Here is a 144,179-nt window from a genome sequence, read left to right as displayed (position 1 = left end):
GCCCCAGGAATCTGTATTTTTAACAAGTAAGATGCCCTACAAGCCCAGGCATTCTTACATGGGTGGTTCCAAAGCCAAGTTTTTAGAAATACTGGTTCTAAGTGATCTCATCATTTGTAAACCTTGGCTTGACTCCTGGATGGAAAAGCAATTTTCAGATTGGCAGTTATCAACCCTGGCTGCACATTAGAATCATTTGGAGAACATTTTTAAGAAATACTGATGCGCGGGGCACAGTGGCTCAAGCCTGTAATCCCAGCACTTTGGGAGGCCGAGATGGGTGAATCACAAGGTCAGGAGATCGAGACCATCCTGGCTAACGCGGTGAAACCCCGTCTCTACTAAAGAATACAAAAAACTAGCCGGGCAAGGTGGCAGGCGCCTGTAGTCCCAGCTACTCGGGAGGCTGAGGCAGGAGAATGGCATAAACCCGGGAGGCGGAGCTTGCAGTGAGCTGAGATCCGGCCATTGCACTCCAGCCCGGGTGACAGAGCGAGACTCCGTCTCAAAAAAAAAAAAAAAAAAGAAAAGAAAAGAAATACTGATGCATGGGTGTCTTAGTCCATTTGCACTGCTATAACAAAGTGCTATTGGCTGGGGAGCTTACAAACAAAAGATATTTAATTCTCACAGTTCTGGAGGCTGGGAAATCCAAGATCAAGGCACCAGCTGGCTCAGTGTCTGCTGCGGGCCCATTTCCTGGTTCATTGATGCCACCTTCTCACTGTCTCTTCACCTGGTAGAAGGTAGCTCTTTGGGTATCTTTTATAAGGACATTAACCCCATTCATGAGGGCTCCACCCTCATGACCTAATTGATTCCCAGTTGTCCCACCTCCTGACAACATCACATTAGTGATTAGGTTTCAACATATGAATTTTGGGGAGACACAAACATTCAGGCTACAGTACTGGACCTTAACCCAAACCAACTGAATTAGAATCTCTTAGGGCTGAGGCCTTGTATCAGTTAGACATTGCTATAACAATACTGTATAACAAATATCTCAAAACTCAGTGGCTTAAAACAATAAACATCTATTTCTCACTCATAGTACTGTTGATGGCTAGAACACAACTGTTCTAGCCTGACTCACCTTGGTGACTGCTCCAGATTGTAGGTTGGATTCAAGTCAGCTTCACATATGTTTCACTCTCCTTGGACCAATGGCCAACAAGGATATGTTCTTCTCATAGTAGATCACTAGACTGCAAGGGGCAAGACAAACAGCACATTTAAAGCTTCTCCTCCTGTCATGTCCAGTAACATCCTACTGGCTGAAGCAAGTTGATGTGGCCAAGCCCAATAGCAAGAGGATGGGGAAAAAAGAATACTCCACTCAATAGTCTAAACTCTCACAGGCTCCACCCTAGACCAATTAAATCAAAATTCCTGGGACAGGGTATAAGCAATGAGAAAGCCCCCTAAAATGTACAGCTAAGATGGAAACTCATTCTTCTAAAGGGTGATTCAGGCCCCAGGCCCATAAATAAGCAGCTATCCTATCTGAAGAAGTTACAGTGCTATATATTTGGAATAAAACATGGGAAGTAGCACTGTGGCAAAAGTATGACTAAATAAATAACACAGAAAATAAAAATCAAGCAAAGTACATTGTTTGTGCTTGTCAGCCCTTCAAATATTTGGACTCAGCCCTCATATTCTGCACTGCCGACCCCAGCTCCTTTTCTGACCTTTAAAGAAAGTTTCAGTTCCTCCAATCATAGTCCAGGCAGGATGCTTTCAATTCTTCTCTCCCTCTGGTCTCACTCTTCTCCGAATGCACTCTATATGTTTTGTTGTGCACCCCTTCAATAAGGGGTCCCTCGAGCACATTCCTGCTGTGTTCATGCTGTGGCCTTAACTCGAGAGGAACAAACTCAGACAGGTTTTCCCCATGTCCTCAAGACCAAGTTCCTGTTCACACAGCCCAAGTGAAACCACTGCGAGGAGGCAGCACCTGCCCATCTGGCCCATCCAGCTCAGGTGCAGCCACCCTGGCTCCATGTCAAGGCCAATCTCTCAGCCTCTTGCCCTCCCAGATCTGCCTCTAACTTCCAGAGTGTCCCTGGACAAAGTCACTTCCTCCTCTTTTGGTCCTAATTTCTTCATCTGGAAGAAAAAAGTCCACAGCTGGCCACATCCTTTCAGTTCCGACCTTGTTGAGCATGGGGCTGTGCAGGCATGAGGGTGGCCCTCAGAGAAACACTGTTACAGTCAGGGACCCAAGGGAAGCCTAGAAACTTACCAGGGGTGTTTGCCAATAGCATTCGCATTAAATGCTCAGACCTATGCAGCTCGAGAAAAATTGTTTTGTTGCTCCTACTAGAAAAATCCATTAATTGCATTCTCCCAATGATGGCAGTGGATAAAGAAGAGCGTTAATACTGTCAGCTCTGTGGGACAGTCTAGGATGCAGTTTCCCATCTGCCGCAGCGTCGGGAGAACTCGCAGGCCTCACTGTCTGTGGTGGCAGAGCCCTGCTTTTGCAGCAGCCTCTCATCACTCCCCACCTTCATCATCTCCCTGCACCTGAATACTTGGGAGTGGTTTGTGGAGATCATTCATCCATCTGCCCTTACCCTGACCAGCAGCCCTGGGTGGCCCAGCTTGGCCTCCCTTTCTGTATTCATCTCTCCTCTCTCTCTTGCTTTACCTATCACACTGGCCTCCTGGACACCTCTGAAACAAACCACATTCTTTCTCTCTTACTGGCCTTCACGCTGGCTGTTACCTCGAGCCTGAAACACTCTTGCTGGGGTGACCAAGCATTCCAGTCTGCCTGAAACTGTCTTGATTTTAAGATTGGAAGCACTGCTTTCTAGGAAATCCCTCAGTCTGGGCAAACAAGGGTTGGTCACCCTTCAGTGTTAAATGTTCACATGCCTGGCTCTCACTTCCTTCAGGCTCTGCTCTGTGATACTTCCTGAAAAAGGATACCCTGATCACCTTTATAAAATGCCCACCCCAGGGCCAGGCCTGGTGGCTTACACCTGTAACCTCAGTACTTTGGGAGACCAAGGTGGGCAGATCACCTGAGGTCAGGAGTTTGAGACCAGCATGGCCAACATGGCTAAACCCTGTCTCTACTAAAAATACAAAACTTAGCCAGCCGTGGTGGTGGGAACCTGTAATCCCAGCTACTCGGGAGGCTGAAGCAGGAGAATTGCTTGAACCTGGGAGGCAGAGGTTGCAGTGAGCAGAGATCATGCCATTGCACTCCAGCCTGGGTGACAGAATGAGACTCTGTTTCAGAAAATAAAATAAAATACCCACCCCAATTCCTTTCCACTTTTCATCACTTACTGAATGCTGAGCTTGCATGAACTGTATTTATTATCTGTCTCCTCTGTATATCGAGATCAGGGACTTCATCTTTTCCCCTATTTAGAGCAAAGACTGGTCCACAGAAGGTATTCTATAAGTATCTTCTGTTGGACTGATTTTAGGCAAACCGAATTGGTGTCTTTTGCCCTGTTGCCACAGAGTGAAGTCCAAGGCATTGGACTCAACATCATGCTCTCCTGGAACATTTTAGGAGGCCGGTTGGTTCTCAGGTTTCAAGATCTTGGACCTTTGCTCGTATTATTACCTGTTTAACAATAGCATAAGCTACCCAGAGATGCAGTGGCCAAGGCTTCAAACAGAATTGCATTTGCTCTTTATTTTTATTTATTTATTTGTTTGTTTATTTATTTATTTATTTTGTGAGACAGAGTCTCGCCCTGTCACCCAGGCTGGAGTGCAGTGGCACAATTTCGGCTCACTGCAACCTCTGCCTCCCGGGTTCAAGCGATTCTCCTGCCTCACCCTCCCGAGTAGCTGGGATTACAGGTACATGCCAACATGCCAGGCTAATTTTTTGTATTTTTAGTAGAGATGGGGTTTCACCATGTTAGCTAGGATAGTCTCGATCTCCTGACCTTGTGATCTGCCCACCTCGGCCTCCCAAAGTGCTGGGATTACAGGCGTGAGCCACTGCGCCCGGCAGCATTTGCTCTTTAAACCTGCAGCAAAGTTTCATGGAGAAACATGAGACCCTCTAAACACAAATTTAAAGAGAACAGGTACAGTATGCCCCAGAACTGGAGAAGAGCTCAGTATTACACATCTGCTTTTTAATCATGAAACAGCAATGAAAACAGCAACTATGAAGTGCCAAGTTAATTTCTCATTTAATTCTCACATTTATGAAACTTAAATGATATTACTTCACCCTAGAATCTTGGGCACAGACAGGACAAGTAAATCACACCCACTGCGAAGTGACTGTAGATATTTGAAGGTAAGTCTGACTCTGAAGCCCTTAGTCTTCCCTCGATATGAAATTGCCTCCTCATTCCACTAGCTGTGCTAGGAGGTAATTTTAAAATATAGTATGACATTTCCATAATAACTTGGAAAACAACATGTTGTATGAAAAATTAGGATACAAACATGTATGTATGCTTTACTAATACTTACATTTTAAATTTCACATAAGAAAAAACATTAATTTAAACCAAAATGACATCTGGTTGCGTTAAATGATTATTTTTAAGTAACTTAAAAAATAATTTTCAAATGTCTGGTACTTCTAGATTTAAGAAAAATTATTATGTTTGTTCAAAGGCAAGTTAGCAATAGCTGGTTTGCCTGTGATGAGACAGGAGGAGAGCTTTCAAGATCTCGGATCTTTAACATCACTGGCTTCTTCAGTGGTAGGAGTTATTGCAAAGAATGGAATCGGTCTTTCAAACAAAAAGGCAGAGAGCAGAGAAATGTTGATGGGATTGGGGTTGGATAGTGTCTTGGCCAGCACCGAAACTAAGTTGCGGGGAGTGGTCACTGTCAAGGGCCAAAGACTCCTGTGGTTGGACTACCCTGAATTAGTGCCCACGGACAGGCCCCCTGCAGTCAATAACCTCAAACCAAGATTAGTCTCAGAGGAAGCTGGGGAATGAACTTGGTGCTCAGTCCCCTTTCACTTACAAGGGAAAAAGTAAGAAGCAATTTTCTTTTTTATAGCTGTTTTGGATCCAGTGTGTTCCCTGAGAAGCTCTTAATATGGCTTAGCCTTTAGATGTTTTGACAAGTGTGTGATCAACCCAGAACAAGCCTTGTGTGCACTTTTAACCAAGTCTATTTTTCAAAAGCAGAAATTGGTGAATAGTGAAAGAACAACTTCTCTGTAAGAGGAAATTCCTACTGTTTAGGACTTTTAAATCATTTATTTGAAACAGAGTTGTATAGGACCCAGGATTGTGATGTGATAGTGGACTTTTGGGAGTGATGGATTTATTGAGGAGGAGCTCCATCCTCTTTTTAATCCAAAGGAAGGAATTAAACCTTTCCTTTTGAGCAGCATCCTATGACAAGTTTAAACACCAAAAACAATCCCAAAAGGCAATGTAGAGTTTGCAGGGAAATTTACATGTGCTTCAATATAAGTTGTGTTACCATTATTCTGTGATATTTTAATAGAACCGTGTAATGGAATCATAGGCCATCTTGGAGAGGTGTCATGGTTCACTGGAATGAACATGGGTACTGCATTCAGGTTGAAACCCAGTGTCTTCATCAGCTCAGCCTGCCATACAATGTTGTATTGTATTCATAGAGCAGGTAGCTTAAATAACAGGAATCTATTTTGCACAGTTCTGGGGGCTGGAAGTTAGTGATCGGGGTGCCAGTACATTCAGATCCTGGTGAGGGCTCTCTTTCTGGCTTGCAGATTGCCACCTTCTTCAAGGTAGAAAGAAAAGAAGCAAGCTCTCTGATGTCTCTTCTTATAAAGGCACAAGGGCTCTACTTTATTGACCTTATCTAAACCCAATCACCTCCCAAAGGGCCCATCTCCTAATATAATCACATTGAGGATTGGGGCTTCAACACAGGAATATGCAGAGGACACAAACGTCCAGTCCACAGCATCCAGCCTTGCCACTGATTAGCTGGGGCTTTAGGGAGGCCACATAAGCTTTCTGAGTCTCCATTGTGTCTAAAACTGGGAGACTTATTAGTTAACTCTCAAAGTTAAATGAGTGAAAGTACATGAAAACCTACATAGTTGATGTGGTTTGACTCTGTGTCCCCACCCAAATCTCATCTCAAATTGTAATCCCCATCATCCCCACGTGTCAAGGGAGGGACCTGGTGGGAGGTGATTGAATCATGGGGGCAGTTTTCCCCATGCTGTTCTTGTGATAGTGAGTGAGTTCTCCTGTGATCCGATGGTTTCATAAGTGTTTGACCGTTCCTCCTTCACATGCTCTGTATCACTTTCTGCCATGTAAGACGTGCCTATGTACCCTTTTCCCATGATTCTAAGTTTCCTGAGATCTCCCTAGTCATGCAGAACTGCAAGTCAATTAAACCTCTTTTCTCTATAAATTACCCAGTCTCTGGCAGTTCATTATAGCAGTGTGAGAATAGACTAATACAGTAGTAGTACACATAGGAGGTGATTTAGAACTGTCCCAAATATGCTTTTGGCAGTAGAACACTTTTCTTCCTAGACAGAAGCACAATCTAAATAAGAAGTAAGAGCAGAACTGCTCTGCAAAGGTAGCCCTTCCATTTGGATCTTACTTACCTCTGGAATCACACTCCAGGAGCCAGGACTTTAGGGAGCACCTTAATTTAAAAACCACCCACCTCGTGGGACTCCACTGCACCTGCTGGGTGGTGCTCCCATTCTCACTCCCAGTAGTCCTAAATATAAAACATACATCCAGTCACACACGAAGACACTGCCATATCTCAGGGAGGCCTGGGCTCCTCTAGCCATATCCACACCCTCAGAACAATTCCCTTTGCACCTGCACTGGCAACTTATCCCAATGCCCTGTGTTCTCTCTTCATCAGCACCATGCACACCTCTCCAAGTAAGAACTTAGAGTAATTCCTAAGTCCCCTTTCAGCAGAACCTATATATAACCCTACCCTAAAAAAATCCAAAAGATTTCTTTCACACCTGAGGTTAAACATTTGGAAGAGTACAGTGTGTGTGTTGGGGGGGCGTGTGTGATGCATGCGTGACTGTGTGTACCTGCATGCACCATGGATCTCAGCTCAGACAAATTTAATAGACTTAGCAGTCTTATTTTCTCTTGAGGAGTTGTACAGTAGGTTAAAAGTACATGATTCATAGTTTTTGCATTCATTAGTATCATTTCTATGCTGCCAAATGCCTAATTCTGATGCATAGTTCCCACTAAACCTATAAGCAAAAGGATTTATTTTATCATTTCATTTTTATTCATTGCTTTTCTTTCCCTTTCACTGTTTTCCTAGGACTATGCCATAAGCACAATTTCACTTGTGATTAGCCATGGGATTACAGTGGTGAGAATTGGGAATCTGGGTATAGGTCTCCGGGTGGATGGCACCTACCACCTGTGTGGAAAAGGCGTGTTTCTAAGGACAGTGATGGCCTCAATCAAAATTTTTTAGCGAGGACAGAGGAAGCCTCACTTTCCAAAAAGTCACACCTGATCCCAGTGATTGAGTTCTGGCCCCAGGGTATTATGACCTTCTTAATATCTGTATTTTTGCTCAGTGGTTTGGACAAAATGCATTTCCCTTTAACCTGACTATTCTGAGATTCCTAAGTAGTCCCATCATGAACAGGCAGTTCACAGAAGCAGCACAGGAAAAGATGTGCACTCTCATGCATAACGAAATAATTTCTACCTAGCAGATGGCAGATCCACAAGTTTGATACTACACCGTATTAGCAAGTGAGGACAAACATTTTGACAGAAGAGTATACTGGCATAGCTCTTTGGCAACTGCCACACCAAAACATAAAATGGACATGATCCCTGATTTAGCGATTCCCCTCCTAGGACTTTATCCCAAAGCTACCATAGCCCATGTCAATGTTACTGAAGAAAAATCCCACACCTGTGCACACTAGAGTCACTTGACATTGTAACCTCACATCTCACACAAGCACCCCACCCTGCTCAGCAACTGCATCACTCTTCTCAAGTCAAATGCCCTCCTCTCCTGGATGACCTTGCCATACTGGCCCCTCATTTCTTAAACTCTTAACTTCTGTCAACTGGAGACTCCTCTTCAGCCTTTATTGAGGAAAACATGCACACACGACTCATTTTCCCAATTGAAAAATGGTAAAGAATCTATCAGGGGAGAGGAAAGAAAGGACAGGATTTTATGACAGTCAGCCTCAGAGCTAAATGAGTTTAAACGCCACCTACCAGTATGAGACCTTGTGCAAGTCATAGAAACTGTCTGAAATCCCATTTCTTCATCTAGATATCCAAGATCCTGGTCATGACCATGAATGAAAGAGAGAATCAAGGATGACTCTTGGGTGTTTTGACCTAAGAAACTGCATAAATAGTGGCACCACTAACTGAGATGGCAAAGGTTTAGACTAGTGGTTCCCCAAGTGTGGCCCCCAGGGCAGCAGGATGAGAATTACCCAGCCCCGCCCCAGAACTACTGAGTCAGAAACTTGAGCGGACCCAGCAACCTGCTTTAGCATGCCTCCCATTTCTTCCATTTCCGATGCATGGTAATATTTGAAGAGCGGTGATTTAGACAATATATCAGAAGTGAAGCAATTTTAGGTATTTTAGGCAGGAAAGCATTTAAGGTAATAAGTGCTTTAAAACCCATAAAAGGAGTGGTAGGGGGAAAACACAGGTCATGGGAGGGTGCCTCTGCTAGCTTGGTTCACCTCCAGCTTTCAAAAAGGTAGGAAGTTGCAGGAAATTCAGAAAACTTCTTGCAATAATTTCAGCTTCAGAGGTAGATGATTCATAGAAAAAGGCTGGAGGCCACCCCCTCCTTGCCTAAGGTCCAGGAGGAACAATTATTTGGCTTCTGCTTATTTTCCTCCCTCCAAATCTCACACAGATGCTTCTCACTGGCGGGATCTAAACTGGAAACCCATAGGCAGGGGTTCTGGGGCATATAATTGACAAATGTCCAGCCCTTGTGATCGGGGTCAGAGCATAAAGGGAAGAATGGTGTTGAGTTACCAGCAGAGCATCCAGCACAGACAGAAAAAAAAAAAAAAAAAAAACAGAGTTATGTTTGAGGTGAGGATGACACATTTTCATGGAAGTGTGAGGCAGGCAGTTGGGCACCTGAGACTGAGACTCAGGCGTGAGGTTGGAGAGGAAGGTCTCAATGTGCAAATCTACATCATAAAGATGGCATTGAAAGCTTTGAATTCCCAAGATAGCATTGTCAGAGACAGCATGCAGCTACAGAAGGTATGAGGAGACTCAGAATGGAGCCCTTTTTGACCAGAGAAAGAACAAATAGTCAAGGACACAGAGAAGAAGGGGCCACCCTAGAAAGTGGACTATTTGGAAGCCTTGAGGTGGGAGTGTCTGAAGAGAAGGAGGGCCTGATGCAGTCAGAGGCTGCCGGAGGTCTTGTATGATGGAGATAGACAACGGACTCTTTGGCTGGCAACACGAAGGCTACTGGTAAAACAAAGGAAGCCACTTTCAGAGGCGTGGTGGGGATGAAACTGTCTGGAAGCAATTGAGGGAGAATGAGCATAAAGGATGAGGAAGTAGAGACAGGGAATTGGCATCCCATTCAAGGACATTTACTATGAAAGGGGACAGAGGACTGCGCCACTGCCAGGGTCTTGGCTGTTTAGAGGAAGAAACTCAATCTCAGAGAGTTTCTATGACTTGACCAAGGTCTCAGACTAGTAGGGCATTGAAACCCATTTACCCTGAGGCTGACTGTCACCAAGTCTTGTGCTCTGTTTCCTCCCCCAGACAGACATTCCACAATTGTTCAAGTTGTTCTTTTCTCTGGATTTGTTTTCTGATACTTACTAGAAAGAAACTAAATTCCTGAGTTACACCGCAAAGCCTCTTTTCAGGAGGTGACTTTTCTCTTACTGGAAAAGAGATGTCATTAGGCAGAGGCAGGGGTGAGGCCCCAGGCTGGTCTTTGTATCTTCAAAAGCAAACGCCTTCTGCTAATTTCCTTCCATAAGCACTTTCACAGAAAAAGAAGTTTTAACGTGATAACAGGCAGAAGGAAGATTGACACCCCTTCCCTTTGATTGCCCCAGGTTAATAAACCAGTGTTTGTGTAAAGGGATTGGCTCCAATGGCTCCATGAATCTAAGCCAGCCAAAAAAGATAACTCCAAAAATAATCACAACATGGGCAAGTGAGCACTACTCTGGGATGGGGTACCGAGCTACCTGTCACTCACTGTCTTCCCTAAGGACATAAGATGTCACTACCTACCAGGGACCAGACCATAGATTGGCCATTAGATCTGAATCCTTCCTGCGTGACATGAGATGCACTTGATTTAATCAACCCAAGAGAGGCTGAAAGACAGCAGTGGTTTCTGCAGAGATGTTAGAATGATCTACTCATCAACTGGTTTGACCGAATTTACCCTTTGTAACCTGATGCTTGGAATCCTGGTCACACGTGCTCCCACACACGCTAGAAATTACCACCAAATCAGTATTCTCACAAAGCAAATAATCAAACTAAGAAAGGGTGATCTGGGCCGGGCACAGTGGCTCACACCTATAATCCCAGCACTTTGAAAGGAGGCTGAGATGGGCAGATCTCTTAAGCTCAAAAGTTTGAGACCAGCCTAGGAAACATGGCAAAACCTTGCCTCTACAAAAAAAAAAAAAAAAAAAATTAGTCAGGTCTAGTGGTGCACACATGTAGTCACAGCTACTTGGCTACTTGGGAGGCTGAGGCGGGAGGGTTGCCTGAGCCCAAGAGAAGGCTGCAGTGAGCTAAGATTGCACCACTATACACCAGTCTGGGTGACAGAGCAAGACTCTGTCTCAAAAAAAAGAGGTGGAGGTGGGGGGTGATCTGATTTGAATTCCACCCCGAAATAAAATAATAAATTCTGTCTTATTTTCTTTCTTTACTAATTTAGTTAGAACAGTAACACATGGACATTGTGGTGCAAAATGAGGAATTACATTTCAGCAGTGTGGTGAACATGATGACGCTCCACTCAGATTCCCATTCAAAAAAAGACTGATTTTCCCAGTTGCTGGGGGTGCCGTGGGCTGATGGCTTCAGCTGTCAGATCTTTCAGCTCCGAGAGCTGCTCAGCCATGAGCATGCCCTTCCCAGGGAAGCCTACATCCCATGACTCATCACAGATAGGCCTGGCTATTTCTGTCCAACAGGGGACAATTTGTTTGGGCCATGCATGCTCCAGAGCTCCCCGGGGCTGGGCAAAGACTTTATCAAGCCTGCACTCAAGCTTTACTCCTTTCTTTGCCCAAACCTGCTGCCTCTCCCTTCCTCTCACTGGTGTTGGTACCCATAAAAATCCCATCTGCTTTCAGAGAATGCAACCTAGGATAATTGGTACTGGGGGTGGTTCAAGAAAGCAAGCTGGAGTTTCTGAGGAGGAGCCCTGGCTGCCAGCTGGCAATGAGGACCCCATCACTGGTGGTGCGTGGAGCATGGACAGCCTCCGGCATGAGGTAGCAGTCCAGTTGTTAAAACTCTCAGCTTTGATGAGCTGGGATGGCACGACAATGGAAGACAATACATCTGATGGAGCAATTGACCGTAAGTATGTACTGGAGTGGGACTATGGGATAGTAACTATAAGGATAATGACTTGAAAGGCTATTGTTAAGCACCACTGATATTCTAGAAAACGTTCTGAAAAGCTACAATTGAAAGGCAAGTATGAAAGCCAGAGGACCTTCTTGGTATCTAACAAAGAGTCTTTCATCTCCTGCAGTGGGAGGACAGAGAAAGCTGAGGCCCAGGCTCAGGACTTCATAGTAAGAGCAGACAAACTCCAGAGAAGTTCAGTCCTCAACCAAGAAAGCTCTGTTATGCCAAAGTCAGGGTCCTGGAATGGGAAAAATGAGGCCCACATTTTTGGGATGAGAATACCTAGGCAGATGCCTCTGGAATTCTGAATTCCCAGATTCCTCTGAATTCTCCATGTCTGCAAAAAAAAAAAAAAAAAAAGTCCTAACCCTCCCTACGAAGGTCTAAGGTTCAATGCAGAAGCTGCTTCCCCATTAGACAACATAGTCCCCTTTCAGGATTTGCTCCTGCCTCCCTCCTGGCCATTAGGCCTGTAGTAGGGCTAAGTCACAACATAACCAGTCTGTGGGCCTGATATAGGAGGAAGTGAGCTATATCCCTAACAGGCTGAAAACTTTAGCCAGCAGGTGCTAGCAGGAGGCGGGGTGTTTAATCAGTGACCATGGGTGTTTGATCAACGGGGTGAGAACATGGCTCAGTCAGAGTATATTGATTTGGGAGCTCTCTCCCAAGACACACCTTGTCAAGAAGTCTGGGAAATGATGCAAACTTGCTACTATGATGGACCCTAGAAACACGGAACAAGTGATAGTTCATGCGAAGTGAAGTTGAAATACCAGAATGGCCACGGCAGATGCTGCAGGAAGGGATTAAAAGGCTCTGCGAAGTAGGCATTCTGGAGTAAATATATCATGTACAGCCAGAAGATACAACAGATGTTCCAATGTTCAACAGACGTGCTAAGAAAGACTCAAAGGAGATACCATTTTCTAAGGCGAGGAGTTAGGGGCACTAGCATCACTAAGATGTTCAGAGGTGGCTCTCCCCTGTAAGAAAGGCTGATCTCCTTCCACTCATGCTGCTTCTGCTCCCTCCTTTCCACAGGTGTTGATAGCTAATAAACATCTTGTAACGCATACTTCCTTCATCTCAGTGTCTACCTCTAGAGAACCCAACCTGTGCCAAAGAAAAAGAAAAAAATAATGAGAATTAAAGTCACCTCAAATCACAACCCCCCACTACCATCATAAATATAGTGTGTCTTGAAGACATGATATCTCTGTCATAAGAATATAAAATCAACCAAATAAATTGTAAACTGGTAAGTCACCCTTCTGTTTATTCAATGACAATGTCAAAATCTCAATTTTTTCATCAGAATAAAATATAAAAGCCTGCCAGTGCCATATGTAAATGATCCGTAGCCCCCAAACATTTTAAGAATTCTACATTTACGTCTTCCAGACATAATGACATCCAATATTTTGTAGTATATAGACCTCTTGACCTGGGTGTCAATTCTCTCTTACCATGTATCAAATTACCACCTACTTAGCAGCTTCAGACAACACGCACATTATCTCGTAGTGAGTGAGAAATCTGGCATTAATAAATTGGGTTATTTTCTTTACAGCCTCTTGTAAGGCTGCAATCAAAGTGTTGCCCTGGGCTGGAGTCTCGTCTGAATGCTCAGTTAGGGAAGGATCCCTCTCCAAGCTCACTCAGTGATTATGAGCAGGATTCAGTTCCCCTCTGTGGGCTGTTGAACTGGAACCTCATTTTCTTTTTTTTTCTTTTCTTTCTTTTTTTTTTTATTTTTGGATAGCTTTATTTCTAAGTTGACTTCATTTAACATTGATGGATATTCTTTTTTTTATTATTATTATTATACCTTAAGTTCTAGGGTACATGTGCATAACGTGCAGGTTTGTTACATATGTATACTTATGCCATGTTGGTGTGCTGCACCCATCAACTCGTCAGCACCCATCAATTCATCATTTACATCAGGTATAACTCCCAGTGCAATCCCTCCCCCCTCCCCGCTCCCCATGATAGGCCCCGGTGTGTGATGTCCTCCTTCCCGAGTCCAAGTGATCTCATTGTTCAGTTCCCACCTATGAGTGAGAACATGCGGTGTTTGGTTTTCTGTTCTTGTGATAGTTTGCTAAGAATGATGGTTTCCAGCTGCATCCATGTCCCTATAAAGGACACAAACTCATCCTTTTTTATGGCTGCATAATATTCCATGGTGTACATGTGTCACATTTTCTTAATCCAGTCTGTCACAGATGGACATTTGGGTTGATTCCAAGTCTTTGCTATTGTGAATAGTGCCGCAATAAACATACGTGTGCATGTGTCTTTATAGCAGCATGATTTATAATCCTTTGGGTATATACCCAGTAGTGGGATGGCTGGGTCATATGGTACATCTAATTCTAGATCCTTGAGGAATCGCCATACTGTTTTCCATAATGGTTGAACTAGCTTACAATCCCACCAACAGTGTAAAAGTAAGGAACCTCATTTTCAATGGCTGTTGGCTGCAAGCCACCCTCCTTTCCTTGCCATGAGGGCCTTTTCCATGTGGAAGCTGCTTCATCAAAGTGAGCAAGCCAAGAAGACAATAGAGGGAGTCTCAGAGCAAGACGGAAGTCACCAAATCTGTAACCTTATCATGGAGTTGACATTTCCTCAATGTTGCAAAATTCTATTGGCTAGAAACAAATTATTCAAGGGAAAAAGATTACATAAAGCTGTGAATACCAGAATGCAGATGTCATTGGGCACCATCTTAGAGGCTGCCCACCACATTAAATATGTGCATATTTATGTTTGCAAAGGTGGAATTGTGCTCTTTTATAATCTTCTTCAAATTTCTAAAATGCAAATGACTCTCTATATCCGTAACAGTCATCTGTATATCATTGTTAGTGACTGCATAGTATTCCATCGAATCTCTGTCATGATTTATTCACCAAGTCCTACTATTGAACATGAGATTTTTTCCAGTTTTTATTTCTACAAGTGATGCTCTTATGCACATCCTTGTATCTAAACATTTCCACACTCATTTATATATTTTCTTGGGAAAGAATTCCTAGAAATGAGTGAAATTGTTGAGTTGAAGACAATGCTCTTTTTAAAGACTTGTTACTTTATGAAATGTTTTTAATTGATCTCCAAATAAAGGATTTGTTAGATTGGCAAGAGCCCTCCATTCCTCCCAGTGGTAAAGCATACTTCTGTTTCCAGCGCATGCCTATGTGCAGGAGAAGCCAGCCTCCTTCTGGTGGGTCTGTATATTCCATTCTTACTATCAATTCACCCTACATAATGGGAACCCCATATAACAAGGCTTCTATTATATCACCAAATTGCCCTCAAGAGAAGTTGTTCCAATTTACCATCCTGTGAACAGTGTATGGGATTTATCCGCATTTATTTTAGATCTGTTATATGAGAAGGTGCTGGTCCATCCTTAATGAAGCACATATGTGGGTTTTATGCTGATCCATTTCCAAGATGCCTCTGGAGCCAGGCAGAGATCACAAGTGTGAGGGGTTTTCAAAACATTCATGGAAAAAATGGAACTGAAAGATAAAAATAGAAGCCAGGTATAGTGGCATGCATCTGTATTCCCAGCTACTGAGGAGCCCGAAGCAGGAAGATTGCTTGAGCCCAGGAGTTTGTCTCTAGAAAGAAGAAAGAATAAGAAGAGGAGGAGTAGGAAGAAGGAGGAGGAGGAAGAGGAAGAGGAGGAGGAGGAGGAAGAGAAGAAGAAGAAGAAGAAGAGAAGAGGAGGAGGAGGAGAGGAGGAGGAGGAGAGGAGGAGGAGGAGGAGGAGGAAGAAGGGGAAGAGATAATATACTTTATTTCTCAACATAATCTCCATGAAGGTCAAGACAATTTTGTAGGTGATAATACTAGCCATTTAGTCCATCTCTAAACAATGTAGGGTCCTTGGAATTTACCTGTTAATGCAATATTTTCTATATTATTCACTAAAGAAAAATGGGTGCCCTTTACAGATTTTTTTAGGATTAGGAAACAAAAAGAATTCAGAAGGAGCTAGATCAGCATTATAAGGTGAATTCCTAATGATTTCCCATTGAAATTATCATAAAATTGTCCTTGTTTGATGAGGAGTGAGCAGGAGAATTGTTGTGGTGAAGAAAGACTCTCTGGTGAAACTTTCCCAGTGGTTTTTAGGCTAAAGCTGTGGCTAACTTTCTCAAAACACTCTCATATAAGCCGATGTTATCATTCTTTAGCTCTCCAAAGAGACAACAAGCAAATGACTTGAGCATCCCAAAAAACTGTTGCCAGGACCTTCGCTCTTGGCTGATCCATGTTTGGCTTTAATGGGACCACTTCCTTCTCATGGTAGCCATTGCTTTGGTTGTGCTTTATCTTCAAGATCATGCCAGTAAAGCCACGTTCCAGCTCCTGCTACAATTCTTCAAAGAAATGCTTCCAGATCTTGATCCCACTTGTTTAAAATTTCCATTGAAAACTGTGCTCTGGTCTGCAGCTGATCTGGGTGCAATGATCTTGGCACCCATTGAGTAGAAAGTTAGCTCAACTTTAATTTTTCAGTCAGAATCGTGTAAGCTGAGCCAACTGAGATGTCTTTGGTGTTGGTTGTTAATCATTGGTCCGCTTCAATTAGGACACGAACAAGATTGACTTTTTTCCTTAAAAATTGATATGGATGATCTGCTGCTGCAGGCTTCATCTTCAAAACATGTTATTCATTTGTAAGCTGATTTCTTTGGGGGCATCAGCTTCATAAAATCTTTGTGAAGCATCAGTTATTTTACCATGCTTCCACCCAAGCTTCACTATAAATTTGATGCTTGCTCTTGCTTCAATTTTAGTAGAATTCATGTTGCTTTGAAAGGGGCTTTTTTCAAACTGAGGTCTTCTTTCTTAGTGCCTCAATCTAGATCTTGTTCAGATATGTTATAACAAGTTAGTGTGAGTTTATTTTTGTGCAACAAATTTTTGAAATCCATGCATAGATATTTCATAATATGCATTTTTCATGAACATTTTGAAAACTCTCATATGTGAGTCAGAATAGATATAAATCACCAAAAAGTGGGGACCCTGTCAAGAACTGGAATGTCTATGGCCCCCTAAAGGCCTTCATATTCAAAAACATTTTTAAACACATTGCTGGACCAATGAAATATTTTTGTGGCTCAGATTACATTTGGGCTATGAATTTATAATCCATGATTTATTCTTAAGAAACAATTGGTAATTTTTACAAAGTAGAATTGTTGCCTCTGATCATGAAGCAAAAGCATTTCCTAAGCAAAGCCAATTGGCTCATACAAGTGATCTTGTGTAGTAAAGCAGTCAGTCCTTACTACATAAAAAGTCATATAAAGTGGGCCATCAGGTACTCCAAGATGGACAAAGAACAGAAAAATGAACAGACTTTCTCTTCTTGGGATGCAAAACCAGGTGTCATAAAAAGCATAACTGAATGAACAAATGATGACAGCTTCTTGCTACAGTGTTCACTTTCTCCTTACCTGCTATGGGAACAGAGCTCTCTCCTTTTGAGAATCTAGGAGTAATGGGAGATGCATTTATAAATACACCCACACTTTCTGTGAATCTCAGCAGCTTCAACTCCACATCCCTGGAGAACTGACTATAGGAATCCATTAAGTTAATGAGGGGTTAGGTGCAGCTATATCTGTGCAACATGTGACAAGCATCACCCCATAATTGAATAAGGGATCTTTTGCAAAAACTCTGAGGGAAAGTTATGGCTTCTATTTCTTAACTACCATAGTGCTGGGCACATAAGGGGAAGATATTTAATAACTACCTGATGTTTGGTGCAGACTTCATGAATACAAATGCTGTGTTAATGTAACCTCCTTCTCCTCCCCCAAGAGAGTGGATTTACTGTTTTATATATCTTCCTTTGGAGAGTAGATGGGGGGGCATTAAGGGAAAGACAACTGGTCTAATTTTATACTATATAAGGATAACTGAGCAAAGTGGAGATAATTTATATTTTTTAACTTTTAAATGTAAACAGCTAGACATGCACAACTACTCTGGTTGTGCCCAAATCAGGAATAGTGCAAAGTATCAATGTATTATTAATTTTCATTGATCATGCAAGGTGTCAATCTGCTATGATTTTCATTATTGATTATCCGAAGAACTGCTCAAATTTAATTTCTTCACCAAGGCTAGGAGCATTAATGAAAGGACCCATCTGCAGAGATTACCTGGACTTTCCAACCAATTTTTGATGATCCAGGTGCATCTCCCCTCGATTTGTTTGCCTTGAATACTGATTTCCACAGACAACATGCCCACTTTTCATCTCAGTTCCAATTATATGGTGATTGAAACTGGCTTCTAGGAGTTCGGGTTAGTCGATAAGCAAAACGCAAGATTCTTGTCCTCCAGTCGGTTGTAACCTCTCCCAATTCCTATTCTCATTCTCTCACTTTCTCCTTTGACCCCTCCCTGCCCCAGGATTTACCTGGCACTGGCTCAGACCAAGTCCGCTATCTTTCCGAGGCCCCTCGTCTAGCACAGTGCCACCTGGTGGCCCCCCTCCGCTATTACAGCAGAACAACAACAGCAGGGGGAACACCTATCCAATCCGTGAAAATGAAGACAGCCAAGATTAACCAAATAAAAGAAAGCAAATGATCGATATAGAGAAACAGAGAAAGAGAGAAAAAAAATTTTCCTTCTGTGGAACTTCCCATAGATTCAAAAGTTGCATGAAAACAGAGTAAGAATTGATTCTGTTGAGACTGTTTACAAACATCAAAACTATACTTCTATTCATACCTTTTCTCAAAATACCTTTTATATTGTATTGGTCAGGGGATGAGGAGGACTTTTGAGTGGTTAAACATTCCCTAAGGAAGCTCTCTCTTTACTGGCTTCTGAAAGCAAAACTATAAAATGTTTTTCTATTCTCTGGCAAATTATGATGAATCGTCAATATTATTGATACTTAAGAGTATCCTTTCAAATGGCTGCAGCAAACCTCGGAACAACAATTCGTACCTCATACAAAGCATCTGATGTTCACAAAGGCTGGCTGGGTACTGTAATCCTGGGTCCTGGCTGGTATTTTGCCATGTAAAGAAGAAAAGAACAAAGTGGCAGTTATCTTTTTTTTAGCTATGCTTTGGAAATGACCCCAAAAATGCTTATTTGATGTGATTTTAAATTTCTCTATTTTTAAAATGGGTGTTGCTTAGTGATTTCTGCCCTACCATTATTTGTGGTCAATTCCATTGTAGAGACTGAGAAAAAGAAGTTCTTTTCCTGCCAGCTTCATCTTCCCCATTGATTTCCTCACCCAACGCATGCCCCTAATCGAGCTTGAAATGAATGCAGCTTGGCTTTTGTTTTCTTCCTTTGTTGGCACACCTCTGCCAGAGGCCAGCTGTGGTCTGAGCTGCGGGCACTCATCCTGCAGGGAGGAGTCTGTTCCTCCTAGAGGCTGGAAACCAGAGGGAAAGAAGGGAAGGACAGGATGGGTTTCCTTTTGCTAGGCTGTGAGGCACAAGTGAATATTATCTTTTGAAATGAGCTGCACTACAGAAAATAAGAGCTTTATAACATACATGAGAGCCAGGAAGCTAGCAATCCAGTTGGAAAGGTAGAATGACAATGTTAGAAAATGTGGGAGGTCCTCATGCCAGATGAAGTCCCTTACACCTTAAAAACTGAAACATAAATGCAGTATTCTCAAACATATCATTGCTGGCCCAAATGTGGATTATTCACACAGACCAAAAAAAGGGAAAGAGAAGGACTTTGGTTAAGAAAGTCCTCCAGGGTATCTGTCACCGATTCTGCATTCCTGAACTCTCCCCATACAGCCAAAAACTGATGAACTTGAGCCCATGGGGCCCTCCAGTAAAACTGAGATAGTCTGGTTGATCTTATGGGGATTTAGAGGGGTATGATAACCACCTCTAGAGCCTTTCCTCCTCTAAACCCCAGGTCTTTTCCCTTGGGAAGAAAACTAGAAGCTCAAGCTGGCCTTCCTGATCTCTCTCAGTCCCATGCTCTGCTATACTGGGAAAGTCACATGCATTTCTCTGACTCAATGTGTGAGTAATTTAGATGCTCACAGGGGTTGCTGGGATGAGCCCAATCTACCTCCCAGTGATGTCAGATAGCTTGAGGCCATGGCTTTTCCCAGGGCCACTTAGGGAAATTTACTGAACTGCTTTCAGACCGTAAGAGCAATGCAGTGCCCTCTTGTCATCTCAGTGAATTTCCAGAAATCTCCAAAACGGACTGTATTTTCTCCATTGGATCAAGGATATAATGGAGGGTTCTGTTACTGCCCAAGGATTTGGAAGTGAATAAATCATAGCTATTACCATATTATAACTTGTTGACGCAGAGGCAGATACACAGTTATAGATCCCTATATAGAATTGCCAAAATTATCTCCCTGTTAGTAAACATTTACTCTAAGCCTCAGTTATATCTGGGATTTCAATGTACCCTAAGGAATATTTGTAACACAAAAGTATGCAATTCTACTAGGCCATAAAGATAGTCTTTCCAAACAAATGTTAACACTAATAAATGTTAAGTAGTTATAATGCCCTCTTAGAGTTTGGAAGAGTTTGAGACCATTTGGATTTTACAAATCTCTAAGAAGCCGTCCAAAGAAACTTAAATTACTGTTGTCTTTTTTATCTCAATAAATTCTCTCCTAGCAAAGAAAAAAAGTTATTCCAAAATATGTAGTAGTCTCCACACTGCTGCATTCAAGGTGAAGATAATTCTTCTCATAGAGAGCTGAGCAGTGCGGGATGACTGGAAGACCTCACCAAGGACTTTATTTGTTGATATTTGGAAAGGAAAGGTCACTTTATTATGATCCTTATATTTGTTTGCCCCTCTCCCGTGTTAATGTATCCTCTGTGCTGCTTCCTGCACAAAATCACCAGCACTGGTGTCTGAGCGATGGTGAGGTAGCCTGGGACACAGCCCCCTCTGCCTGTGTTTGCTGGTGAGACTGGGGCACCATGTGGATGTGAAGCCACCGCGTCTTTTCTTGGAATCACCCCCTCGCTCCAAAAGCTAGGGGTTTGCTGTGATTCTTAGCCATGAACAGCATGTCCAGGTTGGGTGATGATGAGGTCGTCACCAGGTGAAGAGGATGTAAGAAAGGAGCCGTGAAGCTTCTCCAAGGTTTTCGGCCCAGCTGGGGAATGCATTGCAACCTGTTTTCCTCCCCTGAAAATTGCAATATGAGTATTAGGTAGATGCTTACAAAACATCAAAGAAAGGTTGAAAATTGTCTGCAAAACCAATTTTACTAAATATGTGTGCTTATGTTGGTTTATTGAGAAAGAATATTAAGCTCTGGCAAAAAAAAAAAAAGAAACTCAGTGCAGAGAAAATAGGCATAACAAATTTTAATAACTTTTTTCCTCATTACAGGGTAATTTATGATCATTGTAGAAAATTTATAAAACAGAGAAAAGTATGAAGAAAAATCAAGATCAATGCAAATTTTACTACCTTGAGATAATTGCTATTTTATAAATAAATATATATTTAATTATCTTTCTATTTTTGCATTACCATAAACAATAAAGTTCTCTATGAAATGAGTACTTACTTTATGCTAACATTCTACTAAGTGCTTTAGACACATTATCTTAGTTTATTCTTACTAAAATCTGTGAATTAAGTATTATTATTGTCCCCATTTAACATCAAGGAACTAAAATAGACCAGGATCACACAAATAACGAAAGATAAAGATGAATTCTGAGCCCTGATAGGTGTGATCTCAAAATCAACTCTAAACCAGAACTACTCAAGTGTGGTCCAGGGACCAGTACTGATCCATGAACTGTACATTACTGGTCAATGCTGAGATAATTACAGGAATTGAGGACAAGCATTTAGACGCCTTTGTGGCAGCTTCACATTGTGATGCACATAATCGCTGACTCTTAGTGATGAAGGGTATGGGGGCACACAACTTGCATGGCTGGCCAGGGGCAACTAGTGTGAACTGAATACCAGTTAGGCAGTAGGACACTCGCTCTGAAATCAACTGGAGATTTAAGGAGAAAAAAATTTGGTCCTTTGCCACAAATAGTTTCCGAAGCATTGCTCTAAACCATTATATTGCCTCCCCGGAGTGAAAACAAAGAAATCAATGTAGTCGAGTAAGATGCTAAGAAATAGGAAGATGCAGCGTTATGAAGCTCAGCTCCAGAAACAGCTTTGTTGCTCACAAACTCGGTCATTAATGGTGACTGACTTTTGGCAAGTCCTTCTCCACCCAAGCATAAGACAGGGCCTTGAGGACTTGCCTGTAGAGCTGAAGATGGGAGAGAAAAATCCTATGATGGGCTTTTCCATTCTTACTGTGGCAGATGTTACCGGCTGTCCCAATCCCCCCTCCCCCCGTCCCCTTCCCTCCCTTCTTCCAAAACTGAGTCTCAGCTGAGCACACAGAAGCTCAGAATAACGATTTGTTCCCTGTGTCCCTTGCAGCTAGTGGGGACACAGGACAGGGTCCTGACAGAGGAGTGTAAATGGGAGCATCTGCTGGAGGTGTCAGGAACTTTCCTCTTTCCTTTTTATCTCTGCTTCCATTCTATTGCTTGGAACCTGGATTTGATGGGCCAGGAGGAAAGAGTCTCACCTTGGAGATGGTGGAAAGGAAGCTGAAAGGATCAGAATCCCTGGGGACTTTGCAGACTAACCACAGCAAAACCAGTGTTGGCTGCCTGCTGGACGACTGGCACATGAAGAAGAAATAAACTTCTGTTTCAAATAAGTCACTGGCATTTGGGGTTTATTGTCCCTTGTAGCCAAATCCAATCCAAACTAGTATACTCATGCAGCCAAACTGGTCTCTTGATCACCCTCCCGATCCCAGTTTTCCCTAGTCTGCTCTGTCAAATCTGATCTGAGGACTGGGAAGAGAGGATGTATAACCACACAGACTGCATTTGAGGCAGGGGAGAAGTAGAAGAGGAATCCCAAAGGAACATTTTACAAGAAACTGACTTGGCACGAACAGTTTCCTTCCTCTGTCCAGTGTTTGGTGCCAATATCCCAGCAGGTCGACATCCTGATGAATGCTGCCATGCCTTTGGGGACTATCCCGCTTGGAGTTTACTTTAGCAACAGTATTTCACCTGGCATGCTCACAAAGGTATTGTGACTGTGGCGACCTCCTGTTGCCACTGGTCCCTAGTTTTGTCCTGGAAGTGGCTCATGCAGGCTGTTCAATACAGTCATTATTAAAAATGGGAATATATCAACTTGAAGTTCAATAAATCATATCAAAAACAAAGGTAATAAATACTCAGAACTCATCACTTCCTAATTTCATTTTCCACCCTTGACCATGATCTATGTTATTGAAGTTATCTTGTTTCTTGTATGAATATGGTGGGAATACTGTGTCATGCTGGGCGGTTCACATCTTTTCCTAACTCTGCCTTCAGTGATGTGACGATGATGGTTTGAAATTGACCATGATGGGAACAGATATTGACTGGTGTTCTCTCCTCCTAGATAATGTGGGGCCAGAGAGGAATAAAAGTCCCCATCCCTTCGCAGTTTCCAATTGCATTGAAGTATCACAAATATGAAATAAAATACTATGTATGAAGGAGAACTAGAACTGAACTCAGCTAGGAGGCAGGAGAGCTAGAATCTGTTCTCAGCTCTGAAACAAGTGGTGGGACTGTGGGCAAGTCCCTTGGTCTCTCAGTCACAGCATTTTTCATCTGGAAAATCCCACTGGACTCCAAGCTCCACCAGGGGAGGAGCTGCATCTACCCCATTTGCTGCCACATCCCAGCCCTCCAGCATAATTCCAGACATGTAAGAGGCAACGAAGCAATGCTTGTCAAGTGAGTGAATGAGTGGGAAAGCACCATCTCCACCAACCCTTCCAGCTCTGAGAATGCAGAGGTTCATGATCCAAACTAAGGTTAACAGAAGTGGCACAAGACTGAGAGCCAGGGATGGACAACATGGACCAGTTTCCTCAGATGCCTACAAGGAAGGGGCCATGCTGGACTCTGGGCAAAGGTGGGCAAGCCAAGAAGTTGGGCAAGCCAGGAAGTCTGACTCAGAGATCACAGTGATCATTCCTCGAAGCCCTGGTGAGAATCGTGAGTGGACATTCCTTTTTGTTCTTCTCTGCTGTCTGGTACCTGACTTCATGCTTTGGTTCAATACTGCCTTGAATCCCAATTGAAGTTTGTTAAAATCCCAGCCAAAAAAAAAAAAAATTTGAACCATCCCCCTGCCTGTTACCACTTCCAGCTCACTGTGGAGCTCATTCTCACACCCCTCCCAAGATCTCTTGCTGATAATCTCGGAAATATTTACGGCAATTGCCTGAGTACATTTCTTTTCTTTCCTTGGCTAAACTATAATTTTGCTATTTTAAAAAAGTTACAAATGGAATGCAAATGTGCCCGTTAACTTTTCAATATTCTTACCACTCTGAGTCTGATTTTAAAGGGGAAAATGTTGCATTTGTGAGAATACTCAAATTTAATGTAAATTTCTCAAGATAAGGCAAGTTCTCTCATTTATTAGCAGTGCAGAAACACAATAGTCAAAGAATCTATCCCGACTATGATATTCTACCTGTTGACATCACCCTCCCATCCTAACCAGCCCCAACACACACACAGTTCCTCCTTCAGAGATGATGAGAAAGCAAGACCATTACCACTTTGTAGTTATTTCACATTCTAAATTGCTCTTGGAGCGAGTTCAAAGGTGTTAGGTCAGAATTTTGAATGAGATTGTTGTTATTTATTCTTAAGGTTTTTAAAAAAAATCTGAATTGATTGAAAGAACTAGTTTTTTTCCATGTTGAAAGATGAAAACAGAGATTTATGATTATAGTCTCACAAATGATGAAGGGTGTGCAGTGAGTGAAGATAGATTCGTTCCCAGAATCCTGACATACCAGAACTAAGGGCACACAGTCAGAATTAAAGAAGATGCCTGTTTACAAATCTATTTAGAATTGCCCCAAGTGCAGAAGAGGATATTGGCCATCCCACAGTCCCACATGTTGCAGGGGTCAGGGTAGGAATTCAGCTTCTTTGAGTCTCAGTTTCCTCAAGTGTAAAAGGGAGATAATGATATCTATATGAAAGGATTGCCAGGATTAAACAAGAGAAATAGCCCAGGTCAGTGCCTTGAACTTGTGTGCGCTCACAAATGTTAGCTCCACTCCCCCTTGCTCCCTCCCCCATCTGACTTGCCCCCATTTCCAGCCAGTCACTTGGACAAGTTATTATCAATACTGACCTTACTACTCCCAAGAAGTGGCTCAGGTGAAAACTCTGCATAGCTGGGGTGGAGAGGGGGAGTTTTGCCCTATGTGTAAATAGTAGATACAGTTTTAGAGTTTCCATGAATTCAGGCTTCGGGCAGTTCCCCATTCTCAAGATTGCAGCTAGAAGGACAAACATGCCCTCAGCCAGTGTCAGACACAAGGAAGATGTGTCCATGTGTGACCCTGTTGGGCTCCTTTGAGCTTCTGAAAGGCCTCTTGGCCCTCTGTCCCTCATTACTACAAATGGCCCAGGGCCTTACCAGTTGCCTGAATAGCTTATATACTCAATTTGAGTTAAAATGTTAATGGGTGGTAATGGCTTTTAACTTGCCGCCACTCCCTCATTTTAACTCAAACATTCAATGACTTAGTCTACAGAAGTGATGACTATGGGACCTTCTGGCTTCTTGGAAAATCCAAGGCAGGAAAAGAGACTTGCTTAAACAGAGGGACAGGCAGGAGGGGAGGGGTCAGGGTGGCCAAGCCAAGCATGTGCCCATGTGGCAGTTCACATCATCAGTCTGACATTCTCTGCCAATTTCATCAGTCTTCCTCTTTCCAGATTCCAGGAACAAACTCATTTTGCAGAGGCAGCAATGGGTGGTGGATGTACACAGATCACTTGTTAAAGGAGCTGGCCCAACAAGACCCAAACCTAAGTGATCATAGACAGCAGGTATTCTACAGTCAATGATCACAAGGGTCCCCATCACCCTTCAAGAAAAATCCCTCTTCAGTGACTCCCATTGCAAGGACAGCGTCTACGTGAGGAAGCTAGCTCTACTTCTGAGCGAGTATACTTGTGAGACATTGCTCTGTGGGTCTGATTACAGGGATTTCTCTATATGGAATCAAACCATTCAACAAAGGTTCCACTGTTTCCTGTCCACTCATATGACTCTTCTCTGGTGGGTGAAAAGGAGGAAAACTGAGCCTGGGATGAGAACATAGGCCATCTAACAGGAAACAGAAATAGATTCTGCTGTAATCGTGGATCACCTAACAGGAAATGGAAATAGACTCTGTTGTAATCATGCTTGCAGCAATGAGGTTGACCTGACCTGGTGAATTTAGGATCATGGCAACACTTCCATGATGTTCCGCATGGTAAGAGTGTAGTAGGCAGAGAAGTAGAGAAGCAGAGAACATAGGAGAGAGAGGTCAGTCAGCTTCTTCTTGCTCTTTTGGGGGATCTTATTAATCAATTATAAGTGAGCCAGGAGACCTTAGCTCTACTGTAGCTCAAATCCCCTATCATAATTAGACACTTGAATGCCTGTCTTCCTTTTGAACAGTGAGCCACTAGAGGGCAGGAAACCCGAGGCGTCTCTCTCCACTTGGTGTCTCTAGCCCCTAGCACAGAGCCTGGTACAAGGTAGGTTAAATATTGCTGCAAGTTGGAGTGAATGGAGGAGCGATTCAAATAACGAGCAGCATACCACGAGCATCCTGTACTTTCCTCTCCCTATTCAGGTATCCCAACCATTCCTTCAGAAAAACAAGGCAAAATGGTGACAAAAACCACTCCACACCTCCTAAACCACCCTTCCAGCACAAAGGGAAAGATCTTGGCATTTTGAAAACTTGAAATAAGGATGGTTAGACCCCGTGCCAGTCACACTGATGGGAAACCCTCCTTTGACGTCTCATCCCTGCCTCTAACAGACAGGGAGAGTGAGGTCCAACATTGTTCTCAACATTAGAAAAACCTCACCCCAAGAAAAATACGTGGTATTTTCGAAGTGCTTACTGTAAAAGGAGCAGGGGTGCACTGACTTTGCCAAGGGATGGGAAGGAAATGAAGCGCTGAGGCAGGAATTAGTCCACTCTTCCTCTGGGTAAAAGACATCTGCTCCTGGCACTCCTCAAAGGAGGTGATGCAGAGCTCTCCCTTGCCGCTATGCTGCTTCCCTAATCTGCTCTCCAGGCTGGGTGATGGGAGCTCCTCCTGCAGGGGAGAGCCTGTCCTGGCTCCTAGGGTCAACAAGTGTAGTAGCCCCTGGCTTGGAAGCCTCCCTCCTGCTCCTCCGTACACACCAAGAGGCAGAAGTGCTCTGGGTACAAGCGGTGCTTTGGTGGGAAATCAGAAGGCCCTCTTACATCCCCGGGGGGCGCCATGAAGGGACTTGGCTGCTGCCAGCCCCTCTGCAAACTCCTCTGAGTGGTCCAGGGAACAAGGCCAACCCGCCCCTCCCATTCACTGGGTTGTGGTTTCCAGCACTTAGGACATTCCGTATAGCTTCTCCAACAGGACTCCTCCTCCCCACACTCAAACCCCAAGGACCCTTTCATAAACCAGATGATCATTTCTGGAAAGTTACATTTCTTAATTTCAGGAATTGTTCCAATTAGTGCAAAGAAAATAAAAGGTAATTATCTAATTCCAGTAAAACTTAATGGGGCCCTTCCCATCCCTGGCTAATGGTTGGTGTGAAATGTAATTTGACTTAAACTGTCTAAGGCAGAGAAAGTGTGAAATATTCAGGAAGAGTGGGGGACATTACCCCTTGTGGGAGCCATATTTTTCTAGAAGGCATTTTGATCAAGACAGGACTCCCAGGGTTATTGATTTTGGGGCTATTGAGAGTCCAAGAACTGAGGAGATGAAGGCCACCCGGCGTCAGTACCGCGAGGGCGGAGGGAAGACGGGCGCTAAGTCTCCCATTGGGATTCTAGCCGAGGGTTCCAGCCAGGATTTCGTGACCTGGGGGCAGCTCGCAGAGCTCTCCGGACCTAGTATCGGGTCTATAAATGGAGACCAAGATAAGCACCTGGTGGGAGTGGTTTCTCGAGAGAGCCTCGCCCACAAACTGTAGTCAGCATCTTCACCGAAGTTGGCCTGCCTTGGATATTTCTTCTCTCCTCCCCTTCCTCCACCTCCCCTCCTAATTCATCAACTGCTGAAACATCTGCCTGGCTGAAACCGCCTTCTCGCCGCGCGCTGGGGGCTGTTCTCAGGTGTTGGTCTTTGTGTTGAGAAAACTTTGCGAGGAGGCGAGGGAGCTGGACAAAGAGCGGGCGAGGGAGGGCGTTTGCCAGCCTGAGGGGTACGCCGGGCGGTGCGCGCACTTCTCTGGGCTCAGCTCAGTACCCAGTCCTTCGCGGTGGCCAGAGCCCAGCCTCTCTAGGCCAGGAGTGGCAGCCTCCGGCTGCAACCCCGCGCCCTCGGAAGCTGAATAAAGCCAGGCGGGAGAAGCAAAGGCTAGCAGGTCTGGACGCTGGAGTTGGTGGGAGGAGGCGAGCAGAAGCGCGGAGCAAAGCTGTCAAACTGCGCGCGGAGCCGGGCGCGGGGCGGGGGAAGGGAGAGGAAGGAGGGAGGGAGGGGCAGGCGGGAGCCGAAAGGGAGCGAGCGGGCTCGCCGCGCCTGAGCAACCCCTGCCTGTCGCTGCCGCTGCCGCTGCCGCCGCCGCCGGCCCAGACTCGCCCCGAGCGCAGGGTATCTGCCCAGCTGCGCTCGGCACGCGGAGGCTCCGGCGTCCGCCGCTGCGCCCTCCAGCCCCTGCTCCTCGCGCCGGCCCGCGTGGGTCCCGGCGGGCGCGAACCCACCATGCAGCTGCAGTTCCGGAGCTGGATGCTGGCCGCGCTCACGCTGCTCGTGGTCTTCCTCATCTTCGCAGACATCTCAGAGATCGAAGAAGAAATCGGGTAAATAGCTGCGCCCAAGCCCGTGCCACGAGCCCGGGCGGGATCTCTCCCTCCTTCCCTACTCTCCACCCTCCGACCCCCTTTGTGTGCGCCGCGCCCCCACCCCCCTCCGTAGCTCCGCTGGAGAGGTAGGGACGGTTTGGCAGAAGGTAGCGGTGACGGGGCCCGGGACGGTTTGGGGAGAGGAGGGTGGGGGCGCGGCTGCCGTGGGGTGTCCCCGGGCGGGGCTCACGGGAAGCCCCCAGCTGGCCCGCGTCGGGAAGCGGGCTCGCCCACCCTGCCCCCCTGCCTGGCGTGTCCAAGCGCAGTGTCGCCGGGGTCGAGGGAGGGCGCCGGGGAGTGTCTCGGGCGGGCGGAGGGGCCGAGAGTGGAGGGAGGCAGGAGTTTCTTTGTCTCCGGCACGGCCGCTTTCTCGCCTTGGCAAAGTGGGCAGGGGGCGCGCAGGGATCTCTGAGCTGGGGGAGGGGTTCCCCGGGCCGGAGCGGAGGGCGGGGGCTCTGCATGGGCTACGGGGAAGCCGAGTGCCCCCTGCACACACAGACAGGCACACGCGCCTCCCGCCGGCCCGGGAGCCCGACGTAGGAGCTGGCACCACTAGAGAAGGGCTCGCATAGCTGGACTGAGATCCCCGCCCTCGCCTGGCTTTGGACATTCAGCCAAGCCACGGCGACCCCGGCGACCCTGGGTTCCTGTGCGCTCGCAGCGCGGAGACAGAGACATTTCGGGAAAGTCTGTACTGCCGCCCGGTGGGTTTCTGGGCCCTCAAGCGGGCGATCTGGCCCTTTTTTCTCCCGACCTCGCCAGAGGTAGGGCGGGACCGCGAGCCCGGATCCTCCCGGCTCCGGACTTCCTGGAGCGCGCACTTGAGGCGCGGGACGCACCAGCTGTGTGTCCCAGAGGCTGAGACTCGCGCCCCGCCCCGCAGCCTTCGGCTCGCCCGGGCGGGCCCTTCTCCGGAACCTCCAAAGGGCGGTAGACGACAGGTGGGGAGGCAGCCAGCGTTCTGAGGAGGCCCGAGGAGACCTTCGTGGCCCTGGGTAAGGGGAAGGTGAGGTCTCAGAGAGCGCAGAAGGTCTCTTCCTCTATGGGATTTGTGCCCTGCCAGGCGCTCTTCTCGAGTCCGGCGCCGCGTGCGCCCCTCCTTTGTCCCATTTGTTACTTCGTTTGTTATCTGTGCTAGTTGAGGGTCCGCCACACTGTCAGTCCCTCAAATGGGAGATGCCAGTCTTAGGCCCAAGCAGGATGCCGAGGCCCCAAGGACCAAAACTTGGGACAACTGCCACTTCCCGCTCTCATTTTCTCCCCGCCCCTACCCTTCTCCCCGCCCCTGCCCATCTCCCCGGAATTCCTTCTGTGAACTCCACTGGGCTTCAGGAACCCCTCTCCCTGCCTCTCTCTCTCCTCTCATTCTCGGTTTCCCCAAGAGCTCTGAAAACTTTCACAAATGCTGTGCAGTTAATACACAACGTGCCACCATCTCCCACGCAAAGATAAACATGCTACTTTTCATAGCTGTTCGCCTCAGAAACGTGGATCGGAAAGGAAATTGGGCAAGTCACGTCTTGGGGTAATGGAAGATGCAGTGAGAAGGGCCTTCCTCTGGGCTCTTCGGCTTCTTATTCCGGATGTGGGCACTGCCTGGCCCAGATCACTTGCTGATCTTTGCCCATGTGAGAGGGAAGGCCCGGCGCTGCCCATTGTTCTGCTATAAAAACGTAAGTGCTGTGATCATCCAGGCACCCCTAGGTCAACCATTCACTGAATTCTTAGCAAATACCTTCCACATGCTGGGAACTTTTAATTTTTAAAACGCAATCAGGAGATCACTTTGCACATAATGTTGCACTTTCTTGCCAAATGCATGGTGAAGCCTGCACTCCCCGCATCAGGTTGTTCCCATATATGTACACACCCCTGGGACTTGTTTCACTTGAGGACTCTCTACCTCTTTTTATCCTGTCTCTGTTGGACCAATCCTAGGAAAAAACTGTCAAACAAGTCTGATGCGTCACCTCCTGTGGCATCTTCCTTCCCTCTCGTCCCAGGCTGACCACTGGCTTGACCAGTCCTGACCAGGCCTGAGACACCCCCTCTCCCAGGCTGAGGTAGCTGCCTTAGAACAACACTACACATGCCTTTCCACTGGGACAGGCACTCTAGCCCCACTCACGGTCAGCCCCACACATGTTTAATCCAGAGGAATGGAGGCATATTTTGGGGTTCACCATGGCTGGAGAAGGAAAGACATGGGCAGAGCATGGGAATCCCAACACCTTCTGCCTGCTTACAAGTGAGGGGTTTTTTGTGTGTGTGTGTGTGTTTTTGAGATAGAGTCTCACTCCGTTGCCCAGGCTGGAGTGCAGTGGCAAGATCTTGGCTCACTGCAACCTCTCCCTCCTGGATTCAAGCAATTCTGTTTCAGCCTCCCGAGTAGCTGGGATTACAGGCACGTGCCACCACACCAGGCTAGTTTTTGTATTTTTATTAGAGATGGGGTTTCACCATGTTGACCAGGCTGGTCTCAATCACCTCAGGTGATCTGCCCACCTCAGCCTCCCGAAGTGCTGGGATTACAGGCGTGAGCCACCCCTCCCGGCACAAGTGAGGTTTTATCACTAAATTCATTCTTGGAATTACCCCAACTTTGAGCAGCTGGGCTCAGCGCCCAATAAGAGCCTTGGCACAGTGGCCAGTGAGGGGCATCAAGAGGGCTCCACCTTCCTCACCATATGCCTTCCTGGAGACCTGGAATCATACTCAGGAACACGAGTCTGCTGCACCAGCCCAGCCCCTCCATCCCCAACTTGCTCTGGACCTGTGCTAGGGAGGATTACAGATGATCTGCCCGTGTCAGCCCCTGGGAGAAAGCGATGGCTCTGTAAAAGGATGGCTGTTTCTGGGAAGTAATGAACAGTGGGACCCTGTGATCTGTTACGAAGGAAGGAAAAATAGAAGGAACCTCTTTTGGGGATAACTTTTTCAAGGATTAAGGAACTTTAAAAAGTGAAAGAAGAAAGTAAATCACATGTGTATTATCTGGAGGAATAAAACTGAGATTTAGTTTTCTGAAACTCTTGATTCTCTTTTTTATAAAATGAGGCTTTTAATGTGGTGGTCTCAGAGGTCCTATCCTGCCTGAAAAATTATGCGCCATGAATTGAGGGGCAGGACTTTCTTTGAGGGGAGTTTTCTGAGACACACATCTCTTTTCCTTAGTGATTATTTTCAAAAGTTCCATTTCTGACTCTCTTGCTCTCATTCAGCTGGAGCTGAATAAGAAAACAAAATGTGGAAAGATAAGTTCTCTGCGAAGCACCTAGAGAGTCCTGCCTAGTAGCCAAGGAGTGAATTCAAATTCTAAGTCAGAAATTGGGTGGGGCTTTCGTAAAACAGCCCCTGATCAACTCATGCACGCTCCCAAGTTTTAGATCCAATTCGACCAAGTTGTAAGCTAAAATCTTCTGCTTGTTTCTTGGGCTTTAATCTTGATGTAACTTCCACTAGGGGACTGTGAGGCATCACTGTCTTGCTCATCATGGTGTCCATGGAACCGGGGATACAAGGCATTCCATAAACATCTGTTGGATGAATATTTTCCTGAGTCTGGCACAATGATGGGCACACACGGCATCCTTGGGCAAAGTTGCAACTCAGAGCTGGCCAGGAACGGTGGCTCATGCCTGTAATCCCAACACTTTGGGAGGCTGAGGCAGGTGGATCACCTGAGGTCAGGAGTTCAAGACCAGACTGGCCAACATGGTGAAACTCCATCTCTACTAAAAATACAAAAATTAGCCAGATGTGGTGGCGGGTGCTGTAATCCCAGCTACTCGGGAGGCTGAGACAGGAGAATGGCTTAAAACCTGGGAGGAAGAGGTTGCAGTGAGCCGAGATCACGCCACTGCACTCCAGCCTGGGCAACAGAGCGAGACTCCATCTCAAAAAAGAAAAAAAAAAAAAAAGAGAGAGAGAGAAAGAAAGAAAAGAAAGGAAGGAAAGGAAGGAAGGAAGGAAGGAAGGAAGGAAGGAGGAAGGAAGGAAGAAAGAAACTCACTGAGCCTTGGGACAGAAAGAGAGCATAGGGGTCTCCCTGTAGAAACCTTTCCTTTTTATCAATTAGGGTAAATTTGACACTGAGAAGTAACATCACTAATCTGAGATCACAGCCTGGCTGGTTTAGGGCAGGGCAGGCTTGCACAGGTCTCCACTTTTGTAACCCAATGCGCTAATCCTCATACTAGTTCCTCTACTCATAAAGGAATTACAGAAATCTTGTTAAAGAGAAGTTGAGTAACTAGTAATGGTAACAATAGCAATTATGACAATGGTGAAGATGATGATCATGGTTAGCATTTACTGAGTGCTTCCTAAGAGCCAAGAGCTATTCCAAGTGCTTTATAGGTGTTAACACATTCCAGCCTCATGGTAATCTAGTGGTCACCTACCAGTGGCACTGTTTGTGGAGCTCTGTGAGCCAGATGCTATGCTAACTGCTTTGAAACATGTTTGCTGGATCCTCACCAGAACCCTCTAAGGTAGGTACCATTTCTATCCCCATTTATTGACGAAGAAACTGAGGCCTGGAGAGATGGTATACCCTGCTGATAAACTTGTGATAAAGCAGCTGTATGGAAGGCCAAAACCCATGCATGCTCTTGACCATCATGCTAGACTGCCCTGTCCTCTAAGTTATTTTTTTTACCCTGAGCTAATGTTAGGGAATACATCTGAAGACTAACTCATCCCCGGTGGTTCTTCCAAAGGCCCAGAGTTTTCCTGAGAGCCTGGTCTGGCCTTAGTAGTTGCTCCATCAGACATTTAGAAAGAGAGAAGGTGAAATGAGGAGGACCAGAGGAGGACTCTGAGCACACCTCCCCAAAATGTCCCTCTAGTCCAGCTAAGTTCGGTGCCATGCTGGAGGACAGAATGGCATTAACCCCAGCCTGTTACACAAGGTCACCTGCCATGGGTATGAGCATTCCAGACTCTCAGGTGGAGCCTGGGGCTAAAGTGACAGGAGGAGGGAAAGCTCCTATTCCATTGCAAACCTGATTCTGATGTCAATGGAAGGGGCCTGCCTCGATGCTATATGCTGTATGTTTGGGCATCTAGGTGTCTGGAGCAGGGGAGATAGTAAAGATATTTAACAACTGGTACCTCTCCAGCACCATTGGAGCAGGGGAGATAGTAAAGATATTTAACAACTGGTACCTCTCCAGCACCAACCTGTTAGAATGGACATCCGACCCGTCAGAACTGATGCCATCCAGTACACCACGACCAGGGGTCCTAGTGCACACCAGCCAAACACCAGGCCCTGTCTGGGAAAACACTAGACAAGGAGAAGCTAGCTCTGATCATCAGCCATGATGAGATCTGTGAGCAGGCAGCAACTACTGCCAACAGCGGAGAGTGAGGTGAGGTGCATCGTTTAGTGGATGAGTGCACGTGGACGGGAAAGAAAATGACCTTGAGCAGTCACAGTCCAGGCACTCTATAAGAAGTGCATATGTTTGCTCAAGACAATGCAATTTTTTTTAAAGCCCATTCTTCTCCCTAGTCCTGGTGCACTTCACTGAAGTATAAGCATGATTGGAAGATAAAATAGGAGAGAAAGAAGGTCTGGTTTTAACTCACTTGCTCCAAGTCCTTGTTGCCAACTGTTCCAAACATCACATTTAAATTGTAAATAGATATCCATCTTAGAAACCAATTCACCACTCAGTGCCTCTTTCCTCCTGTAAGGCAGGGTTGCTAGGTTTTAAACATGTTTTAGGTTTTACAAATTGGAAATGTTGTAGATTGCAAATTATAAATACTTCTTCGAGAGAGGGGATTCTAGAAAGGCTCCCATTGCTTTTCTCAGGGCATACAAAGCAATGCATCTTCTGACTTTTGCCTCTTTCTGTAGCCGGCCTGGGCTCCAGCCATTTTGTATTGCTTACAGATTCCCCAAAGTATCCTAGGATTTCATACCTCTGTGCCTTTGTACATTCCGCTCCTGCTCTGTGGAATGCCGTCCTTGCACGCATACCATCCTTCCTGCTGTTGCCTCGCTCCTCCCAGGCCCTTCCTTTCTCTCTGCTCTGTCTTCTCCTTCGAGGCTAAGGTCTGGTATCTCCTAGATCCCGTCCCGCCGAGACATCTACATTGGTTGCCCCTCCTGTATGCACCCTTTGGACCCCATAATGCAGCACCCCATGGAGATACATTTCACAATTATGTTTTATTTATCCTTTATCCCCAGCCCCTGGTGATACGTATATGATTTAGTAAATGAAGCCCATAAAATTTTTTTGAATGAACAAACTCTGACCGACGATATGGCAAAAATAAGCATTCAACCTCTCTGCTCCCAAAAGTACATACTATTCTAATAACAATTAAACACCCTCCACTTGATCTGGAAGCCCCCTGCTTTTCCTATGTATCTAGCATGGAAGGTGCAGCCCGGTGAAAAGCACAGTCTGGCTATGACATTATTCACCATTGTGGAATGTTTCAGGCCAACGGAAATAAAAGCCCCTTTCTAATTTGTAAAAACACCCAGTGGTGTTTGCCCCCTGCCAGTTTAGATAAAAACCAAAGATCTAGAGCCCAGATGCCAAGCCTCTGCCGGCTGTTGGTTCTCCAGAGAGCCCTTTCCAGCCCTCCACTGCCCACGGTGCTGCTGAGGCTGTCCCCTCCTGCCTGGAAGGACAGCCGGTCCTGTCTACTTTAATCCCCTTCAGGGCTTCCTTAGTGGCGTTGAGAGCAGACCAGGAATGCAGGGCCAGCTGTTTCCTTGCAAGGGCTGGTCCCCAGGTAGGATGCTGGAAGCTGAGCGTTAGAGACATTGACAGAGTAAGAAATGTGAGGTCAGGTCAGGATGTGTCATCTCAAAGATTTTCCTTATGAAGCACCTTCTAGTGGTGTTTTTATTTGAAAACACTGGTCAAACCAGCAAATCCTGCTGATGGGTCAAGATTTGGGGGAGCTGTGTGGATCCTAGATGAGGTCAGGAGCCTCATCTCTCTCAGCTGTCTCAAGCAGAAATGAGTTAGAGACAGATGGGAGGACGCAGTGAAAACGGCCGGGGGAGGGACAGGAACATGAAAGCCACCAGCTGGGCGAGTCAGGTGGCTGTCTCCTGCCAGGGCGTGGGGACAGGCTCATCTTCCGGAGAGGCGCTGCGGGGTGAGACACTGTCCCCTGTGGCCGACTGGCTGACTGCCCCTGGGCTTGCTCACCATCTCTCCAGAGCTGAGGCTGGTCCTTAAGCATTGAGATTAGTCACTGTCCTGGGTGGCATCTGGGCTGGTTTTAAATTCTCCCCAGTCTCCTGCAGTTCACCACCCGGCTAGGAAGCTGCCCAGTGTCCTGACGGGACCTGTGTGTCCCCGTGTTTTCTCAGCTTTAGCTGTCACTGACTTCGCAACAATGGCCATGAGGGAATGGCTCCAACTGGGGAGAGCAGTGGCCCCGACATGACATGTGTCTGTATTACACGTCGGCAGTCAAGGTTCCTCCTGACACTTTCGAGAACTTGGGATCCCGATTCACTCCCCTGGGAAATCCAGCGTCCCGCCTTGCTGTGTGGGTGTGCCTTTGACTTCCCAAACTGCTTTGCAAGCATGAAGCTCTCAGCTCTGTCACAGGGTTTCCCAGAGCCTTTTTGTTATTATCGGAGGAATGCGGAGGGACTGAGCTCTGCTTCCTGGGCCTTTTTTAAGGTTCAGGGCAACAATTCCTCCTCTCCCTCCTCCAGCTTCTTAGTTGATGGCCGAAGGATGAAAGGACCCCTAGGTCAGTGGTTCCCACATGGTGAGCCACAGATGAGTGGTGATCTGAAAGGAGACAGGAAAAAAAAAAAAAGCACAATGTAGCCATGATTATTAATAGTTTCAAGTTGCCAGCTGCCATTGCCTGGAAAGAACTCTTCTATATTCTGAAATAATGTTCCTTTTTCCTTTGGGATACTAAGATGTCCTTTCTTTTATGAAAGGGGGTGATGGTAGCTATGACGTTCTCCCTTGGCTGAAGAGGGTAGTAACCTCATGAGTCCCCAACCCCAGTGTTTTGGAAATACTATGGGTCCTTTAAATCTGATAGTCTAGGGTCTGGATCCACAAGGTACGCTGAAAAGCTCACTTCAGGAAATAGCCTCACTCCTCACATATTTTCTTCCCCATGGAGATGATGCCAGCAGAGAATAATAACAAAGTCATTTTTTGTCTGTGTCTGCTGGGGTCCCAATGATTTTCTAAACACTTTAGTTATCTAAACACCTATAATCCTCCCAACAGTCTAAGGAGGTCTATCTATGTTATTATTATCTCCCTTTTACAGATTAGTGAACTGAGGCCCGGAACAGTCAAATAACACAGCTGGTAAAGTGCAGAGCTGGGATTCAAACCCAGGCTCCAGGGAACAAGGAGAATTCTCCAAAAACGATGTCTTAAATGGCATCCAGTGGGGAAGAGATGCATGCTTGTATTTTCAAGGAATAAGCCTTGGAAACACAAAGGTCTGTGCGAGAGAGAACCCTGGGATGTAGCGATGCTGAAGGAATCTTAGGGGACAGCATACTGGAGCCCAGGCCATAATGGGACATGGCAGCCAAAAAGATCAATAGAATTTAGGGTTGCCAGCTCCAAAACACCTTAATGCGGAATAAGGGCCAGGGGCACACTGCTCTGCCTCTGCCTCCCCTCTTTTCTTCTCCTCTCACACCTGCTTCCCCCCATGGAGTCTCATCAGAATGGTTCTGGAGCACGGCATTTGTTTGACCATCTCATTACCAGAGAGAGAGAGAGAGACACTGAGAGAGAAGAGAAAAACAACAGAAATGATTAAGGCCTGGATTTTCTTCTAGGGGAAGACAGAAGGGTTGGTGCTGTCAGCTTCCCCAGGTCAGTGGAGCCTGACAAGGAAGGGACGGAGGGAAGGAGTGAGGGAGGGAGCGCTTCGGGGAGGGGCCAGGTTCATGCAAGGAGGTAGCACATCCCAGGGAGCCCCCTTTCCTATGGAAACCGCATTCTGCTGAGAGCTCACATGGATCACCTCACTCAACCTTCCCAAGCACCCTGTTAGCCCATTTGCAGATGAGGAAATGGAGACTCAGAGAGGTCGTGGGACTTGCTAAGGTCACACAGCTAGTAAACACGAAGCTGGGATTCCACCCAGGTTTGCCTGACTCCATGGTCCATCTGGTCTTAGCCACTTTTTTATACCGCGGTTACTTGACTACTCTCCCCCATTCCTCATGCCTCCTGCCCTGGGCCTCCTACACTTTATTGCATTTTCTGTACCATGCAGAGAGTTTGCACAGAGATGCTGGAAACTTTTGAGACTATAGAATAGACTCATCATTGTCAGATAACTTCGCAAACACAATGGCATCCGTCACCATTGGGCACAACACTTCAGCGGAGGCTGTGGAAGAGGCAGACATACCTGGACTCTAGCCAGGGAGGTGTGAGCACTTGTTATTGAGCTTCCCCAGTTCTAATTTTGAAAACCGGCTGCACGCGGAGGAGCGATACCCAGGGTTAATTCACACCTTCTTGGTAAATGCCAGAGTAGCTTAAATAATGAAGGCGGGAGGCATATGATGTCTGGAGAAAGTGAATTAGTAAATTGATAGGGCAGGTGACTTTAGTTCGCTATTTTCCTGTAAGCAGTAAAGGCCCTCCCTCTGCATCTCTTGAGGTTCCCACAGTTTGGGATTTGACTTTAGGTGGACTCAGGATGATGCCCGAATTATACGCTAATCAAAACATTTAGTTCCCAGGAGAAGCAAAGAGAAGGACAAGAGAGAAACTCCCCGTGGTGTTCTGTCTTGGCCTGGGCAGGGAACCTCTTAGGCCAGCTGGACACAAAGGCAGCAACATGCTGACAGACAGCATCCCAAAGAAAGACCCGTGATGGCCCAGTCTTGGTGGTAAAGCCAGTTAGGGCTCCACAGGCCCTTCCTCAACCTGCCAAAACTGCCCACCATAGCTCTAACCTCCAGAAGAATGCCAGAATGACTCACTTACGTATTCATCATACATCTCTCCCTGCCACCAACCGGGGGCTTTACTTTTATCTGTAAGGACTGATAAGTTCTTGCCAGAGCTGGATTCATGGCATATGATTCAGGACATTGGGCCATACCTTTGGAGAAACTGAGAGCTACTCTTGGAAGATTAAGGCTCTAGTCTTCAGTGGAACAGTCATTACCTGTGTGACTTCAGGCAAGTGACCTCACCTTTCTGAGTCTCAGTTTCCTAATCTGTATAATGGGGTTAATAACACCCAACTTCCAGTGTTCTGAGGATTAAATAAAACACAAATGGTGGGAATGTAAAATGATACAGCTCCTATTCATGATGGTTCCTTAAAATATTTAACATAGAATTACCATGTGAGCCAGCAATTCCACTTCTGGGTATATATTCAAAAGAATTGGAAGCAGGGGCCAGGTGTAGTGCTCATGTCTGTAATCCCTACACTTTGGGAGGCCGAGGTGAGTGGATCACCTGAAGTCAGGAGTTTGAGACCAACCTGGCCAACGTGGTGAAACCCTGTCTTTACTAAAATTACACACACAAAAAAAAAAAGCCAGGTGTCGTGCTGCAGGCCTGTAGTCCAGCTACTCAGAGGCTGAGACAGGAGAATCGCTTGAACCCGGGACGCAGAGGTTGCAGTGAGCCTAGATCACACCACTGCACTCCAGCTTGGGTGACACAGCAAGACTCCATCTCAAAAAAAAAAAAAAAAAAAAAACAAAAGAAATTGAAAACAGGGACTTAAACAGGTATTTGTACACCCATTTTCATAGTAACCTTATTCACCATAGCTAAAAGGGGGAAGCAACCCAGGTGTCCATCAATGAGTAAACGGATAAACAAAATATGGTAGATGCCGGGCATGGTGGCTCACACCTGTAATCCCAGCTCTTAGGGAGGCAGAGGCGGGAGGATATCTTGAGCCCAGGAGTTTGGACCTGCCTGGGCAATGTAGCAAGACCCTGTTCTTAAAATTTTTTTTAAAAAGCTATATACATCCAATGGAATATTATTTAGTCTTAAAAAGGAAGGAAATTCTGACACAAACTATAAGATGGGCGAACCTTGAGAACATTATGCTTAGTGGAATAAGCCAGCAGTCAAAGGACAAATACTGTGTGGTTCCACTTATATGAGGCATCTAGAGTGGTCAAATTGATCAAGACAGAAAGTAGAATGGCAGTTGCCAGGATCTGGGGAAGGGAATTTGTTTAATGGGTATAAAGTTTCAGTTTTGAAAGATGAAAAGAGTTTAGCAGACGGATGGTAATGATAGCTGCAGAATAATATAAATGTCTTAATGCCACCGAACCGTACACTTAAAAATAGTTAAGATGGTAAATTGTATGTTATGTGTATTTTACCACAATTGAAACATACACATGCACAAGCAGCCAGAATAGTGCCTGGCAGGTGCTCAGGACACGCTGACTTACTTTAAGAGCACAGTTGTGATTTTAAACAAAGCAGCATCAATGTGGGTATTATTTAATTTTAAAAATAATACGGTGCTGAAAAGCAGATACAGAGGAAATGGAGGGAGTAAACGGGGGAGGTGTGGCTATAGACACAGAATTAGAAAAATACAAATCATCACTTTGTTGTATGTTTGGATACACAAGCTGGAGGCAGCCCACATCCCCAACATTTGGGATTTAGGATTATGGAAAGGGCAAGCATACTTTTGTGTGTCCACTCTGAATTCTTGTTGGCTGGCCTGCCCATCTAAGTTTAGTGGAGGGGTCCATAAGCTTTCGCCAAAACCTAAGTTGCAAGGAGGGCTCAGAGTGATGGGGGAGGGAGGCCAAGACGGTCCAGAGCCCCCTCCCTCCCAGACGCAGCTTTGCGAAGTCTCTTTCTTTATCACCTGCCTAGGGGTGGCCTCTAAACTGTTTTTGGCTCAAGGGTGAACCTGAAAAGAAAAGAGTCCAAGATACTGATCCCAAGATTTGGCTCCTGCTGAGCTGGGAAGAGGTAGGACACAGCTGTCTCTTCCCTTTTAGGCTCAAGCCGCACAATCTCTGTAATACCGCAGGAAGGAGCAAGTGAGGTGGATTCCAGGAGGCTTGAGATGCCAAAGCCAATTCTCAGACTTGAGAGAGCATCACAGTCACCTCAAGGACTTGTTGAAAACAGAACGCTGGACACCTCCTGGAGTTTCTGTTTCCACAGGCCTGGGGCAGGGCCTGAGAATTTGCATCTTTAACAGGTTCCAGGCGATGCTGACACTGCTGGCCCATTTCAGGACCACACCTTGAGAACCACTGGGCTAGAGCCTTGTCACTCAGTGGGGTCCTCAGACCAGCAACATGGACGTCATCTGGATATTTGGTAGAAATGTAGTGTCTCAGGCCCTACTCCAGACCCTAGACCTGCAGAATCTGAATCTGCTCAGTAACAAGCTCCCAGGTGAAATGTATGCACACTCTGCTGGGGGAATGATTGGTTTCCCTGCCTTCTACAGAGCCTCTGCCCTAAGCAGTGACCTTGGCCCATCACACCGGGGGTAGCCTGTCAGTGCGGCTCCACTGCCCATCCCAGAGTCAGCCTAGAGTGACCTCCAAATGGATATCAGAAAAATGAATAATGATTCTTGGCCAGGCACAGTGGCTCGTGCCTGTAATCCCAGAACTTTGGGAGGCAGAGGTGAGTAGATCACTTGAGCCCAGCAGTTCGAGACCAGTCTGGGCAACATGGCTAAACCCCATCTCTACAAAAATACAAAAATTAGCTAGGTGTGGTGGTGTGTGCCTGTAATCTCAGCTGCTCAGGAGGCTGAAGCAGGTGGTGTGTGCCTGTAATCTCAGCTACTCAGATCGCTTGAACCCAGGAGGCAGAGGTTGCAGTGAGTCGAGATGTCACCATTGCACTCCAGCCTGGGCATCAAGAATGAAACCCTATCTCAAAAAAAAAAAACTACAAATAAAAATAAATAATGATTCTTATTACAGCCACTCGTTGGATTCCTGAGTGTATGCCATGAGCTTTTTATACATTGTTTCACACATTTATTATAAAACCCCTTCAAAACCCATTTTATGGACAAGTAAACAGACTCAGAGTGACTGCTTAGGAAACAGGAAAAGCACTTAAACTGTTTGGCGATCTAGCTGGCTCTGTTCCTAGATGCCAGGGGTTTAGCTTTTAGCTATTAGCCTACTTCTCTTCCTTTATCCTCCCAAATGAGGCCCAAGGTGTAAGATGAGGAGAGCAGAAATCTTAACCAAGGGTTGAAGTGATTTATTACATGAGTCCAAGGAGGATACAGTGTGTCCAGAAACAAGCTTGACCTGGCGCTGGAGCACTTGAAGGAAATTTCTAGAGAAGCTGGACAGCAAAGCGCTCATCAGCTGTGTCATTAAGCCCTCTAATGAGCTTGGCTAGGATGTGATCATTCACACAGCACAGGGCCCCACTTCACAGTTGGCGTACGTAGTCACAGTTCCCTAGAGTTCTGGGGGTTCCTGAGTGGATCTGGTGGACTGCCCAACCTGCAGTCCAATTCCAAACTCCACTCTCAGTTATAAAAAGCAGGGGAATGGAGAGGGGAGGCCTCTAGGGGTGACGGAAGGCAAGTCTAGAGGAGCCTTTTAAAACCAATCTGCTCTTCCAGATAAAGAAAGCCTCCAAGCAGGCTGGAAGCCAAGAATTTAACTGTATTTATTTTTGCTATTACCTTCCATTTAGGGCAAGGGATATTGGTATTCTATTTATGGTAGTAGTATAAAGATTCCTTTTGTGATGAATTCATTTAAGTTTTTAAGTGAGTCAATTTAAAGGAAAGTATTAAGTCAATAATGTCTAGTTAGCAAAATGCATGAAGGTAGACCCGGAAAATGTTTGAAGTTTATGCAATGACGTCCCAGCCTTTCTTCTTCCCCATAGTCATTATCTGCCCCGGATGACAGCAAACTCACGACAACTCCTTGCAGAACTTCTCTCCAGAGTGAGTGAGTTAATCCTTCAGAAAATACCTACTTAACGGAAGCCATTTATAACTGTGTCTGGAAACGGCCCAACACACAACAAAAGAATCCTTGAATAAAACAGCCTTATGAATGATTGAAACAGTGTACACCAACCCTCCTCCAAGAGACGGTGGTCCCACCAAGAGGAGTGGATGCCTTAGGCCCAAGAAGACCTATCACCCCTGCAACACCACTGGATTAGACCCTCCTCTCACCGTCCTCTGAAGCTCCCTGCCTCTCTCTGGCACATCTCCCCACACCATGTTTGTTACATGGTTTCTTTCCTGCTTGTTAGCTTGTAGCTCCTTGAAGGCTAGGACTGTTTCAGATGTGTGCCTCATTGTACTTCCAGTTCCTGCTACAGTGCCTGGTAGAGAGTAGGTGCTCTTTTGGAGAAAGAAGGGAAGGAAGGAGGGAAGGGATGAAGGGGAGGGAGTAAGTTCCTTGAGGGAGGATGAGATAGGCCCCAGTTACTGATATTCTGGGATCACTTACATATTTCTCTCTGTGGCCAAAGGAGAAAAAAAATATGGTAGGGTCTATATTAGCTCCCTGTGCAATTGTCTGATTTGAAATTCACTGAGTTCCATTTTATTTATTTATTTATTTATTTATTTATTGAGATGGAGTCTCGCTCTGTCACCCAGGCTGGAGTGCAGGGGTGCGATCTCAGCTTACTGCAACCTCTACCTCCTGGATTCAAGCGATTCTCCTGCCTCAGCCTCCTGAGTAGCTGGGATTACAGGTGTGCGCCACCATGCCCAGCTAATTTTTTTATTTTTGGTAGACATGGGGTTTCACCATGTTGGTCAGGCTGGTCTTGAATTCTTGACCTCATGATCTGCCCGCCTTGGCCTCCCAAAGTGCTGGGATTACAGGCATTTCATTTTTGCCCCCTCATTTCATGAAGAAAGACCAGCCCACAGTTTAAGGAAGTATTCCTAACAGGCTAATCCACAGTTCTATATGGGCTCTGAGGTCTCGTGCATAGAAGCCAGAGGATTGGAGGGATGTGTCCAGAATTGGGAATCAGGTGAGCTGGCTCCAGGCAGGCTGAGATCAAGCTGATAACAAGGAGATTAATAAGGGCCTGCAACCTCCTCAGTCTTGTTTTAGGGAGGAGGGTTTTCAAATCAATGCTGGTCTGGCTGGCTTAATCATATCTAATCTTACCTTTTGAAGCTCATGCGTTTGGGAGTTGAGATCAATTGAGATAAAATAAAGTAAAATGTATTGACTTTGGGATTTTTAGTCTTCATCAGAGTCCCATTGTGTAGTGTTGTTTTTATTTTCTGTCTTGGAAATAGGCAGAGATTAGCTGCTGGAGAGGGTTGTTCTGTCTGGACTAGGTGGTCTATTTACTTTTGTTCTGCTTTTTTCCATTTTCCACTCGATGATTCTTCATGAGGGAAAGGCCCATTTCTTTCCTGTTCATCTCTATATAGTCAGTGCATGACACCTGGCAAATGCTCAGTAACTATTTCTCAAATGCAGCATTGCAGCGTCACCAGCGCAGACTGTGTGCCGTGAGCCACCCTGCTGGAAAAGCCAATCTTCTCCCGATTAGGTGCAAAAACAGCAGCCTTATAAGGCACTCACAGTGCCCCTGGAGAAAGGCATCAGGACAGGTTCTTGGAACTTGGTTTCTGTGATGGTTACCATGAGCTTTGTGCAGTCATTGCAAACTGTGTGTGAGCAAAATGCATCCAATCCATTTTACAGGTGTTTCCAAGCCCTGTGCTGGGCGCTGACAACTGAAAAGATGAGTACAGCATAGAGAAGGTGCTCATGGAGTTTGTGATCTGGTGGGGGAGCGAGTTGTTGTACGATGATGAGGAATGTGTCTGGAGGTGAGAGTTTGGGTGTCTGGGCTTTGGTTGTGGATTTGCCACCACCAGGCCATTGCCCTAAGGGCAGGCCCTAACTTCTTTGGGCCTCAGTTTTCCCATTTATAAAAAGTGGACTCAATGAACCCACAGGTCTTCACTTGCTCTAGAGCAACAAAACTGGACAGCTGTCTCAAGGAGTTTTCCTGTGGAGTGGAGTTCAGCCTCACTGGAAATAGAAAATCCATTTGCTGCTATGCCTCTAAATTCCTTGCCCTGAAATTTTAGAGCAGGGCAATAAATAGGTGTTGGTCTATTTTCACCTACCACCTGCTCTACATTAAAAAGAAAAGAAAGCTGCTATATGGCAAGAGGAAGACAAGCTAATATACTGGGTATCTGCTGTTTGCCAGGCACTGCATTTGGAATGTCCTGATAAACTTGCAGGACGGGGAGTAATAGCATCATCATTGCTGCACCCCTCAGTTCCACTTAGAGGACAATTGCATCACAGCAGGATTGGTGTTCCCGTCAAATGACGTCCTGTACACCAAGTTTTAGAAAAGGACATGAGTGCATGTAAAAGGATGTAGAAAAGCTCTTTTCAAGCATAGTTAAATGTGGTGATTTTGGAAGTCTTTTTCACTTACCTATCAGGAAAATTCATTATCACCAACAAACATCTTATGAGTGTAGTATATCAGCCTAAATGCCATCCCTGACCTCCCATAGTGAGCTCTGACAGGTAATAAAAACAAAAATAACAATAGCGTGCTCATAGTACTGGTGATTCGTACCATAGGAGCTCCAAAGCGGGGGTTCCCCACCAAGGACTGGGAATGTGAGAAGGCAGGATTTGGGGGCTTGAAGGAAGGGCCCAAGGACTTGAGCTGGGAAAAGAATGACATTGGTGACCTAGATGGAGAGAATGGCCAGAACCAAGGAAGTTTCCCCCATACAAGGAGGAGCTGTTCTCACGTTTGTGATGTGGCTGCCACAGACTCTGGCAGTGCCTAGAGGTGGAGGAAAGTGGGGGAGGACGGAGGGCTTGGAGCCAGGCTGTCAAGGGCCGAAGAACTCAGACTTGATTCTTTGAGGGTTTCCTTGGTTCAACATGGGGTCCAGAGACCTCTGAAGAATCTGTGATGGGGTTCAGGGGATCCATGAACCCCCTGAAATTGTAGGCATTTTTCTGAGTAGATGGTTCAGACATTACAAAGGATTCCCAAAGGGACCCACAAAAGCTAAGAGGAGCCACTGTGGACAGTTGGGGCTCTTGAAGTGCTTTGACCAAAGGTACGTGCAGACGATGCGTCAGTTGCTTGGAGGGGGCAGGTGCTGGGAAGATCACCCAGGGGAGTAGCATTGAGGGCTGGGCTGGGGTGTTGAAAAGGAAGAGGGACTTAGGAAGCCATGATCATGAAGAAGACATGACAGCTCTCCAACACTCTCGGGACAGTCAGTAACGCCTGTGTGAACAACTGAGCCCACTGTGGGCGCAGGACATCAGAGGGGAAGCTGTGTGTTATGGTCCTGTAGTGAGTTTGGTTTTAAACATGATTATTTTAAGAGGCCGAGTTGATCTATGTGGAAATGAAGACATTTAAAAATTATGAAGCCACCACTTGCAGGAGCAACTAGGGGATGAGAGAGCAACAGAACCACCCCTCTTTCATTTTATAGGTACAGCCACTGAGGCCCTGAAATAGGAAGTGACTTCTCCACAGTCACCTCGATGGTGGGCAGCTGGGGACCACTTCATAAGAGAATAATAGAAGAAGTTAGGCTGGAGGTGGAGATCTTAAGCTATCGGGGGGAGATGGCAGTTGAAGCTCTTAGTGTAGATAAAATCTCTAAAGTAGAAAAGACCCCAGGATTAAGCTTGGGTCTTTGCTCTGATTTGGAGAATTGGAAACAGAAAACCAAGGTAGCAAAGGCCATGCAGAAGGGCAGTGAGAGAAGTTTGAGACAACCAAGAGGAAGAAGCAAGGCAAGACGGGCGGGTGCTCCCGGCAGGAGGCTCCTTACAGAGGAGGACCTCAGGCCAGGTTGTCAGCATATCCCCAGTGGCATTTGAGAGACCTCCTTTCTTGGAATTGTGGGGTGAAGCGAGATTCCAAAGAGAGGTCCCTGATAAAGGGGCCAGTGAGAGCAGACTGGCCTTGCCAGAGGTGTGAAAAGGAAGTAGAAGCAGGCGAGGGGTGGAGGCAGGCAGGAGAAGAATGTTTTACAAATAAAATAGTTCATCTGTAAAAATAAAGAAATGAGAGGAGGGAAGGAAAGGGGGAGAGGTTCAATGATATGGTCACAGTCAGGTGAAAATGAGACCAAATGGCAGAAGTGGGGAGGGGAAGAGGAGGGATGAAGGTTCAGAGACCATCTGCCGGGGTGAGCGGGGCGTGGAAACATGGTAAATTTTAAAGGGAAGATCCTCTAACTCATTAGGCTCTTCTTGCCTTTCAATTTGTGGCCCATGTAGACCTCTCTGCCTGATATTCTTCCCACAGCACTTCGCAAGGCTGGCTCCCTGTCTTCCTTCAGAGTTCTAACAAATGCCATCTCTTGAAACAGCCCTTCCTGTCCACTCTTGAGTATCCATGCGGTCTGGTATCCACCACCACTTGCCTCTGTGTTTTTGGTTTGTTTGTCTGTTTGTTTGTTTGTTTGTTTGGAGACAGGGTCTTGCTCTCTCTCCCAGGCTGGAGTGCAGTGGTGTGATCTTGGCTCACTGCAGCCACTGCCTCCCAGGTTCAAGCAAGTCTCATGCCTCAGCCTCCCAAGTAGCTGGGATTACAGGCGTATGCCACCACACCCAGCTAATTTTTTGTATTTTTAGTAGGAACGGGGTTTCACCGTGTTAGTCAGGCTAGTCTCGAACTCTTGGCCTCACATGATTCGCCCACCTTGGCCTCCCAAAGTGCTGGCATTAAAGGTGTGAGCCACCACACCCAGCCCTTGCCTCTGTTTTCTTCTTAGCATTGCCCAGTAATGGGTAGGTGTTTACAGCCCTGTTCCTTTGCTGTCTGGTGTGGGGTGGGTGGGGGGCAGGGGAGGCAGTGAGTGTGTGTTTGTTTCATGTCCCCAAATTTCTGTTTTAAGCACCTTCAAACTGGAGACTATCTGTCTCCATTCCCACTGTGACCCCAGAGCCCCGCTCACTGCCTGTTGCAGAGTAGGTGCTCCGTAATGCTCAATAAAGAAAGGCATGTGAATTGAAACCAAAAGAAGGGAAGGTAGAACTCAGCCATAACCTATCCTCCTCTCAAAAAACTTTTAATCAGAACAATAATTACATTAAAATGAAAACAGCATCTGCCAGCTGTTAATATGTTTTCATTACCTCTTTTACTCTTCACAGTTCACCCTTTTGAAGGAGTGAGGAAACTCAGTCTTGGATGTTCTGCGCGTTAAGGTGGAGCTAGGGACCACACTGAAGCCTGTGTTCTCATTTGCCACCTCATTTTATTTTTATAGTATTGTATCAAAGAGGCATGTTTGTCAAGAAAACAGGGAGGCCACATCCCGTTTCCCTCCTCCTCCTGGCCAGGGGGTGGGTAGTTTCTGTGCATCCTCACCGCACACTTACTGAAGTACTGCCCTGTTCCAGATGTACCCCTGGGAAGCCCTTTGTGTGCCAGGGTGCTGCTTCACACATGCATGTGATCTGCCCAGGACAAAAGGGTTAAATCTCCTGTCCACTTGTCAGGCCCCTGTGGTCATGTTGAGAAGTCAGCAGGGAAGAATTCTCTCTGCCTTTGGATTCTTCTAATCCCTAGAGAACAGCAGACAATGCCCTTTCACTCCAGCCTTCTTTCCTGAAGTTTTCTATAAGAAATTGATGGCAGGAGTGTGGGGAGAGGGTGAGGCTCTGAGGCACCCCGAATGTGATGCCCTCAGTGACACCTTCAGCCATTGCCCTCAGGGCACCATCTACAGCCACCAGCCCAGACCCTGGGGGCTAATAGGCTGTGACTTTCATGCCCCCTCCAGGCTCAGCCCAAAGTGGGAGTCTGTGCTGGAACTCTGGGCAACAGGAAAAGCAAAGGAGGGAAGGACCCATTGATTCTTCTTTGTACCTCTCTTCTGTGGGTGTTCAGAACAGAAGCCAGCCTCCCTGCCTTCTGCACAGCCTGAATGTCCTGATGGAATCTGCTGGAAATATTAAAAGCACAGGGCCAGAACTGCCAAGAAGGAAGGCCTAGGAATAAAATCACAGGGGACAACCCCAGGTCCCTGCACACACTCCCCTTGCCCTGACCTGGCTTCGTACCTCTGCCTCTCGGATCTGGCTGGGTGAAGCTCTGGCGTCTGTCTGGAGTCAGGTGTAGTGACCCAGGTACATTGGCTGCCTGGCCCTGTCCTCTGGCTTCTTGTCAGTTTGTTCCTGTGACACTACATTCCAGTTTTGACTCAGCTCAGGTTCTAACAAGCCCCCACCCCAACCTCAACTTTGTACCTACTTCCCAATTTGGAGACAGTCTGTCAGACAGAGCTGTATTCAAATTCCACCTAGAGCTCCCTCCTCACTGTCAATCTTGGCATATGATGCTTAACATCTCTAAGTAAATTGGAGGAAGAAAAATGCCCAATTCATAGGGTTGGGACACGGATGAAAGGAGTAAATCCACAGCAGGGACTGCCATGTGGCAAGGGCCCAGCCAGCATTAACTCTGGTAATAATTACTGTTCTCAGCATCCATCCATCTGAGCAAGGTTCTTCTCATGTTTGCATCCAGACACCTGATTCTAGCATCAAGCTGGTCACATCCCTGGGGCCACCATCCTCTCTATGACCCATCACCCACCACAAGCTATTGTGGCATTAGTTGGATGCAGCCATTTCCCATGCCCTAAATCAACATGGCTGGAGTTAATTTCTTCCACCCTGAACCCATCTTTGGGCTTTCCCCAAGCCAATCAGGAAGTGGCTCACAGGGAAGACCCAAGGGGCAGAACCTCTCCTCCACCCCTTTTCCTCCCCAGAGCCGTGGGCTCCTAAAAGTTCTTGGGCTGGGAAAGGTGGGGACAGAGGTCACGGCTGATGCCAGAAGACACCTGGGACTGTTACCCTTCCAGAGGCCAGGGCTGGCTTCCTCTTCCTATTCTATCTGTTGGTCATCAGCAAGCTCAAGAAGCAGCCTCATCAAGCATCTTAGGAAGCATGGAGCTCCTGAATTTCCTTCTCCTAAGCATTTGTTTCTGAACATCACAGAACACAGACTATGCCCCTAGGTGTTCCTCCTCCTGCTTCTGCTTGATTTTATCAATAAGCATCTGGTCAGCTGAGACTGAGAAAGGGCAAGAAACTAGCACCTCTGCCACTTCCTTAGGGCCTGCAGTCCTAATGAATCTGGTACAGGAGGGGCTTCTGAGTCAGAAGTTTGTGGAGAAAGTGACATGAGCTGAATTTTGTATCTGATAGGAAGATGAGTCTAGGGATCTTAAATTCAAATGCCTTTAGGGTCCAGGCAAGTCATAGACATAAGTGATGACGCTCAGTGAGACAATAGGGAGTAGTGTGGACTGTAGAAAAATGTAGCATATGCACCCCTCCCCTGCCCCCCTAAGAAGAGGACACCGATACTTCCCAACTCCAGCAATGACTATGGTTCAGTGTTATCAGATCTTTTGACTGTTTAAAAGGAGCCAGAAATGAGGATATTTTATAATGACTAGTCTCTTGAGTTTTAAACAGTAGCCTCTGATTTTAAAAAGGTTGAACATGCAAGCGCCTGAACACATATTTCGGCCAGATATGACCCAGGGCTGGCAGTTTATAAACTCTGAGATCAGCAAATGAAAAATAGAACAAGGGATTCCAGAGAGAGGGCACGATATTTAAAGACACAGCCTTGTGAACTGAGTCACACATTCCAGAAGCTGCCCCTTGCCTTGTGGGGGTAGGAGGTGGATGTGTGGAAAAGAAGATGAGGCTGAAGGGGCAGTTCAGAAAGGGTCTCTGTGCCATGCTAAGGAATCTGAACCTGATTCTGAAGGCTGTAGGGGTTGGTAAGATACCCTGAAGAGTTTAAAGGAGAGAGAGGCACATGGCACACTGCATTTCGGAAAGCTGTGTCTGTGTAGGAGGGGCTGGTAGATAAGCAGTCTCTGCACATGAGCAGATTAGAGGGAGGCACAGGAGAGATTCAGGGCAGAGGGACGAGGGCACTGGCACTCACCCTCCTCAGGTGGGAGAGCTCAAATCTGGAGGCTGGGGGACTCTTGAAGATGGGGGGTGTGGTGAGGGAGAGTGGAGAGTGTGGACATCACCCTGATTCTGAATGAACTAGGGGCAGCTGCCATTCCCTGAGAGGACACCGGGAGAGGCAGGTGGAAGGGGTGGAGGTGGGTGGGAGGTGTGTGGAGGCAGCCAGGATGTGCTGTGACTGGAACCAGGAGTGAGATGTCCAGAGGTAGATCAGACACAGAGGGACAATGGAAGCAGGGTTTGGAAAAGCGGCGCATGCAAAGGGCACGCTCACACCAACCCCAGCATCCTGAGAGGCTGGGAAAGAGAAGTTCAAAGAAAACCTGGAGAAAGTGTTGCCAGAGGATGAAGGAGGCAGGAGTCTATGGCCTAAGGGTACTTTGGGGTCGTGCTTAGGTCACTGGCAGAGCAGAGAGAATGTCCCATTGGACCTGCTCCAGGAGAGATAGGGACATGCTGCAAGGGTCTCCATGCCAGGGACCCGCCGGGGTTCAGTCCTGCACAGCCCCGTGGATTGTGGGCAGGCCTCACCCACCTCCTGGCCACGTGATCTTCAGATGTGCCTCTTTTGGTGAGGAAAAGAAAATGCACATGTCCACTCCCCAGTGGGCCCGCCTCTGAACGGGCCCCCAGCACTCCATCCATGAAAGCTACAGGGGCAACAGCAGGCAGTGCGATTCTACCACGCTAGCACACTCCACTTTCTCTCCTCCATTGCTTCTTATTTCTCCCTAATGGACTGCATTGTTCAAAATCAACTTCCCCAAGGACAGCTCTTCCAAGGGGACTTGTCAAACTCCACAGGCAGCAACTGGTTTGTTCCTTTCCAAAGGGCAGTAGCCATCACCTTCAACAATACTGCAACTAACATCCACATCTGTCCAGTCCTTATTTTAATCCTATAGCAGGATTCCAACTAAGAGAGGAGGACATCAAGACTGAGAGAGGTCTAGGGCTACAAAACTAGAACCCATCAGGAACCAGAACTCCAGTCCCCTCCTGGTAGTCCCATCCATCCTCCTTCCATCTGACACCAAGGCTTCCTGAGTGGTAAGCACCATGGCCGCTGGATCAGAGGGAGTTGCCATTGCCTTAGAACCGGGCAGGTGGGGAGGGGGACACATCAAATACCCAGAAGAAAAGTGACTTCAAAGCCCTCCCCAAATGAGTGCCCCCCAGAAATTCTCTCACGAAGAGGCTGCAGCTGGCATTCACAGGGATGCTGTGTCTGAATGCAGGTACATCAGGAAGGGAACAAAAGAGAGGGAAGAAAGCCAGGTTGAAGGCAGAGGTCTTTCAAGTCCCCTCATGGCAGGCTCAAGAGCAAAGCATGGCATCCTGGATGGGCATTCTGCTTCTCTTTAAAGAGCATGGATTTATCCATACCATGCGACATGAATGAAATGAGGAGTTTGCAGTGCTGCCAACCTCTTGGTTAAGGTTCTGTGTAGTATATTTCTCCTACAATAAAAAAGGAAAAATAACATCTGAGGTTAACAATATATCTGCAGTGCAAGGCCCCGTGACTGTCAATAATGGACGCTGAATAACTGAGCAGTGGAGGATTGCATGAATTTTCATATAAAACTGCTCCTATGCATCGCTTTGAATGGCTGGGTCACATCTTATCCTTGTAGTGTGATGTGAGTGGAGAGTCTAGCTTGAATATTTTCCCACTTGCCATCTCACAACTATTTGCTGAGTAACCCTTGCTTCCTCTTAATTCTCTGGGGCCTCCTCGACATATATTAAATCCTTCTGGGCAGGAGGTGAAGGGTAGGATGCAGGGGGCCACTTTCTGCAGGCATAGGAGTTTGGGCTTCATGCAGATCACGATCAAAGCTTTGCTGCCTTGCTTGCTGGGTGACCCTGGGCAAATCACTTAACCTTTTTGAGCCTGGTGTCCTATTTCTAAAATCAAGTCAGAAATAAGAAAGTTTCTATGGGCCAGGTGTGGTGGCTCATACCTATAATCCCAGCACTTTGGGAGGCTGAGCCCGGCAGATCACTTGAGCCCAGGAGTTCAACACCAACCTGGGCAACATGGCAAAACCCAATCTCTACTAAAAATAACAACAACAAAAAAAATGTGGGACATGGTGGCACATACCTGTAGTCTCAGCTACTTGGGAGACTGAGGTGAGAGAATCAGCTGAGCCCAGGAAGTCGAGGCTGCAGTGAGCCGTGATCACGCCGCTACATTCTAGTCTGGGTGACTGGAGTGAGACCCTGCCTCAAAAAAAAAAAAAAAAAAAAAAAAAAGCCTTTGGTAGAGTGCCTTGCACATGGAGGGGCTCAAGGGAATGAAGTTCTTACTATTTTTAATTGATGTCTTGGAATCTACATCCCTGTCTAAGGAACAGACAGGCAAGAGAATTTTTGTCCTGTCTGGAACAAGAATGGTCACTTGGGATGGTGGAGGCATCACTCTTACAGAGTGAACTTAGGTTGAAGGGGAGAGAAGCTGTTTTGAAAATATATATGTATATATTCAAATGGTGTTGTGTATTTGGAAATTTTACAAAATTTTCATTTAGTAAGAAAAACTGTAGAAAGAAATGCTGAACAAAATCTTGTTGGGTGTAAATATAGAGAAAAATCACAATTTTTAATTGTGGCACCTCTGCCAGGGGAACAGTAGGATCAAGGAGGAATTTTATGCCATTTTAAATGAAGTCTTAAATGTTGCAAGGGGATGATGTAAAATAATGGATTTTCTGGGTCAGAAGGCTCTTAAAGATGCCCTGGGGACTCTAACCCATCCCTTCATTTGGGATCCTTTGTCATGTCTCTCAGCCACCTCATGTTTCCTCCAGGGGGCATCCAAGGGGACATTTGCCTCCCCACTCCCAGAGACAAGGTCTCTCCAGGGCCATGTGTGAGCTGGGCAGAAGCTGGGAACCAGACCCAGGGAGCCCCAGTTCACCTCTCCAGGAAGGAGGGAGTGACCACCCTCATCCAACACCGATGCGGTTCGAGCCATCTGGGGGCTGAAGAATGTCATTACAAGGTGGCCATATCAGAGCTCTCTTGGTACAGTGACAGGAACACAAACCAGCCAGGCTCGGAAGAAGCAGGGGTGGAGTGAGGAAACAGAGACAGCTAGTATAGACGAACCTGCGAAAGTTTGCAAAGAGCTGGCGAGAGAGAAGTCGCTGAGGGGAACATGGGCATCTCTGAATCCTCTTCTACAGAAGAGGGTCATCTTCAGTGATTTGGGCTCATCTCTTCATTCAGTGGTCCTCTCTAGAACACACTGGATGTGCAGAAAATACGCCCTCCCACAGCAAGGCAGAGATGAGCAGGACCGGTGTCCTGTGCCTGGCCATGATCTGGGGAAAGGGTGCTGAAGCCAAATGCATAGAGATAATAGTGGCTGAATATAGGAGGCACCCTTCTGCAGGTATGTCCCGGACGTCGAGGCATGGTGACAGGCCCGGGCTCATTGTATAGCAGGGAGCTCCAAAATCGGCATGGGGGAACTCAGCAAAGGCGGCTCTATAGCCATGAGCACCATAGAGAAGTAGTCCTCTCTGCCCACAGCTTTTTACTAGGTCCAGTTCAACCAACAGCATACATATATATATTGTCCTGGGTTTTAATTGCTTTGGTTTCTGGGGTTTTGAGCGTTAAGGATTTCAGAATGCAGCATTATCTTAGAGGTCTGTTTTTGGTTTTGTTTTGTTTTTGGGTTTTGTTTTTGGTTTTGGTTTTGGTTTTGTTTTGTTTTTTGTTTTTGTTTTTGTTTTTGTTTTTTTTTTGAGGTGAAGTCTTGCTCTGTCGCCAGGCTGGAGTGCAGTGGCACAATCTCAGCTCACTGCAACCTCTGTCTCCTGAGTTCAAGTGATTCTCCTGCCTCAGCCTCCGGAGTAGGTAGGATTACAGGCATGCACTACCACGCCCAGCTAATTTTTTATATTTTTGTTAGAGATGGGGTTTCACCATGTTGGCCAGGATGGTCTCGATCTCCTGACCTTGTGATCCGCCCACCTCGGCCTCCCAAAGTGCTGGGATTACAGGTGTGAGCCACTGCACACAGCCAGAAGTCTGTATTTTAAAGTCTGTCTCCTTTATAAGATAGGTGCAGATCAGAGGATGAGTCCTGCTTCAGTTGGTAGAACCTGTTTATGAATCCTCTCTAGTTGGCATTTCTGTTCACGCCAAAAGTGTTCTGGTTTGGATGATAAGTTATATTGTCCCCCGCTGGTTATAGGTGACCCACAATTTCATTATGAGAAAGAGGAAGGATCAGGAACAATTGCAGTGAGAAATGCTTGGCATCCGAGTGACTTGTTTACTTACATTTTGATGTGCAGATGCCTCTAAGTACTTTTATATAAAGACTAGGGAAATTGACTGGAACATAATCAAAGCCCAAAGTTCTTAGGGATGTTTTCTGAAGTTGAGCAAAGGAGAGAGCCGAGAGTGAGCTGGTACCTTTTGTACACCAATAAAAGCTGATTAACAAGCAAAAGTTTGCTGGAATCAAAGCAAAAGGATAAATCCAATCAAGCTAATATTTAAATTGAAGGCAGAAGGGATGGCAAGAAAATAACTGAGCAGTCAATAAGGAGAGCTCAAGGGTCATCATAAAAAAAAAATTCTCCCCAACTGGACCCTGCAACACCCTAAGAAGCCCAATACCAGACATGGCAACTGTCGTGGAAACAACACTATCAAGATTGATACCAACATAGGTCTCCAGAGCTGCTGTGCCCAGCGGTATCTCAGTATCTGTGAGGTTCAAGAGCTTCAGTACAAGGCTAAGACTTGCTGTATAGGAAAAGTATCTCAAAGTCTGTTGAGCACTTCACTAAAGCTATTCTGCCCGTCTTGGGGAGCAAGAGCTGTGTGTGTGAAATTGGGGGAGAGTAACAAACTGGAAGAAGGCCTGAGTTTAAATCTAACTGGGAACACATCTAAATTGGGTGCAAAGACCTTACTAGAAGTGCTGCTTGCTATCTGTAATGTTGAAGCTGCTGCAAGGAGCCACCTGTACTGTCACGATGGGTCCTGGCTGGCAATCCAAAAGTAGCCAATGCCAGCTTTCAGCAAGATCCATGGTAGTTTTCACACTGGTAATGAGCTGGCAGTGCAGGAGTTCATGATTCTCCCTGCTGGAACCGTAACCTCAGGAAAGTCGTGCTTTACCAGAAGGATGTCATCAGGCAGAAATATGGCAAAGATTCCTCCTAGTGAGGACAAGGGGTGTTTTGCTTTTCACGTCCTAGAGCAGGAATCAGCAAACATTGGCTCACAGGTGAAATCCAGCCAGCTCCTTGTTATTACATGGCTTGTCCTCCAGTCAAAAATAGAAAAATTCAAAAGAAGAATAACATTAGTATCAAATGATTTACAATACATCGAACACTGTTTGAACTCTTTGCATTCATTAACTCATGTCATCTTTACAACGAACCCATGAAGTAGATACTATTTATTACTCTATAGATGAGAAAACAGATGGAAGCTTCTAGATAGGTTAAGTAATACTCAAAGATCATACAGATAATGATTTGTTCAGCTATAATTACAGACCCAGGGAGCGTTAGCTCAGAGCTTACTCTCTTAACCTGCTTCCTTGTATGAAAAGTTCCCCAATGCTTTAAAGGTAGAGGGTAAGTTCCTAAAGAGAGATTCAAGTATCACATTCTGGTGTGTTCACAAGAGGGAAGATAACAGTGTCTCAGAGAAGCAAGGAACAAAGCAAGCTTTGTAGAAGAACAAGGCTACCTTTCCATCATGATGGCTGGATACTAACTTTGAATCCTAATAAGCAAAATCATATGCCCTCCCTGCAAAATTACATTATTCTCATTAGCAGTCCTAATGAAGTTTTTTATGACAAAAACATGGTCTCAATTATTATTATAGCTTAAATTTTGTCAATAAATAATGGTGGAAACTTGTTTTCTCTCTTGTTACTTAAGTATCTGCATAGTACCGTCTGTTTTTCCTCTTGGCCCATAAAGCCTAAAATATTTACATTTGGCCTTCTTGGAAAAGTTTGTTGACTCATATCCTAGAGAATACAGAACCCTGGAGCTGCTATGGAATGTGATTAGAAAGGCTGACTATATTATAAGTAGTGAATGGCATGGACAATAGCCTCTAGTTCTTACAGTTTGGGAAATATGACCTTGAAGTTCAAGCCTGCAGATGTCCTTAGCAGTTACATCACTTCTGACCAGTTGGTAGGCAGGTACGAGTCCTTCATCAAGGGCTACTCAATGGTGTCTACTGAAGATGCTTTGGACCAGGATAACTAAGAAACTTGGCAGCAGCTGTCTGCTAGTGCAGGTTATATCCATGTGACAGGGAATCATCTCCCTGTGCCCAGCCAGAAAGGAACTATACCAAGACTACAGATAAGGACTCAGGCAACTGCCTCCTACTCAAGGTGAATCAGAGAGACCCCATGATGGGATCTCTTCAGAAGTGCAAAGTGGCGCAGGCCAAAGGGTAGGGCACTGTTTCCCACTGTGTTGGGGTGACTGAAGATTCTTGCATTGCCAAACTCATGGTGAGGATCTGTACTAGGTCAACCAAGGCTGGGGCCCCTTGCCCATCTGAGCACTTGGCCAAGTACAGCCAGTTCCTCAGGTGGAAAAGAAGATGGGTAGCACCTTTGGTTGTTCTGCAGACAACAAATTCAAAAAGCTCTAGCCAAGTAAGTTCTGGGGCAGGCGAATGCCTGAGCCAGTCAAGCACTTGTCAGCTTGTAGGACCTCTACTGCTATTCTAATTATCTGTGCTCAAGACTTTAGACACTACCACTTTGGAGGGGTCTTTCCTTGCTCATCTCTGTGATGTTCTGCCTCCTTAGAACTGCCGTATCAACTTTTGCATCAAATGCCACATCCTCTGATACATGCTATGTGTCAGATGAGACCTTGAAAACATATGCTAAGTGACAGAAGCCAGACACAAAAGAACAAATAGTGTGTGGTTCTACTTACATAAAATAGCTAAAATAAGCAAATTCACAAAGATAGGAAGTAGAGAGTAGTTATGGGGAAAAGATATAAAGAGGGAGAGTTTTTGCTCAGTGAGTGCAGAGTTTCTCTTTAGATGATGCAGAAGTTCTGGAGACAGGTGATGGTTGCACATTATGAATGTATTTAACAACACTGAACTGTACACTTAAAAATGGTTAAGATGGGCCAGGCACAGGGGCTCATGAAATCTCAGGTACTCAGGAGGCTGAGACAGGAGAATCACTTGAACCCAGGAAGTGGAGGGTGCAGTGAACCGAGATGGCGCCTCTATACTCCAGCCAGGGCTATGGAGCAAGACTCCATCTTAAAAAAAAATGGTTAAGATGTTGTCTTAGTCCATTTTGTGTTGCTATAACAGAACACCACGGGCTGGATAACTTAGAAGGAATAAACTTATTTATCATAGTTCTGGAGGCTGAGAAGTCCAAGAGCAAGGCACCAGCAGCACAGGGCCAAGTCTCTTTGCTTGCAAGATGGCATGTTGAGCACTGCCTCCTCCAAAGGGGAGGACCACTGTGTCCTCACATGACAGAATGGTAGAAAAAAGTGAACCCACTCCCAAAAGTCCTCTTTATAGTGGCATTAATCCATTTATGAGGGCAGAGCCCTTAGAACTAAACACGTGCCATTAGGCCCCACCTCCTAACACTGTTGCATTGGAGGTTAAGTTTCCTATTCGACCATAAATTTTGAAGGGGACAAAACATTCAAGCATAGCAGATGGTAAATTTCATGTTATATGTATTTTACCACAATTTTAAAAGTTGGGATTCGGGGGAAGAATTCTTAAAACAAAAGCCTTTGACCACTGTTGACAGCCCTGGCTCTACTCATGTGACCGACCCCAAGTCATCCTGTTCCTCACTTTTCTCCTGTCCATGTGTCCCTGGATTTTGTTCCTGGGCTGTCAACAGGCATAAACCCCAGTGGTTTTAAGGTGCAAATTGAAAGAAAGCATTCAGTAGTCTCCCAAAAATGTGAAGGAAGAACCATCTGCAAATTCATGCATTGTGCTTTAGTTTCATCTTCTATTCTTAATACTAATCACCTGTTTAAGTTGGGTCTAGACTCAATTAAAATTGTCAGCTCCTGAAAGTTCATTCTGAGCCTGACTCTCTCATGAGAAACTGTAAACGTGGGAAATTCTAACACAGCTAGGAGGTTCCAGCACACTGGACCTTACCTTACCTATAAACAACTGGGCTTGGTGTATATATCAGAACATCATGATGTACCCCATGAATATACACAATTATGAATTTTCAATTAAAAAATTATTAAAAATAAGATAAAAATAAACGATTGGGCTTGATTGAAGAGGCTAAGCAAAAATGCAGTTTTTAGGTTTTGCTACTTGCTTTTCACTAGAATAGATCCAGCTGTGTGTGGTGTGATTTTGTTTTAGATTTTTTAACATACCATTTTTATTTACTATCATAGTTTACTGTGTAGATTCTACGAGGAGAGAATATAATGTCCATAGTATGAACAAAAATTGACATTCTTTTTTTTTTTTTTTTTTGGAGACAGAGTCTCGCTCTGTCACCCAGGCTGGAGTGGTGCAGTGGTGATCTCGGCTCACTGCAACCTCCGCCTCCTGGGTTCAAGCGATTCTTCTGCCTCAGCCTCCTGAGTAGCTGGGACCACAGGTGCGCATGACCACGCCTGGCTAATTTTTGTATTTTTAGTAGAGACAGGGTTTCGCCATGTTGGCCAGGAAGGTCTCGATTTCCTGACCTTGTGATCTACCCACCTCGGCCTCCCAAAGTAAAAACTGGCATTCTAAAATGTAGATCTTTAAAGTCGTCGACCTCTACCCTTACAATGATTGAGAAGTTGTAGCAGGGTCAAACGGACAGTTGTTATTACTAGTATTATACCTTATTTTATAGAGTTCTTTATAGTGTGCAAAGTGTATCCCCACGTATTTTCTCATTTGGATGATCTAAGCATCTCTGTTTCTACAATTTCAGCACTCTGTGAATTATCTTTAGCAAATGTTTCTTACCCGATCGTCTTCTATCAATCAACCAGGCAGGAATCAGCAGTTCCCCATCACAAGGAATGTAAGCTTATTTTAATAACATTTGAGGCAAAACCTAATTAGAAAAAACAAATCCCTCATCAATTCCTGTGATTTATTCTAGAGCCAAACATCTGCAGCCCAGTTTCTTTGAATGATAGTCTCCCTGTCCTATGAACAACTGAGAGTTGAAGCGGTGTCTTGTACAGGTGTAAACAATATGCGGGAACACAGCACAAAAACTGCAGGGACCACTTTAGAAGAAAAGCCCCCGCTTAACTCTTGATTTGCTTCCTGAGTCCCAATGGGGCAAAGCCCTGTGCAAGGCTAAGAAAGTGAACAAGACAGGCTTCTATCCTGTTTTACTATAGGTTCTGTTATTATTTACATATGTCACGGCCAACAGATGAAGCGATGACTGCCAGGAAGAAGACAGTTTGTTATACTCATATCACGGGGCTCTACATAAGGAGTTACTGGGGTTGGTCCGGAGGCAGGAGGAGGGGGAAACTGGCAAGAGCCTTTATTGTGGTTTGCACAGGAAAGAATGGGCAAGGTGGGGCCAGAGCAGGTTTAGGATTGGCTAGTTTGAATGATTTCAGCAGGCTCTGCAGGGTAGGAGCTGTCGCTAGTTGCATGGTACCTAGCCAGGGGTAATTAGGGTAGGGGAATACCTGGCCCTACATCAGGGTAGGGGAATACTGGCCCCCAATAAATGAGACAGTAGGAGCGTGGATTCAAGATTGCAATTTGACAGAAGCATTCCCAGGACAGTCGTTTGCCATCTCTAGAAACTGGCTAACCCTGGGAGGGGCAGTTTCTCCAGGGTCAGAAAAGCCCCAGATGTCAAAGCATTGGAATACAGAAAATAAAAGACAGGGTTAACACGCCCCCACCCCACCCAAGGACTTACACTTTATTGTGGCCCGCAGGAGGAAGCTGAACCTGACACACAAATCCCCAGGCCTTGGTCTCTTCGATTGTATGAGGAGGAGTTCAGATTGTGTAAATGACAAGATTTCTGTAAAGCCTCTCATCCGCGATTCCATGAAGTAATTAAATACGAGAAGAAGGTGGCAAATGCTGTAATAGAATTGAGTGCTCTGGGAAAAAAAGGAAATGGTGGCTGAGAATTGAAAATTGGGATGGTTTGGAAGGAGGCACCGATGCTGGGTTAGGGAGTTTGCATGGAAAGGTGATGTGGATGGGCGGGCTGGTGGGGCCGGGGTTGAGGCATGGGGGATTCCTCTTCTGAGAGTCACCAAGCAGAAAACAAGAGTTCACCAGCAAAGAAATATCTCCACCAAAATGTCCAGTGCCGAGGTCGAGAACCCCTGAGTTTGAGTAAGAACTGGCATGGAAAAAGTGCATGGATTTGTAGTATCCCAAGTCAGCAGGACTCGATGTTCTCCAGGACCTGGCTGGAAGCAGGAGAAGAGAAAGGCAGGAACCAGCTATTTCAAGTCATTTGGTCTCCTCTAAGCCTGGCTCTCAGGGACTGGGGCTGTGAGGAGGGGAGGTATCGGGCAAAGGGTACAAAGTTTCAGACAGGAGGAGTAAGTTCTAGAGGTCTGTTCAGCATGGTAACTACAGTTAATAATACTGTATTGTGTAATTGAAATTGCCAAGAAAGTAGATCTTATATGTTCTTAATACGCACACACGAAATGGTAAGTATGGGCGAGACACGATGGCCCACACTTGTAATCCCAGCACTTTGGGAAGTCGAGACAGGCAGATCATCTGAGATCAGGGGGTCAGGAGTTGACCAACCTGGCCAACATGGTGAAACCCTGTCTCTACTAAAAATACAAAAATTAGCTGGGCATGATGGCAGGCACCTGTAACTCCAACTACTTGGGAAGCTGAGGCAGGAGAATTGCTTGAACCCAGGAGGTGGAGGTTGTAGTGAGCCGAGATCAGGCTACTGCACTCCAGCCTGGGTGACAGAGCGAGACACCATCTCAAAAAGAAAAAGTAAGTGTGTGAGGCGATGCATATGTTAGTTACCTTCATTTAATTATTTCACAATGTATACAGATATCAAAACATCATGTTACACATAGTATATATACACAATTTGTCTAATTTGTTTGTCTATTATGTCTTAATAAAGCTGGGGGGAGGTTGGGCACTTGGCAAAAAAAAAAAAAGATTAATGCATCCCTACTGTCTCCTAAGCTATACTCCACGAGCATGGGGACTATATGTATCTAGCTTGGCCAAAGCCTGAAATATAATATTACTCAAAATATTTTTGTTGAATGAATAAGAAAATAAATGATTTAGATATGTTGCTATCCTCATCCAGAGCCACCTTAGATTTCATGACAGAAACTGGGTTTGGTTAGTTGAGGTTTGCTTTTAGTACAAGCCAAATTTTGGATTTTTATAAAGTTAAATCTGTTGACTTTTTTTTTTTTTTGGTAATTTCTTCTCATTCTTCTAAATTTAAAAAGTCCCTCCCATCCACTCCTCAGCCCTTATCAAAGATTTGATGAATATCCCTTCTCTGTTCTTACCAGTTTCTTGTGGGTTTCCTTCTTTAAATATTCAACTGTTTTGGCCAGGATGGCTGGGTGCAGTAGCTCACACCTGTAATCCCAGCACTTTGGGAGGCCGAGGTGGGGAGATCATCTGAAGCTGAGAGTTTGAGACCAGCCTGGCCAACATGGCAAAACCCTGTCTCTACTAAAAATACAAAAATTACCTGGGCATGGTGGCAGGTGCCTGTAATCCCAGCTATTTGGGGGTCCGAGGCACAAGAATCACTTGAACCCGGGGGGCAGAGGTTGCAGTGACCCCAGATCATGCCACTGCACTCCAGCCTGGGCGACGAAGGTAGACTCGGTCTCAGAAAAAAAAAAAAAATTAACTGTTTCATTCTATCTTTCTCAGAGGGTGGTGCAGGTACCCATGGTACTCCTTGTGATAATGTAAGATGATTTTAGGAATTCTATTGATAAATATTCTTGTGGTAATGGTTGTGTAGGGTTTTTATTAATAACTTTGTAATCAAGACATCAAACCTGTATTTCACAGAGGATATTGCTTAGGGTAAGGGTAAGTTTTTAAAGATGGGTCTGTTTTAAAATTTAAGTGGATAATAGTGTATGCAGTTGATAAATATGAAAAACTGGTGATAGGGATCTGAAAATTACTAAAGTTTGGGAAACATTTGTTAAATCCATTTTTTTCTGTCTAGAGTAAGGTAACACTCAACTGTTTTTCTCCCAACTCACCACCAGATCATTAACCAACCATTCCAAACCATTTATTGAATTACTGTGCTTGACTTAATGTCTAGCCTAGCAGGTCTCCCCTCCCGGCAAGGAGTTCTAGGGTCCAGCTGGGGGCATGCGAGCAGACAGTGACCCATGGGCCATAGCACATCCAGCAATGCCCTTGGGACCTGACGCAGATGAATGTGGGTTACAGGACCGGAGCTGACCCAACATTCCCAGACCCCAGCGTGGAAGTACAAGAATGCTATTATCCCAAGGAGATATTTCCAAGGGGAAATGAGGAGGGACAAAAATAAATATTAGGCATCAAATTAAAATGAGAAGACCCAGTGATACTCTTTATAATTGAGAACTAGATTTGTAGTGATGAAATTTGGAACCTTAAGTAAAGGAGAACTAAAGTGAGAAACTGGGTAGGTCATCATACCCTTTCTGTTGTCTGGTTATCTGCCTATGAAATGGGTGAATATAGCCTGTTGCCAAATAATGTTGAAAAGACAATTTATCTGGAAAAGACATGTACATATAAGCATGCACACACATGTGTGTGCACACACAATGTGATATATACAAGTATGCGAATCCTAAGGAAATCAGATACAAAAATCCAGACTTATAACCAGTGTGTGGATAGGTACTAAGTCCCCCTGCAGTGTTCTCATTTAATGACAAGGTTTCCTTTCAATACACAGCTTCCCCAGTGATTTTAATTATTTCTTTGGAGTCCGCTAACACCTTGACTGAAAGGCTAAATGGAACTTTAAAAAATGAGAAAAGCACCGAGTACCTCCCCAAACCGCATACCCCGTCATTTTTTAATTAATAAAAATAATGAATCTCACATACAACTTTTCTAAAACATGCAGGGCAAAAAGTGGGGGGTTCTCAAGGCACATGTATTTATCCATTCCCCACGCCTAATGTGTCAGTGAAGTGGGATGAAACCATGTGGCCAGACAGAATGGGATTTGGCAGAACCAAATAGAGAGTAGGGCTGGAAAGGACCTTAGAGTGCTTTTACTTCAAAAGCCTATCCTACAGAGGAAGAAACAAGGGATCTCATGACACACATACACCCTTCTCACTTCCTAGCAGAGTGACACCACTTAATACTATTTCTTTTGCCACCAAAGAGCAAATTGCGATCACTTTTGAATGGAGGCACTGTTGAGATAACCTTGCTGCCTCTGTTGAATTTCTGGAGTCTCAAAGTTGGAGAGAATGCAATGGACAACAGCTCACTACATGTAAGTGAAAGCCAGAGAAGACAGCCAGTGGGTGCTGAGTCATGCTAGAGCAGATGCTGAGTCATGTTGAATCTTGCTATCCTGTGGGATTCACCAGGGGAGACTAATCCCCAGGGAGTTTATTTGCTGTCTTAAATGCGGGTCTCAAATGAGAACCTGGGTACCAATTGGAAGAATATTCAAGTGGGGAGGGAGGCAGGGGAGGATCCAGGAGGTCTACACCCTATAAAATGTTTGGGCTGTGTCTGGGGCCAGGACTTTGCCCATTCTGGAGAGTCCAGAATGAGGTCTCTTCCTCCCTCTGTAGTTTTCCTGGTGGGCTGTGGGATCTCCTGGCAATTGAAGAGGGCTTTGCAAAGATGCGCTGGGTTTATAAATAATGCATTTCCTTTGTCTTGCAGGAATTCGGGAGGCAGAGGTACAATCAGATCAGCTGTGAACAGCTTACATAGCAAATCTAATAGGTTTGTAAATTAGATTTTGTGTTCATTTGTTTTTGCTGTAAGGCAGCTATTAATCTGCTTCTCTTCTTTGCTGGATGGTGCCCTTCTTACTTAGCAAATAGATCTGTTTCGTTTCACTTTGGCTTTGCATTTCCCTAATCACTTTTGGGGGGAGCTGTCAATGGAAGATCACATGAAATGGCCCAAGGTCTAGAGGCTGCAGAGATGGAAAATGCAGATGGGTAAGAGTCACTTTCTGGAAAAGAGCCCACCCACTTTGCAATGCCTAGGACGCCAATGAGCTTACTCAAACTTGCATGTTTGCTAAGCAATGGAGACCCTGAAGGGAACCAGGATTTTCACTCAATTTCATTGTGGTAAATGGTTTGTCCAGGAGGTTAAGATGGAAAATAAAGCATTCAGAAACTTTGCTGAGACCTCTTAAAATATTTAGGGAGTCAACACAGTAATGTTAACCCCAATTGTTGAACATATGCTCCAAATTCTGAGTGTTTCTACTTCATGTAATGGTGCAGAACAGTCATTGCCAGGGGACAGCTGGATGCAGGAGAGCACGCAAAGCCAGGCTTGCCCCTGGCTATGGCTACACCATGCTTCTGAGTCCCCATTCTCCATCAATGACAAGTGCCCCATAGCTATGACCTGTAGTCTTACAAGCCTGAGCTTAAGGAGCAGTGGAAGGAAGTGCCGAGTTATATGATGTAAACAAAGGCTACTACTCAAAATCAGGGGCTCGTTTTGCTTTCTAAATATCCTATTTTGGTCATTGTGGAAATAAGAGGTCCATATGATGCAGAGGATAGTCTATTATTTGCCCTTCCATATTTTTTTAGCTCTCTTTTCTGTATGAGACCTGTGAAGTACATCTGTCCCTGACTCTGCATGACTGACTCGAGAAACTGTTCCCTCGGTCCCTGACATCATTGCTTCTAGCTCTCTAATTACCTCTTAGCCACCTTGGAGCTATCAATGAAGCCTGTGTTATGCCAGGTGAAATGCAAATATGACAGAAAGAAAGAAGGCCATGTGCTCCTAAGTCCCTCTCTGTTCTATTAGGAAATGATAGCCCCGTTTTGGAGAAAGATCCTGCCCCTGAAGCCCAAATCCTCGTGGTAGCTTGAGGGGCCACAGTCTCATATTAATCAAGTATGAGAAGTGGAAAAAACAGTCCTGGGATCCAGGCAGCCCTGGCTTCACCCCCGGTGTCTGTTAGCCAGGGCCTTAGGCAAGCGATTTTACCCCTCTGAGCCTTGGCTCACCCATTTAATTAGAATAATACTGCAGTGTCTTTGTGGAGTGTTTCAGGACTAGAACCACCAAATATAAGGATCTATCTAGCCCAGCACCTGATATGTTAAAGGTAGTTATTTGATGCTTGTTACTACCACTGTGGATATATCTGTGGCATCATAAGAAGATCACTGGGGGTGAAGTTCGGGAGCTGGGAGGTGAAGCAACTTAAGCTTGAGATGTACCTCTAGTGTCATTTTGGAAATGGAGAGGGGACTGGAAACAGGAGAACACATTCATTGAAGAGGAATACCTCAACTCACCAATCCAGCATGTTTGTGCAGCACAGAGCGTGTAAAACCTGTGAACCAAGGTGGACCCTGGAGTTATTTGATCCATCCCCTTTATTTTACAGATAAGAAGGTTGGAAATCTGAAGTGACTTTTCCAAGTCCACCAAGGTAGACTGCAACTGAGCCAGGGTTAAAATCCCTTAAGACCATAATGGGCTATGCAGGATGCCATCCAAATTCACCCTGGAAGGTGGAGAGAGAAAGGGAATTTTACCATTATCCACACCAGCATTTATCTCTCTCCCTTTCCAACCTTTACCATCTTGTGTCCTGGAGAAGTCTGGAAACCTTTCCTGGAGGTTTCCGAGCAGGTCCCCTCTACAAGTATCCACAATAGAATTCCTCTGCAGCTCCTTCTTTCCTGAGAGCCTGGTGCCATCCCATGTGCCCCAGTCTCTGAGAAGCATCGCCCTAGACTGAATCCACTTTAAGCCATGAGATGCCAGGGCCCAATCACTGATTTCTGATGAGCACATCAGCTAGCCTCTTAGGACGATAACTCCTCATCACCAGCGTTAAAGCATTTCTGTTGTGCATGCCTACGCACTTACCTACTGAGGTAGGCTTCAACGAAGCTTGGGCAAAGCCACTAATTCTGTGTCCCTGAGGTCAGTGCCCCTGCCTGTGGTCTGCATAGAAGTTGGTGGTACCAAAAGGATGCAGCAATGCCAGCTCCTGCTAGAACCTCATGAGGTGGCAGCCAGTGGGTCATGCCAGAAACATCGGTGCTCCTTTGAAAATTCCAGAACCTCACGAGATGGGTATCTGTCTCTTCTACACCCTGTTTCTATAAATGGGCGATCTGTGGCTCAGAGAGGTAAAATGATTGACCCACAGTCACACAGCCTATGAAATCTTTCCACTGTACCCTCTGCTTGTATGAAAACAGTAAAAATTTCAAAGGGTTAGGTCTTGTGTACCCTCTCAGAAGCTCCCTTAAGCCTGCATGCTAGGAAGAGTTCCTCTGCCTTACTCAAAACTCATCAATTCTCTATCCTCTGCAAAGTTACAGATATTTGAGTTCGAGACAAGTGATATCAGCCAGGAGTCAGAAATACTGAGGAATGGAGGTGGGTGGGTGAAGGGAACATGTGAGACAACATGCACCCCTAAACGAATTCCTTCTCTACCTACAAAAGTCAAAGTAGGTCCAGGCATGGTGGCTCATGCCTGTAATCCCAGCACTTTGGGAGGCTGAGGCAGGCAAATCTCCTGAGGTCAGGAGTTTAAGACCAGCCTGGATAATAGGGTGAAACCCCATCTCTACTGAAATACAAAACTTAGCCGGGTGTGATGGCGTTCACCTGTAATCCCAGCTACTCAGGAGGCTGAGGCAGGAGAACTGCTTGAGCCTGGGTGGGGGAGGTTGCAGTGAGCTGAGATTGTGCCACTGCACTCCAGCCTGGGTGACAGAGTGAGACTCTGTCTCCAAAAAAAAAATAGAGCGTCGAGTTTAGAACTCACTAACAGGATTTCATCTTTTTTAACTTGGCTGTTTCAAGATAAATGAAGAGGACATAGATGTTTGGTTTGAACTCTTGAAAGCTTCAGAATTTGTCATCACAAATCCACTTATTCTAACTGGGAGAATCTGCTGTCAGCACAGACAAAAAGAACTTTGGATGTGACCCACATACATCTGTGTGCATCCGGCAGCAAGCCGGCTGACTCTTACACTGCCTTCAAAGATAGAATTGTAACCCAGTTTATAGAAACCTACTAGCATAGATTTCAAGCCTCTGAATTCAAGCCAATCCTATAATACCTGGTGTTCCTGAGTCAGATGGAAAGGGGGTGTTTACCCAGAATCATGATCCACCCAGGGAATATGAAGCCAGCCAGTTCTTTCATTCACCCAAGGCTCCCCCAGGATCGATTTCAACCTAAATTCAACAATACTTATTTATCGGGTACCTGCTATGTGAGACCACTAGGGAATATAAAGTGAATGCTGGAGATCTCTTGCTTACAGTCTCCTATGAGGGACAGACACAGCACAGATGACTGTGTAACAAGGTCCATATTTCAAGGAGCATCTCAGAGTTACCCTCAAGAGAGTGATGGGGCCGCCAGGGAGGAGGGGGAAGCCACAGGCTACAATTACATTGTCCTGGTATGAGTTCTTGTTTTCTCTTTAAGTTTGGAAGCCCATGATTTGATACTTTGTGGTTCATATACCTGCTTCTTGTAGAGTTTCTTATCAATAGCTTGAATAAGAAATATTACTCTTCTGACAGTGACTGCGAGGTTTTACCAGGAAAAAAAAAATCACTGGGGGCGGGGGAAGAAAAATAGGTTTATCACCTTCCTTCCTGTCTCCAAGAATGTATGTAGGTTATACCTGAGGGACAGAGTTTGTGCATTACTGGAAGATAAATAGACTTCCTTCTCTTCTCAGGTAATAACTGCAATTTTGCTCTTCTGGAGAAGTTTACATTCAAGCCCGTGCAAAAACAAAACTATTAGACTTGTCATCGGCTTGCTAACACATCATGTCTACCCTCTTCCTTTTTTTTTCTCCTTCCAGAGCTGAAGTTGTAATAAACGGCTCCTCATCACCAGCTGTTGTTGACAGAAGTAATGAAAGCATCAAGCACAACATCCAGCCAGCCTCATCCAAATGGAGACATAACCAGACACTCTCTCTGAGGATCAGGTACTGGTAATTACCTACAGGACAAGAAGTAGACTTGGTCTTCAGCACACACCGGCAAATTGCCGCTCTTCATCATCTAAAGAAGTCAGGATAGAAATAAAATGTTTACCTCCCGCTGAGGCAGGTTTCATCTGTAAGTGATCAATTGGAAATAAAAACCCCAGACAAGCCTAGCAGCCCAGCCTGTGGTGACTGGGGCCAGGCGGTGGCAGGAACACCCGCTGAGGTCCTGGACTCAGAAGCAGCAAACCTTGAGTCTCGGGTCAGCAGCAGAGGGAGCCTGGGCAGTGGAGGCCACAGGTGGCTGCTTCTTCCCAGGCATAAAGAGTCCTTACTTATTGGGGCCTGCCCGGGATTCACATCCCCTTTCAGTGACAGTCCTCCAGTTTGTTCTTGGAAAGTTGCTCCCTCCTCAGCCTTTGTGGCTTGCGTAGGCTGCTCCTCCCCCACAACATGAAAATGAAAACCTAGAGCCACAGGGGCATCCGGAGAACCCAGGAACTGACAGGACACCCAACCAGAAAGCAGAGGTCTGTTTAGCCAGAGAGCAGCTCTCGCCCTGATCTATGCAGAGTGATGTTTTCAGAGCACTGCAGGCGTCATGGGGTAGTGGCAATGGGGAACTGTAGAGAAGGAATTACAACTTCAGCATTTTGCACACTTAGTTTAGATGTAGCCATGATTGACCCAGCAAATATTTGTAAGTATAGTCCAACTATTCAGTTCCAGGCATCATGCTGGGGCCCCGGGGGTGCTCGCGTGAATCAGACATGCTAGGTGGGGACACGAATATAAGCAGAGACAAGACAACGTGGTATGACATACACATTAGGTGGTGCTGCATCTTACATATATATAGATGGAAATAAAGAGGCCATGCTGAGCAAAGAGCCATTCATTTTGTAAGAGGACTAAGAGGACTGGTCAGGAAAGGCTGGCCAGGAGCAGTGGGTTTTGAAGGATAATTAGAAGTTCACCAAGCTGCTTCCCACATGCACAGAGTCTGTGATCTGGTGCTTGTGAACAGTGCTGCAGGAGCAGGAAGCAGGGGGCAGGGAATAGGAGGGTGAGGTTGGGATGGTAGCCAGGACCAGATGGGGAAGGCCTTGATGACCATCCCAGGCCATACCATGGGGAGAGAGGGGAGCAGCCACCGGCAATGGCACCATGCAGAGCAGGGAGTTGCCCCTGCCACGAGGCTCACTATCAGAATGGAAATGCCCCTGCACCCTAGTTCTTGAAGCTTAGTTTTGGGACCTGTGCAGGGCTGGGGAGTTGAAAGGCATGAGCTCTGGGGACCTGGCAGCTGAGAAATCATTGGAAGTAGCTGACTCCCTGCCACCCTGCACTCCTTACTCAGCTCCTCTTCAGAGGCCTCCTGGTGGCCCTCCACCCCCTCACAAAGCCCTAACAGCTGCCCGCTTTGATCAGGGGCACCGTGGAGTCAGCAACCCCAACTGCATTGGTTCCCTAGGGCTGCTATAACAAATTACCACCGACATGGTGGCCTAAAACAACCGAAATTTATTCTTGCACCGCTCTGGATGCCAGAATTCTGAGCACCCCCTTGCATGCTCCAAGGGAGAACCCATCCTCTTGCCCTTTCCAGCCTCTGGTGGCCGCAGAACTCCAACCCCTGCCTCCATCTTCATGTGGCCCTCTCCTCTGTGCCTCTGTCTTCTTCTCTTCTGTCTCCTATAAGGACACCTGTCATTGAATTTAGAGCCCACCCGGGTAATCCAGGATAATCTCATCTCCAGATCCTTAAGTTAATTACATCTGCAAAGATGCTCTTTTGAAATGTGGTCACATTCATAGGTTCCAGGGGTTAGGAGGTAGACATATATTTTAGGGGGGTCACCATTCTCCCCACTACACCACCGTGAATGAAATCCTCCTGCCAGTATGAGCTACCCATGGTCCCCAATGTCCCTTTCTCCAACCATTGGGTAGAGAAATAGCTCCCCCACCCCTCGTGAAGATGAGACTGTCCTTCATAAAGACCCTGCAAACACAGTCCCCTCAGGAGCAACAGTGTACCTTCCCCCAGAGGGAAAAAGAATTTCCTCCAGCTTCAATTAATCACCAAGATTATTCATAATAAAAGATTCTGCAAGTGATTTGGAATGATGTTTAATAATTGATGGTAATTTCTCATAATTAGTTAGAAATTAATTCACTCACAGAGGTGTTTCTTTATGGGCTTTCTAGGGGCTCTCTTTGTTTTTAAATACCTTGGGGTAAGTAATTGCAAAGGTTTCAGCAATTTCCCAACTCTATTAGTTTGTCAAGTCATATAATCCTTGGTAAAGCACAGTAAATAAAAACAATGCCTCTGTTTTCCATCAACAGATATGAATTATTCTGCAAGGGTGGTTTCCCCTACATGATAGCAAGAGATGCAGTCATTAATAGAGAAAGATAATGGATGAGAAGCATCAAGCTTACCAAGCATTCTAGCTGCCCCCTGACTTCCCCAGAGGCGCTTGAACCTGGACACACATTAAAGTCACCTGGGGAGCTTTTGAGAGCAATGCTGACAACTGGGCCACTCTCAGAATCAAGATTTCTCACATGTAAGCCTGGAGATTTGAAGGATTTAAAGGTTCCCCAAGTGACTGAATGTGCAGCCTACTGGAATGTACCACAGGTTGTGAACATCTCAAATCCAGCAGGCTTTCAGGCCTCAGTGTTACTATCTGTGAGATGGGATAGCCATCCTGCAGCGTCTCACATTTGCAAAGGGCATGAAAATTCTGCACCTCCAGGACTCTGAAAACAAAGAACAGCATCTTTGTATCTGTTCTAGATAGGAATTTGCAGCAGAATATGAAATTAATTTCAGCTTATCTAGGTACCCAATTTCTTTATCTTTATGACTGGAATCATTTCTAAAAATCTCGGGTGATTTAAACAGTTCTTTAAGTAGAACCCCCAGCTAGGATTCTCAGGCTCCTTAGGGGAAGCTGTGTGTTTCAGGTGAAGCTTTTTTGGCAAGTCCAAGAGGACACCCATCCCTTTCCTGACCCCACTCGATCTTTTCTTTGTGCTTTGCTAGATGATTCGATTCGAGAACTTTCTCTAAATCAAAGCTACCCTAGAGTCTAGAGAGGTGTCCTTCGTTCTGAAACAACCTGGTCTCTGTGGGACCAGGAAGGGGTCCATATTTATAATCCCCCCCCATAAACACTAGATAGCAACTTGAGGAGGGCAGCAAGCGGACATGCTCCAGCTTGCAGGATGGCAGGCCATCCTCTCAGTGTCTCAGAGGCGGAAAATGTCCATACACGTCACAGTATCCATCCCCCCAGAAAGCTCCTTTGCCCAGAGAAAGCTTCCGTGGAAGAAAATGGGCCAGTAAGGAGTGAGAGGCACCTGTCATCTGGCTTTCTGCTCCTAGACTTTAGTATCCTTTTCTCAAAATCTAGGAAGTGTGGGAGTAACAGAGAAACTTAGATTTTGTACCTAACCGTTCACTTTCATCCCTGTCAGAGGGTGGCCCTATATCCGCCTAAGAGAGTGAGAGTAATGTAAGGTCACCAAATGTCTGGGTGTGCCCCAGACTGAGGGGCTTTCAGGCACATGGGACTTTCAGTGCCTAGGCCAGGCAGTCCTGGGGAAACGGGTGATGGGCCACCCTTCCTTCTGGGGCCCGCTTGAGGAGCTCACCTCCAGTCCTAATGGAGTGATTTCCCAGAGCAGTTTTCGCCTCACAAAGGAAGAGGGTGTAACCCTGGCAACCCCCATATTGGCCGCCACCATAGTTGCTTCTGGGCCACTTCTGGCCGTCCCTGCCTGGAACCCGTTCTCAAGGGCATCTGAACTCTCAGCATACTCTGTGTATTGGCTGGGCTGCAGCCACCCTGCAGGACGACCCCGGATAGGAAAAGCTGGGCTGGCAAAGGGCAGCTGGCACCATGGAGACTTTCCTCACACGTGTTTGCTTTTCACAGGAAGCAAATTTTAAAGTTCTTGGATGCTGAAAAGGACATTTCTGTCCTAAAGGGAACCCTGAAGCCTGGAGACATTATTCATTACATCTTCGATCGAGACAGCACCATGAATGTGTCTCAGAACCTCTACGAGCTCCTCCCCCGGACTTCACCACTGAAGAACAAGCACTTTGGGACTTGTGCCATCGTGGGCAACTCGGGGGTCTTGCTGAACAGCGGCTGTGGGCAGGAGATTGACGCCCACAGCTTCGTCATCAGGTAACACGCCCCAGCAGGCACTCTGGGGCCAGAGCGGCGGGCAGGCTGAGTTTCAGTGGAGCATTGCCAGTTGTCCCAAGAGACTGAAATGAGGCCTTGACAGAGTTAGCCCCTACTCTCAACCATGACTGCTCATCAGAATCATTTGGGGAGCTTCGCCTCCAATGTCCAGAATGTACCTCAAACCAATTAAATCAATGGAGGAGAGGGGAAGAGAGGCGTGGCAGGGGTGCGGGCAACCCAGGGAGCACAGGTCATTCTGATTTACAGCCAAGGTTGAGAATCACTGATCCACAGCAGAGGTGGGCAGATGCTGGCCTGCAGCCTACTTTTGTAAATAAAGTTTGGTTGGAACACAGCGACGCCACCCATTTTCATATCATTTGTGGCTGTTGTCTCACTACAAAGAGTGTGGAGTCACTGGGCACGGTTAAGTCATTGGGTGGAATTGCAGAGTCACAACAGAGAGATCATATCACCTGCAAAGCAGAAAATGTTATTATCTGGCCCTTTACAGAAAAAGTTTGCTGATCCCCTGAGGTAGAGCCTGATACAAAAGGTTGGTAAGAAAATCTCCTGGGCTGGCTAGTTGTTGGTTCAACTTTGCAAAACTCTTGTAAGTGTCTTGGAAGGGGGTGCCCTACTAGTGACTTTATTACCCTGTTCTCAAAATCTGGGAAGTGCGGGAGTAACAGAGAAACTTGGATTTTGTACCTGACCGTTATTTTCTTGAAAATATCTGCTCTCATTTTCCAGTTGCCTGGGACATTTGTACACAAGGTTGCCCTTGGCCCTGACACCTGACCCCCAACCCACCACAGTCATGGAAACAAGGCTTTGCTGTCTCCGGTCAAAATTAGGGCATCCAGAGCCTCGAGTTTCATTGCAGCCGGCTCCCCAGCCCTGGCAGAACTGCATACGTTCTCATGTTTCTGTGGGGACCAACTCGAGGCAAAGACAGCCTTGTCCTGGGGCTTTGGGAAGCCACCTTATCGTAGAGTTCCCTAAACCTTGGGACAAGGGAAGAAACCGTGTCTTTACTCTTGCGTCCGCTGGGATTGAAATGCTACCGCAGCCTGGCAGCCAGAGTTTTGTCATCCTCTGCCAGGTCCGTCTGGCCCTGGCACATCCAACAGCTCAGTCCCTGTTTTTCAGAGCCCTTTAGTCTAAAGTCTAGTGGAGGGAGGGTGAGGGGAGGGAAAGGAAGAAGAAAGTGTGGCAGGTCTGTCTGATTGGAAGTCAGAGAAGGAGTGACGGTTGGGCGTTAAAGGTGAGGGTGTGGGGGCCAATGCCTCCTCCCAGGGGGTCGGATCCCCTCCAGGAGTGCCCAGCAGTATCCGGTGGGGGCTTTCTGACCTAATGCCATACACTTAAGCCATGCCTCTTCCATTGTCACAAGTCATGAGTCCCCACAGTGAGCATCACACAGCCCATGAAGTCCTGACCCAGGAATTTTTGGAGGCAGATTTTGGCCACAGTTTCCTTTTGGAACCCTTTCACATAGTCAGCAGTGCGCGGTTCAAAGCTGGGCCTTGGCTTTGCTACCCATTTGTCACATGACTTGGGGTGTATCTCTCTGCCTTTCTGGGCCTCAGTTTTATCATCTGTAAAACGGGCTGGGTGGACTGGCTGGCCTTGAGGTTCTTTCATTATGAATACGGTCTGTGCTCTAGCCTAGTGCTTCTCAGACTTTACCGTGCACAGGAGTCTCCTGGGCTTATTGACAGGCAGAGTTTTGGGGTCTAGGGTGGGGCCGGCAACTCAGCATTTCTAACAAGCACCCCAGGGGACGCCACTGCTGGTGTGTGACTGCACGTGGAGAGGCGCAGCCGGGGTGTACTCTGCCTCACTCCTGGGAGTCATGTCCACACCCATCCACACATACTTGGAAAATATGGATCAAAAGTGCCAAGGAGCAAGCTACTTCAAAAAGTGCAGTTGTTCTTTGTCCCTTAGGCCTATGTTCATGGCTCTGAAACTCCCACGTGTCTCTGGGGTGGACCTGAGGGGTGTTTTAGGACAAGATTTTGCAGCCCCACTGTGTACAGACTAACGTTTGACATCAGGGATACGGTACCCAGTAGTGGCACTAGCTCCTCCACCCCGCTGGGACTGTTCCTCTGGGTTCTTCCAGTCTAGGAGTTTGTTCCATGCCCTGCACTTGGAAATATGCTACAGGCCAAAGCCCCACACTCACAATAAAGAGAGCGTGAGTGTGATGTTGCAAGCATTAAATGAGATGGCATATGGGAATATGCCTGGGATGGTGTCTCCCACACAACAGGGACACTAAGTGTTAATTCCCTGGGGACTCTGTCTCCACTCCACCCACCTCACCCCCAAGTGGTGAGCTCCTCCAGACCAGAGTGGCTGTGTCCATCTCCAGGCCTCCTGTCCAAGGCTGTGCCAGGCCAGAGGAAGGCCTCCGTGTGGCTTTGCTAGAATGGCAGACACTGTGAAACTCCTGATAGAGGTTTCTGTCTCTGCCAGTCCAAGTCTTCAATCCATTCACCCTACCTCTTCTGTGGGAGAAACGCACAGACACGCAAGACCTCACCCCCTCTCAGAAAACTCTATGTGGGGAAGACAAGCTTGTAAGTCCTGGTGGGACACATGGCACGCAAAATGCAACGATCTTGCAAAACCTAGTGCCTCCTAGGGAGTTCAAGGCAGGCTTCCGGCAGAAGCGGCATTGGAGTGTGAGTTGCCTTTGACCAGTGAAAGTGGTGAGGAGGAGGAAACAGCATGAAGAGAGGCATGGAAGCAAGAAGGCAGATGCATGGATCAGGCAGGGCACTGCTTAAGCAAGCATCAGCTGCACAAAGTGCTGCTGGGAATGGATGGGAGGCTGGTCCCAGGAGAGCCCCATGATCCTGCAATGCCAGGCTAAGGACACTGTGTCTATCTGGGATCCTGTGCGCAAAGTATAAGCTCCCAGCTGTTTGGGGATCAGAACTTCATTGGGCACACACACAAACGCATGCACACACACGCACGCACGCACTTCTTCCATAAGGAGAATCTGATGAACAAATGCCCTTCCATGGATAAACCACATTATCATCATTGTTATCCCTTACCATATGTTGGCCACTTGGAATGTACCAGGTGCTATTCTATGCACTTCCTGTTTATTAACTTATTTAATTCTCACAACTACTGTGTATGGAGTGCTCTGTTTTTATCCTGGCTTTGCAGTGAGGAAATTGAGGCAGAGAGAGGCAAGTGCCACACAGCTAGTGAGGGCTGGAGCCAGGCTGTAGACCGGGGAGTTGGCTTCCAAAGTCTGCCCAAGTTGCCTCTCTCACCCTGCAGAGTATTCCTCAATGTGTACCTGTGGGTGTGGTGGTTTCTGGAAGGGAGTGACTCCTCTCCTGCCCGGAGCCAAGGCAATCCAGAAGTCACTTTGGGAGGCCTGGCCTACTGTTGGACAAAAGAGAGCCTAGATCAGATTGAACCCCTTCCTAACGCCTCCTTCTCGCCTAAATGAAGCAATTCACATCTGGTGGGGAAGGAAGACGTCTAGACAGTCCACTTAGGGCAGAGCTCCCCTACCCCAGCATCCTCACTGAGGCACAGTCATTGGAAAAGCTTGGACTTCACAGCCCCTCCCTGCCTCCCTCTTCTTGTGCCTCTGCAGGTAAGGTATGAAGCCCCTACTGTGAGCCGAGTCCTATACTGAATGAGGGCTGGGGCCTGCCTACAAGGAGCACACAGCCCCTGTTCCCATTGCCCACAACATCTTCCAGGAGGTGGCATCCCAGACTGGCCAACATTGTAATTGAGAGTGTGTTTCCTGCTTCACCCTTCTGGGCCACCTTGTGAGCCGCCAGGGTTAGGTGCCACATCCCCTTCATTCTCCTTGCCTCTGTCACAGCCCCTCCTGCCCCATGGTTGCTTCCAGTCCATCTGAACTGCATGCAGTCCACTTGGCCCTGCCTCGGGACCTGGAGCTTGGCCTAGAATCGGCCCCAGACCCTCAGGAAGGCCTTGGAAGCCTGGCTCAGCCGGGTTTCAAGGCAATAGGAGTAACTGAGACCTGGGCAGCCCCACACTGACTGATGTACTCCAGTGACACCTCAGTCTCTGAGGCCTGTGGCAAGGGCTTCTGAAGGGGAATTGACCCAAGGCAATCCTATCCCTTTGCAGTGTTTAGTCACAGTTAAAGATAGCAAGACCTGGGGCAGGGATGAGAAGAGGGGATATTTTAGGGCGTTCAGTCTGAAATCACAAACAGGCTCTTTGAGTCGAATATACCTGAGCTTGACTCCTGGTGGTTCGCTTTCTAGCTCCAGGCCTTTGAGCAAGTTAATTCTCACACACTGAGCCTCCATTTCCTCACTTGTAACAGGAGGGTCATTAAAACTGGGTCACAATAAAATCAGTTGACCTATGTTAAAGGACCGGTCAGTGCCTGGCACACACCAGGGGCTCAAAAAATAGGAGTTTTCTTTCTGATTAACCCACTTTTTCTCCCCAGTTGTTGAAAAAGGAAAGTCCTTGCTTAAAGGGAGGGATAAATAAAGTTCCTGGATTTCTTCATTTGATGATGACTTGCGATCCCTTGTCTTCATGTCTCCAGCCTCTATTTTTACACTTTTAACTGGATTTCTCAGACTTCTTTTCACTGGTCAAAGGGCTTTTCCACCATTAAATCCTCTGTGCCAGACAGCAGCCAGACCTCCCCTGCAATGCCCTCTGCTGCCATCCCAGTCCCAGGCATAGGCAGGAAACCCAGATATGCACACCCAGGCTGGGTCTCCCACAAGGAAGTCGTCAGGTTAAATAGCCTCTGCTATTTAACCCAGGCAGCCTGACTTGTCAACATGAGTTTGCAGTGGCCTCTTAGTTTGCCCTCCAGTACCCAACTCCATCCCCTCCAATCCATACCGCAACGTCATCTCATTGCTTTCTAATTGTGGCCAAAATTTCTAAACCATCCCTGTCACTCTCCTGCTCCAGAACCCTCAGTGGCTCCCTATTGCCCTCAGAACCAAGTCCCTGGCACACAGGTCCTTTGATACCTCACTCTGCTTGCCTCCCGAACCCCATCTCCTCCACGCAATATACTCCAGTCAGACCAAATCACTTGCCTTTCTCTAAACACCCATGTTGTTTCCCACCTCTCTGCCCTTGGATACCTTTCTTGTGCCCACAGTGCTATAGCATGGTATTCCTAAACTGCTTGGCTATAACACTACCTGAAGAGGAAGGGCTTGTGAAAAATCGGTATCAATGCTTAGGCTCACCTGCTGAATCAGAATCTCCAGGTGAGGAACTGGGGAATCTGTATTTTTAATGAGTGCCTGGGGTGATTCTTCTGACTTGGCAAACTGGAGAAGCACTCTTTTCATGTACCTTGTCCACTAATAGACTTCTGCTTAGTGGTCACCACCTCAGGGAAGTCCACCTGACACTCCTCCTTCCCATAAAAATGATGACAACAGTTAGCATTTATCAAGCTCTTACTATATCCAGTAGTGTTCTACGTACTGAGCATGTAGCAATTCTTTTTTTTTTTTTTTTTTTTTGAGGCGGAGTCTCGCTCTGTCTCCCAGGCTGGAGTGCAGTGGCCGGATCTCAGCTCACTACAAGCTCCGCCTTCCGGGTTCTCGCCATTCTCCTGCCTCAGCCTCCCAAGTAGCTGGGACTATAGGCGCCCGCCACGTCGCCCGGCTAGTTTTTTGTATTTTTTTTAGTAGAGACGGGGTTTCACAGTGTTAGCCAGGATGGTCTCGATCTGCTGACCTCGTGATCCGCCCGTCTCGGCCTCCCAAAGTGCTGGGATTACAGGCTTGAGCCACCGCGCCCGGCCTAGCAATTCTTTTAATCCTTGGGAGGGATGCTGTTGTGATCTCTATCATAGCTTAAAGTAATGGAAGGTCTCAGGAAGCACAGAGAGGTTGAGCAAGTTTCCCAGAATCACACAGGTAGAAAGTGTCAAAGCGAGTTTAGAGCCTGGAAGTCTGCCTTCGGATCCCTCACTCTGTCAACTGATGGGCCAGGTCACTCTCGGCAACAGCATCATCATCTTGTGGACTGAGGACTGGCTTACTTGCTTCTTTCCTCCTCTCCTAGATCCTGAACTCCAGAAGACAGGCATTTACATCCACAGGGTCTAGCAAAGTTCTAGGTACATGGTATGAATTCAGTAAACATTTGTGGCAGAAAAAGGAGGAGAAAGGATGACGGGAGGGGCCTGTGAGTGTGGAGAGATGCCCTGGGTCTTTGTTTGGGGATGAGAAAGAAGCAAGGAGAGGCAAAGGATGGGATCAAGTTAAATAGAAGAAGGGGTCTCAGCTTTCCCAAAAGGATCATGTTGCCTTTTTCTCCGGCAGGTGCAACCTGGCCCCAGTCCAGGAGTATGCCCGGGATGTGGGGCTCAAGACAGACCTGGTAACCATGAACCCCTCGGTCATCCAGCGGGCCTTTGAGGACTTGGTCAATGCCACGTGGCGGGAGAAGCTGCTGCAGCGGCTGCACAGCCTCAATGGCAGCATCCTGTGGATCCCTGCCTTCATGGCCAGGGGCGGCAAGGAGCGTGTTGAGTGGGTCAACGAGCTTATCCTGAAGCACCACGTCAACGTGCGCACTGCATACCCCTCGCTGCGCCTGCTGCACGCTGTTCGCGGGTGAGTGGCCTCCCTACAGGCCAGTAGGACTGTCACTAAGTGTGGGAGATTCTTGGTAGGCAGTATCCTTTTCCCAGGTGCATTTCCACCCCAGCTCCACCACTCACTTGCTGGATGGCCTCAGCAAGTCACCTGGCCTTTCTGAGCCTCCACTCCTTGAGAGATGAGGGGGTTTGGCAAGTGGGTTTCATCTGGCATGCCAATTTTGACCAATGGGTAGTGCTTGCCTAGAGAGCTGAGTTGAGAATGATCCTGGGGGTGGGGCTGTCTCGAGGCTCAGTGGGAACAGATGCCATGAACATGGGAAGAGAGATGGTGGCTGGCAAGTCACATACCATCCCAGGTGTGTGATTTTCAAGAAAATCAGGATCAGACGCACTTGACTTCAAGTAATTCACCTTAATCTCTTTAAACTTTAGTTGCCTCTTCAGTGAAATATGAATGGGAATGGTAACATTGGAGGATGTGAAGACTAAATGAGATAATGGATGTGAAATGCCTAGTATATTTCGGTAGAAACACTTAATGTTATCATCAATCATCGCCATCTTTATGTCTCAGTGCAATATGTTCTAACTCTGCAGAGCACATCTTGTTGATTGGGCTGAGATCTTCAAAGGAGCGTCTCCTAGGATGTTTTTGTCCACACACTCTTCTCTATAAGATGGAAGGGAACTTTACCTAGGAATATGAAAGAGATAGGGAGAGTTAAAGCAATGGAATCCACTCTCTTTAAGAAGAGTTTTGATGTAACTAATTAGCTAAAGATTCTCCTGGTTAGGCCTAGATCTCTAATTCCAGGAAAGAGATTCCAAGAATTAAGGAAAACAAATAGGAAATGTTGAGGAGGGTTGAACTATTCCTATCAAGAAGTCCATGTCAACCTGGATGGCATTCTTAAACAGCCCCAGCCAAACAAGTAGTAGTTCCCAATCTCCTCCTTGTTTCCTCCCATTCATGTGACCTGGCATAGATCTCCCTGGCACTTGGATCAGTAAATTGGCTAGGAATTTACTAGTGCCCATTAGAGCAACCACAAGAAAAATAGTTAAATATTAATCATTCATTCACTCTCTTCCAGTTTTCTGTTGCAGTAAAAATCATCTCATGACTTAATAGCTTAAAAAAACAACAGCAACATTCATTTTATATTGTTTACAATTTCTATTGGCTAAGAATCTGAGAAGGGCTCACCCAGATGGTTCTTAGGTCAGGTGCAGTCAGATTGGCTAGAAGTAAAACAGTGGGGGACTGAAGCAGCTGGGGTTAATCATGCGTCTCTCTCCCTCTCTTTATGTTGTATTAGGGTTTCTCTAAATGATCTCTCTCTGTGGGCTACATTGGGCTTCCTCATAGCATGGTAGCCTTAGAGTGGTAAGACGTGTACATGGTGGCCCAGGCTCTAGCACAAGTGGCCCAGAGACCAAGGCAGAAGCTGCATCACATTTTAAGACCACATAGTGTCACTTCTATTATCATCTACTAGCCATCTAGTCATTAAATTAGCTTAGGATCAAGGGAAGTAGACATAGACCCTGCCTCTCAATGGGAAAGTGCCCATTTGTAGATGCGTTTTAAAACCTACACATATTCATTCCACATATATTTATTGAGTGTTTACTATGTGCCAGGCTCTGTTCTAGACACTAAGATACGGTAGTGAATAAAATAAAGTCCCAGATCTCATTAACAATTATGTTTTCTTATAGGGAAAGATAAATTACAGGTAAACAAATAAATAAGATATTTTTAAATAGTGCTATCAGGAAAGTCTTCTCTGGAAAGAAGTTGGTTTGAGCTAAGTCTCAAGGAACGAAACAGCACCAGCCATGTGCAGATCTGGGGTAGGAACCTTCCAGGTGGAGGGAACCTTAAGTGCAAAGGCCTTGAGGTGGGAGGGTGTGCTCAAGGTTCAACCAAGAGACAAATGTGGTTGAAACAAAGTGAGCAAGGAGAAAGGGGAGGAGATGATGTTAGTGAGAGAGGTAGGAACTAGAATGCACATATGTTTGTGGGCTTTGGGAGGCCGAGACGGGCGGATCACGAGGTCAGGAGATCGAGACCATCCTGGCTAACCCGGTGAAACCCCGTCTCTACTAAAAAATACAAAAAAAAACTAGCCGGGCGACGTGGCGGGCGCCTGTAGTCCCAGCTACTCGGGAGGCTGAGGCAGGAGAATGGCGTAAACCCGGGAGACGGAGCTTGCAGTGAGCTGAGATCCGGCCACTGCACTCCAGCCTGGGAGACAGAGCGAGACTCCGTCTCAAAAAAAAAAAAAAAAAAAAAGAGTTTGGATTTGATTCTAAGTTTGAGGGGCAGTGAAGGAGGTGAGGGAGAAGATCTGAGTTGTGTCTTTAAAAGATCCCTCCAGCAAGAATGAAAGCTGGAATATTTGTTGGGAAGCTGTTGCAATAGCTCTGGCAAGAAATGATGATGGCTTAGACTAGGATTATGGCGTGGGATATCTAAGAGTTGGTCAGATTTGCTATAAAATTTGGAGGTAAAGGCAGCAGGATTTACTGGTGGATTCTGTTTAAGGACCATAATGGGGGAGAGAAAGAGAAAAATCCAGGATGACTCTTAGAGTTAGAGTTTGAGCAAACAAGCCCAAGCAAACAAGCTTAATGTGGCAGTGCCATATTCTGTGATAGAAGAGCTTAGAAAAGCCCACGCATGTTTGGGGGCATTGCAGAAGGAAGTTCTTTCTTGAGCATATGAAGTATGAGATGCCTGTTACAAATATATACCCTACCACACTCCTGACCTCCCAGCTTGGGGTCAGGCCCTATACCCAGTTGCCCATCCAACCACATGGCAGATCAGCAGGGACATGAAAGAGCCCAGTGTACAGACTCCCCACTGACTGAGGGGCATCAGGATGCTCTTCATTGGGGCCTTAGCATAAATCAGTGTGACCTTGGGAAGCCTTCTGAGCCACCCACAAAGGATTCTTGTCCTCATGAAGGTGAGTGTGGTCACCCAAGCCTGTGACCAACACTGGTATCATTAAGATGGATATCAACAGGGAAAACTCATTGCCCCCAAGAAAGCCCTAGAGAGACATTCAATAAGGAGCAGCCACATGTGTGTCTGATGGAGCCAGAATGATACCTATATGGACACAGGGCTCAATGGGGCTACATAATTTATCCTGGAGGTTGGCCTGTCAGGACCATCTTTTCACTTCATCCCTGTCAGAGTAGGTCTGCAGTGGCAACCCTCCTCTCATGGACTGTTTAAATATTAAATATTGTTTCTTCCTAGAAGGAGGAAACTCTTGAGATGGTTCTGAAGTCCTTGGGGATAAGAGGAGAAACACTGCCTTTTGTTAAGGAGAGAAAAAGTCCCTTGAATGGGGAATGGGCAACCACCTGGAAGAAACTGATGCAGCCAGAGCTATTTCCAGCTATAATTGACTCACTTTCATCTGTCAAAATAGCATTAAGCACCAGTAATAAACCCTTTAAACAAACAGGCTGTTCATCCTGAGACTGCAGCATCTTCAGTTGCAGGAGCCCCCGGGAGGAAATACTGCAGGATGGGTGAGGTTAGCCTCTGCTTTTAGTAGGGGGAAAAGAAGGGGAGAAGGGGGTTTGGAATGGATTTCTGCCAATGATCCTCTCTCTCCGTGGGGCCATTGGACCTTGCAGGGTGCTGGGTCTAATAGGACACCAATGAAAAGGTAGGAAGCATGTGTTGTTAGCCCTTGCCTTGGTGGGACCTTACCTGGTGTTCACTGCAAGTGGAAGAATGGGCTGGGGAGGGATGCAGTACAAAGTCACACAAGAAAAGACCAAGGGATTGTAGAGAGGAAGACTGAGGAGGAATCTGGCCAAGAGGCACTGTGGCCTAGCATCAAAACCATTGGCTTTGGCAGTAGCGACGCCTCCAAAAGGTCCAGACCCCAGCTCTGTGACTGGCTTGGTTGTATCACCTGCCTTCCCCCTTCCCCCAGAGCCCCACAGAGTATACATGTAATCAATCAATCGTGGCTACTGTGATTGTGGCAGCTGCCACCTGCCACTTGGAGAGCTACAATGTGGGAAAGACATAAGACTTGTCCCATGGACTCAAGAGTTCCAGGGGCTGGAGCCACAAGGAGGAAAGTGCAATAGGCTGAATTTAAGACAGGACTCTGTAGTAGTCAGAACAGTGGACTAAGTCAAACCAGCCACTCATGAGTTCTTCACCTTGAAGTCCCAATAATGGACTGCAGTTTGCAAAATAATCTTTTTTCCTATGTTAAGATATGTTGCCCAATAAACCCCCCATTTATAGGATATGTGGGGGAGGTATGAATAAACTTTTATTGTGATAAAATATACATAACATAAAATTTACCATTTTAATGATTTTTTTTTCTTTTTCAACTTTTATTTTAGATTCAGGGGGTACCTCTGCAAGTTTGTTACCTGGGTATATTGCATGATGCTGAGGTTTGTGATACAAATGATCCCACCACCCAGGTACTAAGCTTAGTACCCAACAGTTTTTCAACCCTTTCCCCATTCCCTTCTTCTCCAGTGTCTATTGTTGCCATCTTTATGTCCATGAATACCCAATGTTTAGCTCCCACTTATAAGTGAGAACATGTGGCATCTGGTTTTCTATTCCTGTGTTAATTCATTTAGGATTACGGCCTCTAGTTATTAGATCGTCGGGGAGGGTTTCTTGTGAATGGGTATTGTTAATATGGTGTGTATGTACCACATTTTTTTTATCCAATCCACTATTGCAGGGCACCTAGGTTGATTCCATGTCCTTGCTATTATGAATAGTGCTGCTATGAACATGCCAGTACATGTGTCTTTTGGTAGAATGATTTGTTTTCTTTTGGATACTTATCCAGTAATGGGATTGCTGGGTGGAATGGTAGTTCTACTTTCTTTGCAAAATCTCCAAACTGCTTTTCACAGTGGCTGAACTAACTTACAGTCCCACCAACAATATATAAGCATGCTCTCTCTCCACATCCTCACCAACATCTGTTGTTTTTTGACGTTTTAATAGTAGCCATTCTGACTGGTATAAGATGGTATCTCATTATGGTTTTGATTTGCATTTCTCTGATGATTCACGATGAGCAGCATTTGTTCAGGTATTTCTTGGCCACTTATTTGTCTTCTTTTGAGAAATGGCTGTTCATGTCTTTTGCTGATTTTTTAGTGGGGTTGTTTTATGCTTGTTGAGTTGTTTAAGTTCCCTATAGATTCTGGATATTAGACCTTTGTCAGATGCATAGTTGGTGAATATTTTCTCCTATTCTGTAGGTTGTCTGCATTTAAAGCATTGTTAATTGTACATTTCACTTAGAAGAAATTCGCTCTTAGAAGAAAACTTACAAGAAATTTTTCATCACCTTGTGTTTGGCAATGGTCTTTTAAGTGTGACACCAAAAGTACAGGCAATGAAAGAAAAAAATAGATAAATTGGACTACCTAGAAATGTAAAACATTTGTGTATCAAAGGACAGTGTATCAACACAGCTCATATAATTAGAGAAAAGATTTACAAATACTATACCTGATAAGGGATTAACATCCAGGATATGTGAAGAACTCTTACAATTCAACAACAGAAAATCCAAATAACTCAATTTGAAAATGGGCAAAAGACTTGGAATAGATATTTCTCCAAAGAAAATATTCAATAATTACAGGCCAATAAATACAGGACAAGATGCTCCACTGATCGTAAGGGAAATACAAATTAAGTACATGAATGTATTAGTACATTCTCACACTGCTGTAAAGAAATACCTGAGACTGGGTAATTTATAAAGAAAAGAGGTTTAATTGGCTCACAGTTCTGTAGGCTCTCCAGGAATCATAGTGGCTTTGGCTTCTGGGGAGATCTTAGGAAGCTTCCAGTTCTGACAGAAGGCAAAGGGAGAGTGAGGCGTCTCACATGGCAGGAGCAAGAGAGAGAGGGAGGTGCTGTACACTTTTAAACAACTGGATCTTAAGAGAACTCACTCATTTTCATGAGGACAGCATCCATTGGATGGTGCTAACCCATTCCCAAGAAACTGTCCCTGATGATCTAATCACCTCCCACCGGTCCCACCTCCAACATTAGGAGTTACAAAATTCGACATGAGATTTGGTAGGAACACAGATCCAAACCGTATCAATGAGATATCACTTCATACCCTCTAGCATGGCTATTAGTAAACACACATACACACACACAGAAAATAACAAGTGTTCGTGAGGCTGTGGAGAAATAGGAACCCTTCTGCTTTGCTGGTGGGAATTTCAAATAAGAATTCACTTTTAGGGCAGTAACCAGGGGTCAGTATAGTCATTTCACATCTAGACATAAGTCAGCTACCTTGACAAAGCATTTCATGGGCAACTTGGACTTGACGGACAGTTTAGGGAATCGAAGGGGACAAATGTTAACTTGTTACCTTCATTTTGTTACCTTCATTTTGCAAAAGAGGAACTTAAGCTCGGACAAGTTAGGTCATTTGTATGAGGCCATCCAGCATTTAAGTGGCACAACCAAGAACTGAACTGCACTGTCTTACTCTAATGTGGTGCACCAGGTGCAGCAGAAATTTGCACTCATTTAGTACTGGGCTAGAGACAGGGATGGCAATGAGCTGAGTGGGCCAGGAGCTGCCACACTGGAGAAGGAGTGTTAGAAGGTAGCAGCGCATCAAGGCTACACATGCACACTGCAGTTGTTCAGAGCCTGGGGCAGTGCCTTATCAGGGAGAACAAGCTGAAAGGTCAGAGCTCCTCAGCATCCTATCAAACACCAGCCAGCACCTGGGCATGACACAGTCGTGCTGAAACCCCAGCTGAGGCTCTCCATGCCACTTGCCCTTGAATGTGCCTTTGGTTTCGCTCTTCTTAATTTGTTTGGCTGCCCGTTCACAACAAAGGCATTTTTTTTTTTTTTTTTTTCCAGAAGAAAAGCAGGCATCCTTGGGTGGTGACTCAGAAAGGCTCAGAAATGCAGTCACACCTGCATGCCGCTCTCAATGGCTTGCGACAGGACATGTGGGAAAACAGCTGAGGGGTACAGATTACCATAGTAAATGCTTACATGCTGCATGCCATACTAAGCATTATCTCATGTCACTAGAGGACTACTGCCATTATCCCTGTTTTAAAGATAGGAAAACTGAGCCTCAAGGAGTAACTTGCACAAGGTCCCACGGCTGGTTAGGGACAGATCCAGGTCTCCTCCCTGCTCCTGATCCTCCTGATCACCATCCATTTGCCCCTATTAGACATAACTAGGAAATAGTGATGGCACCCTAGAGAATCATGTCAGGAAGGCCAAAGTCAGGATGGGTTTGAGTTTATGCAAATATTAAGAAAAACAGAAAAGTCTCTTTATATTTCAAGTAAGAACCAAAGGGTTAGGAGCAGATGGCATCGGGGCTATGAAGGGCAAACGTATAATGAACTCCTCAACTCCTATATCTGTTTTTTCAGCAAAGATGAGCCTTTTACTTGGATAGGAGAACAGGGCCTTTGGGTTCTTTACCGACAGTCCCACTTTCCTGCTCTAAAGCAGTGGTTCTTAACATTCATGGTCCCCAGACCAGCAGCATCAGCATCACTGGGAACTTGTTAGAGATGCAAATTCTCAGGCCCACCCCAGACCTGGTGAATCAGAAACTCTAGGAGTGGGGCCAACAATGTGTGTTTCAACTGTGCTCCAAGTAATCTGGATGCACAGCATAAGTCTGAGAACCACTGCTATCCACAGAGTCAAAACCAGTGAACCTCCCGGGGCAGACTTGCAGTCAGACCACTGAGCAAGCTGGCCATGATCTTCTCCAACTCATGCAGAATTAGAGAAGGGAATCAGGCAATCTCCGTCCCAATTTTCTAAACATGAGGAAAGGATGGACAACGGTGAGCTTAATGTCAACACCAAGCCAGAGTTTCAAATAGGTTATCAGTCTTATGGCTGATGAATGCTTAAAGATGGAGACGTAAAACTGGAAGATACTTGGGCACACTGTTCTGATGTTCCTTTGTGAGGGAGGCAGCGGACAGGTAGACCAGGGATCAGTATAGTCATTTCACATCTGGACATAAGTCAGCTACCTTGACAAAGCATTTCATGGGCAACTTGAACTTGACGGACAGTTTAGAGAATTGAATGGGACAAATGTTAACTTCTCGGAACAACCTGATAAAATAGATATTATTTTCCTCTCGTTTCTATTCATAAGGAAACTAAGGGTCAGAAATGCAAAGTAAATTGCCCAATTGGAATTCATAGAACATCAACATATGAGTTTGGGGGAAAGGGGAAATTCAACCCATAACAGCTGGGTTAGATGGCCTCCCTTCCCACGCTGAGATTCTCTCATTCAACACATCTGAGTCTCTGCCCCACAGTGTACTTATGAAATTTCCACCTATCTGAGGCAGTGAGCAGGAAAAGGGGAGCATGTTTCCGAAACCAAAACAGAAGGCCTGCCCTTCTGTAAACTGCAGATGAAAGGAAGGAAGCTGGAATTTAAATCCACATATATAGCCGTCAGTGATCTCTACTATCTCCACTGTGACTTCCTTGTATCTTGACAGATAGTTTAACCACTATCTGCTGACCATTGACACCCAAAGGATGCTAATTAATTAGATTAATGTGGACCACAGAGAGACCTCTCTGAACCAGCCACTGGGCTTGGTCTCTGTCCCCATTTTTACCAATAACTTAAATGACAGCATCAGTGGTCTGCTTAGCACATTCACTGGTGATGTGACTTTTGGGGGATTCTCCATATTTAAGGTCTCAGAATTAGAACCAAATCAACCAAAGAGGAAAAAATTTGACATGGACAAATGCAAGATTCTGTACTTAGGTTCCAAACATGTGTACAAGTACAGAGAGATGAACAGCACCAACCATCGGTGGTGTGTGGTTGCTCAAAAGGATAACATGGTCTTGAGTCACAACAATGAATGCATAGCATCTCTAGGAGTCAGGGAGGTTGGTGATGGCCTTGCTTTTCTCTGCCTGGCCAGATCCCACTTAGAGAATCACATTTTTCTTTAGGTGCGAGGCCAGAGAGGGGCCACAGTAGCAGAGAAATTTGGAAGCTGAGAGGTTTTGAGAGAGAAGGCTCCAAGGAACAAGAGTTTCATTTACTCGGCAAATACTCATTAGGCACCAGTAGGCTCCAGGCCTGTGCTGGGGGAATAAAAACATCAATAAAACAAGGCTCCTGCCCTCCAGTGGCTCATAGATTTGGTCTGTGAGGCTCCAGGTGTAGAACTAGGGTTGGGGGAGGAAGCCAGATTCCATCCAGACTTTGGGAAGAATATTCCAACAAATAAGATCATCTGAAGTGGGCTTGGCTGCCTCTTAGGAGGTGGTGAATTCAGTATCTTTGGAGATGTTCAGGCAGCAGCGGACCTCCCATTACTGGGATGGTGGAGAGGAAATCCCTGTCATACAGAGTTGGCAGATTAGCTCACTAATCAGGGATACCATAACAACGTCTCACAGACTGGGTGGCTTAACCAACAGAATGTATTATCTCGTAGTTCTGGAGGCTGGAAGTTCAAACCTCAATTGTCAGCATGGTTGGTCCCATCTGAGGGCTGTGAGGGAAGGATCTGCACCAGGCCTCTCACCTTGGCTTATAGATGGCCATCTTCTTGTTCCCATGGCCTTCTACCTGTATGCCTGTTTCCAAATCCCCCCTCTTTGCAAGGACATCTGTTATATTGGATTAAGGCCCACCAGTGACCTAATTTTAACTTGATTACCTCTGTGAATACCCTCCCTCCAAATACAGTCACATTCCAAGGTACTGGGGGTTAAAACATCAACTTATGAGTTTGGGGGAAAGGAGAAATTCAACCCATAACAGCTGGGTTAGATGGCCTCCCTTCCCACGCTGAGACTCTCTCATTCAACACATCTGAGTCTCTGCCCCCGCAGTGTACTCACAAAATTTCTGCCCATCTGAGGCAGTGAGCAGGGAGAGGGGGGAATGTTTCTGAAACCGAAGCAGAATGCCTATCCTTCCGCTCTCACCAGCAGCTGGCAGGGTCCAGCCTCTGGTGCCAACAGGGTGGGCTTCAGAGGCCCCAACCTGAGCAGCTTACCCAGGGGCCCCTGGCTCTGCTGGCCTGTGGGGTGGCACGGAGCCCTGGCTGGCTTTGGCTAGGAAGGTGAGCAATGGAGTGGAAGGACACCATGGCAATTGAGTATGGCCTCAGGCAGCTGGTGGTGAATGGCTCTAATTTAATTACAACATAGAAGGAGGCTGCAACCCACAGAGAAGGTGGCCCCTCAGGCAGGAAATCAGCCCGCTGGCCCTGGTGCAGACAAGGCCTGTGAATTGGTGCTTAATTAGGCACCAGGAGCCTAATTTAGGCTTTAGGATGGCACTGATTGAGCTTGCCTCTGGCCACGGCCAGAGGGGCCAGGTCAGCAAAATAAGCCCTGCTGCAAAGACTTGAGGACCCAAGGTGAGAGAAGAGTAAGAAAGTGCAAAAAGATAGGGAGAGACCAGCACAGGTTGCTGGTGGCTCCTCCCAGACAGGACCCTGGCAATCCAGAGAGTGTGTCCCTAGGGCTGGTCCCTTCCCCGTGCTGGTCCCAGTCTCCTCCGGTTGACAGAGGGTGAGGTGAACTAGATTCACCTTTCTGGAAGTGTGCTCCATGGAAGAGAAAAGGAGGGAGGTCTGTGGTATTAAGGCATAGGTGGCTCCTGGCATTTGTGTGTAATGGATCCTCTCTCTCTCCAATTTCTTTTTAAATAGCAATGCATACAGTGAAAAGAAATCCAAATTGGATTAAAAGATTTAAAGTAAAAAGCAAACTCCACTCCACACCCCCTGTCTTCCTCCACAGAAGCAACCTGTTAAACCGGCTTTCTGTGTGTGGATCCTTCCAAAAATACCCACTTTTTACACAGACGGAACATGTTTTAAGTACTGCACCTTGTTAAATTCTGGAAAGTATTCCATATCGACACACACCACCTCATTCTCCTTCACAGCTGCCTGGCAGTCCACTGTGTGTCCGGATCATAATTTATGTGAGCAGAAGCCATTGGTGGGCTTTGAGGGTGTTTCCAATTTTTTGCCAGTATAATCAATGCTACATTGATCACCCTTGTGCTGATATCTGCAGACATATGCACATCTATAGGTTTGCTTTTTAGAAGTCTTTGCCAGTTTGCATTGTTAATTTGTATAGTTACTGCCAATTACCCTCCCTAGGGGTAGGTATTGATTCACACCCTCACCTACAATTATTGAAAATACCTGTTTTCTCTTAACCTCACCAATGGGTGTATTATCAACATTAGTTATACTTACCAATCCAGTGAAAAATGGTATCTGATTGTTTTTTGAAATTGGATTCCTTTGATTATGAATGAGATTGAATATAATTGTTTCTTTGGAGTGGCGTCAGTTGAAACTCCAGAATCCAGCCAGAAGGCTTAAGCCCCCAAGAAATGGTCTTGCTGGAGCCCCTGCTGGGCCACAGGGAACAGAGTTGATACCTGGGCATGAGCAGCAGTCTCACCACTCCCGGCGGGGCCTGCCAAAAAACCCCCAGTGCCATACTTTTCTCCTTTCTTTTGGTAACTTGCTGTCTAGGATGGTGTGAGCCTGCCTTTCTCATGTGCAGTCCTGGCAGCTGCCAAGAAGGGCTTGCAGTGAAGCTGGGGTAATTTATCTCTCCTGATAATGTCCCCAGAATGAGCCTCTAGTCTCTGCTTGCTGCTTTTCATTCATTGCTTTATTAAAGATTTGTGAACTGCCCACTTTATACATGTGCCATGCTAGGATCTGGAGTTATACAGAAGCAGGAAGTCAGTCCACTTGCTTTTAGAATTTAAAACTGTAGAGAAGGAGGCCGGGCGCGGTGGCTCAAGCCTGTAATCCCAGCACTTTGGGAGGCCGAGACGGGCGGATCACAAGGTCAGGAGATCGAGACCATCCTGGCTAACACGGTGAAACCCCGTCTCTACTAAAAATACAAAAAAAACTAGCCGGGCGAGATGGCGGGCGCTTGTAGTCCCAGCTACTCGGGAGGCTGAGGCAGGAGAATGGCTTAAACCCGGGAGGCGGAGCTTGCAGTGAGCTGAGATCTGGCCACTGCACTCCAGTCCCGGCGACAGAGTGAGACTCTGCCCCAAAAAAAAATAAATAAATAAAAAATAAAACTGTAGAGAAGGAAAAGACAGGTAGACAAGTAATTCCAGGGTAGCGTGATAGGTGCTGTGATAGGGGAAGAACAACATACCGAACACAAAACCATCCAGGGAGGTCCAGGAGGCTTCCTGCAGGAAGTGGCTTCAAAGCCAAGACCTTAAGAAGGGACTGCTAGCCAGGACCACATAGGAGGTGTCGTGGAAGAAACCAAGATGTTCCTCATGACAATGTGGCTGTGCACACTGGGTACTGGGAGAGATGTGCAGGCCCAGATCCCAAGGGCCTCACAAGCCCAATGGAGGCCATCAGGTTTTATCCTGTGGACTCAGGGAGTCATTCGAGAGTTTTCAGTGGCATGTCCATATTTGAGGCTAGCCTGGCTTACTTGAGCAAGAGTGTTGGCTTAGGCAGGCACGGAGGCCTAGGGATCTGGAATTAGACTCAGCATCCTCATGGCTTGACCAACCTTTCCCAACAGCTCCAAATTCTGAGACGAAAGCCTCAGCTCTCCAATACTGCAGAGATGGCCTCTCATTCTGAGATATCCTGCAGCACACCAGAGCCCTCAACAGTGTTCCCAAGGAAAGGACAGCCGTGGGCTATAGGGCCCCTGGATCAGGGCTGAGGCTGCCAATGCAGAGGACAGGAGACCAGGAGCCTGAAAGTTCTGTTCCCCGCTTTGCTGCTGATCTTGCACAAAGCATCACTGAGTCTCCCTTGATGACCAGCTGTGAGGCATTCCTGCTTCTTAGGGACATCATCAGCTTTATCCCATAGTGCTTTTAGCTTCTTGGAGAAAGCCCTCTTGGTCCCCTTTTCCAACAGTGACAGCCACTATTCTTTCCACGTACCCAGCCCAGGAACCCAGGGAAAAAGACGAATGTGCTTTGGAGATTATTTTGGCGATCCTCATTGATTGCTGTCCATGCTCATAAAATACAGTGCTTAATTGTCATAGCAATTGGGGTAGCCAATTTGAAAAATAATTACTGCCTTCTTTGAGATTACTTTGCCTTCTAATTAAAATCTCAAGACTGGGGTATTAAAGGTGCATTGTCTATACAACGTCCCGGATGCACCCTGCTAACCTCATTTGGGAAGGCAAAATTAATTAGTTTGTGTTTTAACACCCAGCTGTTATCATAAGGAAAGGAATAGTCTACAAGTCGGCCATGCACACAGTCTCTAAATTGGCCAGAGCAACGGAGGAGAGAGAAAGGAAATCGAGAGTGATTTGTTCCTGTGTAACTCAGTCAGCTTCTATTACAAGCTGCCTGTTAAGTGGTGCTCCCGTGTCCCTGTCAGACATCGCTCAGGAGTTCTTGTTTACCCATGGAGGCAGAATCGGAAATAAATGGGTCCCTCTGTGCCACTGAGCTCTGGATTCATTCCGGAGCCTCATTTGCTAACACCTTTTCCAGTTAGCAATTCTGGGTGAAAAGCCTGGCCCCAGATCTGAGAGGTTGGGCGTTTCTATTCCCGTCCCAACTGGCCGCAGTTACTAAGCTGCATGCACTGCTGGCTTCCTCCTTTCTTCTTACCTACATCTTCCCATTTTTCAATTCCATTTGAGTCAAATGTTTGCTGAGTGCAACAGAAGTCAGGATGATTAATCCTAGGCTATGCTACAGTAACACACCCTGAGACTCTAGCACTTTAGCACAACAGAAGTTTATTTCTCACTCTCACAAACTGTGATGTGAGCTGGCAGGGGCTCTCTTCCAATCAGTGATTCGGGGACCTACGATTCTTCCATCTTAGGCTGACATCTTCTGACCAGGAGACTTTGAAGTTCTCCAAGGCAGGGGAAGAGCAAGTGGGAGGAGCCTGCTCTCGAACACCAACCAAGAAAGAACACATTGTTTTTGTCGCAGCCTATCCGGCCAGAACTAGTCACTTGACCCCAGCCCAGTTACCAGAGAAGCCGGGAGATGTTTGTTGAGTGCTGCTGTCTCTGCAACAGTGCTTTGGACCCAGCACGCACTGAGCAAGACGCCTTTGAATCCTACTACAAAGGGGTGTAAGGTGTGGTCCCTGCGCTTGGGGAGACCACAGTACAGTTTCATGTTCCTCTTCTGGAAAGCATCCCTTCCAACTCTAAAATGACCATTCACTTCTTCTGCAGTCATGGTTCTCAAGGCCCTTAGCACAGAGGCAGCAGGACTGACGACCTTCCCAGGAGCCCACAGCTCAGTGGGAAAGGCAAGTGTGCACAATGCATAAGACTGTAGCCAGGGGAAGACACTGGTGTGCAGGTGACCACAACTGCCCAGAGACAGGGCAAAAGTGCAAAGGAGTGTTGATCTGAGCCTTGATAGGAGGAGGTGCCATGAAATAGCACAGTAATGAATTTTCAGCCTCGGTTGCTAAGCACAATAAGAGAAGTAGAAACAAAGCTGATGGTAATCAGCTGGAGGTGGTTAACTCGGTCTGACTGGGGAGGTGACGGTAGAACAAAGGGAATATTTCCAGGAAGATAGGATGCACGTGCTTAGTTTCTGGAGGTGGGAAAGAGAGTTCACCACAGGGATCAGTGGGGAAAGGCATCTAGGGGAGCACCCAGCACTTGTGGAGGCCCAGCACATGCCTTAGTAACCTCAGAAGCACCTATGGGCCACTTGGACGTTTCATCGCTGATTCGATTCCCGTCTCCTCCTTTCTGGGCATAGCATTGATGGCCTGAAAAGAAATTCATTTCTGAAAGCCTTCCCCTACTAAGACCTTGCTATCAGAAAATAAACAAACCATTGTTTATCTGGCGTGTGTTAGGGCTTGAATTCACTTAGGAAGTAAACATCGGGAGGCTGTTTCATGCAGGGACCATGGTGACTCCACGATCCCTGGGTAATGTCAGCCCATAGCTGCAGCCAGCTTATTCCTAGCCTGGGGAGTTGCCATGGGGTGAAAAATGCTCAAGAATCAGAAGCCTCAGACCCCTGTGTTTTATCCAAAATGGCTGTCTAACCAGCCATTTGAGAAGCTTGTCTCTTCTCAAGCAAGTCACAGCAGACCCCCGCGTGTTCCTCTCTAAAATGACAGAAGAGGACAAGTTCAGTTTAGGAGGCCTATGCATTCACCACACAGACATGGCCTGTGGGATCACCCAGTAAGGCTCATGGTGTTGTTTTGTTTTTGAGATGGAGTCTCGCTCTTATCACCCAGGCTGGAGGGCAATGGCATGTCTTGTCTCACTGCAACTTCCGCCTCCCAGGTTCAAGCGATTCTCCTGCCTCAGCCTCCCAAGTAGCTGGGATTACAGGTGCGTGCCACCATGCCCAGCTAATTTTTTTTTTTTTAGCAGAGACGGTGTTTCACCATGTTGGCCAAGCCAACTCCTGGCCTCAGGTGATCCGCCCACGTCAGCCTCTCAAAGTAAAATTTTAATTCGTTGCCAACATTTAAAAATTTGGAGAATTTGCATAAAAATCCCGATTTCTAATACTCAAAAAAAAAAAAAACTGAAGATCTGGGACCACCATACTCAACAACAGTAAGACTGGCTGCCTGTCACGATGCCCCAGTCCTTACCATTCCCTATTGCCTTCACAACACTGAGGCTGGGTGTTCGTTTTTCTTACACATGTCCCAAATCCCCGCTTGCTCAGTCACATCCCCTGCAAGGCTGCTGAACTGAGCTCCTCAGTCCCAATCACCTTTAAAACTCTTTGACTATAGTCCTGACACTTCTTCTTTTTCTCTAAATATATCTCATTCTTGGGTCCTTTTGGTAGAACCACCTACCAGTCATCACAGGAGTTCTTAGGCATAGCTGCACATTTGAATTACTAGGGGAGGCTGTGAGAATCCCAGGGTCTAGGCCACACATGATAGTGAGATCCAGGCAGCTTTTAAGGCTCCAGGTGATTCCAGTGTGCAGCATAGGTTAAGAACTTCTGCATTAGAGCTGAAAATGCAATAGGCTAGTTTAGGAGGGGGTGAGTTCCCCATTACGGGACGTAGTTTAGCCAAGGTGCATGAATACTTTACAGGGGTGTGTGGGAGGATCCCAGCATCAGCTGCTGCCCTTCTGGGATTCTTCTCCTCTTTACAGTCCCCCTGCTTTTGCCCCTCAGAGCCTCCCAAGCTTAGCTTGGGCTTCCGATTGAGCATAGATGGTGCTGAGGTGGTCTAGGCAACGGCTCCTTATCCAGCAAACCCCAAGCTCAGCATCAAACATCCCCGAACCAGCACCGTCCCTCCTGCCTCCTACATATTAGCTGATGACTAAGCAGATGGCCATGTGGGGTAGTCCCAGGACAATCCTATTAGACCAGCCACATTCCTAGCCACCCACCTATCTGTTGGGTCTGCTTCATGAAGGTGAAAGAACAAGGACTTGGGGTCAGAAGGCCTGAAAGGAGGACCTGGCTCTACCCCTTGCCATCTGGGCGGGTTGCTCAGTCCTCATGCCCTGTGTGGAACCTGGGTCTGAAGTGTGGGCCTGAGTGGAGGACACCCTGTAAAGTGGTAGGTGAGGGTAAGATGCTGAGAGAGGCCCAGATCTCAGCTGGGTGATACAGAGGGAAGGGAGATGCTGTGGAGTGTGGTTAGGAAGGTTTGGAGAGAGAGAAAGGGGCATGAAATGGGCCTTTCAAATGAGACATTTAGCCCAGAGCTCAGAGCAAAGTGGAGACATGGGCCAGTTATCTAATAACCCTGATCACAACATAGCCTCTTAAAAACTCCAAGGCATCTTGGGAGTTCTTGAGAGTGGCACCAGTTCTGTACATAGCCAGGGGGACACCCCACCCACAGTCTGCCCCTCACATTCCCAGAACTTCTTGGAAACTGGTACCACCCCACCCCAGCCCTCTACCCACCCCATAGAAAATTGGCTGTGTTCCCCTGGTATCACAAATATAAGAGGAAAAAGCGCCAAACACACATGCCTCTTCTGGGAAGCATCCTTTCCCATACTAAAATAACCATCCACTTCTTCAGCTGTCATGAGCCTTAGCACAGAGACAGCAGGAGAGATAACTTTCCAGGACCCCACAGCTCAGTGTGTAAGGCAGGCATGCACACCTCAACCCCTGGCACGCAGGTCTCAATGGGTGCCCAGAGGGACATACTTAGCACAACTCAGAGATAGGTGAAAGCTCAAAGGAGTCTCTATCTGAGCCTTGGTAGCAGGAGGCACTAGGAAACAGCACAATGCTGTGGTATCTACGGGCCAGACCTTCTGGGGAGGGTGCAAGTATTGGTGGGAGCTGATGCTGGCGGGTGGCAGGGGCCAGGTCTTGCAGACTTTCTGAACTATGAACTTGGATTATATGTGGAGCAGGGAGAGATTTTGGAGAAATGCCTGGGGGGCCGCTAGGTAGAGGACAGATCACGGTGATGGGCTGCCCCCCGCAGAGACTTCTGAGAGATAGAGCGGGGAAGAAATGATGAAGATCTCAGTGTCCACAAACACTTGCTTCTGTTATTTTTCAACTGCGCTGTGTTTGCCGTTACCAGCCAGAACCATTGCCCCATTCTGTGTCTGCCTTTGTCCCTCCCTCGGGTTTCCAGTTGGAAAATTCAGCTGCCAGGAAGTTTCTTGGCCCAGACAGGATGAAATCAGAGAAAGTGCGAGGAAAGGGGTCTTCAAAGGACAGGGTTATGAAACAACTGCGGTTGTCTAGGGGCCACCCAGGAGGCTCCTGCCGTGCCCGGGAGAATCGTGTTCACTCTGATTCTGGCCACCTAGGACCACAGCCTTCATCAGCAGTGTCGAAGGGGAGATTCAAGTCACCCCAGCCCCATAGTCGGGATGGGGGGATGTGAGAATGAGGATTCTCGAAATGCGTTTTATTTTATCAAATGTTACATGATTAGGTGACTCACTGAACTTACATAGATTATTGGTAATCTATAACCTCGTCTGATTCACAGGCTAACACCTCCTACAAACACACAAACAAAAAGGATTTAAGGTCGACACTCTGGGCTGTTTTTTGGGTTTCCTTTTATGAGCAGTAAAAGGAACAATTTTGCAAAAACAAAGAAGTGTTTGGGCTTCTAGAAAACCTGTCCCTCCACCCCAACATTTCAGCTAAAAGCACTGAATCATATTAAACAGTTTCATCTTTCAGTAATATGTAAATGTTTTCTTTAACATATCTTTACTTCTGTCCTGAATTTAATGGGTGAGTTTGATAATACAGTCACATGCATCTCTGCAGAGATGTCAACAGAAACCATGCTGGCCTTCGTTTTAGTTAGGGAGGGAAGCCATGGAGTTTGCTTGAGGACAGAAAGATGTGAATTGTGTCTGGTCTAGAGACACAATGGTAAGAAATTTGTGGTAAGGAAAATGTCTTCCCACCAAGGCATACGCATTGCCTTTTAAGGGATTCAGCCTAGGGTAAGTGGAAGCTTTTACTAGAAATAAAGACATTTGACCACACATGAGCATGCGTTCTGAGTCCCAGAGGGAGAATAACTGCTATGGAAAGTAAGACGATGTCAAGTAGAATGGATGTTTTCCCACTTTGGGAGAAAATTCTAGATTTTCTTGGAATGTGGAGACCTGGAGGATATCTTAGAGATCATCTAGACTGTGCCCCATCAGTGCATAAATGTGGAACATTAGGTTCAGCAGAGAGATGTGGCTTGCTCAAAGGCACACAGATAGTTGGTGGCCGAACTGTCACTAACACTCAGGTCTTGAGTTACTTACCCTCTCTGAGCCTGTTTCCTAGTCCGTGGAATGGACATAGTCTCTTCCTCACTGCATTCTTGGCTAAGGTGCACCCTGCACCCTGCTGTCTTCACTTCTCTGTGTTTCCTCTTATAACCCTTTGACAGAGGACTTGAGGCAGGAAGCAGGGACTCTGTTTCAGAAGTGGATACACCAAGATGTAGTGAGCGGTCTTTAGAAGAAAGAGAGTGGGCAGAACCCTGCCTGGCAAGGCAAACCAGTGTCCAGGGCCCCCAGGGTTTTCACCCGCAGTCAGAGATGGGTATCAGAGAGTGAGTCCTGCGGCAGGGACAGCAAGGATATCTGAAGACACTCAGGAGGCAAGGATGGAGTCAGGAATGCAGATCTGCAAGGGGACACCCCATGCAGCTCTCAGAAAGGCAGCAGGCACCACGCAAGAGCCAGTGTTTTCTCAGAGGTCAGCAAACTGCTGCTCGAGGGTCAAGCCTGGCCACACCCGTGTGTGTTGTCTGTGGCCCTTTCATGCTACAGCTACACAATGGTCAAGTAGTATTGGGATCATTGTGGCTCAAAAGCCAAAAATATTGATCATCTATCCCCTTACAGAAAAAGGTTGCCAACTCCTGCTTGAGCTGACCACAGGCCTGAGTTCAAGTCAAGGGCTGCCCCTTTCTACCCAGGTAACTTGTGCAAGCCACTTTTCACCTCAGAGCCCCATTTCTGCATCTGTACCCACAGCAGGTTTGTTTTGAGAATTTCATAAACTTATGCCTGTGACCGCACCCAGGCTCAGGAACAGTTCAGTTGCTTCATGTGCTTGTCAGTCCTCTGTGGAGGGAACCAGGGATGTGTGGCTGGATCGGTCCCTATGATTCCTGGAGTGGCAGAAGGCAGGCTGCTGGGCAGGATAAAATGTTTGTCTTCCTGGAAGGGATGACTCACAAACCCATGTTTCTTTTTTTTTTTTTTTCCTACTTGTTCTTTTTTCCAGATACTGGCTGACCAACAAAGTCCACATCAAAAGACCCACCACCGGCCTCTTGATGTATACCCTGGCCACACGTTTCTGCAACCAAATCTACCTCTATGGCTTCTGGCCCTTTCCACTGGATCAGAACCAGAACCCAGTCAAGTACCACTATTATGACAGCCTCAAGTACGGCTACACCTCCCAGGCCAGCCCCCACACCATGCCCTTGGAGTTTAAGGCCCTCAAGAGCCTACATGAGCAGGGGGCTTTGAAACTGACTGTCGGCCAGTGTGATGGGGCCACGTAGGGTGGGCACCCCATGGGACTCAGTGGCTCACATTTCCTGCCAGCTACACCACAGGCAGATGGGAGTCGGGGTGGCACAAACAATAGAACAAGCAGGCTAGTGGTTTTCTTTGTTAAAGTGTAAAACAGTGACCAGAATATATATATCTATACCTGCATATATATATTGACCTGAGTATTTATAACTGTGTGGTGTTCATCTAGCATTAGGCAGATAGGCCACAGGAAGAAGGTGTGGAGAACCCACCTGAACCAGATTGAGACTCAATCCATCTTTGGGGGTGGAAGGACTTGACATGAAAAGAAGCCAGTCCCATGACTTTGGATGACAAACTGCCTCCTGACTTGGAGGGATCTTTGGGCTCATGGATGAATGGAGAGCCACCTGTTGTCAGCTACCCCAAGCCTCTGGGATATGTGGATTCGGGGAGAGCCGAGGCCCAGAGGGGACACTTGACCCAGTCTAAAGTGGGTGCTATTCACAGAAGAGAGGGAGGTTGGAGAGTTCAACCAGACAAAGGAGCACAAGGAAGCCAAGCAGCAGAGGCCCCATCGGCACAGAGGGCCTCGTTCCAAGAACTTAGAGTTTGACTGCCCAAGGGACAACACGACTGACTCACACATTTCAGACAGGCCTCTATGACTACGGAGAGAAGGCTGGAGGAGACACAATGGATGGTTCATGTTCTGGCCTAGCAAGAACCACCAAGAACTTTGGGTGAAGCAAGCAGATGACACTGAAGAGGAGTAATGTTCCGAATCATGTTTTTGAAAAATCAAGACCTCCTGCTAAGGGCCCACTAGAATGAGGCAGGAGAGTGTCTAAAATCTAGTTGCTTTGGGTGTTTTTTAAAGCAATGTAAGTCCACCGAGGAGAAAGAGACCCTGGGATTTCACCCTCTGGGTTAGTCTCTGTCTCACCCTGTTAGAATGTCACGAGGGACTGCGCTGTCCCCTCTGCCACCAGGGAAGCCACAATGAGAGCTTGAAAGGGTGCTGTCAAGATAAATGCCATCCTTCTTAAAATACATATGATTGCCTTTTTGGGTGCCTCACAGAGCCCCAGAGTGTGAGACCTGAAAGAATGTTCAGCATCTAGCTCCATGTCCCTGCAACCACTCTCTGTTTGCCTTCTGCATTCTGCACTCTGCAGGGCCTTTGCAGCCAGACTGCTGTGTCAATGTCACTTTCTTGTCACTTTCCTACCCTGATGGTCACACTAGCCCACACCAAGCTTCAACGCTGAGGTTTTCAACTCTGCAGAGAGAGGTTCCAATGTCCACCCCACCTCTGGGCACCACCTCTTCTCACAGAAGCAATTTTAGAATTTTGCAAAATCCTTTTCCCCCTATTGAGATTAATATTTAAGATTAAAAAAAAAAAAAATACCCGAAGCCAAATGCAGTTCCAAATAGTGGACATAATATCCCAGGGAAATCTAGGCTCGATGCCTACAACTTAGGAGCTGGAATCACAGGTCTCATGTAGAGAAATAGCCGACTTGATTGTTAGTCGTATTCCTTCACCTGATGAATAACAGTGTTTTAAAACATATTTGAAAGATAAGTAAAAAACTACTATCTTGAAGGTGAAGGGAGTTAAGAAAAGTAATCAAGACCTGCTCCTAAGCATATGAGACCGGATGTAATTAATCAACAGCAATGTAGAACAGGACCTTGGCTCTAAATTAATGGTTGACGGGAAGGGAGTGGAGGTGGCAGAACCATTAACCCTACACAAGAACACTCCAGCCCAAAACCGTGAGGAAGGTGATGTATCTCTGCATTTTCCCTTGTTGTTGCTTAAAGTCTGTGATGGGGGATTTGCATTATAAATTGAATATTTTAAAAAGCAACAGCCCTAATAGCCTCTGTGGGAACTGAGTGCTTTCGAACTCCTCACAGGCAGTGGAAATAATTAGTACCATATTTTATACGTCTTCAGAGCCTTTCATCTTGAGGATCTCAAAGACCCTAGAAGACATTTAATTTCTAAAGCTTGAAGTGTCCTGGGGAGCAGGTAGAATTTCCAGCAGGGCCTCAGTGGATTCCAGAGTGTTTCATGGTAAGCGCTGCGGGGAACCCACATGTCAGGTTCTGGAGTTGGCCCTGAGCTCTATCCACCAAGCCAGCACCCCACCATCCATTTGCAGGGGAGTCAAAGGGCCAGAACTCTTTGGGGGACCAGAACATGGTTTTCTTTCTGCCTATCTTAGTCATGGCTCCTAAATTTAAAGCTGATGTGAGCTGGAGAGCAACGATTCCTTCCACCCTGCCTTCAGGTTCTCTCTGGAGAAAGGTTAGAGACCCCAGGACAATCAACATGTGCACTGTTCCCCCACTTGGCTTGAGTCCTGCACTGCCAAAATGGCCTGGCCATGTGATGGCGGAGCTCCAGGGGCCGTGGCTTTCCCTGGCTCATTGCCCTTCTCCATCTGGGCATGCACAGTCAGGGGCCAATTGTCCTTCCCTGCCCATTCGGAGTTCAATTTGAGCCTCCACTGCAGTTCCTGGTGTGGGCCAGCTGGCCTTGGGTGGCCCCAGGGAGTCACACAGCCTGTACCCGACCCCCAGATCCGCTGCTGTAACTGCAGAGTCACAGGCATCCCGGGAGAATGGGCCTCCAGCCTCAGCTGGCCCTCACTGCTGACAGGCACCCCTCTGTCACCTCCTGCCACCTGTCAGATGCCCGGTTCGCCCGCCATCAGCCACCCAAGTGGTTCTGACCTCCATTCGCCTCAAGCCCCAACGGGCCCCCATCATTCTGCTTCATGGAAGAGACAGAGCCTTCTGAAATGAGATCTGCCCTTAAAATCTCTTCTCTTCTCCTTCCCCTTTCTGAGAAAACATCGTCCCACCAGTTACATTTCCTGTACACCCTCACCCTCTCTCCTCCACCTCTGTCACCTCTGCCCATTAGCACACACTCACTCCACCTGGACTGGCTCCTGCAGCCTCTTCCCTTACCTCCACCAGCCCCAGGAAGGGCCTCCAGCACCCACGGCTGCCCTTCCTCTTGATGCCTCTCAGCTTCCTCCCAGCTCCTGGCAGCAGTGTCCCAGCGCCTCCACGTTGCCCCTCTCACCTCCCAGTTCTCCAGGCCACTTGGCTCTGCAGCGACCTCTGCTGGACACTCCCTGGCCCCTCGGCACCCAGAATGCCATGTTCTTGTGTTTTTTAACTCCTTCTTTCCCAATCCCTCTCAGCCATGTATTTATTTATATATTTATTTATTTATTTATGATTTATTTATTGACACCCCTACTTTGATTGACAAAGGAATCAAGGTAGATCTGACCAGTATCCCTCTCTCTTCTCCTTGCCCCACCACATGGACATGCCTTACACTGGCATCCTCTCCTGGGTCCCTCTGCGCTCTCCATCAACAACCTCACACCTGCCTTCAGACCAGGCTGCACCTCCCTAAGCTGCCCCTGCCCCAACCCCTCTCTGCAACCCAGCCCTCTCCTGTGCTCTAGGCTGGGATTGTACCTGCTCGGGGGACACTGACCCCATCTGCTCCCACGGTAGCACCATCAACTCAACATGTCAGAAGCCAAGTGGATCATCTGTGTCCCCTTCCCCCACAATCCCTCCATTTTCTACTAAAAGACCCGTGATCCCATCAGCCACCCAGTCTGAGATGCTGACGTTATCTTCGACTATTCTCCCATGTCCTGCCTTGCTAATTCTTCCCACCAACTCTAACCTCACCTCTTTACTTGTCTTGTGGACTACTTCAGCAACAGCCTCATCTCCCAGATTACCTCTGTGCACGCTGACACATTGTCCAGTCCACCCTGAACATGCACAGTGATTTTTCTCTCCCGTTGCACACAAACCTTTAAAAGTTCCCCGGCCCATGAACAAATGTACAATTCTCTATTCTGACATTACAGACCACCGGATAAGGCCCCACTCTTCCTTTCCACCCTCCCCTGGTCAGCCTAGGAGAGTTGTTTTTCCTGGAAAGGGTGCCTGCGTTTTATTGTCTCTGTGCCTTTGGTCTTGCTGTTCCCATCCCCTGGAATGCTCCCTTTTCTTCCCTTCAAAGCCCATGCGGAAACCACGTCCTTCATGAAGCCCTCCCTGATCTACCAACCACTGGGATCTCTCCCTCTGCGGAACCACCGTAGCACTTTATTTGTACCTTTCTCATGGCACTTACCATATTCTGCCTTGTATTATAGTTATTTGTGCACTTGTCCTATGACTGTTCTTAGACTGTAAGCTCGCCAAGGGCAGGGACTGTGTTTTATTCATCTGTATCCATCACAGCACTAGGCATGGTGCATAGCACACAGCAGTTGCTCAATAAATGTTTGTTGGATTAAATCCTTAATGCCTGTAGAGGGCTTTTAGTTAATGAAGTCATTGTGCATCTATAATGTCACAAGAACCTCTGAAAAATCATGTGGGTTGGACCAAAGCAGAAGTCATTATCCCCATTGTATAGGTCTTAAAACTGAGGCCAAAACCCTGCATGAAGCCTCATAGCTTCCTGGTAGAATGTCCACCCAGGTCTTCTCATCCTTACTTCAGTGCTTTTTCTGTTCATCTTTGTGGTGGGGTCACTGTAAACTGAAAACTAGCCCTATGCAGAGGCCTAGACACAGAGACCTGGCAGACCTCAGCATAAACCCCATCAACACAGGCAAAATCTCACTCCTTTCTGGGAAGGACAAAAGCCATTTGGGTTTTACGAGGCCTGGGAGGTGGAGCTGTAGGACCCCATCAATCATTCCCACTGCTGTTTGTTGCAGGGTAGGAAACCATCCTTCCAGATGGCAGGGAGACCAACAACTCCAAGGGGCTGCCATTTGATAAATCTCTTCATGCCTAATTAAGGCTCCCTTTCCAGAAGGAATGGAAGAGGGATGTTTACTGATGCCAGTCAGATGGGACTCCAGACAAGCATACTGCCTCATGAATGTCCTTAATGGTATCCCCTATGACACTGACGGTCTGCCCCAGCCTCTGTCTCTCACCAACACTGCCGAATGTCATCTCTTCTCATCTTTATCTCCACTCTTTGCTTCCTGTCTTCGGGGCTTTTCCCTTGACATTCACCAAGAGGAGAGTGAGCCCAGAGAGCTGAGTGGCATCCCTTCTTCTTGGGTCCCTGAGCCCTGACCTGGAGCAATGCTGTGAGATAGCAGGAAAGGAGGGGAGTGGGGAGCACTCTATGCCACTCCTCATGGAAGCAGAACAAAAACAGGCTTTTGTTCTGGTGGCAGGTCATCCACAACAATGGGATGTTTCCGTGGTTACCATCTAGAAGCAATATCTTAGTTGTTTGGGGATTTATGATGGGGGTAATGTAATTTCTATTCTTAGCAATCCAGGTGATAGAGCAATTTCCATATACAGTCCACTGAGCCATCCAGCCCCAGATCGTAGTTTCTCTAGAATCATCCTAGTTGTCTGCAGCCAAAGCCCAATAGAACCACCCAACAAAGAGCACTAAAGTTTCCTTGTGGCCTTTCTCAGTCTTCCTTACCACTTCTTCAGCCACCGTTCCCTAGAACCTGGGGGATGGGGAATGGGGCTACTATGGGCTTCCAAGAACCATGCCAACAAAGATCTCGAGTTCTCCAGCCATGACAATATTTTTAAATATTTAGGAGCGTTCTCCAAAACTGACCCAGCACCAGCTATGAGCAGCCATCCCTTAAGGAATTAATAGAAAATGAGGACCCAATGGCCAAGAAGTAGGAGGACTGCTGTGCAACCCACATGGACCCTAGCATGATGGGTCCAGGCAGTCACGGGGGGAGTGCAGCCCTCCATGCAGCATACTGAGGCAAGTCAAGTGGGATTGGTGCAGGAAAAAGCCCTTTCAATTTGTTTCCAGGTGTCTTTATTTTCTAAAATGAGACTGTAATGGTGGAGCTGCTGGACAAAGTCAATGAAGGGATGACTGGGCCCTCAGAATCATGAATGCTTAAGAGAAGTTGTGTGTTGCAGGGAAGACCACTCTGGGGCAAGCTGTTTTACTGCATTCTCATTCCAGTGGCCAAGGTGGGCAAGAATATAACTCACTGTAATAACAACAGCGGGACAGGTTAACTGCATCTTGTGTTCACAAGTGTCCCATCTCTGGGCAGGAGCTCTGGAAGGAGTACCAGATAATCTGAAAGCCTGACACACAAGAACCTAGAGGGCACAAATGAGACTTGGCTCTGGTATTTTTCCATCTGTAAAATGGCGAAGACAGCTACCAACCTCCCGTATGGAGTTATTGCAAAAATGCAAATATAGGACAAGGTAGATAGAGAAATTGAGTAGAGGGAGTGGGGAAACTCAGTGTTATAAAGCAAATGAAATGTATGCAGCTGTGAGTTTTCAGTATTCTGTTTGTCTAACATCAGATCACATCATTGCCCTGCTTAAACCCTCAGTGGCTTTCCTTCATCCTTGCAAGAAAATTCCAAGCATCTTACCATGGCTTACAAGACCTTGAGCCCTCCTCCCTCTGGCTCCCTGTCATTCTAGTGTCGTGGCCTTTGCATTTGTTGTGCCCTCTGCCTGGAAATCTGCTTCCCAGCTCCTTGTCTGCCCCCTCTGCCTCATCTTTCATGCTTCAAATTGAATGTCACCTCCTGGGGAGCCTGCTCCTGGTCTCCCTCAGCTAATTACTTTCTATTATATGACACATTATCCTGCTAGGTGGTCTTCATAAACTAAATTATCTCATTTGTTTCGTAGTTCTCAACCCCAAGAACCCTCCTAAAAGATCCCAATGCTCAGGCCACACTCCACACAAGTTTAATCAACATCTCTGGCTGATCATGGACATCTTCCTGGCTCATGGTCAGAACTGAGAAACAATGACATATCTGCTCACTAGTTTATGGTCTGCCTGCCCTTCTCGGATGCTCCAGGGGGACGTGTTTTCCACAGTGGTCACCTATGCCCTGGAAGGTGGAAGTGGCCTCCTCCAAAGTAATTGTTGATGACTCTGCCTGGGGTGCTGGCAACAGACCAGCAATGTGACCATATCGCTGGTGCTCTCAACAGGCACAGGCCAGCTTTGAATTTCCCAAGGGTGACACTACCCTCTGCAGCTCCAGATAAATGCCCAGCATTTTTACCCATTAGCTGAGCTAGTGGGTGGAATTTTTCCAGTCCCCATTTGACCCGCTCAGAGAATTTCATGAGCCTTGCCTTACACAGGGTTGTGCAGGCTTTAGAACCCCACCCCCTAGCCCCACCCCGAAGACCTTTACGAGCACAGCTGGACATTGGAACCACTGGAAGAACTTTAAAACCTCCTGAAACCTATGCCAGGCCTTCAGGAAATCTGATTCCTTGGTCTGGCGTATGGTCCAGGCATCTCCTGAAGCTCCCCAGGTCACACAGAGGTGCAGCCCCAGCTGGGAACCACTGACCCAGACCCAGTTCCTGAACCTCTGTCACTTCCATGGCAGCCCCTCTCAGGCCCTTGGTGTGAAGTCTTTCTTTTGCTTCTGGCTTCTGAGAGTTTCCTTCCCTGATTCCAAGTTAGGCTCTGTTTTGTCTGGTGGGTTTTGTTGCCACTGCCATTGTGTTAGTGGCATCCAGGCCTTTGGATTGCTGCATGCTTGCAGTGGGAGGAAAGGCCTGTCTACCATGTTCTCTACTTCCCCTTCCATGCTCTGTGAGGACAGGGGCCTTGTCTGGCATGTTCACTGAGGCATTCCTGACCACTAAAACTGTGCCTGGCACAGAGTAGGTACTTTATAAACTCCTGCTGCATGAACGAAAGAACAAGTGTGGATGCTTCAAAGGAAGACTTGCATCCAGCTGACCCTCAGAGTGGGAAGGGGTCCCACCTAATAAGAAGAACACCAAGACTTCCCCAAGAGGAGAAGGAGGCCATGTGTCTGAACCCTGTGTGAGATGCTTTGTATACTAGCCCTTGTTGGGGTGTTGCACCCATTTTACAATCAAACAACCAAGGTTCTCAGAAATTAAAGACTCATTTAAGATGCCAAAGTTCACGAGTGGATGGTTTGATGCTGAAGCCAACATTTTTAATACCACCTCAGCTCAAAAGCCCTGAAGGCCACTTAATTCTATCAACCTTCAACCATCTTGTCATAAGGTGAGCCTGCACTCAGGAGTGACAGGAAGACGGAACTCAGCTTCCTGTAGCCCAGACTCCTCATAGGCTACTGCTGCACCCTGGCTCTTCCCACTGGCAAAGCAGATACAGACCCAGAGCACACCTGTGTAGCAATGCCAATTGTTCAGATGCTTCCTTGCCAGGTGGTCAAAAGCAATGGCTCTAAGCCCTCCATGTGCCCCGTGCTCCAGCACTGTGGCCAAGGTCCATTCTGATTGGTTCAGGTCCCTCTGTGTTGGTAAATACTTTGCATATCACCCATGCTCCCAGGTTCTCCAGGCAAGAAACTAGGAGCCAGGTGGCCGATTTGGGCATTTGGGCCACTGGGCAGGACACCAGAGGCTCACTGCATTGGTGTTTCTGTGGCAGTTACTTTGGGTGACTGGCTTTCCTCTCTTGTTTTCCCAAAGCAGATATTCTGTGTAGCTCATGTGCATACAGATTACAAATTCAACTGCAGAAGCATAGAGAGGTACTGGAAGAGGCATCTTATGAGAGTCAGCCAGGACTGGTAATGAGCAAACCCTTACCTTGAATAGCCTCTGAGAGGTACACAGTGAAGGGCCAGAGGATGACAGAAACAGAAAAAGGGTCAGAGGATGACCAGAAAAGAGCAGGACATGTTCATTGAGCACTAACTAGATGCTTTACATGGGCTAGGTCATTTAACTCTCATAGCTACCCATTTGAGGTTGACATTATTATTATTCTCACTCTGCAGAGGAGGAAACTGAAGCAAGAGGTTGATAAACTTGCCCAAGACCAAAAACCTAGGAAGTGGTTTAGCTGGGATTTAAAATCAAGCCCTCAGGTTCCAGAGTGGTGAAGGAAGTCTCTAAGCTTGACCTTGATCTGCTGCCACTGAAGCTGATGAAGGTCATAAAATGGGCATAAATAACACCAGCTTCAGAGGGGGTGATGGAGGAAGGAGCTGTCTAGTCAAAGTGCTCAGTGCAGTGGCTGACACACGGCAGACATTCAACTAATGGATGGTAGCTCACTACTCGACTCAGGATGTTGCAGAAACACAAAGCCATGCCAACATTAAATGAGGTGCTGACATTAATTTAGGGGTGCAGTCTGTTCTATCACTATGATCCTAACTGCAGCTTTCAGGTACAGGGAGACAGAGAAATGTACCTGTTTGGCTCAGGTCTAGAAACTGAGGCCTGAGATCAAGCCAAACTCATGGCATTAGATTTCGTAGGTGAGTGATCCAGCCATTTTCCACAGTTGCTGTCCCCACACCCGGCTCAGCTGCCAGCGCCTCTCCAACACCAGCTGTCACCCATGTCCACCCAGTGGAAATGCTCCTAGTGCAGCACCAGCGACAGGCTCTAGCTGCATAGCCCTGGGCCCATGGCTGCTGCGGCTGCCTTTTGAATTTGCCAGGGAAGCTGAGCATGCTTCTTTGCACACACGGGGCCACTTGGCTCAGTGTCTGAGAATGAGATGGTAGGCAGCCAGGCTGCCGGGAAAATGTGGAATCGCTCTCTGGCAGAGGCCAGCCTGGAAGTGAGAAGTGAAACCAACAAAGCAGAGGACAGAACAAATGAATGAAGAGCAGGAGTGCAAAACGGGCTGCAAAAGTGTGGGGCATTGTCCTTGAATGCTACAAGACGCTACCAGCTGACCTAATCGGCACCCTTGCTCCAACAGCTTGCCTTGAAATTAAATGTTTGCATCAGGCTAGGTTACTGCAGGGAAGGGGTATCAGGCCCTCCTTTGCAGCATCAGGGAAAATAGGGGACCTCAGATGGCCCAGGCCCTACCTCTGCCTCCTCAGCTTCCTGACCCAGCAGAGTGGATTCAGCCACTCAATGATGAGTAAAGTAGAAATTAAAAGCTTGCCAGACTGGGTTGCTCTTGTGATTAAACCAGATAAAAAAGCCTTAAGTTCTTCACCCACTCAGAGCATTAGATGCTTGGCAACTCATTGCTTCTCCTCTGGGGCTGCTTTCTCGGGCCAAGGGGACAAGGACTAGTTTGTGGTAAGTTTTGCTCAGTTTCTACCTAGCTCAGCAGGCCTTCTTCACTGTTGAAGCAAGCAGGCATGGCCTGGCATGCAGTAGGTGCCCAATAATGAATGAATCCCTCTTGAATGAATGGATGAATGCTTTCCAGTTTACTGAAATCTTTCATCTTTGGCTACTCAACAAGTGGGCTCCCCAGGCCTCAGTTTCTAGGCCTGAACAAAATAGGTACATTTCTCTGTCTCCCTCTACCTGAGAGCTGCAGTTAGGAGCATAGCAATAGAACAGAAAGCACCCTCAATTTAATGTCAGCACCTCATTTAATGTTGAAATGGCTTTGTGTTCCTGCAGCACCCTAAATGAGTCAAGTAGCCAGCCATCATACCTTCCACTTGTTGAGTGCTGTGTGCCAGCCATGGCATCGAGCATTTTGATTAGGCTGTTCATTCCTGCACCACCCCGTGTGAGGCTGGTATTATTTATCTCTATTTGATGGACAAGGCCCATGGCTTGTCACATAGCTAGTAAGTGGCAGAACAGGGATCAAACTCAGGTTGAAATTTGCTTCTAGGGATCTCTGCCTCCCTAATCTATACAGCAATTGAAGCCTATTCATTCGTTCATTCATTCGTCTCCATCTTAGTCAGTTTAGGCTGCTATAACAAATATACCATCGACTTGGTGGCTTCACAACAAATATTTATTACTCACAGTTCTGGAAGCTGGAAAGTCCAACATCAGAGTACCAGCAGGTTCAGTTCTTGGTGAGAGTTTGTTTCTTGGCTTGCAGATACCCATCTTGTTGCCATATTCTCCCATGGCAGAAAACAGACAGAGGCAAGCTCTGGTGGTCTCTTCTTACAAAATCACCAATCTCATTCAAGAAAGCCCCACCCTCATGACGTAATTGTTTCCCCACCTCCTAACACCTCCTAATACTATCACACTGGGGGCTAGGATTTCAACCTATGAATTTCGAGGGGATTTCTTCGCCCATTCATTTAAGAAACATGAGGGAGTGTCCACTAGATGTCCTGGCACATGAACACCCTGTGTTTGCCCCTGCAGGGACTCGCAGTGCAGTGGTAGGAGGGGAAGGGGGAGCAGACACATAGGAGAGCGCTGTAAGAGCTGTTGTAGAACAATGGGCACACTGCTGTGTAGAGAGAGGGAGCACAGAGAGAAAGGAGCCCGGAACTCTGCTTGCAGGAGCTTACACCAGAGAGGACACTTCAGGGGAAGCTTCACAGAGGAGAGAGTAGCCTTTGAATACTTGCTGCTAGTTTTCCAACTCACCCATTTCAATGCCTTCCTCCTTAACTTATCCATTCTATCTAGGATCATCTTTACTGCCAAATGGAAGCAGAACTTTGAAATAAGCCTTAGGAACGTAGTTCATGTGTCCATGAAGGGAGCTCTCCTTTCCTCTACAGACACATGGACTGCAGGGGAAGAGTGAAGGCTGGGACACTCTGACCCTCATAACCCCATATCCAAAGCTTGGCACCCTTCCAGTTCCAGGGCTGTGAGGTTTAGTACACATGCATAGTACATAACCTACACCAATGCACCACCCAATAGATCTCAACAAGAATAGGTCAAGAAGAGGTCTCCATGTGTGTGTCAAAGAGTATGTGTTTCCATTCATTCATCCAGCTTCAGAGACACCACTGAGAGCCAGCAATGAACTACGCCCTGCTGTGGACATTGTAGGACACACAGTCCCTGCCTCAGGAAGCTCAAATCTAAGGGGGGAACAATTATGCACAGCCAATGACAGAATGAAATAAAGAGGAAATGCCAATCCAACCAACTGGGGGCATTCAGAGGATTCACAGAGAAGGTGATAGACGGGCTGGACCTTGAAGAATGAGTGGGATTTTGATAGTGGGATGTTGACTTTCTGGTCTACCCTTTTGGGAAATCTCCACCCTCTTCAGTGGCAGCAAGGAACAGAAGAAGCATTCAAGCTGCTAGCTATCACACCGCTGCCAACCCTGGCCAATTTACAAAAGCCACCAGGGGAATAAGCCTTGCCACCATTGCCCAGCCTCCCTACTAGGTTGTGATGATGCCCTGGGTGAGGCCACCTTGATTCACGAGGCCCTTGATTTGTGGATAATGGTCTCAGCGATGCCAGAGGAGGGAGAGGCAGGTGCCCACACAGTCAACATTGAGACCTGCAGTCTCACCTTGTTTTTGTCCAACCCAAGTCCACCCCTTCATGCCTTCATTCTCTTTCCTCTTCACCTTCCCCCAGGGTATAATGAGACCTCCATGCTCCACTTCTAATCATAGTTTTCATGGTTTGTTTATGAATCTCCTGATTGTAATACCAGTCACCAGGCCAGCCATTGAGGGAGTGCTATAGTTTCCTATACTGTCAATTGCATAAGCAATTGAGATGCAGATCAGTTTTCTCCTGGTGTTTCTTGGGGAGGATGGATGTTTCCAGCCACCCTCCTGTTGGAGTCAAACTGGACAGAAATGGGGAGCTGAGGATGAAAGTGGTGGATGCTCCATAGATCACTGAGCTGGGCAAGTGGGGCCCGGCCCTGTCTCTAACCACAGCCACCAGCATGGGGTGGGGGCTGCCTGGCATATTCTCAGCTGCAACTTCTGTTCCACTTTCAACATCCACCTGTGCTTTGGGTCTCCTCACCCATGGCCTTGCTCCGTGGCTCCCCTCTCTTCATCACATCACTTTCTCCTAGTCCTTATAGAACGAGACCCGCTCTCTTGATTTACTTAACAATTTTAATTCTACCAACATAACAGAACTATGCCCACACACATATAAAAATAACATTATTCCTTTACAACCCGCTTAAATCATTTCTAAACAAATACGTGTTCATTACTTGTCCTAATATACATGCTTCCTCCAAAATAATAGCTTTTATCATCAAATCTACCCAACAGTAGATTTCAGTAAAACTAAATTTGCCTACAGAAAAAGTAGGCATTAGAGAGAGCTGGGTGCCCTTAAGTCATGACTGGCAGCCTGACATGGGAATCCACGGTCACTAATAAAAGACACACAAAAGTCAGAGCCCAACCCAGCAACCACAAGCTCCTCTGACTACATCCAAGATGTCCCTCCCATCTTCCCGGGCACGGAGTCTGCTGCTTCTCATTTCCTCAGCCATGGGCTTCACTGTGCCCAGGGTTCAGATGCAGTGGCTTCATTTGCCTGCCCATCTTGGGCTTACCCTGCCATAACCTCCCAGAGCTCATGTCTGCTTGTGATTCTTCTCTCTGACCCCGCACACCAAGTGGACCCCAGAGTGGCTGACCCCTGGCTCTTCTCTGGGAGTCTCCAAAGAAATCATTCCTGCTGCACTCCAGATGGGTAAAGACAGGAATTTTCTGGGCCCCAATCCCTAGGCACTCCATTCCAGCTGGTGTTAGTGCAGAAGGAAATGCATTCAAGTCTCCAAGAAAAATAAAAGCTCAGATATGAGGAACCAACTTGATAGTGTGTAACACTGAAATTGCTTCTCTCAATCCCAATCTGAGTAACCATCAACTGATAATGGAAAAGACACATCCCTGTTGCTTGATGAAGTCTCTCTTCATATTTGCTCCCTTATCTTGATTGATTTTGTGTAGAAAATAAGATAAAGACTCAGAGTTTAAAATAAGGCTTGTCCTTTACCTAAAACCTGCATGGAAGAAGGAGGTGAAGGGAACATTCACAAGCAGGAGCTGATTGACAATCACATTGCTGAATGTATCAAAATTATGGGCTTTCTATTATGCCAGTGTACAACCTAAGACCCTCTCTGAGAAGTGCCTTGTGGTCTGGACAGGAGGAGGGGTTTCATGCTTCTCTACAGATAAGGGGAAGACAAATTGTATAATTTAGCAAACTCCAAAAAGGCTAGTTGAATGGGATTTGGATAACATTCATTTAAAACGGGTCAGGATGTTTGTCCAGCAAAACATTAAAAAGCTATCATTTTGTTGAGATTATAGGTTTCTTCCTCTCCCCACAGGTCATATGGATGCACATCTATTATGGAGTAAATCTCTTTATTCCAATCATCTCTTCTCCGGCTACAGTCTCATGTGCATCAGCACTAGGAAGATCATTTTTCCATTTGAGTTACATTTTTCTTTGTTCAGTCTATTCTGCTCGAGATCATTCTGCTGTTAAGAATCCCTTGTCCAGCAGCAGGGAAAGATAAATATTTCTTTAATTATCTCATTTATAAATAAGATTATAAGTAAGATAAATAAAGATAATATAGGTAATATCTATAGATATTTTGAAATCTCACTTCTTATCGAGATGCCTATGATTTCCCATCCTTTATTCCTCGAGCTCTCCTAGCTAAACCTGAGCCAAGACTTCCCCATTCTTACAGCAACCTCAATTGTTCCAATTAGCGTCCCCAGAGTCTATCTTTCAGATATTCAAATGTTTCTCTTTCTTACTAAGAAAATATAAGAAGACTCAATCTCACCTTTTTGTGCATTTCTTTTTTTTTTTTTTGCATTTTATTCTATAGATATGTTAGTAAGATTCAATCAGGAAAACAGAAACTTCTTCAAGTGTTTCAAATAAAAAAGGATTTAATGCAGAGAATTAGAAGCTTACCACATTGTTGGATGAACTAAGAGAATGAAAGTCAGAAAAAACTACCATTAATTTCAGGAAATTAGAGCATACAGGAACCTCAGGAAGCTGCCACCAGAGCCTGTGTATCTCACCACCCCAAAGTGGGTAAACTGTAGCAGGAGGTCCCGTAAGCCACTGGCGAAACCTCCGGCAGGTCTACTGTTTCCTGATGCCCAGGTGATTCTCTATCCTGTTGCAGGAATAAGAAAGACCTCTGTTATTCTTCAACTTTTCAAATCATGCATGGGTGCCTCCCATTGGTGGAGTCCAAATCAGAGTCTTGCTGGCATGGGATGCCAGGAAATGCAACAGTTCCCAGAATTCCAACCACATAAATGTGGCAAAGAGCTTTGAAGGGAGTGGCAATGAATGTTAGTTTCCTAAATCCAGTACATCGGAGGTCCACAATTCTCTAAGCACTATGTTAACAGTTTTATATATATATATATATATAATTTGATTTTTTAAAAATCATACTTTAAGTTCTGGGGTACATGTGCAGAATGTGCGGGTTTGTTACATAGGTATACACGTGCCATGGTGGTTTGCTGCACCCATCAACCCATCATCTACATTAAGTGTTTCTTCTAATGCTATCCCTCCCCTAACCCCCCACCCCCTGACAGGCCCCAGTGTGTGTTGTTCCCCTCCCTGTGTCCATGTGTTCTCATTGTTCAACTCCCACTTATGAGTGAGAACGTGCGGAGCTTGGTTTTCTGTTCCTGTGTTAGTTTGCTGAGAATATTGGTTTCCAGCTTCATCCATGTCCCTGAAAAGGACATAGACTCATCCTTTTTATGGTTTCATAGTATTCCATGGTGTGTATGTGCCACATTTTCTTTATCCAGTCTATCATTTATGGGCGTTTGGATTGGTTCCAAGTCTTTGCTATTGTGAACAGTGAGCAGATTTATATATATTACCCACATTTTTCACATGAGGCAATAGAGCTCAGACTTCTTAGGTAATTTGTCCAGGGAATCATGAGTCAGATTTCTGAGCCCATGCTCTTTCCACAACACTGCCCTGCTTCATGCAATAGTCTAGGAAACTTCTACAACCTATCATGTCCTTCCTGCAGTGCATCTCCAAGGACAAGTTTCTCCCAATCCAGGGGCCGCAGTTTGGGTGTCCTTATTTCTCAGCATTTCCATGCAGCTATGTCTCCTGCTCCCTAGATGTTCTTTCCCAGATGGTCCTGATGCTGGCACTGCATGTCTCCCCCACCAACTGCAACTGAGCCCTAGTTGTCTGGTGCTGTCTGTGAGCATGACACTTTTTGCCTACTCTCAACTTGACATTGTTAATCTTCAAGCTAGAGCACTGAGGAGGAGTCCTGGCAAGCCTCTGCTCTAACTTCCCAGGTGCCTCTTCAGAAGCTCTGCAGATGGCCATTGAAAGTTGGCTAGTCACCAGTCTGGTCTTTCAGGAAATACTATGGGGTTTCCCAGGATTATTATCAACTGCAGAGACCACTGAGGTGCTGATCAGCTTTCTCCTTGTCTTCCTCAGGGACAATAGAAGTCTCTTGCCATTATCTCATGGAGTCAAACTAGACAGAGAAGAGAGACTGAGGAGAAAAGCAGTAGCAGCTTCATAGATAACCAAGCCAGGAAAACAGGACCCAGTATTTTTTATTCTGGCTTGGAGAGAAAAGGACTTTTCTTTGACATGAAGAGCAGAGTCTAAGCATCTCATGACGTCTTCAGCTAGAATCCCACCAAAGTTCTTACAGTCTCCAGGAGACTTGGTTTTCCATCCCAAACAAAGGAATAATTCTTACTCACCCTGTCCATGGGAATTAAGGATGTGTGATGAAGTCCTAAGCCAGCGCTCACTCCCGACTACAAGAAGAGATGAATGACAGGAAGAAATGCAGCACTCAAAACAGCGAGGTGCTCCACAATTTGCCTCTCTGTTAAAAAGAAATGTACAGGGTTGGAGGGAGGTATTAACAGAAGTACTCACCCAGGGTCTACCACCACTATTTGGAGGTCATGGAAGAGGACAGCACAGACGGCCATTCTACAAAGTGATGACTTTTCAAAAGTATTTAGTAAGTTGGCATGACAATCATTAAGACTCATGAAAGATGAAGCCAGGTGAAATCAAGACATAATGACACATAACGACATGGTATTGTTTTATCAGTGCTTATAACCTCACACTCAACAGCATAGACACCAACAGAGCTCATCTCTGGGTTCACTCCTCCATGGGACACACTAGCCATACTTCTGGCTGTACTGGGTGTTGACTTTGAACTCAGCCTATTTTAAAATAGCATGAACAATGTTGAGTGTCTAGAAGCTGGGGCACAAAGAGGAGCCCTGCCTGCTTTTGAGTAAGGCATTGCCCTTACCAGTCCTGAGAGAGAATTTTGAGAACAACATGATTTCTATTCTGGAATTGCTATGGGGTTTCCCAGGGAAACATTCAATCACAGGCTAGACTCAAATCTGGATGTTCTAAAGGCAGGAAACTGATTTAGATAGCAAGGAGAACTGTTCTGGATTTATAATTCTGGCCCTTATTCCTATGCATGACACTAGGCACTGCCACCAGGGCTTAACTCAAAAGGCCTTGGCTCTATACCAGAGGATTAAATGATGTCAAGTGTTCTCACATATGTGTATATATGGAGTAGGTCCAAGATGCCTAACATACACCCAGAGTAGACTTAACATTGGCGTGGATTAACTAAGTCCCAATAATCTTCTCAACATTATACCAGGGTTCAGAAGTCAAATCCCAAGCACAAAGCATTGTGTTTGTCCTCCCTTTGGAAAGCAAAACAATGACACACTTCTACTGGAGACACAATGAAGCCTGTGAGAGCCTATCCCAGGCTACAATCTCGACATACTGTCCCTGTGTCCCAATACACTCCCCTGACGTCTCCATTTATTCTTCCATATTCTCCATGCGAAATATTAGCTACATTGTAATGTGTTTCTGGAATGGGGTCTCTTATGACTCTTTATAAGGAAGACCAACTTGGCTTTCATCAAGCTTTAAATGAATCAAAGCATCTAAATTGGAAAGGAAGAAGTCAAATTATCCTTGTTCATACATGATATAACATCACATTTAGAAAAATCTAAAGACTCCACCAAAAATCTGTTAGAATGGATAAACAAGTTCAGTAAAGTGATTTTTCAAGTTACAAAATCAGCATACAAAAATTAGTAGCATTTCTATACCCCAACAGTTAACAATCTGAAAAATAAATCAAGAAAGCAATCTCATTTACAACAGCTACAAAAATAGTATATTAAAATACTTAGGAATAAATTTAACCAAAGAAGTAAAAGATCTCTATAATTAAAAGTATAAAACATGATTAAAAAGAAGTGGAAGAGAGCACTCACAAGAATTGAAAGATATTCCATGCTCATGGATTGCAAGAATTAATATTGTTAAAAAGTTCATACTTCTAAAGTGATCTACAGATTCAGTACAGTCTCTACTAAGATACCAATGACATTCTTCACAGAAATAGAAAAAACAATCCTAATATTCATTTGGAACCACAAAAGACCTGAATAGCTAAAGCATCCTGAGCAAAAAGAACAAAGCTGGAAACACTACTTGACTTTAAAGTTTACTACAAACTACAGTAACCAAAACAGCATGGTACTAACATAAAAACAAGCATATAGACCAATGAAGTAAAATAGAGAATTCAGAAATAAATCCACACATTTACAGCCCATCCATTTTTGACAAAGATGCCAAGACGATACACTAGGGAAAGGACAGTCTCTTCAATAAATGGTGCTGAGGAAACTGGATATCCATATGCAAAAGAATGAAACTAGATCCCTATTTCTCACCATATACAAAAATCAAATCAAAATGGATTAAAAACTTACATATAAGACCTGAAAGTATGAACTACTAGAAGAAAAGATTGGGGAAACACTTCAGCACATTGGCCAGAACAGAATATTTCTGTGTGTATAAGACCTTGAAAGCACAGGCAACTAAAACAAATGGGATTATATCAAACTAAGAAGTTTCTGGCCTGGTGCAGTGGCTCACATCTGAAATTCCAGCACTTTGGAAGGCTGAGGCTAGAGGATCACCTGAGCCCAGAAGTTCAAGACCAGCCCAGGCAACATAGTGAGACTTCCATCTCTACAAAAAAAAAAAAAAAAAAAAAAAAAAAAAAGAAAACATCAGCTGGGTGTGGTGGCATGTGCCTGTGGTTACTCAGGAGGCTGAGGTGAGAGAGCAGCTTGAGCTGGGGAAGTCGAGGCTGCTGCAGTGAGCCATGATCGTGCCACTGCACTCCAGCCTAGGCAACAGAGCAAGTCTCTGTCTCAAAAAAGAAAAATAAAATTAATAAATAAATAAATTTGTAAAAAGTTTCTGCACAGCAAAGGAAACAATAAACAGGGTGAAGAGATAGCCTACAGAATGGGAGAAAATATTTGCAAACTATCCATCCAACAAGAATATATAAAGAATTTATATATACCAGAATATATAAGGAATGCACACAACTCAATAGTAAAAAAAAAAACCAAATAATTCTATTAAAATATGTGGTATATGTACACCGTGGAATGTTAGCTGAATACAGATTTTTCAAAATAAGACATCCAAGTGGCTGACGAGCATATGAAAAAATGTTTAGCCAGGCATGGTGGTGCACACCTATAGTCCTAGCCACTTGGGAGGCTGAGGCAGGAAGATCACTTGAGCCCAGGAGTTCAGGGTTACAAGTGAGCTGTGACTGCAGCACTACACTCCAGCCTGGGCAACAGAGTGAGATCCTCTCACAAAAAGAAAAAGAAGAAAGAAAAATGCTCGGTATCACTAAATAAGGGAAATGCAAATCAAAATCATAATGAGATATTATCTCACCCCAATTAACATGGCTATTATCAAAAAGACAAAAAATAACAAAAGCTGGCGAGGATGCAGAGAAAGGGGAATGCTAGCACACTGTTGGTGGGAATGTAAATTAGAACATCCATTATGGAAAACAGTATGGAGGTTCCTCAAAAAAAACAAAAATAGACCTACCATATGATCCAGCAATCCCACTGCTGGGTACATATTAAAATGGAAGGAAATTAGTATATCAAAGAGATAGCTGCACACCCATGTTTATTGCAGCACTATTCACAATAGCTAAGATATGGCATCAACCTAAGTGTCTGTGGACATATGAATGGATAAAGAAAATGTGGTATGTATACACAATGAAATGTCATTCAGCCATAAAAAAAAAAATGAAATCTTGTCATTTGCAGCAACATGGATGGAACTGAAGATTATGTGTTAAAGTAAAATAAGCTAGGCACAGAAAGATAAATATCACATGTTCTTATTTATATAGGGGAACTGAAAAAGCGGAGGTAGAGAGTAAAATGATGGTTGCCTGAGGCTGGGAAGGGTGGAGAGGAGGGAGGAATGAAGAGAGGTTCATTAAAGGGTGTGAAAATGCAGTTAGATAGAAGAAACCAGTTCTAGTGTTCAATAGCACAGTAGGGTGACTACAGTTAATAATAATTTATTATATATTTCTAAACAGCTAGGAGAGAAGATTTGGAATGTTCCCAACACAAATAAATGATAAATGTTTGAAGTGATAGATATCCTAAGTATTTGATTTGATCATTATGCATTACATGTATGTAGCAAAATATCATATGTACCCTATAAATATGTACAATTATGTCTTGATTCAAAAAATACACACACACAGACACACACGCATATGAAACAAGGCAGGTTCTATCACTGTTCTTGGATTAGCTAAATTGTAGTAAGTATATAGGTATTAAACATCTAAAAAAATTAACTTTTTTAAAAAATTAAGAAATTATTAAACATTAAGCAACAAGATGCCTCTTCTGAGTTGAAAAAGTCCATGATAAAGCCATGGTAGACTATTCTTTCACATTCTAAGGCTTATGGTAGCAGAGTCACAGTACAATAGTTTTAGGTGTTGAGGGGATAGTTGCTGGATAAATTTTTGTTTTGGATGATGAAAAAGAAAACTACCTTTCTCCTTTCAATACTCCTCTTCAATGAAGCTTCCTCCAACTGACCATGATCTGTCATCTACAAAAATGCTTCAAAGCTAAGAAATATGCTTATCACCCTCACTAATGAGGAGGAATATAGGGTGAATAAAAAATGCTTTTTTTTTTTTTTTTTTTGGCGTCATGAATAGCAGTGGTACAAAACTGTTCCAAGTTCCAAGTAAAAACAATTTTAAATGATAAGATATATGTAGGATTCCAGTCATAGTCATCCAACTAAAAAGCCAATTTCTAAGAATTGTGGGAACAGGACTGTATAAAGATGGGGATGGAAAGCATCCACTTACCTCTACTTCCTCCAGAACCCCCATTAAAATGATAAAAAGGAATACAAATCCACTGGCACATAAAGAATTGGAGAGAAAACAAGAAGAGACATTTGGAAGAAAAAAAGCAGATGGGTGAGTGGGAACTGACTTGGCTACGTTGTAAGCTGGCTTCAGGAAAGGTGGCACCAGGTGCCCATGAATGTGAGGATGAAGATGAGACTAAAAGCAGAAAAACTGATTAAAAGACTTTAAAGGAGCAATTAGGCCTTCAGGTTGCCTCTCCCCTCTGGGAAACTTGAAGATGACTTCTCACACGCCCAACATTGGAAAAGCTAAAGCCAAAAAACTGTGAAGACCAGGGACAGGTATAGAACAACAGCACCAACTGAAAACAGGGGCTGAATGACTATGTCCATACTGAATGCTGATAGAGCCCCCATCGCCAACCCAGATTCTATCCTTCTTTCCCATCTCAGCTTCCAAAACTTTGGTTTCCAGGACTCACCTTCGGTAAGCAATTAGAAGAGACTTTTTTTTAAGGCTTCTGTGCAGCTCAAGAGGAAAAACCATTAAGATACTGATACCAGAAGCCAGCCAGATCACTGTATACTGAAGCTCATAGAAAAAAATGAAGGAAAGAAAGAGAAAGAAAGAAAGAAAGAAAGAAAGAAGAAAGAAAGAAAGAAAGAAAGAAAGAAAGCTAGCTAGCTTGTGGCAAAGGCAGCAGTGGTTAATAAGCATTCCATTTGTAACTCCACATTTCCCAACCCACTTGCAGTTAGGTGGAGCCTACCTGTAACTTAATATGACCAGCTGACTGTAGGCAGAAGTGGCATGGACTGGAACATATAAGAACAAGTATACAATTGTCTGGCTGTCCCTGCTGAGGTGCCCAAAGAAACTGCATGGTCCAAATGAAGCAACTATAAAATGATGGCATCTCCATGAACCTGGTCCCCTGAGTGTGGAGTAGAGTTCTACAGAAAACATCACTAGATATGCTGTGTGAGAAACTAACCTTTATTTTGTTAAACCACTGAGAACTGGTTGTTGTTTATTTCAAAACATAAGTCTAGTCTTTCCTTGCTAACACAAAACCACACACACACACAGAATTTTTAATCACCATTTTGGTGCATAATGTTAAATGAGTACTCGTGGATCACCAGAGTTCTGAGAAAAATCTCTAATATAAAAAATAAAGGCTAGAACAAGTCAAAGATGGCAGCTTGGAAGAACAAAGATTAATCAAGAGAAGATTAAGCACTGAGATTAAATATTTCAATGAAGTAAAATAAAGTATTTCACTCAAGAGATATGACCAAAAATGCTATAAAAAAGAAAACTGCATTCACAGAACAAAAAAGAGCTCTTATCATTAAAAATATAATAGCAAAAAATAAAATTCCATAGAAGCACTTGAAAAAAAATTGAAGAATTCTCCCAGAAAATAGGGCAAAAAGACTAAGATCAACATAGGAGGTCTATCATCCAAATAATTACAGTTCCAAAAGAAAGTGGAGAAAAGTAAAGGTAGAAAAATAAGTATCAAATAACTGAAAAAAATAATTCAGAACAGAAATAAATAATTTTTAATTTTTAAAAAATAGCTCACAAAGTGTCCAGCAAAATAGATGAAAAAAGACTGATATACTTTTTATCTGGGAATATACCTTTCATCTGGAGAAGTTTTCTGAAGACAACTAAAAATGCTAGATAAAATATTTAAAACATCTTACAAACATAAAAGCACTAATGGGAGTGTAATGAATGTCCCATCCAAAACCTAAATGAAAGCAGAAATCTAGGGAGGTAAATTGAACACTGAGGTCAGTTTTGACAAAAGGCATCACCAAATTGAGTGAAATTAAGTTTTCCTTTTGTGAGATAACAAACATTACACTACCAGGATAAGAGAGGACTAGGAAGAAATCCATTCCATAAAGTTTCCATTTATACCCAGGGGTCTGCAAGGACAGGTGCTCTGGCACTCAGAAAAGCAGGGGATAAAAATCTAGAGCATCCCTCCAAGGGATAAAAATCTCTTGGAGCAATCATGACCAAAAGCTGGCATATATGTAAATTTTCAGCCCAGATGTTCATCACACAGATAGTCCAAAATAAACTTCCAGCCATAAATGTAGTTGAAAGTGATCCTGGGCTGCTAAGGCCCCTTGCAAAAGCCAAAGTGAACACTCTCCAGAGCAAGACACTTTCATCCTAGCCCAAAAAAGACTTCTCACAAATAAGTTTTCCAGAAAATGAGTGGCATCCAGTCAAAAATAACCAAGCAGTGCTCACTTTGTCAGCATATGTACTGAAATGAAACAATACAGAAAAAAAAAAAAAAAAGGCATGTTCCTCGTATTAATAAGTTAACATACAGTTACTCTGTCAGCCATCAGTTCTCCTCCTAGGTATTTAATCAAGAGAAATGAAAACATACATTCTCACAATGACTTGTACATGAACATTCAGAGCAGCATTATTCCTAATAGCCCCAAGCTGGAAACGATCCACATCATTATCAACAGAAGGATGAATAATCAAATTGTGAAATAGTAATACAATAAAATGTTACTCAGCAATACAAACTATTAATAGGTGAATGAATTTAGATTGTTTTCCATCCTTCAAATCTTTGCTGCCTTCAAGCCTGAGTGTGAGAGAGTGGAAAAGGAAAGGAAGACTCCATTTTTCTCTCTCCTAGCTCCACCTTCTCCTCCTATGCGTCTAGCCATGGCAGATGCCTCCTCTAACTGGCCACTTAACAATTCCAGTTGTTGGCTTCTGGGAACTCAGAAGCCACCCTTCAGAGATGCTCTCTGCTAGGATCTCATTATCTTTCCAGTTGAACTTCTTTGGCAAAGTCCCTTTCAAGGCACCTCCAGGCCAAGTCTCCCCCTCATGACCATTTGACTCAGAGGAAATTCACAACATTGCCTCCCAGCAGTCCCAGTTCTCCCAGCCCTGGTGCCTCAGCCTGAAAAACTGTCTGTAGATCTGAGACGTGTCAGACTCCAGGCTGCTCAATCCATGGATGCCTCTCTAGCTTTCCAGGTGGCCCTTCCAATGGCTTCTCTCACTTCGTTTGCCTCCCCTCCCCTACAGTGCATAGATTAGGGCCATGTTTCAGTAGCAAATCATACCACATACTAGCAACTCTCTCCCCAAATATCCTCCCTTTCCAGTAGCCAGTTTGATGGTTTTATGCTGAGATGGGTGACAGTCTAAGGGTCAGGACACTGGTTTTAGGTCATCCCCATTGGCAAGTCCTGCATAGATGCTTAGCAAGCTTTGAAATGTGGGGGTACGTGCCTGCAGTGTTTTAGATCTTGGCCTTGGTCATCTTGCCTAAAAGAGAAGCAGAGAGTCTCGTTTTAACATGCTGTTACAGTGACAGTTTATAAAGGTCAGGCAATCTCAGAAGCCAAATTTCTTAGAGCACAATCTCTAAGATCCCAGAAAATAGATATTTGGTAACTTAAGAGCCATTATTATAGCTGATTAAAACTTAAGAGAACTGCAAGAAATGTGAGCCACATCTTGGCAATCTGAAAACTAAATGAAATTCCATTATCTGCCCCTCGCTTCTGGTTTACAACTGCATTAAAACCAGAATTCCAGATTAGCAGTATCTGTGTTTTCATGACATTGAATGGTCTGTTGCTAGAACTCTTCCCTAGCCAGGAAGTAAAACTTCACAGCAATGGACAGATGGATATAGGAATTTTTTTACAGAGGCTCTCCTAGTGTGACAGAGTGATGTGGAAGCTGAAACGCCCTTCTTCAGTCATTAAGAGGTTTCCAAATAGTGCCCAGGCTTCTTAAGGTCAATTGCTGAAGTAACTGAATCATAGTTTGAAAAATGGTGTTGCCAGAAGGGACCTTGGACACATTCTATTCTGAATTGGATAAGTGGGGAGCACACTCATTCTCAGACCCCATATTCATGGCAATCATTAATTCATCTCACCACCCTGCCTCTGAGCCTAGCCTCAATGGTACCCACCAGTGAAAGATGGCATGAGGGATAAAATCTACTTGCCATCACCAGTTCTACCTAATTCCTTTATTTGGTTGGTGAGGAACATCATTATATCATGTTCCTATCATATCATAGCAGTGTGCTCCAGGTCACGATGCTGGTCAACAACAAAGGCCAAACTCCCAGTTCAGTGCTCTTTCAACCACCCCACCCTGAATTAATGGGAGAAGGAGCCCTTGCCGCTTACTTACCTTTGGCCCATCCTTCCCATCAAGTCTTTTCAAAAACTGAAGCCTTATTCTAGTTGTAGATGTGACAAGATGCCAATTTTTAACAGAGTATCTCCTGAGCCATAATGCTCCTGCTCTTCCATCCTGAGATCTTCCCCAAAAATATCAAATCAAGTTCAAATGCCTTTGCATGGACTACTTAACTCACAATTTCTAGAGCCTCCAGAACCATAGCAAAAAGTCAAATATTATGCTTTCAAGTTAAAAGGCCAAACATATTCCTGGAAAAGTGAAAATGGAATACTTACAAATACCATATCATAGAGCACTAAACTTTTGGAGCTGATTACATTTAAGGTCTTGAGTCTAGAAGGAACCAGAGTTAACAAAACCATCTGTTTAGATGCTCAGCATCTTTCTGAATCTTTTTCTGACTAATATGCCTACCTCTGTCCAGAATGGAAAGTGCTTGTGGGTTGGAGGTGACCGGGAATGCAGATGTAAAGAAATAGTGCATTCTATTCCTGGATTGCATATTACTATTCCATATGGGGGGGTGAGCCAAAACATATGGCGTTCCATCTGCAGGATGGGGCTGGCTGGGTCCCATGAATGGCTTTTAATGCAAGTAGATTCAGCCTGATTTGGTCTGCCTCCAAAGGAGAAGAAAAGCCAGTGATTCAAATATTGTGTAAAACCATTGAAATTAATGGCACAAAACAAGACTCATTTGTATTCTGCCTAATTTAAAAGATGTCTGCTTGGTGCAAAGTAATGAATTAGTTACGGGGGTGTTTGGACTGAATATTTGACAGTCTCCTTGAAGGAACAAAATGCCTTTTTTCCATCTTTCAAACCACCCTCTGTTAAGTTATTTTGAGCCATTCCCCCCAGGAAATCCATTAAGCATTTCGACTTCTTTAACAGGTCAGATTTCAAGGGGTTCACAACACCAGACACAGCCGATCCTGCTTTGACACCCCAAGTCTAGGATGGGAGGGAGAATTCAAGGAGATGCTCTTTGTAAAACTGCCTCATGTGGTTATCTTGTGAGTGGAAGACCAGTTCATGCCCTTCCAGTTAATCTCCAAGGGACACTTGACATCACCAGGGCCAGTGGGCAGGACACCTGACCCTTCCCAAATGAAGAAAGAACTAGAGAATTTGGAGTTCATCCTAGATTGATTGCACTGTGCCTCCAGGCCACATATTGCACTGAAATATCACAAAGGACACACATGCAGACCCAGCTACTGCTCAGTCACTGAACTACACCCTACCCATTCCCAGTTCCTGGTCATGATGATGATGGTGATGGAGATGTTGCAAAGCAGTAAGCGCCTGCTCTGTGCCATGCATCACACTACACGTGACACACCAGTTGTCCGAGTTCATTCTTACAGTCCCTTCATGAGGTTGGCACTGTCCTCCCTACTTTACAGATGAAGAAGCTGGAGTTCAAAGAGTAAGCTGTCAAGGTCATGAAGACAGAAAGGGGCAGCCAAGGATGTTCACGCCAGTGTTCCTGCCCCACAGCCCATGCGGAGATTAAAGAGGAAATGTTGGCATGGCTGTCCCTCTGAACACCCATCTGAGCTGTGGCATCTCTGGATAAGCTGGCCTCGCCTGCTGTTTGAAGTGCTAGTGAGCCCAAAGTGGGGCTGCCCGGAAAAGCAACTCCTCCCCAGGCATGACCCTTATTCAAAGAAGAGGGCAAGACCCTGCATGGACCTTGATGGTATCATTCCCACCTGGGTGGGACCGAGCTTAAAATTATGATCTTCACACTGGTTTTCTTAACATCTTATTACATAACTCTGATCAAGACAGCAGTGATTAAGTCCAAAATGTACCCAAAATCCCATACTGCCCATTTTTCCATATGGAGTGAAGACTTTGTGCTTCTAACGAACCATTCTTGGTTGTCTTAGTTACATGGTTTTCAAGACTATTTTGGCAACCTATTTTATTTTTCCCCAAATGAAATTAGCAAACAGAATTCCTTCATTTGAAGAGAGCATGGGGCGGGGAGGTGGCGGTGGGGGAGACTCATGGCTCTTCTTCTCCCCATAAGGAGAAACCCTGAAAAGTCTAAGAAATTTAAGGGATCCATGCACCATTGTTGGAAATTTGCTGTTTTAGACCCATTTTTCACCTTCCATCTGTAAATGTCCTGCCAGATTCAGAGTCATGGATGCGTATTTCTTGCTTGGAAGCAGAATTGTGGAAAGCTACCAGGCTTATCGGTAACAAGAGCCATTTTTATAATTGCACACATTAAGCAAACTATACCAGCCTAGATAATCACATATGGTGGAGGTCAAGGGAACCCAAGCCTGAATCATTTCCAAGAGAAAGAATTAGTGGAGCCCTTCAGACAGAAGTGGCCTTTCTTTTGTAGCAGATCACAAAGCATGTGCACAGGGATTGTGCCTTGTTTATTGCTTGATTGGAAGGAGGTCATGAAGTCGTCACATCTGCTTGCTTTGTGCCTTCTGCCACTTTCAAGATGGGGATGAAACGTATCAGGAAATTAAAAGAAGATACTATTTAGTTTTCTAGTATCTATTCTAAGTAAAACAATAACATATGGATTTCTTGAAAAGGTGAATCAGGGACATTTTTGAAGGTTCTTTTTGTTTGTTTGTTCTCCTTTGGTTTCTTCTCTGTCTTCATTTCGACACCCAGTGTGAGGCTGAGCACAATTTCTTTCTGGTTCCCTGATCTCAGAGCACACACATCAGAGCTCTTCACTGAGGAGCTATTTGTCAGCAGCTGGCCCAGCAAGTGCCAGTGTGGGCAAGTTCCAGGGTGCATAAGTAAAGAGCTACGTGAAGTCAAGGATACCCTGCTGGGCTGAGCGTGCTCCCAGGGAGAGGGGTCTGCTTGCCCAGGCTGGGAGCCAGCTCTTGCCTCTAAAAGAAAATTAGCAACAGAGCCCATGTCCTGGAAAACTTTCTCTATGCTCAGACTTTGATCCCTGCCTCCTCACTCCCTTCCTTGGGACAAGAGGTCAAACAGCGTCCTCTGGCCACATGATTCCTCCCCGCCCCCACTCTGCCCTTTGCCCTCTATAAGCCTGTATTCACCGCCCCCCGCCCCAATACACACACTTCCAGATTTGGGACTGGCCCCTCCACTCTTTCCCACATCCATTCTGCAAACAAGCCCAGCATTCTCCTGCCTGAAGAAAGGGCCTTTAAATCTTGTAACATGTGTGGCTGACATGAATCATAGTCCCCAATTCAGTGTGTGGGTAATAAGACTTGCCTCCTCTTTCCATAACTCAAGTTTATTTCTATTTGGGGCCATCTCCACTGGGCTAGAGAAAGGTCTTCCTCAGTCAATGCAGGATTCTCTTGCCTCCCTGTGACTACATCTAAACTCTGAGACTTAGGTAGTGCCACTGCAGGGGCACCATCTGGTCCGTGATGTCAGCTGTCAACTTAGACGTTTACCAGCACCACCTTCATTCCTTTCCTTTATGCCCTTCAGGCTGCTCTCCCCTGCTCCCATGCCTTGATGAAAGATTCTTACTCTGCTCTTCTGGGGTTTGGGGTGGGGCTGGTTGTTGTTTCACCCAGCTTCCAGATTCCACTCTTGATGCTTGCCTGGGATTCTTGCCCTTTCCTGAAACACAGTCACCAGTGGGATCCCATAGGCAGAGGCTCAGGCAGCCTTCGCCGCTCATTGGTTTTGTTTTATTGGATGTGATTTGTTGCTGCTGTGGGATGCAGGATAATCATGGTGGTGTATGGGAGGCAAAGGCAGGAATTATCAAGGGACAAAAACAGTTAACACCTTTTAAAAACATGACACCAGTGTCGCAGTGACCACCCTGCAGCAGTCCAAGGTGGTGTGGTCTGTTGTCCACCCTCTTTGGAAGGTGAGCCGAGCTTGAGAGGGTTGGAGACAGGGAAGCCCATGGTCATGGTGGGGACAGCACGGGAACCTTCCTTAGAAAGCAGCAGGTGACCTGGAGGAGGTGCAGGTACTTTTGGAAAGAATACCCTCCCCATGCAGGCAGGGCTGGCCTTCCCCACAGGTCCCGGACATTTCTGTGCTGAGCTCCTAAGGAGCTTACCATCCTTACAGCTGCTGGCTTTTCTCACCATGTGCTCAGGAGGGGAGCCCCAAGAATTCTAGGTTCCTTCCAGCAACTCAGAGAGTCGAGTTTGCTGCTACTGATGCTATGAAGACTTTTAAAATATTTTTTCAGTCATCACCTCTCAGGTGTGAGCTTTTCAAAACCACACAGGAGCACCTTCTCCTCAGGGCCCTGCCCACTAGGAAAGAGAGTGGTGAAGAAGTGGGAGTCATTGAGAGGTGAGGTTTGGAGTCAGGAGATCTGGGTTCAAATTCTAGCCATGATTCAACCCGGCAGTGTGATCTGGGCCTCCCAGAAGCTCCCATTGATCTGTTTGTAAACTCACAGGTGCCCATAAGACCTGGATGGAAACATTTGTGTGGAATCCCTAGTGTAGTGCCTAGCACACAGTGGGAGAGAGTGACGTGGAGAATTCAGTCTGTTCCATCACCACAAGTACCAGCTTCACCTCAGCCCAGTTCCTCAACCCTCTTTCCAGGCAGGCAGGCCTAGGGGGAGGGAGAGGCACGGGCTTCCACTGCCCCTGTCCCCGGGAAGCCCTGTCTTTCTGGTATGACCCAGCGGCACTGATTTTATCCCAGGTTTGTGGAGTGAAGGGAAGGGGATGGGAAGTGTAGTGACCACCTGGGGCCGACTCTGGAACCCTCTCTTTCTCCCTACTCCACTTAGCCTATCGGTGGGCTTCTCGGTACATATTCTGGGTCACCCAGATAAGCATCAGAGACTGATGCCATTCCTGTGCCAGCCACTCCTCACTGAGCAATCTTACCGCCCTTTGCCAAGTCACTGTCCACTAGTGTCTCAGAGTGTCACCTTGGTCCCAGGTTATGGATAAGAAGAGCTACAATATAGGCATCTCTGGCACGGAACCCAGTATTTCTGATGCTCCGATACATGAAGCCAAAGACCAAGGCATTTCTTTCCAGGGGCTCTGGGAGAGACACTGTGGTTTTCCTTAGGGGCAGTCTCCCTCCCATGCCATGAGTAGAGGCCACTCTGGTGGCTCTCTTATAGGGCAAGGACTAAGCCCCTATGCAGGTGTCCTGAGGCAGGCGTGCTGGGCCTGATGAGCAACTAGATGCGCATGGTGTACTGGGATGTTGACCTCGGGGTAGAATCAAGGCAAAGGCGATCAGTCCCACAGGGTCAGGGACATCTCTCCAAAAAGGATTTTGAGGCTAGCTGATTTTTGCTAGCTCCAACCTGGCCCAGACAAGCCCACAGGGGCTTGGGGGCTCTAGAATAGGGGTGAGGTGTGTGGGAGTGAGGGTGAGGGCATGAGAACACAAAGCTGACTCAGTTGTGGAGGGCGAGGCCTCATAACTTGGACTCAGGCCAAAGACTGCTATGAGGATGACGGCAGGTGAGAAGCACTGTGGGCCCACAGCAGAAATAGGCTTTGATGGAAAGGAAACCCCAGGGTCAGTTTTAAGGTCTCATTTTGTTTTGTGTAATTTCTTCAAACCTTGGTGATGTTTTGTAAACAGATCAATGTTTGTGCTGGTCCTTTAGAAAATCGGGGGAAGATGGTGCTGGGAAAATTGGCTAGCCGTAAGTAGAAAGCTGAAACTGGATCCTTTCCTTACTCCTTATACGAAGATTAATTCAAGGTGGATTAGAGACTTAAATGTTAGACCTAATACCATAAAAACCCTAGAAGAAAATCTAGGTAGTACCATTCAGGACATAGGCATGGGCAAGGACTTCATGTCTAAAACACCAAAAGCAATGGCAGCAAAAGCCAAAATTGACAAATGGGATCTAATTAAACTAAAGAGCTTCTGCACAGCAAAAGAAACTACCACCAGAGTGAACAGGCAACCTACAGAATGGGAGAAAATTTTTGCAACCTACTCATCTGACAAAGGGCTAATATCCAGAATCTACAAAGAACTCAAACAAATATACAAGAAAAAAACAAACAACCCCATCAAAAAGTGGGCAAAGGATATGAACAGACATTTCTCAAAAGAAGACATTCATACAGCCAACAGACACATGAAAAAATGCTCGACATCACTGGCCATCAGAGAAATGCAAATCAAAACCACAATGAGATACCATCTCACACCAGTTAGAATGGCAATCATTAAAAAGTCAGGAAACAACAGGTGTTGGAGAGGATGTGGAGAAATAGGAACACTTTTACACTGTTGGTGGGATTGTAAACTAGTTCAACCATTATGGAAAACAGTATGGCAATTCCTCAAGGATCTAGAACTAGATGTACCATATGACCCAGCCATCCCACTACTGGGTATATACCCAAAGGATTATAAATTATTCTACTACAAAGACACATGCACACATATGCTTATTGCGGCACTATTCACAAAAGCAAAGACTTGGAATCAACCCAAATGTCCATCTTTGACAGACTGGATTAAGAAAATGTGGCACATATACACCATGGAATACTATGCAGCCATAAAAAAGGATGAGTTTGCGTCCTTTGTAGGGACATGGATGCAGCTGGAAACCATCATTCTTAGCAAACTGTCACAAGAAGAGAAAACCAAACACCGCATGTTCTCACTCATAGGTGGGAACTGAACAATGAGATCACTTGGACTCGGGAAGGGGAACATCACACACTGGGGCCTATCATGGGGACGGGGGAGGGGGGAGGGATGGCATTGGGAGTTATACATGATATAAATGATGAATTGATGGGTGCTGACGAGTTGATGGGTGCAGCACACCAACATGGCACAAGTATACATATGTAACAAACCTGCACGTTATGCACATGTACCCTAGAACTTAAAGTATAATAAAAAAAAAAAAAAGAAAAGAAAATCGGGGGAAAGATACAACCTTACAGCTAGATAGGAGGAGTAGGTCCAAGGGCTCCAAACCACTGCAGGATGACGAGAGCTAACAATAATATACTACATAGGTTCAAATAGCTAGAAAGAGGATAGCAAATGTTCCCAACACAGACAAATGGTAAATGTTTGAGATGATGGATAAGCTGATTACCCTGATCTGATCACTATACATTGTATGTACTGAAATATCATTATTTCAATACGTGGGGTACAATAACTACACCCCATGAATATGTACAGTTATTATTTTCCAATTAAAAAATAACAGGAAATGAAATTTTTTTCAACTGGAAATGAAAGAAAAAAGGGAAGGACCAGTGTTGATTTCCGGGGTCAGGGCAGACTGCTGGATGAGATGGACTCCCCCTCAACTGAAGGCCCCTTTGTTGTTTGTGGGTAGATTTTCCAGATATGTGTGGAAGCTGGACACTGACTTGTCAAAAAAGTGTCTGATGCAAGTGGTCATTCATTCCCTCCTAGAGGAAGAAATAAGAATACATATCACTCCATTGATCCACCATGTACCTTTGAGCACCCACTATGTACCAGGCCCCGTGCAAGGGGATCCTAATACAGGGTGAGGAAAACAGGCCTGGATGAAGCTTCTAATCAAGTGGAAATGGGGAGCAATAACCTAATCATTCTACAAGCAGGGTATTATGGCTCTAGGGAGTGCAGCAGAAGAGAAGAACAGAGGGCTAGGAGATACTATAACAAGTGATCGAACCGACAACTTTTATTATTTTATTAGAATATTATATTTTATTATATTTTTAACAGCAGATTATTGTGTTAGTTGAACATCAAATGTTATTGGCATTTCGTCATGACAGCAGCCGACATCTAGAAAATGTGAAGTCCCAGACACTGTTTGGTTTTGCACAATGCTGAGGCATGCTTGCAGAACAGACTTCTGGCTATTCCCCTCAAATACAGCATGGGGCCAAGAGTGGCCCAGAACAGAGGGCTGGGCAGAAGCGGTTAGGAATTACAGGCAGAATTGTGTTCTGCCAAAGCTCTAACCTAACCCTAACTCCTACCCCCCAATATATCAGAATAGAACTGTATTTGGAGACTGAGCCTTTAAAGAGATGGTTAAGGTAAAAATGAAGCCATTAGAGTGGGCCCTAATCCAATCTGACTGGTGACCGTGTAAGAAAGGAGATTAGGAGGCCAGGTGCAATGGGTCACGCCTGTAATCCCAGCATTTTGGGAGGCCGAGGCAGGCAGATCACAAGGTCAGGAGTTCGAGAACAACCTGGCCAATATAGTGAAACCCTGTCTTTACTAAAAAAATACAAAAATTAGCCAAGCATGGTGGTGGGCGCCTGTAGTCCCAGCTACTCAGGAGGCTGAAGCAGGAGAATCACTTGAATCTGGGAGGCAGAGGTTGCAGTGAGCTGAAATTGTACCACTGCACTCCAGCCTGGGTGACAGAGTGAGACTCCATCTCAAAAAAAGAAAAAAGAAAGGAGATTAGGACATGGGCATGCCTGGGAAAGCCCATGTGGGACACAGGGAGAAGATGGCCTCCTATAAGCCAGGGAGAGAGGGGTCCCAGAAGGAACTAACCCTGCTGACACCGCAATCCCAGATTTGCAGCCTCCAGAACTGAGAGACAATAAATCTCTGTTGTGGCGGCTCTCAGACTGCAATACATTATTAAGGCAGCCCCAGCAGACAAATACAATGGGGACCACCTTCCAGAAGGATGTAAGGCCCCCACCCAGCAGAGCCCCCTCCTCTGCCTCCCCCGCACCCCCCACTGGTCAGGCTCCTCTCCACCCAGAGCAGATGTGGGGCTCCGCCTCTAGAGGTCAAGGCCACTGATGTGCCCAAGGACTGACCGCAGCCCCTACTCTTTCCAAGAGTGGCTTTATCCTCCCTGATACCCGATTGTCCCTTTCACCAGGCTGACCATCACCAAAGGACTGAAAGCCGGGTCCACCCTCCCACAAACTCCGTGGGTGCCCATATTGCCTGCCTTTTCCTCTCTTCTTTTAATCACGGGGTGAATACAAAATAACCTTCTGAAAGCCACCAGCAGCAATTGTACATTCCAGCTGCTCTCTCAGAGCAAGGAGCACTGAGCTTGTAGTTTAAAGGAGATTATCTCTCAATTTAATGAGAGTCATGGTGAAAACAGCGTCCCCAGGAAAAGGGAGAAAACGCCACAATAAAAAGAAGAAAAGCATATCCATCCATCCAATCAGCATCTCTAACACGACCTCATTATGCACCCACTTCTGACATTTGCCAGTGGTGTTAGATTTGAGCTATAAAAATGTCTTTTGAAAGGCAGATTGACATTTGCCATAACCATACCCCCTCCCGCCCCCTAAAATTTAAGCACTCTCCATGACAACTGAGATTAGGAAAAGAAGAAGAGGGGCAATGACTCAACTCATGGCAGAGGACAGGCTGATAATTGGGGAGGGGGAGAGGGTGACAGAACATTATGGCTCCATGCGAATGACCTCGTCTTCCGTGTCTCGGTGTGATTTCCTTTTTAGGGAACATTTAATAAGATACAGAAGCCAGATTTGCTTGAGCTGAATGCTGGATCGCCATGGCAACCTTCCTTTGGAGGTTATCCAAGTCAGGTAGTGACAGCAAAGCTGAGTTAAAGGTCACCCCTGCTAAGAAAGATGGGCATTGATAAAGGATTTTAACAAGACCCAGAGGAGCTGGTATTTGGAAGCTACCTACAGAGAATCGACGAGGCCCTAGGAATGGGTGGCAAACAACATCAGGAGAGAGGGGGACATCCTGCAGGGGCTTCCACCAGAGCCCCGACCTCGCCCTTCAGACAGGGAGCTCCAGCCTTCACCAGAAGCTGAGATTGGAGCTGTTCGTAACTGTTCAATGGAAGGGTGAACAACCATTTTAACCAGGCATCCCGATGGGAAAGAAATACACTTCTGCCATTCTACACGCAAGACATGCATTCCTGCAAAGTTCCGAACAAGCCAAATGCTTGCCGATGGAATCACCTTGACCTTCTTTATCACTCCAGAAATGCTTTATTTAATCTTTTTTCTCTTAGAGTATCACTTTAAAACCTCAAAGTTGAGAAGGCTTTTCTTTGCATGACGCTGAAGCCAGAAGCCTTCAAGGAAACAACGTAAATATAAATATCTCTGTGGTCAGTCTCTACAAAAATATGTAAAAATGAATTTTAAGCATAATAAAATGTGAAAAATTGCCCAACTTTCCTCACAAATGAGTAAAAGCCAATTTAAATGATAAGAAATGAATAAATGCACATTGAAGCAATAATACTTTTGCTTATCAGATAAGCAAAGATCTAGAAGTGTAGTAACACCCAGAGTTGATGAGGTATGGATTGTGGGAAAACAGGAATTCTCATACATTCTTGGTAGGAGTGTAAAGCAGTGCCACTCCACTGGGGGACAATTTACAAATAGCTATCAAAATTGAAAATAGACCTTCATATACTTATACACTGCTGGTGGGAGCGTAAATTAGTTCAACCACTGTGAAAAGAGTTTGGAGATTCTCAGAAAACTTAAAACAGAACTATCATTTGACCCAGCAATCCCATTACTGGGCATATACTCAAAAATATATAAATATATATTTTTACCATAAAGAAACATGCATGAATATGTTCACTGCAGCACTTATCACAATAGCAAAGACATGGAATCAACCTAGATGTCCACCAACAGTGGACTGGATAAAGAAAATGCGGTATGTATACACCACGGAATACTACACATCCATAAAAAAGAATGAGATCATGTCCTTTGCAGCAACACAGATGGTGCTGGAGGCCATCATGTGAAGTGAATTAACACAGGAACAGAAAACCAAATACATGTTCTTATTTATAAGTGAGAACTAAATGTTGAGTACACATAGACACAAAGAGGGGAACAAGAGACCCTAGTGCTTACTTGAGGGTGGAGGGTGTGAAGAGGGTGAGAATTTTAAAACCACCTATTAGGTACTATGCTCACCACCTGGGTGACAAAATCATTTGTACTCCAAACCTCAGCATCACACAATATATCTATGTATTATAACAAACCTGCATATCTACCCTCAATTCTAAAATAAAAGTTGAAAGAAAAAAAATAAAATGTCATCTGGCCTTTAACTTAGGGATCATTTGTCCTACATAGCAGACATTGTTGGTACCTCCCAACAAAGCGTATGTTTCTCCCCTCCTCCCTGCAGAACCTCAGCTGTGTTTAGCTGTTCATCCCTCCCTTGAGCAGCTGGTGTGATTCAAGGAGTATAAATTCACCCAGCTCCAGCAGTGGGTTCTGAACCAGAGAGTCTCAAACTTGAGCAGGCATCAGAACCACCAGAAGTTTCTCATTCTTAGTGTTTCTGATTCAGCAGGCCTGGGGTGGGGACCTGAGAATTTTCATTTCAAAATGGGGCTGTTGCTGCTGGTCTGCAGACTGCATTTTGAGCACCCCTGGTTTAAGCCAAGTGCAGAAATCCCCTCTTTTTGTCCAATGATGGCTTCAGAGATAAGATGCCAACACCATCTGAGACATGGTGAGATGTTTAATGGGGGTTTTTTGGAAGAAAACTTTCTTCTGTTAAAAGAGAGCGACAGGACAAGCCAGATTCCTCTTCTATTTCCCCCAAACATGAGCAAGGGGGAATGGAGCCCTGACTATTACTGGCAGGCAGCCACAAGAAGAATCAGCCTTAAGATGTCACCAATACTCTGAAAGACGAAGCAGAAAGATGGAAAGATCTGAGTCCTTTGTCTGAGGCCCCTGACCGCTAGAGTTCCTTTTAAATGAGACAACACATTTGGTTATCGGTTAAACCCCTCTGTGTTGCCTTCTGTTACCTACAGACAAATGCGTCCTGACACAAGCATAATAAACATTGTTTTTAAGTATTTAAAACTAAAACAATTTTTTCCTAAATAGCACAATGCCATACACTTAGGAAAAAGACTGATAACAGATTGGGGGAAATATTTGCAGCATGAACCTCATGAGTCTCATCTACCCCATGTGCCAAGTTGAACAGCCTAGTCCAGTGAGCCTTCTTGCTTCTTTAAATCTGGTGCCACACAGAGGTAGATACTAAAGAAATACAGTTCTGAATCAAAGCTCAGAAAAAATAACTTTATTTAATAAATAGTTTCTAAGGGGCAAAGGGACGGGTCAGAGTCCGCAAAGGGAAGATTACAGTATCCAGAAAAAAAATATATTCCTTAGGGAAAACAAACAAACAAACAAACAAAAACTATGTTTAGTCCATCTATCTTCCCCACGTCCCACAGAGTGGAGCAGCTGCTCTCAACCTTCTGTCTTTACATCTGTCCTCCAAAACTTGGTCAGGTTCTTCTCTTATGATTCCTGCTCTCTGAATAAGTTGCTGTTACATAAGCCACCCATTTCTTTAGGCTGCTACCAATGCTGCCTCTTCCAGCTCTCTCTGGAGGGGCATAATTGAGATGGGGGCGGGTTGGGGGGTGAGAGAAAGCAGTGAAATTTCGTATTGATGAAATATGCATTAATTTAGAGATGAAAGAGTGAAGACAGAGTTTAAGTAACTTAGTCCAAAATCACATCTGGAGAACCCAAGCTCTCCACCACTACACTAATCTGCCACCAACAAAGGTTTGAGGTCCCTAACATAAAAATAGCTCGCACAAATCAAAGGAGAAGGAAAAACCACCCTAATGGAAAAATTTGCAAAGAACATGCACAAGGAAATTAAAGAAGAAAAACAAATTTAAAGAGATGTTCAACCTCACTAGTAATAAAACGAATGGAAATTAAAACAGTATTTCAGCTAGCAGATGAGCAAAGTTTTTTTTAAAAAAAACATTAATTATAAGCAGTGTTGGCTGGGTATGGAGGAAGAGGAACTCCCACAGTGCTCTGATCAGAGAATAACTGAAGAAAAATTAGATAATACCTCTCAAATTTAAAATTAGCTTACATTGACCCTGCAATTCTGCTTCTAGTAATTCATCCTAACGAGTTTATCGGAGAAGCAGGAAAAAAAATATGTACAAAAATGTTTACAAAGCAGCATGTTTTAGTAGTAAAACATGGAAACAACTTAATGATCACCCATAGGGAATTAAACAATATATGAAGGAGAGGGAGAAAGAGAAAGGAAGGAATACTATGGGCTTCCCAATACAGAACCTCACAACTCACTACCTTGCCTACCCAGCCACAGGCAGCATCGAACAAACACAGGCTCCCTCAACAGTACCACAGCCTGTTCTTGTAAAACTCACAGCAGGGAAACCCAAAGCAAACTGCAGATCCCAAGGAGGAGGAGCTGCAGAGCTTCACAGGCCCACCTTCTTCTCCAAACCCCTCTAGTCCAGAGGATTAAGTGAGGCATTAGAGAAAAGCTGAGTGTAACTTTAATGGAGGTCCCACCACCTGGAAACATGAAGAGAGGAGAGAGAAGATTCCCCAACTCCAATCCTTCCATAGATATATATTCACAGAAGAAATTTTGGAGTGATGGATATCTGTGCTGGGCAGTTTATCTACCTAGCCTGAGTGTATACAGGTTGGGACACTTTGAAGATATTTCCCCAGTGAGAAAGCCACCAGAACCCTCACACTCACTTACCACTGGGGAGTGCAGGATGACAGTTGGCAGGTCCAAAGTGAGACGACAGTTGGAAGGGGCAAGGTGAGCCCAGGGAAGGCCAGCATTGCAGAGAGGAAGGCCTAATCCAGCGGCCGGTAGGAAAATGCGACCAAGGCTCAAGATCTGCAACAAGAACCTAGATGGAGCCTAGCCAGTGCAGGTAAGGGAAGAACTAAACCCCACCTGTGGCAGAGGTAAGTAGCAGATGCCAGTAGGATGCCCAAGGAGCAGGCAGGACAAAGACCTTCTGCAGGAAAGTCAGCAAGAATCCAGGGGCAAAAGCTCCCCTCCATTAACCAGGCGCTTTGCCATGAAATCACATAGCTTCTTCACTATACCCAAACACCATCTTTCAAAATTGAAGGGAGTGGAGAAAACATTTGAGAGAAGAAAAACTGGCCCAGTAGACGTTTGAACATTGATTTTGGTTGGATATTTATAGATGAGAGATAGAACTAACTTATAAGAAGTTCTACATGATTACTAGAGACTGTGCAAGAGATTTTTTTGTATGATATCCAGTGTTGGCTAGGGTATGAGAGAAAAAGAACTCTCACACTCTGCTAGTGACAGAGTACCTGCATAAAAATTAGGTAATACCTCTCCAGATTTTAAATCAGCATGCATTTCCTCCTGTGATTTTGCTTCCAGTAATTTATCCTCATGAATTCATCAGACAGCAAGAAGAAAGAAACCAAGAATGCTTACAGAGTATCGTTACAGGGAAAGAGCCCCCAGTCTCTGTCAGTACCGGCAAGAATTGACACTCCCAGATGTTTGTTCACATCAGAGTTGGAGTGTGTTCATTTCTGCCATATTTTTAACAGCACACTAATAGTATAATATATACTATATATCATAATATAGTATAAACACTAATTACAATATAATGCAGTTTTTATATTATAATATATTAAATATAATAATTATGAGAAATTATACATTATAGTATATATTATGCATATATTAATATGTTATATATTAATGTATTATAATACTAATATGAATATGTTAAATATAATATATAATATATTAATATATTCTGTGTTAATGATATATTATCATATAATATATTCATAAAATATTTATAATAATGTAATTATGTTGACACTAATAATATATAATATATTATATGTAGTATATATATTCTATATATGATACATTATATATAGTAAATATATGTAATATATTATATAGTGTATATTCTGTATTATTAGTGTACTATTAGAAATATGGCAGAAATTAACATATACATTTATATATGTATTTATTATATAGTTTTGTTTTTTAAAGGAGGTAAATTAAACGCTTTGCTAGTTGACCTCTACAGGCATACTGCCAAAAGCACAAGGAACATTTCTAGAATGAGAAAACGATGTCTGAATCTTAATGCAGAAAGAGGCCTTAGAGTCAACTCACACCATGTCTTCAGGTAAACCTGTAAGGATTTTGTTCCTGTTCCTTTGCCCTTACTTTTTACATTCATTACCTTAATGACATTGTTATTTAAGATAGTGTTTTGTAGTAGACAGTGTTAGTTGCCTGCCCAATCCGATTTCCTTCCCTTATTTCCTGATACCAGAGCAAACTTGAGGGCCTCTTCGAAATGGGAAGTGTGACAGGAGACCCCCAACAAAAAGTTGGGACGCTGAACGCTACACCCTCCACGTAAAAGTGATCTAGAGCCAGGCACGGTGGCTCACGCCTGTAATCCCAGCACTTCGGGAGGCCGAGGCGAGCAGATCAGGAGGTCAGGAGTTTGAGATCATCCTAGCTAACACGGCGAAACACCGTCTCTACTAAAAATACACACACACACACACACAAATTAGCCGGGCGTGGTGATGGGCGCCTGTAGTCCCAGCTACTGGGGAGGCTGATGCAGGAGAATGGCGTGAACCCGGGAGGTGGAGCTTGCAGTGAGCTGAGATGGGGCCACTGTATTCCAGCCTGGGCAACAGAGCGAGACTCTGTTTCAAAAAAAAAAAAAGTGATCTAGAAATAATCCTACTTCTCCAAGAATTTCAAAGAAAATTGTCTGTCTCAAACCTTTGTGGTGAGTAGAAAAGAAAAAAATCTCCCTCGAGAGTCTATGATCTTGAGTCATACTCATGCAGGCACAGGCTGAATTCAAACTACCTGGTTGATTTTTAAAAACCTCCAGGTGACAGTTTCAAATACTCTTGGGTTAGTAGTTCCCCCAGACACCTGACAACAAACAATGGCTTCCCTATGTGAAGGAAGTCATCTTCAACACAGCCTTCAAAACATTTCTTCAGATAAAGTTCCATGAAATACGAGTTCACAATCAACAGGAAGTCATGAACCAAAGCCAGATGAAAAATAGACAGCAGAATGAAACATGCAAACATGGTAGCTACTGAGTTATCAGACACAGAATATAAAGCAGGTTTGATATTTTTTTTTGAAAATAAAGGAGGCTTAAATGTATATTACTAAGTGAAAGAAGCCAACTAAAAAGGCTACATGCTGTGTGATTCCAACTGTATGATATTCTGAAAAAGGCAAAAATATAGAGACAGTAATATGATTAGTTGTTGCCAGGGGTTAGAGGAGGGAGGGATGAATAGGCAGAGCACAGAGGATCTTTAGGGCAGTGAAACTATTCTGTGTGGTATTGTAATGGCACATACATGTTATTATATATTTTTCAAAACCCATGCAATGTACAACACTAAAAGTGAACTCTTGTAAACTATGGGCTTTGGCTGATAATGATGTGCCAATGTAGGTTTGTTGATTGTAACAAAAGTACTACTCTGGTGTAGGATGTTGATGATGGAGACGCTGTGCATGTGTGAGGGCAGGGGGAATACGGGAACTCTGTACAATTTTGCTGTGAACCTAAAACTGCTCTTAAAACTAAAGTCTGTTAAAAACAAATGAATAAAATCTAAAGGGAAAAAAGTAAAGGAGAGATAAATAAGGAGCAAGTGTATCTAAAAATAATTAAGCAGATTTGAAAAAAAGCATAAATAGAACTTCTAGAAATGAAAAATATAATAATTGAATTGAAAATACGTGTCACAAACACTACACACCCATTACAATGGCTAAACTTAAAACAATTGACAATATCAAGTGCTGACAAGGATATGGAGCAACTGGAGCTCTCATGCACTGCTAGTGGGAATGCAAAATGGTATGGCAACTTTGGAAAAAGCTCTGGCAGTTTCGTATAAAGTTAAATATACATTTGCTTGCAATCCAGAAGTCCTACTTCTGGATATTTATTTAAAAGAAATAAAACACATGTCAACACAAAAACCTTTACAAAATAAAGGGTCTTTTCCTAACAGATAGTAAGACGGTACACAAAGCCATATTAATATAATAATAGAAACATTTTTGTAGTGGAGAAAGAATATATAAACAGACCAATGGAAGAAGATGGAGAGTAAAACCTATAGGTTTGAGCCAAACCTATGTATACATGCATGTGCATGGGTATGTATCAAAATTGAGTATGTCACAAAGGTGATACCATGAATCAATTTAGAAAGAAGGGGTCATTAGAACTGAATTTAAACCTATAACTGCAAGCAAAGGTGGATTTCTGATTAATTAAAGGCTTAAATATGAAAGGTAATATAAATATAAAATTAATTTCACAAAATGCAGAACATTTTTGTGATCATAATAGAGGCAAAGGAAGGATTTTTTAAACATTTTCAAAAATATAACTTATAAGGCAAAAAAGGATTAAATTAATTACATCAAAATGAAAGATGTCTGTTTAATTTAGGACAACAGAAAGATTAGAAGATCTCTGCAATGACTGAAATCAACAAGGAAATAATATCTAGACTATACAATTACTGCAAATCACAAAGAAAAAAAACAGAAACCCAAAAGTGAGCAAAAATATTTTAATACATTTTACAAGAGAAAAAACTAATAAGTATATGAAGAGATGCTCAAACTCATTAGGAATCAAAGAAAAGCAAATTAAAATAACAGTGAGATATCCCTTTACACCTATTAGATTGGCAAAAAATAGGAATGTGGCTAGGGTCAAGTGTTGGAGAAGTGGAGACACAGAAACCCCATGTACTGCTGGTGAGAACTGTTCAGAAGTACCTTTGGGATTGCTTCATCAAATTAGGAATATGCATTCCTCATGAGCCTACAATTCCACTCCCAGGGATAGATCCCAAATATACTCTTATGAAGGTCTGTAAGGAATATACACGGAGATGAAGATGTTTATTGTAGTTCTACTTGTGTGTCAAAAAGGTTTTCTGAGTGTTCATTACTGACAAATTAATATAATTTATAACAGTACATAATTTTAAACAACAAAAATCAATATAGAGTACCTAAGAATAAATTTAATAAAAATCGTGCAAGACCTATATTGAAAGTTATTAAAGAATAAATAGATTGAAAGCCTTACCATATTAATGGATTGAGAGGCTTAATATCATATAATGGTCAATTATCCCCAAACTAACCTTCAGAGTAAATAAAATTCTAATTAAAATTTCAAAGTTTTTATTTTAATAGACCTCGCTAAGCTGATTCCAGTATGTATATATGGAAGAACAAAGGGCTGAACATAACTAAGACATTAGAATGAATTTGAATAATTTATCTTAGCAGATGCCAATGAAGTCAGTATGGTATTAGCACAAAATGAGCAAATGGACCAGTGAAATAGAATAGCCATCAGTAAACTTTCTCACATACAAAAAATTGGTTTATTACAGACCTAACATTTCAGTAGCAAAGGAGAACTAATCAATAAGTGGTGCTAGAGTAATTGGTTATTTATATAGAAACAAATAATATTGGCCCCTTACCTTATATAATGCAGAAAAATTAATTCCATAGAGATTAAACACAAGTGTGAAGAACAAAATTTTAATTTAAGAACAAAATACAGAAAAAGAAATTTAAGACTTTGAGGGTAAGGATTTATTTCTTATACGAGACCTAGAAAGCATAAACCATGTAAAAAAAAGATGAATAATACTACTATATTACAATTATTCAAAAGGCATCAAAATCAAAGTGAAAAGACAGAAAGTAATATACATATATAATCAGTAAGAAAAAGACAATCTAATAAAAAAATAAGGAAAACAGATAAGCTCCTTATAAAAGAGGAAACCTGAATGCAATAAACATATGAAAAGATATTTGATCTCTTTAGGAAAAAGGGAAATTCAAAGTAAAATTACAGTGAGAAAGTCATAAGAGTCACCAGACTGGCATAAATTAGAAAGCCGACCATTTGTCAAGAGTGAGGAGGAATTAACTGAACACTCACACTGCACTGATCAGGGTGTGAATTGGTCAGTCACTCTGGAAAACAACATGGCAGCAATTCCACTCCTAGGTATATACCCTGCGCTGTTTCTCTCCCAGCTGGGTGTACTGCAATACAGTTCTGACACTAACCACCCAGAGTCTGTGCAAACCCCACAGGCCAAGGGCAAAGTTCTCCACTGGACTACCCTCCATTCAGATGCCACATACACTTCTGATAAAGTGATTATAAATTGAGGAGTTCCCAGTGGCCCCCCTCGGGTTCAATAATTTGTAATAATAACTTACAGAACTCACTAAGAGCATTATACTTACAATTATAGTTTTATTTATAATAAAATAAATATGCATAGGGAGGGTCT

The 144,179-nt window shown here is 45.4% G+C and overlaps 1 protein-coding gene, 1 long non-coding RNA gene, 1 other non-coding gene and 1 pseudogene across 3 annotated transcripts; 3 read left to right on the top strand and 1 right to left on the bottom strand.

Annotated features, from left to right (window-relative positions):
• Positions 1–27,414: 27,414 nt before the first annotated feature.
• Positions 27,415–104,060, top strand: ST8SIA2 (ST8 alpha-N-acetyl-neuraminide alpha-2,8-sialyltransferase 2). The gene is made up of 6 exons (XM_033188915.1): positions 27,415–28,554; positions 64,502–64,564; positions 68,674–68,802; positions 72,756–73,013; positions 79,352–79,645; positions 99,435–104,060. The coding sequence occupies exons 1-6, from the start codon at positions 28,457–28,459 to the stop codon at positions 99,718–99,720; spliced, it is 1,128 nt and encodes a 375-aa protein (XP_033044806.1). The 5' UTR covers positions 27,415–28,456; the 3' UTR covers positions 99,721–104,060.
• Positions 51,926–52,056, top strand: LOC117071947. Its single transcript, XR_004432664.1, has one exon. It is a non-coding gene; the product is annotated as a small nucleolar RNA U109 (small nucleolar RNA).
• A 3,394-nt stretch (positions 104,061–107,454) lies between the features above and the next one.
• On the top strand, positions 107,455–108,340 carry LOC117070179 (annotated as a pseudogene).
• Positions 108,341–114,330: 5,990 nt separating this feature from the next.
• On the bottom strand, positions 114,331–138,590 carry LOC117071514. Its single transcript, XR_004432334.1, has 3 exons — positions 138,505–138,590; positions 116,210–116,337; positions 114,331–114,612 (listed from the first exon to the last, which is right to left on the bottom strand). It is a non-coding gene; the product is annotated as an uncharacterized LOC117071514 (long non-coding RNA).
• Between the last annotated feature and the right edge of the window lie 5,589 nt (positions 138,591–144,179).

This window comes from Trachypithecus francoisi, unplaced genomic scaffold, assembly GCF_009764315.1.
Source record: "Trachypithecus francoisi isolate TF-2019V2 unplaced genomic scaffold, Tfra_2.0 Lachesis_group3, whole genome shotgun sequence".
Lineage (NCBI taxonomy): Eukaryota > Metazoa > Chordata > Mammalia > Primates > Cercopithecidae > Trachypithecus > Trachypithecus francoisi.
Note: the sequence above shows the minus strand (reverse complement) of the source record. Positions and strands in the feature narration are given on the sequence as shown.

Bases quoted from the DNA above. Each gene is read 5' to 3' on its own strand.
- ST8SIA2 (XM_033188915.1), top strand. From the start codon at position 28,457: ATGCAGCTGCAGTTCCGGAGCTGGATGCTGGCCGCGCTCACGCTGCTC. The intron at 64,565-68,673 runs GTTTGTAAATTA...TTCTCCTTCCAG, and splicing joins TTACATAGCAAATCTAATAG to AGCTGAAGTTGTAATAAACG. The intron at 68,803-72,755 runs GTACTGGTAATT...TGCTTTTCACAG, and splicing joins ACACTCTCTCTGAGGATCAG to GAAGCAAATTTTAAAGTTCT.